The 140,730-nt window shown below is 53.5% G+C and overlaps 2 protein-coding genes across 8 annotated transcripts; both read left to right on the top strand.

Annotated features, from left to right (window-relative positions):
* Window positions 1–44,763: 44,763 nt before the first annotated feature.
* On the top strand, window positions 44,764–78,492 carry ELN (elastin). Of its 5 annotated transcripts, XM_037814541.1 has the most exons (33): window positions 44,764–45,018; window positions 50,790–50,840; window positions 51,695–51,724; window positions 52,257–52,289; window positions 56,496–56,600; window positions 56,842–56,943; window positions 57,042–57,104; window positions 57,660–57,707; window positions 58,493–58,561; window positions 59,446–59,517; window positions 60,246–60,287; window positions 60,685–60,744; window positions 61,017–61,064; window positions 64,033–64,098; window positions 64,184–64,234; window positions 64,899–65,225; window positions 66,243–66,296; window positions 66,677–66,787; window positions 66,982–67,023; window positions 67,377–67,454; window positions 68,323–68,379; window positions 69,248–69,448; window positions 69,526–69,579; window positions 70,026–70,103; window positions 70,821–70,859; window positions 72,393–72,434; window positions 72,531–72,590; window positions 72,840–72,908; window positions 74,192–74,230; window positions 74,879–74,923; window positions 75,220–75,249; window positions 75,811–75,852; window positions 77,219–78,492. In XM_037814541.1, the coding sequence occupies exons 1-33, from the start codon at window positions 44,937–44,939 to the stop codon at window positions 77,260–77,262; spliced, it is 2,334 nt and encodes a 777-aa protein (XP_037670469.1). In that variant the 5' UTR covers window positions 44,764–44,936; the 3' UTR covers window positions 77,263–78,492. The 5 variants fall into 5 exon arrangements, with proteins under 5 accessions (XP_037670469.1, XP_037670472.1, XP_037670471.1 ...); XM_037814543.1 differs by lacking the exon at window positions 64,184–64,234 and having other exon boundaries at window positions 44,765–45,018; XM_037814542.1 differs by lacking the exon at window positions 60,246–60,287 and having other exon boundaries at window positions 44,766–45,018.
* Window positions 78,493–83,232: 4,740 nt separating this feature from the next.
* On the top strand, window positions 83,233–108,623 carry LIMK1 (LIM domain kinase 1). Of its 3 annotated transcripts, XM_037814440.1 has the most exons (16): window positions 83,235–83,377; window positions 85,003–85,099; window positions 93,052–93,190; window positions 93,471–93,580; window positions 94,117–94,323; window positions 99,149–99,254; window positions 99,377–99,543; window positions 100,532–100,715; window positions 101,568–101,654; window positions 101,931–102,062; window positions 103,651–103,710; window positions 103,944–104,009; window positions 106,011–106,167; window positions 106,783–106,838; window positions 107,072–107,229; window positions 107,327–108,623. In XM_037814440.1, exons 1-16 carry the CDS (start codon window positions 83,323–83,325, stop codon window positions 107,487–107,489), a joined length of 1,944 nt encoding a protein of 647 aa, XP_037670368.1. In that variant the 5' UTR covers window positions 83,235–83,322; the 3' UTR covers window positions 107,490–108,623. The 3 variants fall into 3 exon arrangements, with proteins under 3 accessions (XP_037670370.1, XP_037670368.1, XP_037670369.1); XM_037814442.1 differs by lacking the exon at window positions 107,327–108,623 and having other exon boundaries at window positions 83,233–83,377; window positions 103,656–103,710; window positions 107,072–107,214; XM_037814441.1 differs by lacking the exons at window positions 83,235–83,377; window positions 85,003–85,099 and adding an exon at window positions 89,020–89,285.
* The last annotated feature ends 32,107 nt before the right edge of the window (window positions 108,624–140,730 follow it).

Genomic DNA, 140,730 nt, shown 5'->3' with positions numbered 1-140,730 from the left:
CCAGCCCCCGTTCTGAGGTCTGGGCTCATTTTCTCAGCTTCCCACATGTGCAGTGCCAAAACCTCAGTTCCTGCTTTTCCTCTTTCCCAGCCCCAGCTCCTCCTTTCCCTAAGGATTCCCCCAAGAGAAACACATAGGAGATCAATGCGTCCTGGAGACGTCACAGCAGAGGGAAACGGGTTCAGGGGTTAGTGCCCAGGTGCCCCCTCTGCAGCCAGGCTGCTGCAAAGATGCACGTCAGGGCTGGGCTGATTTTCAGCTGGTCTGTCCTGGAAAGGGGGTGCGGGTTGTTCAATATTTTGACTGACATCCAGAAAGAAGGGACACCTGTCCTTGCCCCCAGGGAGCTTGCAGTTTCCCAGGGGGAAACGGGCAGGTAACTAGGTAATTATAATACCAGGTGCTCAGTTGGGTTCCACGTGACTTGGAGACTCAGAAGAATCCTCTGGCCCTGTCCAAGGCTCCTAATGGGGAAACTTCTAGGTTAATTCCTGAAAGACCCCAGAAGAAACGACAGATGTTTGTGGTGACAGAGGCGGTGGGAGCGGGGACTTCCGGGTAGAGGGAACAGCATGTGCAAAACCCAGAAGCAAGAGAGAGAAGCTTGACACAATTGGGAAACGGCTTGAGGTGCCCCAGAAACACAGAGGTGCAAGGTTGGGAGGGTTTCATGGGCCAACCGTGAGTAGAGTCACCCACAAAGACCTGCTAGGGAGGCTGAGGTTTGCCTCGTGGGTCACATTTAGGCAGAGGAATGACGCGGTAAGATTTGAATTTGAGAAAAACCATTCTTCAATGAGGACGCAGATTGGAGGGGGCACAGACTGGAGGAGGAAGTGACCCTACCTCACACTGTACCCCAAAATTAATTCAAGATGGATCATGGACCTACCTGTAAGAGCTAAAAACTCTGAAACTCATAGAAGAAAACGAAAGGAGAGAAAATCCTAGTTACCTTGAGTTTGGCAAATACTTCTTAAATACAATACAAAACAGCACAAACCGTAAAAGAACAGCAAGAAATTGGACTTCAGAAAAATAAAAAATTTTTTCTTAAAATACTAAACCTACCATGCAAAGCAGCTGTTCCACTCATAGATATTTCTCAAGAGAACTGATAGCAACCAGCCACACAAAAACTTACACATGAATGTTCAGAGCAGCCTTCTTTGTAAAAGCCAAAACCTGAAAACAACTCAAATGTCCATCGACAGGTAAATGGATGAACAAATTGAGATATATCCATACATTGGAATACAACTGAGCAATAGAAAAGAAGGAATGGTGACGCATGCTGTCACATGGATGAATCTCAAAATAACCGAGTGAAAGAAGCCAGACAAAAAAAGAGTATATAAAGATCTAGAAAATGCAAAGTAGTGAGAGAAAGTACAGTAGAGGTAGTTTCGGGGACAAGGGTGGGGAGGGGCTAGAAGGAGAAATTACAAAGGGCACAAGGAAACTTTTGGGGAGTGCTAGACGTGCTCATTATCTTAAACGTTATGATTTCATGCATGCATAGATGTGTCAAAACCTACCACGTTGTACATTTTAAATATGTGCTGTTAAACATATGTCAGTTGAACCTCAATAAAGATGTAATAAACAAACTAACAAATAAATTGGAGGGTCTCTGAAGAGGAAGGCACTGAAACTGTCAGGCAGGAGGTGACAGCAAGGAGCGTGGCAAAGAGACTAAACAATCATTTGTTCACTCTGTCAAGCACTTGCTCACCTTTTGCTAAATTGTCAGTCTCATAAAGGAGAAATGAAGTCTCTTTTTCTCACCGTCATGTCCCCAGTGCCATGGAGACAGAGAGAAGTGGATCAAGAGGTATTTAGAAGGTACACGGCCAGATCTGAGGGTGTCCGAGGGGAGGGGGATTGAGGAACTAAGGAAAACCTCCACATTTCCAGCCCAATTAAATGCTGATGGGTTTGGAAGGGGGAAGAAGGTGAGTGCAGACGTGGACCTGCCAATGGACAGCCACGTGCAACAGGCACGCGGACCTGAAGCATTTGGGAGTTACACCGTCTCCCCCAGTGGCTCTCAACTTTGGCTGCATGTTAGAACGAAAACCAGGAAGTTTTTTAAAAATGTGGGTGCCCGCACTGCACCCCCAGACCACTAGAACTCCAAGGAGTCCACCTGGCCCTGGAAGGTTCTAAAGCTCACAGGGGATTCTAACACGCAGCCAGAGTTGGAAAGCTCGCTATGGCTGGTCACTGAAGTCTCGGAAGAAGGTGCACTCCCCAGGGTTGGGGTGGAGAGTGAGAAGAGAGGAGGACCCGGGAAGGAGCCTTGGGGACCCCCAGTGTTCAGGGGTGGGAAAGTCAGAGAAGGGACAGGTGGGAGTCACTGGAGGAGTAGCTGGAGGAAAATCAAAAGAGTGGTTGGGGAAAAAGAGGGGTTCGTGAAGCCAGAAGTTGAAACCAGTGTCAAATGCTGCAGCAACGTCGAGTAAAATGACGAGTGTAAAGGGTCCATTGGATTTATGAACTAAGAGATCGTCGGTGAACTTGGAGGGCACAGTTTGGATGGAACAGGGGTGGCAGACACCAGCATGGAGAGGTTGGAGGAGGAAAGTGGGAGGCGAGGAGAGCAAACAGCAGACAACTCCTAAAATAACTTTGCTTTGAAGTAGAGAGCAGTCAGTTATCAAGGGAAATTGGGAGGAGAGTGTGGGATTAAGGGAGGGTCAGGTTTTTATTAGACATGGGGGAGACTTGTGTACGTTTAATTGCTGATAGAAAACAGTCAGAATGGAACTGAATAGAGAGTCTAGAAATAGACCTTGCCTGTAAAGTCACTAGATTTATAACAAAGCCATCAATGCAATTTTATAGTAAAAGGAAGCACTTTCCAATAAATGCTGCTGGAGCACCTAGATATTTGTATGGGAATAAAAATGAATCTTGATCCCTACCTCACACCATGCTCAAGAATTAATTCAAGATGCATCATAGCCCTAAATATGAAAGCTAAAACCATGAAGCTTCTAGAAGAAATTATGGGAGAATATCTTCATGACTTTGGGACAGGCAAAGAAATATAAACAGGGCATAAAGAGCACTGAACAGGGAAAAAAGTGATAAATTGGATTTCACGAAAGTTAAACTTTTGCTTATTGAAAGACACCAGTGAGCAAAAAGCCTTGGTGACCATCGGTTGCCGAGTAACTAGGAAAAGACACAGGGGAGTTCCTAGAGTCTGGGACAACTACGGCCACACAGTCCCGTTTCCCTCCCATCCCTCCTGTCCTCCCCATTCTTTCCTTCCCACCCCACAGGCCTTGGCCCCCGAGATCACAAAGCCCCGTACTAATCCGGCCTGGTGGTCAGCAGTGCAGCCTGTGCACCCGGCTCTCCAGGATGCCAGCAGAGGCTCAGACCCCCTCTGAGGGTGGGGACGGCTTCTCTTGGGTCTGTCCAGGGCCCTTGCTCCCCTCTCCACCAGCCTCACCCTCTCTCTCTCTCCCGGCTGGCACCCTCCTCGCCCGCCCCCCAGCCTCCACCCCTCTTATCCACACTGCTGCCTTGCCAGCCCGGGCTGGAACCCTCCAGGCTAACACCTGAGCCCTTTGGCTCAGCATTCAAGGCTTCTGGGATCCATGCCGTTTGCTCCCCAGCCCCAGTTAGGTCAGGTGCGAGCACACGGGGTCCTGCAGGGATGCAGAGGGGTGTGGACGAAGGGGTGCAGGGCAGAAGCCACATGCTCACCTGGGTTCAGGACTTGGCAGGGCGAGGCTCTTGAAGACCCCTGCATTGTCCAGGGCTGAGACAGGTTGTCCTGGGCTGCCACAGGGTGACTCCAGGTGCTGTCAGGCAGTGTGGACTTGAGGGGCAGGCCAGGCCATTTGTCAATAGACACCAGCCTCCCGGGAGACGGGGTGCCAACCAGAGGTGGGCCTGAGCCAAAGGGGTTGGGGTTCAGCAAGGACTTTTTCCTGTGGGGAGACTGAGGCAGAAGCCTGGTCCTGTGGGCCAGGCTGTGCAGTGGGTGAAAGAAAAGCCAAAGCCAAGAGGCATGGGCAGGAGCACTGGGACAGGTCTGCAGACTCGGGGTCTCAGGGCTAAGCTTTGGGGGGGGATGGGGAAGGTGTTGGAGATCCTTGGTTGATAAGTAGCATCTGGGCCCCAAATCCCATCTTGGGTTCTGTACCAGGAAGATCCCGACAGGGGAGAGACGAGACAGCCAAAAGTGCTTAATGGAAGAGACTTCTTGAAGGAACGGAATGTATAAAAAGGGGTGTGGGCAGAGGCAAGGGGACCAAGAAGGGGGGCTGAGGCAATGGTGTGGGGGTGGGGAAAGGAAGGTGTTTCCAGGGGCCAGTGAGAGCTGGGACCATGCGAGAGGGGCCACCCCACAGGAGCAGGGATCCCAGAGGGCCATGGCCCTGGAAGAAACACCCCAACTCCTCTCTCCTGATGCCCTCCGGGCCTCTGCCCGTACCCCACACTGGAAGTCATCCCTAGGGATCAGCCTGTCGGGGCTCATCAGAGCGAGAAGGATGGTTAGTGGGTGTGTTTGGGTGGTGGAGGGGCCAGAAAACCAGCCCTAGCACCTCGTATGTGTTACCCATCATCCTTCAAAGTGACAGTTTTTGGTCCATTTTCTGGATAAGGAAAATGGAGCTCAGACATGAGGGGATTTGCCCAAAGCCACCCCACATTTGGTAAGTGGTGGAGGCAGGCCTGGGACCTTAGACTCGAGGCTCAGGCCACACCTCCAGGGTCCTCCTGGACCCTACCTGCCCAGGGACGGGGCAGACTGTGGCAAAAGCTGGCCCCGGGGACCCTGAACTCAGCCCCGGGGAAGGGTGGCTCCCCGGGCTGGCAACCTCAGCCCCCCTCTTCCCTCCCGGCCAGGGCCCCGAGCCACGTCTGGCTCCCTTCTGGCAAATCCCCTCGCGGCCCGGGCTGGACGCGGGCCCGTCACGCTGCCCGTGCTGACAGATTGGGTGTCTCCGGTGCTCCGCCGGCGGCTGCTAAGTGGCTTCCTGGCAGGGAGTCAGGGGTCACCTCATGGGCCGTTGTGCTCAAAACAGCACTGGCCTGCTCGGGGGGCGCCTCCCGCGTCTGTCTGCCGCCTCTGGGGTGTGTTTAACATCAACACCGAGATCTCGTCTGGCCTGGTGACTCAGGGGAATGAGTCTCGGCCACCGGTGGCCCCGGGGACAGAGGAAACCTGGCGGGGGTGCTCTGGGCTCGTGGTCTGACAAGCCTCCACCTTCAGGCTCTATGTCCTGGGCTCTGGCTTCTCGGTTCCATCCCCTGGATTCAGGCCTGTCTAGGCCCCTGGCTCTGGGCCCCGGCTCCGGGCTAGCCCATGAACTCAGACTTCTTCTTTTCCTCATGAGTGAATCTTGCCGAGACCCCTGCAGAGTGAGCGGGAAACAGTGGTCCCAATCAGCAAGGCCACCGGTGCAGGGAAAGTCACACGGTCCGACAGACATGGCACCAGGGCCAACTCCACTGCCTACAAGCTGAGTGACCTTGGGCGAGTCATTTGCTCTCCCTGCAGCTGTTTTCTCCTTTCAAAAATGGGGAGCCAAGCCGAGGCCTTAGTAGGACTTTGGCCTGTGTCAGGCCCCTTCCCCCCAGCCCCCTGCCCCAAGAGACGACGTCCCCTAAGGCACGTGCGGTCCAGGCATGCATGTCATCTGCAAAGGCTCAGGCCCTGCTGCCTGCTCCCCTCGCCCAGCCCTCACTGGTCGGTCCTGAGCTCTCGAGGAGGACGCTGTCGGGAGGGGCAGGCGATTTTCATAGCGTGTTCTCTGCGCTGCTAGAAGCTATGTCTGCAAAAGGCGAAGCACGTCCATGGAAGTGATCGAGGAAGGCCTCTTGGAGTGACATTGAGCTGGTCTGCAAGGCCGGGTAGGGATACACGGGCAGAAAGGAACTCAGTGGACACACAGCAGAGCAAGGGGCCGGCACATGGGAGAGGGAGATGTTACTGGGGTGGGGGACAAATGTGGTTCTTGGTGGGCGGTTGACTCTCAGCAGGCGGGTTAGCCAGCTAGAAGTCAAGGAAGGGATGAATAAACAGAGAAGCGACTGGAGCAGGGTCTCCCCAGGTACGGTTTGGGACCACTCCCCTGAGGAGTTATTAAAATGCAGATTCTGGGCCCCAACCCAGCCTTTGGAGGAGTGGGCCTGGGCATCTGTATTTTCACTTGGTTACCAGTTCAATAAAATGTGAGAACCACAGGCCCAGGGGCTGAGAGCCCAATGAGGGGCTCTGAGAGGAGCCAGGGCATCCATCCATCCATCCACCCACCTGTCCACCCACCCATCCTTCTGTCAATCCACCCATCTGTCCATTGGTCCATGTCTGTCCATTCATTCATCAGTCCATATGTCCATCTGTCTATCCATCCATCTATCCCCGGCTGTTGACTAAGCTCCTACCACATGCCATGCACTTTCTCAGTACTGAGGATATAGCAGTGAACAAATCAGACAAAATCCTGGAGCTGACATTCTGGTTGGGGAAACGGATATTCAATTTTTTAAATAGGTGTAGAGTATCATGTCAGGCGATGGTAAGTCTTAGGAAGAAAAATCAAGCAGAGAAAGGGGGATACAGCCCAGGGTGTAGGGGGTACCACTTAAGAAAGGGTGATCAGAGATTCAGGGACGTCACATTTGAGCCAGTCTCGCCCTGAATGGATGATGAAGGGAGCCATTTGGCTAAAGGGGAAAACCGTCCCGTGCAGAGGGACGGCAGGTGCAAAGGCTGCTGCTCGGAGCCCTCCCCTGCGTGGCTCTGCACCTCCCTCCAGGGGCCCGGGAGCTTCTGCCAGGGAGGCTGGCCCAGGAGCCGACCTCTTCCTCGACGAAAGGAGAGACACTTGTTCCAGACGAGCCGTGTTTTTCAGGGGCCTGGCTCCAACCCTGGGTCCGGAACAATCACAAATGTCACTCGGTGAGGCCTGGCCTGTGCCGAAAGTTTCACTTACTTGCACAACCTCAGATAATCCTCCGGACAGAGCTGTGGGGTGGGGACTTTCGTGATCCCCTCTGCACAGCTGGGAAAATGGAAACCCCAAGGCCTAGCAGCTCTTTTGGGATTGCACAGTCAGGGAAGGGCAGCTCCAAGGCCTCACGTCCTGCCACGGTCACCATTCTGGTATGCCCTGGGTGCAGTGGCCCAGGACCCCCTAGTAAGACAGGGAAGTGGAGGAACCCAAGCCCTGGTGGGGACCATGGGGGACCCTTAGCAAGCTGCCCTGGGAACCCAAGACTGAGAACTGGGCTTGCCCAACCCAGGTCCCCACCCAGCACCCTGGGCCCCCATCACCTGTCCCTGACCGCTGACTCAGGGGCTTCCTATCAACTAGACACCCCCCCCCTCCTCCCTCCCACCCCTCTCCCGGCTCAGGCCGCCCGGTATCCTCCCAACTGACCCAAATCCAGCCCAGTGGGGTTGATAACCACAGCAGCTAACATTCATCATGTGCCAGGAGATGTTCTATGATTTTTGTCTTCTTTCACACAGCAGCCCGATAGGGGAGGCACCTGTCACTCCAGGAGAAACTTGGGCACGAAGAGGTTCAGGAACTTGCTTAAGGTCCCACGGCTAGAAAGTGACTGAGAGGGATTTAAACCCAGGCCTCTAGCCACTGTACTAGAGGGTGTTGGGCTGGGGTCGGGGGTCTGCCTGGGGGGGTCCACCTGTGGGGTCATGCTGGGAGCTCGGGCTCCAACTGCGGGTCCAGCTGTTTGTCCAGTCCAGACCCTAGGCACTTCCATGTGCCTCTCAGTCCCCAAGCCACGTCCCACCCTGGGCTCAGGTGGAGGTTGTTGGGCCCTGGTCAGGCTCACATCCGAGCAGTGGCCTCTGTCTCGTTCTGCTTCCCGGGGCCTTCCAGAGGGGTCAACGAGGGGATGGAGGGAAGTGCTTGCTAAGTGGGAGCTGCTCTCTCAGCGGTGAGCTGGGCCAGGAGATTACGTTGGCCTCTCAGTGTCCCCTCCTCAAAACAAGTGCCAAGCATGGAGAACTCCAGGGAACAGTGGCTAAGGTGTCAAGGGTGAGTGGAGGGGAAGGCCTTTCCTGTGGATGGAGAGGGATGTGACATTGGGGTGGGGGCAAAGAGGTGTCAGACACAGACCCCAAAGCCAGCAGGAGCTGAGCCACAATGGGGGCCTGGGGGTTCTCTCGCAGGGAGAGGTGGAGAGGGTCAGAAGCTCTCTGTGGGGTTTGTGGAGGGCAGTGTGGTGGGCCTCTGGCCCCACAGCTCCCACTGGGGTGTTTGTAGAAGAACCCGCAGGAGGAAGGAGACAGTCCCGTCTCAGCCTGGTCAGGGCCTGGGGAAGGTTGGGGGTTGTTTGCTGAGGGCGACTGAGGCCCTGGGGTGCCCACCGCATGCCCCGGCCTGTGCTCCTTTACCTGCGGAAGCAAGGAGCAGGCAGGAACTGAGCCCCTGGGGTCCCAGCCCGGCCCGCAGGCCCAGGGTCCCCGCAGAGAGACGCCGGCCCCATAGCCAGCGGGCGGGGCCCTGTGCAGCCGCGACATTCGCTCTTTGTCTATCTCAGCAGGGGAAGGTTCCGGCGAGCCCAGGCCGGCTTGGTTGGTGTCCAGGCTGGGTCAGCAGTGCCAGCCTCTGACCCGGCCCCAAGACCCCTCCCAGAGCCCCAGAGCTCCACTGAGAGAGGTCAGGATGGCTTGGGATGGGCCAAGAGTTGGCACTGGGATTAGGGAGGCCATGGGAATGAACAGCTATCCCCCCAGGGCAGAGAGCCGGGTCGTGAGCAGAGGCTCAGCGAGTGCCCCCGAGACACGGCTGGGCTGTTTTGGGCTGAACCCCGGGCCCGGCGGAGCCCGAGTTTGCACATGGAGGGAGGTATTCCCCAGATTCTCCAAGCCTTGGTGGAGGGGACTTGAAGCAATCCCAGCACCAGGAGGGATGGGGGCTAAGGAGGGCAGGGAAGAGGATAGGACTCCGGGAGAGGGTTTTCGGGGAAGGGGCAGGGTCTCCACAAGGGGCTGGTGTCCTGAACTCGGGGATCAGACAAGGCTTGGCCTGGGTGAGCTCCCTCCGTGCCTGGCACCCGCTGAGGCTGGTGGTGGGGGGTGAGGCCTGGCCTCTTCCAAAGCCTTCCTTGGCGGGCAGGCGGGTGCGGTGGGCTGGGGGCCGGGCGTGGCCGCTCATATCTTTACCGTTACTTCATTCATTTTGCTCCCGCTGATCCCTTGTTTATCTCACTGGGAATGCAGTGGCTGGCGCAAGCCGGGGCCAAGGGAAAGGCCTCCGGGAGGGACCCAGCCCCGCTCACCTCCCTCCCTCACCTGGGTCCCTGGGCTGAGCCCGGCAGGGGACAGCCACCGAAGCATCGGGCATACAGGGAGGGGCCGGCCCCGAGAACCCTAACATGGAGCCCAGAAGTCCACGCCGGGCTGGGCCGAGAACTGCCCCCTCTCTAGGCCTTGCTTTCTTCATCTGTAAATTGAAGGTCATTCTCAATGACCTTGGAGAACGATTATTGCCACTGATGACAAACCTGGTCCTGAATTCCCTGCTCTCACGTCCCTCCATGTATCATGTCCCAGTTTTCCAAGAAGACCGAGAGAGGCCGGGAGACCCTTCCAGTTGCTGAAGTTGCAACTCCTCCAGGTGGGGTGCAGGGGGTGTCCCCAAGTTGCTGCTGTTGGGAGAAGACCCCCATGGGCAGGGTGGGACGTAGCAGCCTAGGAAGTTTGAGCTGCCTTGGACCTGGGTGTGACAGCCCAGCTGCAAGAGTGTCTGAGAAACTCCTTTAGAAACTGGCCAGGGAGCCGTGCCCAGCCCCCACCGCACTTCCCCCACTGTGGGGCCTCTGACGGGTGGGGGTGTTGGTGGCCCCTGGAGGCTTGGGTTCAGGTGGCCCTAGTCCCCACTGCCAAAAAAGCCTGTCTGTCCTGGAAAATTAGCCCCTTAGGGCAGGAGGGGGAAATTTGGCTTTAAGCAGGCCTGTCGGAGCCCCTCTCCAACCAACCATCTCCAGAGGAAACCATGACCCTGCAAGGAAGGGGCAGCCAGGCTGGGAGACGTGGATGTGGAAACTGAGGCCCAGAGGAGCTGGTTGAGCTGCCCAGGGTTACTCAGCTGTCAGTGGCAGAGCTGGGAGCTCATTGTGGCCCGTCTGACCCTGGGGTTCACCCGCTCTATCTGGAGATTTGCTTCAGGTGCTGTGGGTCCCCTCCCCTGGGCTCGGCCACCCAGGAGGGAATGAATTCAGGCTGGGTTTCAAGGCCAGAGCCTCAGTGTCCTCTTGTCTTCTTTCCCCCAGAGACTTGGTTTTCCCGTCTGTGAAATGGGGAGGGTGGGTCCGACTCCAGGCCTGATTCTGCTGCCCCTCCTGCAGCCTTGAAGAGGGATGAGGTCATATTTGTCTAGGGGCTGGAGCATCTTGGAAGGAGAGAGCTCTGCAAAGACAAGGGCCCATTGTCCCCCCCGTTCCCGGCCCCCCGCCAGCTCCCTCCCCAATTACCAGACAAGACCAGCCCTGCCCACAGGCCCCAGAGGCCACCGTGCGCCAACAGGGGTTGACTCAGTGTCCCCTCCCTTCCCTTTGGTTGCCACTGCCAGGAGCCCCACCATCGGAGCTTTGTTGGGGTGCCACAGATGGGAAAGCAGGAAGAGAAGAGAAGGCGCTGGCGGGGGTTTGGTCACGCTTGGGGGTGTCACACTTGAGGCCATTTCAGTGGGCTTGGGAGAGAGGTCAGGCCATACATAGTACTAAAGAGCAGCAACTGTGGCACTCGCTTTTCAGTAGCCTTGGTGCAAAGCCCTTACCCGTATTATCTCAATAAATGCTCACAGGGAGTGGGGCTCGTTGCCAGCACCCCCATTTCACAGAGAGGCCTCTCGCCAAAGGCCACCCGGCACATGACTTGTAAATGCAGATGGGCAAGATGGAACAGGGGCTAGAACTGGAGTCCGTGTGGCTCTAAAGGATTCTCCGGAAAGACTCCAGAATGTGGGGGCATGAGCTGGACTGGGGCCCAGGAAAGGAACCGGACCAAAGATAGAGCTCATGGTAGATGGAGGATCCCAACAAAACTGAGATCATGGGTGAGGCTGCAGCCCTTCTTTGCTGCAGAATGAAGAGATTGGGGGGAAGTCAGTTTTTCCCCTACCAGGGCCTGGAAGCTTCCTTGGCCTGTGGCACTGAGAAGGGAGAACGAAGGCTACTCAAGCAATTTCGGCATTTTGGGGCCACCCATGGGCGTCAGCGGCTTCTGGCCCGGAGACACCCCCTCTTTACGGCCCCCCTGCAGTTTCAAGGCCCATGGAGCCCTGTCAGCAATTAACCAGGCAGGACAAGTATCAACGCCAATGTAACACATCCAAAAGTAAACTCTTGATTTCCTCCCCAACCTGCTCCTCCCGGCGTCTTCCCCATCTCAGGAAATGGCACCACTGTCCGCCCAGTTGCTCGGGCCAGAAAACTGGGAGGCATCTTTGAATCCTCCAGCTCTTCACCACCCACGTCCAATCCATTGCCAAGGCATGTCAAGTCTACCTCCAAAATAAATCCCACATCCTCTCCTCTCCATCCCCGCTGCCACCGCTCTGTCCAAGCCACCACCAGCTATCGCCTGGCTGCCTCCGCCCTGCCCCCTGCAGACTGTTCTCCCCACAACAGCGAAGCAATGGGCGTCAAATGTAAATCAGATCATGCCATTCTCCAGTTCAAATGTCCTTCTCCCTCCAAGGGGCAGGCATCCCGTTGTATTTGGAACAAAATTCACACCTCTCACGATAGCCCCAAGGCCTGACCTCACCTCCTTCCACTCTCTCCACACTTTCCTCGTGGCCTCGGGGCCTTTGCACATGCTGTTCCCTCTGCCTGGAAGCTCTTCCCTGCAGTCCTTCGCCGGGCTGGCCCCTCGAGTGCTCAGCTCTATCTCACTGTCTTGACCCTCCCAAACTAGGTCTCCCCCCAGTCTTTTCTCTCAGAGCCCTTTGTTTGCCTCCTTCAGAGAAATTTATTTTAACTTATATTTATGTATTGACTTATTGTCTCTGCAACCAGACTGTAAGTTCCATGAGGGCAGGAACCGACTCGGCTCTCAGAAGGCATCAAGTATCTGTTGAATGAATTAGCAATTGAAACACTACTACTCCTTATTGAGTCCTTCCGATTCTTTATGCTGTTTAGTGGAATAATAGTTTTGGCGCTCTGCATTTTTCAGAGGTGGAAACTGAGGCTCGGAACTAAGGACTAGCCCCCCAGCATCCCACAGCCAGGCTGTGGCAGGACCAGGAGTAGAACCCAGGTTGTAACACTGAGGTCTGAGCTGCCACCTCAAGGATGTCTCAGAAATGTACTGTATTCAATGCCATTACCAGATGTCATCAAGTCTTCGCTGCTGTCCATTGTAAGGTGCACTGATCTCACAGACGTCAAAATGTGAATACTGTGCTTCTTTGGAATTGATGAACTACAGTACTGACAGCAAAAGTGCTTTCGAGCCTTAGGACCCAGGGGGTGACAGAATAGATGGAGTTCTCAGCAGGGCAGAGGTTTGTTCTGTGGGCACCAGAGGAGACCCGGGCCCAGCCCTGGGGCGTTCATTGCCTAGGGGAAGCCAGGCAAGGACAACCCAGAGTGGTGAATGTGCCAGACGGACGCTGTGACTTCCTGGGAGGGCCCCCGACCCTGCTGGGGAGGTGGTAGTGGTGGTGGGGATGGAATAGACTTCACAGAGGAGGAGACGTCAAAGATGAAAGAGGTGGAGGGAACAGTGTTCAGACCAAGGGAACAGCAGACACAAAGGCCTGGAGGAGGCCTCGCTCACTGGGAAACGGTGCGTCACTCACTGTAGTGAGAAAAAAGCACTATTCCTAAAAAGGAACAAATGCTCACCCGATTGTGGAGAAGAAAAGAATTTATTCACAGTCTTGCAAGAACAGGCACCCAACCAAATGTGGGGGTTGGCGCCCAGAACAATAGATTCAGCAGTATTTATTTCCTAAGCCTAACTGCAAGTCCCTCCCCTGTTTCTCCAGTGGCTGGATACTCCAGAGGTTACATTCTATTGGACAAGCCTAACTAGCCCGCCCAAATTTGAAACATGCAGCCTGCCCAAATTGGAAACATTTGAAATATGTTTCTGTGCAAATTTGCAACATTAGGAACTGTTGGAACAAATCTCCACCCCTGACTATAATGGGTATGCCCAGGCTTCTTTAGAGCCAGTCTGGGCTAGTTTGGTAACAAGTTATGAGGCTGTTTTGAGAACCTCTAATCCGAGGCTCCACCCTGCAAGGATAGTAGATTGTGGGCGGATAAGCAGGGGGACTGACTGTGGATAGTGGGCGGATAAGCAGGGGGACTGACTGTGGATTACAGTTTGTCTTTTTAACCTTCTACCAATTCCTTAACTGCCCCACCCTGCTAGGCACACCTGTCCTGTGTGAAAGCTAAACTTAATCTCATTCTCACACTGTGGCTGGAGCAGATGGCGAGAGGGGAGGCTGGCCCGGGAGGTCGGGGGGCGGACGGTGACGTCCTTCTGGGGATGGCGAAGAAGTGGAGGCTCCATCCTCTGCCTGCAAATCCACAGGCAAAGAAGAAAGAAGTCATGTCCCGGCTGGGGTGATTGATCCCGATTGCTGATGGGAAATAGGACAGCTACTGCACAATGGAGGCAAGGAAGAGTGTATTAGGGCATCTCAGGACCACCATGCCCTGAGCCAAGTCCATGGCAAACTGCAGCCTCCCAACCCAGACAGGACCACTAATGGCCCTGGCCCTTCCGGAACGAAGGTTTGGGTCGCCCCACCAGGCAGAGAACCACGACCCGCCAGGGTGCTTGCCGAGGGTAAAGGGAATATGGAATGGGCAGTGGAAGAAGGTAGTGATAAAGACGAGCTACGGCCACGCGACCAGTTGCAGAACCGAGGATTATTATTATGTGTGCATGCGTACATAGCACATATCTTTGTCTTGTTTTCTTCTTACCATATAACATAGGTGGTATTAATTTCACATCATAGCGTTCAAGTTTAAGGGTGACCGCTACCCGAGGACTTGTGTCGTTGCCTGGGGAAAGGGTTGGCACATCTTTGTCTGTACTCAGGGTAGTTGTATCACGCTGGGTGGAAGTGGGACTTTGTAATTGTCTTTATTTGGAGAACCCTGACAGATTCAGGGGACTCCCAAGCATTTTAGGCAGGGGAGTGACAGGGTGGCCTTTGTAAGTTAAAAGGATGGAGTGAGGGGCCTCGGGAAGCGTGGAGGAATGTGGCGGGCTGGGGATGCCTGGGCTCGATGATTTGGATGGCCTGAGTCGGGCCCACTGGTGAGGGAGTTTTCGGGAGCGGGCTGGGTGGGGTTCGGCCTGGGAGTGTTGGGGCTGGCCTGCGAGGCCTGCTGGAAAGGCCAGGCCCAAGGGTGGTGAAAGGCCCACGTACCGTGACAGATGGGGGCCCTGTCGGGCCATCCAATTAGGCAAGACCGAGTGCCAGGGCCGTGCTATAAATATCTCGGCCTCCGCCGGCCAGGAATGTACATGGTGGTGTGGAACAAGTGGGAGAAAATGTTCGGTTCAGACAGGATGGGTGTTTATTTCGTTTTGTTTTAAAAATATTTTCTTCCCTTCTGAAGTCTTCACATCGGGGAGCAACAAGGCGGGTGCCCAAGGGCCGCCCGCCCAGCCCGTGGTGGGAGCCGAGGCTCGAGAAAGCCAAGTCTCAGGGGAAGTCCCTGGAAAGGGCCGTGCACTTGAAACCCGGAAAAAGCTGGCACCCCACCTGCAGTTTTGTACCTGGTCGGACGGGCACCTGGGCAAGAGAATATGGCTAACTTTCCACTCTGGGGACGCATGGTCCAGCCAGGTGTTGGGGGCACCAGCAGTGAGTAGAGGTGTCTCCCCAGCATGGGGCTGCTCCCCCAGGTGCTCTGCCCTGGACAGGGTGCTCACGCACCCGGGCCGAGGAGGCAGCTGCTCTTCAAGGTCCACGGTGAGAGGGCCTGGCCCTCTGTCGGGGTCGGCGAGGAGCAAGGCTGGGGGCCCACAGAGGTGCGACGCTGAACTGGCCTCGCACGGCCGGACGTGCACGTCCCACCCATCCCAAGGCTGGTGTCCAGTTCCAGAGCAACACGGACCCACGAGAATATGAACCCTCCACCCCGTTGCCACATTTGTTTCCAACCACGGGGCTGCAGAGAGAAGCAAGGGCCGGCTGGGCGAGGGGTGGGAGGACAGGGAAGGCACGTGCCCTGCAGCTCCCGGAGGGAGGTGCCGTCCATGCACCAGAAACCCCGAGACAAGCTCTGAGAGTGCAAGTACATACACTCAGGAGGCTGGAGTGGAGGGCCTGGGGTGGCAAAAGGCACAGGGTGCTTCAGCCCACAGGCAGCCGGCTGTGCAGTAAACCCCGGGGACACAGAAAGGGCGATATCCAGGGTGCCTGTGGCCCTGGGCCCGGGGCTGGGCAGTGCCCGGCTGTGGTATGCTTTGTGCACCCAGGAGAAGTGCTCTGGACTGGAAATAACACACCCTCTCCGGGCAAGGGAGTGGCAAATGGGATGCGTGGGGGATTGGGGTGGTGGAGGAGGGACACAGAAATTCCATCAAGCAAGGGCAGGCTGAGTGGGGGAGCCATGAGATCACTGGGCTATTTCAGGGGGTTGTTGAGGAAGTGTCTCACTTGGCAAATATTTACGGAGAGCCTAAGTGTCAGGTGCAACCCTCAGCTCTGGCAGGAGTCTCTGGGGCACAGAGGTGGGGAAATACGTCTGGGAAGGGGCTAGCAAGGGCCTGGAGACGAGATGAGGGCTCTGCCAAGCTCCAGATGGCACTGGGGGCAGAACTTGATTTCTAGCGGGAAACTCTGGGGCTAGAAGTGATCCCAGGTGGACATTAGGGGCAGGGGACAGGACCAACTTGGGGTGGGGAGGTGAAGGGCAGTTTGGGCCTTGGTGAGCAGCGGCAGGCCCAGACACACGGAGTTGAGGTCAGCACTGTATACTCGGGGTCTCACCCAAGACGTTAGAGGAGAGCAGCCTTCCAGCCTGAGCAGGGGGACTCCTAGAACAGAGCTGAATCCACAGATGCAAGGGCTCACGGTCCTGCTGCCCTCTGGAGGCAGGGCCTGGGGCAGGTGCCAAGGTGCGGTCTGCTTGGGCTGGGCAGGAGCTGGAGCAATGCTGTGCGGGTGAGCTGGGGCCCGGGCTACCACTGGGCCAGTCTGGAGCTGCCCCAGCCCTCGCTGCCTCGTGAGGGATGGCAGGGCCCTTAGTAGCCACCCAGAGAGGCCCAGGCGGTGCAGGAAGGTGGGGCCTGGCCTGTGCCAAACCACCAGCAGCAGCTTCCCAGCATGTTATGAGAGTAGGGTGGGTGTGCCTGGGCCTGTGTGTAAATGAGCACATGGGTGTGTGTGTGTGTGCATATGCCCATGTGTGGACGTGTGTGTGGGTGTGTGTGCCTGCATGTAAATGTGCATATGGAAGTGGGGGGAGCCTGCATGTGGGTGTGCATGCAGGTGAGATCCCTCGAGGTGACTCCCCAGATGAGCCCTTTTGCAAGAGATCAACAGGGTGTGTGAAGCCAAGAGAATGTGTGTTTGTGGAAATCCAAGGGTGTATGCGTGCAAACCAGGAGGGACCTCGTGCACAATCAAGGGGTGAGTGTGCCCTGAGGGTGTGGCTTGCGTGAGCATCCCAGGGCCACCAGGTGATTGCAGGCCCTGCAGTTTGTCCCCGTGCTCTCTCCTTCACACGTCTGTGGTGGCGGCACCCCAAGGGGATTGCCCCCCACCCCAATCACATAGCCAAATCCCTTCATTTTTTTCCTCGTGGTGTCTTCTATTGCTTGAAAACCTACAAACCCCTCATTCTTCCAGAGGGTAAAGAAGACTTTAATCGACCCTAGTACAGGACAGGAGGTAGAAGGGACTGGAAGTTTGGACCATTAGGAGGGTTGGGGGTCAAGTACTTGGTGGGGTGTCAGGGCCGGGCCAAGAAGAGCTGAGGGGGGGACTGTGAGCCACCTGGTGGAGAGAAAAGAGGCTCTGAGGGAGCCAGGATGGGGCTGGGGGGAGCCGATAGGCTCATCGAGGCTGTGATGTGGGAGCCGGGAAGTGAAGGCCAAACCCGAGGAAGGTGTCGTCTTCTGGAGGCTGAGCCCAGGTCTGGCGGTTGGGGTCCCGGTTCCAGGGTCCAGCTCTGCCACTGGCCACTGTGTGCCCCTAGCCAAGGCCTGGAACTCCGCTGAGCCTCGGACCCTCCCTGCCCAGTGGAGCTGTGGGCGAACCTCTTCCCTGACTGAGAGAGCCCCCAGACCCAGCCTCCAGAGCACTCGCCCTTTTCCCAGACAGCCCCTGGCCTGCACCCCCTCCCCATTTCCCCACTTTGGGCCCCAGCATCCTCCCGGTCCCTGACAAGGAGAAAGCCTCACGTATCCTGGTTTCCGCCCCTCCCTGTCCCCCACCCTGGGTGCCCTTCCCTTTAGCCCCACGGCACCCCTGCTTTTCCTCAGCCCATTAGCTCGGCCAACCCTCGCTGTCCCTCCGCTGTACCTGGTTGTCTCCTAATCCCAGGGAGCACAGACGGAAATAAGCCAGGGAGCACCCACCGGAGCTCATGGTCCGGGGGCCCCAGAGCAGGCCCTTTGATTCTGTAAATGTTTTTAGTGCCTGCTGGGGCCGGTGAGCACACAGATGCAATGTCTGCCCCTGGGGGTTTCCAGAATTGAGGTCAGAGAACCATGAGATTAGTGCCCCTCTGGCCCCTCGAGAGCCCCATGGAGGGCCCCGGACCAGGCCCGGGAGTGAAGGAGGGCTTCCTGGAGGAAGTGATGGCTGAGCTAAGACAGCAGGTGAGCAGACATTTGCCATCCAGTTGCAGGTGGAGGGAGAGGAGGGAGAGAAGGGAGAGAGGGCTCCGGGGAGAGGGTGGCCAAGTCCCGACTGGGAGGGGAGAATGGCACATTCAGGGGCATCCAGGAGGGCTGGAGCCAAGTTAGGAAAAGAGAGCCCGGGCCAGATGGGGGCAGGAGGGCAGAGACCAGACAACACAGGGCCTTATGGGCACAGAGGACTTTTTATGTTACCCTACGTGTAGGGGGAAGTGATTGATGAGTTTTAGGCATTTTTAAAAGGTCAAGCTGGATTAGAAGGGGACGGGAGCGGATGAGGGCAGGAAAGTTATCCTGGGAAGGTGGGTGGAAAATGGTGGCGGTTTGGACCAGGGTGGGGGTGAAGGTGATGGTGGGGGGGTGGGGATGATGATGGCGGTGAAGGAGCGGTGGGGGTAGGGGGCGCTCGTGAGGGGGTGATGGTGGTGATTTTGGTGGGGGGTTGCTGCAAGTGATGAGGGAACATGGGGTGGTGTTGGGATGGTGGGGGCGGGGGGGTGACAAGACAGTGGTAGGGGCAGTGATGGGGGCCTTGAGGGGGAGGACCCAGAGCGAGAGGGAGGGGGGCAGGTGGGAAGACACGCCAAGGCACGGTGATGGGCTGAGTTTGGGGGCTGGGGGAGAGCCAGGTGAGCGACCCCCAGATCTGAGCGGCAGGGTGGGCTCCATGGCTGCGGTGGGGACGCTGCAGGAGGTGAGGTTTGCGGGGAAGGAGGAGTCTGGGTGGGGACAGACTGAGGCTGAGGTGCCTGGAGCCAGGAAAGAGAGGTTCTTGGTGGCCCACGTGTTGAGTGCCATCGAGATGGCGAGTCCCAAGCCAGAGCAGCGCCCGTCGGACTGGGCTCTGTGGCGGTCACTGACGACCTTGGCGAGGGCACCCTGGGTGGCGCGGTGGGGACGGACGCCAGTCGGGAGTGGGCCGGGGAGCGAAAGGGAGGTGAGGAGTGCAGACAGCTCGTGCGGACAGCTTTTTGGAGGGGCTGGGCTGTGACAGGAAGGCTGGGGACAGGGGAGCAGCCAGAGGAGGAAATGGGGTTCAAGGAGAGGTTTCTCTTTGTTGCTGTTGTTTTTTTAATGGAACATTTAAATGCCCATGGGAAGGATCCAATAAAAAGAGAAGAGACCAGACACCTAAAGGTGGTGGGTGGGATGAGAGGCCTGGACAGGTGGTGGGGACAGGCCAGGTTGGGGTTCACTTTGGGTAGCCGTGGGGGAGAGGGCAGAGCAGGTGGCTGCAAGTTTGGAGGTTTGGAGGCGTGTGGTGGAGAACAGTCCCCTGCAAACAGCCTCAGTGGAGAACGAAGGGGTGGAAATTGGAGGACAGTGAGGGCCCAATGACAGAGGAAAGCCCAGCATCAGCCTGGGGTCAGACGGCATTGTAGACCCAGGGCCAGATCTGTCTGGAGTTGGGGACCAGGCTCCATCTGGGTCCAGAATAGGAAGTATTTGCTCAAAACAAGGTCACATCCCCCCCACCCCCACCCTCCGCCTCCACGGGGGTCCATCCCTGAGCTCCAGGTACAGCCCCAGAGTCACTGAGGATGGAGGTGGGCTTTCCCAGACTGCTTCTGAGAGGAAGTGAGATCCTGCCAGCCCAGACCCCACTTTCCCTTCAGGCCAGAAATGCCCCTCGCCCCAGGCCCCACTTTCCCCTCAAGCAGGCTACAAGCCGACTCCCGCCCCACCCAGCCCAGGGCGAGAATTCCGGCCACACGTCTCTGTGATGTGGTCACGTTGGAAAAATGTTAATCAAATATTCTCCTCCGTGTTTCCTTTCTTTCCCAGGCTGGATTCCTAGAAGACGGGAATTTATGGTGTGAGAGCTCCAGCCCCCATGAACCCAGAGCCAAGGTCAACAGCACGAGGCGGGCAGCTCTGCCAAGCTGGGAGAGGAGCAGGGATTTTAGGAGCTGCTTGCACAGAAAACCAAAGTATGTGGGTTTCTAAAATGCCTTCTCCCCCTTGAGTTCCCAAACCAGGGCTCAAACAAAGGTCCCCTTGTCTAGAAAGAGTGGGGGTCCCTAGGGCCCTTGGAGGATCTGAGAGTGGCCCCGTCTCTGAGACCCACATGCACAGCCCCGTATGGCCTCAGGAAGTGGGGGGGCAGGCTACCCCTGGTGACCCCAGGCTCTCTGGCCAGCCCGACGCCCAGGGCAGCTAAAAGGGAAGGAGGTGCCCCGAGTTCTGTCTCAAAGCCCCTTTGCTTCAGCCCCCTGAGCTGGGTGCCAGGTCACCTCCTTTCCCTCCCGCTGTCTGGGTCTGGGGTTAGGACACAGACGGGCCCCGCCCATGTGCAATGACCAGCCAGCCCCTCTGACGGCCAGGGCTCGCTTTTCCCAGTCGTGACCCCGGAGACTCCAGTTCCAGCTGCCCGAGGGACTGGGGGTGGCTGTTGGAGGTAGCTGAGGGGAGGTGCAGGGACCCCGGAGACCACCTTGATTCAAATCTCAGAAGACACCCCATCCAGCTGTGAGTCCCCATGGGTGTAACCAAACATCAATCTGTGTCATCCATTCCCCTGCCAAGGCCCATCAGGTACCCGGTGCCTGGGAAAGAAAGAAAACAAGGAAGAGGTGGTTCCGGTCCTGGAGAAACACCTCCAGGTGTGTGTGTGTCGGGGGGGGGGGGGGGGGGCGGGATTAGGGAGACTGGCAGGACACAGGGGGTGACTCTCACACAGGGCCAGGAAGGAGGGCATGAGGGGCTCAGGTCCCCAGAGGGACACTGGTCAGAGGAAGCTTCCAGAAGGAGGTGCCCCCTGGGGGGCCTCAGGAGTTCACCAACGGACAAAGTGGAGGAAGGGGGGGTTGAGACAGAACATTCCAGCTAAGGCAGCAGCATGTGCAAAGGCCCAGAATGTTTATACCTTGGTAAGACTTTTCATATAAATAAATTCTCAAATCCAAAAGAAAAAGGCCTTTCTGGCAAACCACGCGTCTGGATTTCTTGCTTGGAAAATGAAGCCCTGGAGCCCCGGGGCCGGGAGAGGGTGCAGCCGGACAGACTCTTCAGGCTCCCATCCTTTGCTCCCGGCCTCCCAGAACCCCGACACTGGGGGGTCTTCAGCTCTTCTCAAGTGGCTTGCCCCTCAACCCCCTCCTCACACTTCCTCCTTCCTCCCCCTCCTCTCCTTCCTCCCCACTCAGTCTCGGGCCCGGGGAGAATCTCCGACTGCAGCCTGCTGTCCCCCTGTGCTTGGAGCCTGGAGAAGGGCGTGGGGGGCAGCCCCCCTCGGGTCCCAGCCTCCTTCCACATCTCTGCTGCCTGGGTGTCTGGAAAGGAGGAGTCTGAACTTCCTTTTCTTTTTAAATCTTTTTGGGGGAGCCTCAAGTTCACAGGTTTTATCTAAGTATTCCCTTTGCTTTTTTTTTTTTTTTCCAATTTACCAACCTTTTATTAACCTTTGTAATAGGGGCATTCTTATAGTTGTACTATTAACCACAGTTACCATCCACAGCAGGGTTCACTGTGTTATACAGTCCCATGTTCATCCTCTGGCTTTCCTTGTAGTGACATAAACGACCCTAAACTTCCCCTTTCAGTGACACTGTATTGAATTCAGCACTGTTAAATATATTAACAATAATAATGTGCTGCTACCACCTCTTTCCATTTCCAAACATTTACGATCAATCTAATTAGAAATTCTGTACAAATTAAGTATCAGCTTCACGTTCTCTACCCTCATTCTATCTCCTGGTAACTTATATTCTAGATTTTAACTCTGTGAGTTTACTTACATACTTAGCTTATATTAGTGTAATAATACAATTTGTCCTTTTGTGTCTGGCTTATGTAACTCAACATAATGTCCTCAATGTCTATCCATGTTGTTGTGTGCACCAATATTTCATTTCCCTTTGTTTTTATTCCCCTCTCCCACAAGCAACCTTCTAATGCATTTGACACATATCCTTTTATTTGTGAGTGTTCTTGCAAAGTGTGTATCTCTAATCACTGCTTAATGGGTATGAAGTTTCCTTGGGGGATGATGAAAATATCTTTAAACTAGATCAAGGGGATGGTTGCACGACGTTGTGAATGTACAAATGCCACTGAACTGTTCACTTTTAAAAGGTTCATTTGATGCTACGTGAATTTTACCTCAATTTAAAAATCGCCTATCACTGGTTTTGGGGGATTTTTGTTTACTTAATGGGAAGTGGGCTATGGGTCTTTACTTCTTTCCTATGTTTTCCATTTGCTGCTCTGTTTTTAAGCTCTTGCCACGTGGCCCTGGCTTCACATGGCTCGCTGCTTCTCATTGTCACATAGTGCTGTATGGTGGGCATGGCCCTTTGTATAGCCATGCTCCAGTGATGGGCACCTGGGAGGCCCCTTCTTCCTGCTGCCTGTGTGGGAGTTTCTTTGGGATCTTCCAAGGGGATTGCTGAGTCTGAAGGTACACATGTCCTTAATCTAACTAAGCACTGCTGGCCGGCAAGGCCACTCCCACCCACTGCCCTGCAAGGCAGGCATTTCCTGTCTGCCCATGTCCTTGCCAACACTCAGTGGTACTCAACTTTCTAATGTTCAGGAGTCTGATGGCTGTTCAGCAATATCTCATTATGGTTTTAATTAGCATTTCTCTGACTGCAAGTGAGTTTGCTTCTCTATTCCCATGCTCTTTAGCTGTGTGCGTTTCTTCTTCTGCAAATCACCAGTTCACATCCTTAGTCCATTTTTCTACTGGGGCTGCTGTCTCTTCCTCCTTCATTTGCAAGAATCCCCTGTATATTCCAGACAGCAGTTCCTAGTTGTTTAAAAATCACAAATAGCATCTCCCAGTCTGTCACCCTGTCCATGGTGTCCTTCGATGGAACAGAAATCCCAAATTCCAGCTGGATACTTTTGAGGAACTTGATAAAGTTATTCTCAAATTTGTGTGGAAGAATAAAGATTTGAGCATGGCTCAGTGACTCTGAAAAAAAAGAGCAAAGAGTGGGAGGCCTGATACTAAGATCAGCTACAAAGTCCCGGTAGGAATACAGTAAGGGATTTGTGCAAGGACAGCCAAACGGGATGATGGGGACAGCCACGAACTCAGAGCCAGAGCTGAGCACACCACAGATCCATGGGGAAGGGACAGGCTGGTTAATAGATGGTGTTTATGGAGAAAAATTGATCCCGACCTGCCACCTCATAAAGAGGGGACTCCAGATCGATTAAAGATAGGCCTCGATGTGAAAAGTAAAGCTTCAAAGCCGTTGGAGAATATCTTTGTGACATGGGTAGAGAAGGACTTCTCAAAAAAAAACCCCAAAAGCACAAACCAAAAAGAAAATCTGTGGGCCTCCAGCCTTATCCAGAGGAAGTGGCACTTCCTCCCGGACGCCGGCCTCGGCCCTGCCCACCTGGTGAGTCATGGGCCCCCCTTGCCGCTGGCAGCCGGGACCACCCTTCCCGTCGGTGCCCAGGAGGAGCAGTGTGAAATGGGGCCTTATCTCGCCCTCGCCCATGGCCCTGCAGACATGAGGTCAGGGAGAGGGATGTGATGAGGGAGGGAGGCAGGAGACAGTGGGGAGGGGTCAGGGGGCAGTCAGAGGTCAAGCAAGGTGAGAGCTGCACTTTCGAGGCAGGGGTGGGAGGCAAAGCAAGTCCTCAAGGGACCCCAACCAGCCTCTGGATCATGGGGTGTGGGGAACAGGGAGGGATACAGGTGCCAGTTCAGCTGAGCACAGGGTTCCGTCAATCAGCATCTCCAACCTGAGACTGCACCCCACTCTCTCCCAGAATCCTTTCTGGTGAAGGGCTCCTTGGAGCCAGCCCCTTCCAGCCAGACTGGGGGGCCGATGAGAGAACTAACATGGGTGTGTCTCTCAGTGTGGATGCCCCTTCTGGGTGTCCCCCTGGAGCACCCCAGGTATTTGTGTCTTACACTCACAATCATTCGATGAAGGGTCCAGATACTCACGGTCCAGGATTCAACAGCAGGTTGGGGCTCCGAGCCCAGTGGGTCCTCTGGGTGCCAGGTCTGAGGCCGGGGGAGAAGGAGCTCATCTGTCACTGTGTGTGATTGTGCCAGTGTCCAAGTGTCTGTCCTTGGGCTTTGTCCCTGAGTCTGTGCTGACCACTGTGTTTCCAGAAGAAGGTTCTTGAGGGCTGGGACAAAATGGCCTGCCCTCCAATGAGTCTTTGTGCTGGGCAGCAGTCTGTGCTTCGGGCCATCAGTCGGTCAACAAACACTCATTCAGGGATGGATAAGTTGGCCCAGAGGGGCTCATCGCCCGGTCTGCCTGGGAAGGAGGCAGAGTCGTCCTCTCTGGCCAGGGCTGCCGTTTGTCCCTGCGGCTGGAGGTGTCCCTGGAGCCCTTCCCCTTTCCAGGGTGCCAGGTCTGTGGGGGCAGAAAGACTGACTCCACAGCCAAATACCTCCCACCACCCCACCTCCAGCAGAGAACCCAACTGCACACAGAGAAGACGCATTAGCCAATTTCCCCACATCTTTGGATTCAATAGATAGAGAGACAAATATTGTAGATAATAGATGATAGGTAATAGACAGATGATATAGCTAAATAAAGCTATCATAGATAATAGAGGATAAATACCAGTGATAAGTATCATAGATATTATTGTAGATAATACATAGATATAGTAGATAATAGATAATAGATGATAGATAACAGAGAGGCAGACAGATATAGGTAGACAGGTGTGTGAATATGTACAGGGACATAGATAAACACACACACATATACACACACATAGATATTAGGTATAAAAATACCGTGACTAGTTTTTAAACTTTTTAGTCACCATATTATATTATTTATAATAATATAATAAAAGTGTGTGGATCACGTGTGCTCCCTCTGACGAATGTCCACAAACTGGACGCACCTGTGTCACAGCACCCAGGCCCCCAGAGTCCCCCAGGCTCCCCTCCGGTCACCATGCTTTCACCCAGAATGACCCCTGTTCTGGCTTCTCTCGTGATGGAGCATTTCGCCTGTTTTGAACCTGAAATAAAAAGAATCTGGGGGTCTGTACTTTCACGCCTGAGGCTTGTCGAAGCTGTAGCGTGCAGCTGACAGTTGCTTTCAGACATGGGTTCCAGCCTACGGAGCCCTGGATTCTGCGCCCTCACCCACCCGAGATCTCAGGAGCCCACCTTAGGAAGAAAACTGAGGCCGTCACCCTCCCAGAGACGGGGGTGGCCTTGGGGACTTCTGTCCAGCACCTCGAGCTCTACCCCCGATGCTGGATGGTGGGGAATGAGAGACCAGATGGCCCTCTCTCTCCTTTCCAGAAACTCGCAGGGGAAAAGCAAGCTGAGGGCAGGTGCGGGGGGCTGACAGCCCACCTTGGCGGCAGGAAGAGCTGCCCCGTCAGCCTGACAGGTAGGTGGTCGCGTAGGCCTGAGGGAGCCGAGTGAGCCTGGCAGGTATAGCTGGAGACTGTTTTGGGGGGGATCTAACCCGACCACTGTCTCTCTGGAAGAAAGGACACCTTCGTGGCCCAGGTGATCACCGCATGCCCCCCAAGCCCTGAGTCTGTGCCAGGTGCGGGGACACGAACGTGGGCCATCACCACTGTCCTGATGACCATCCTCTCCTTCTCCAGTAGGCCTGGGTTGAGCAGTACCTCAGCCGCCTGTCCCGGCCTCCTCCTGGGCCCCTGCACCCTCTTCCCGGGCACCTCTGGCGCCTGTGCCTGGGTCTGTGCCCCACGCCTAGGAGGCGCTGCCCCGGGGGCTGCTCTAGGATGCAAGTCCGATCGTGCCACCCCTCTGCTGTGAACCGCCCACAGCTCCCAGTGACCGCCTCAATCTGGCATTTCCCACCGGGCAGTGCCTGTCACCATCTGTCCTGGACCAGGAGGCGCTTTGGGGCACTCCACTGTAGGGGTCTATCACCCCCTCCAGACTGACCCAGGGCCAAGGCTGGCTGTGTGTGGTCTCCGTGCCCGGGGCCTGGCAGGCAGGGAATACGTGTCGAATGAATGAGTGGATGCAGCCACATTGTAGCCAAGAGACAGGCAGCCCAGAAAGCAGCGGCAGGTGCCCTGAGCCCTTCCGGAGTGCCGGCTCTGCAGACGCAGGCCTTAGAGTTTCCAAGACGAGGTGGGGCAGTGCCTGGGCCTCCTGAGAAGCAGACTGGGACCCACCCACAACCCACGCCACCCTGGGCCAGGCCCCTACAGGGAACAGTGTCCCCATCACTGCTCCAGGAACGGGGAAGGGAGGGGGCCACTGGAGCTGTCTTTGGAAACCTTTGGGGGCTAATCCTGCAGAAACCAGCTCTGCAGAAACCAGAGCTCCCGGACAGGCCCCTCACTGCCTCTCCAGCCAGGGTCCCCTGGGAAGGTGTGGCAGGAGCAGGGAGGTGTTCAGGATAGGTGGGCTTCATTTATGAGGCAAGGAGTGATGGGACCTGTGCCTGTTTGAATGTATTATGTCCCCCGGAAAAAGCCATGTTCTTGATGCAATCTTGTGGGACAGACATTTTAGTGCTGATTAGATTGGAATCCTTTGAGTGTTTCCATGGAGATGTGACCCACCCATCTGTGGGTGATGACTCTGATTGGATAATTGCCATGGAGGTGTTGGCCTGCCCATTCCGAGTGGGTCTGAATTAAATTACTGGAGCACTGTATAAGATCAGACAGAAGGAGCAAGCTGCTACAGCCAAGAGGGACATTTTGAAGAATGCACAGAAGCTGAGAGATTAGCTGCAGATGAGAGACAGTATGAAGACAGTCATTGAAAGCAGATTCTTGCTCCAGAAAAGCTAAGAGAGGACAAATGCCCCAAGAGCAACTAAGAGTGACATTTTTGAGGAACTGCAGCCTAGAGAGGAACGTCCTGGGAGAAAGCCATTTTGAAACCAGAACTTTGGAGCAGATGCCAGCCATGTGCCTTTCCAGCTAACAGAGGTTTTCCGGACACCATTAGCCATCCTCCAGTGAAGGTGTCTGATTGTTGATGACTTACCTTGGATGCTTTATGGCCTTAAGACTGTAACTTTGTAACCAAATAAACCCCCTTTATAAAAGCTGACCCATTTCTGGTGTTTTGCATTCTGGCAGCATTAGCAAACTAGAAGAGGACCCCTGGAGATTAGAACCTAGAAGTATGCGGATAATGTAAACAGTGTGTGTGGCGAGCACCCCACCTGTCCTGTACCAGCTGGAGATGCCTGAGACCCAGAAAGTGGAGACACCTGAATGGGGCTTAGAGCAAGGAGGAGCTCGTCATATTGGAAGGAAGAAGCCTTGAGGTCCCCAGGGTCTGGCCTAGCTCTTCCCCCGGGCCAGGCTTGACCCCTCATTTGTCCTATGTGCAACCTACACTGCCACCGCCACACCTTGGCTCAGACTGCCCCTCCCATGGAGGTATCACTTTGTCATTTGAACTCTGCTCAGCTCAAAACTGCTCCAGAATGTTCCCCAACTCCTTCAGTAGCTCTTTCATCACTGTTCCCAGGCCAGGCCACCTCAACTGCTTCTACCTCCCAGATCTGATTGTGTCGCTCCTGTCACTGGCTCCCTACTGCCCTCAGGATAACATCCAAGCTCCTGAGCCTGGCACTCAAGGAACTCACAATAGACCCCTGATGTTCTCTCCTTCTTCACAGCTCATCACACCCCTTCTTGAGCTCAGACTTTCCGAACTCCCTGTGCTTCCCTCAGAGGGCTCCACACTTCTTGCCACCTCTGGACCTTTGCACATGATGCCTTTGGCTCTAATATCCTTCCCTGCTCTGTATGGTCTGCTGGCAAACTCCTACTCTACCTTCAAAACCCATCTCATAGTCTCCTCATCCAGAATCACTTCTGCTTCTCTAAGGTCAGGTAGGGGCCTCCTTCAGCTCCCTCAGTGCCCCCACCTTCACTCCAGCCTTCTCAGTCACTGTGCCCAGCTTCTCTCCTGATGGCGGCTTCTCCCGGGCAGAACCCTCATGTGTGTCCCCTCAGGGTCCCTGGCCTCCACTGTGGGCTCTCGAGGACTCAGAATCTCCAAGTTCCAGGCTAGAGACTCCTTCTGTGAAGAGCCCCAGTGCTCAGGGGACAAAAAGATCAGGCCTCCAACTTAGCACCACACACCCCGACTCTGCCATTCCCACCCCCCAACACAGCCCTGGGGATGACATCTTATAGAGGAGGAAACTGAAGCTGGGGTGGGCATATGTACCTATCCCAGCCACACAGAGAATGGCCCTGTGTCCCAGGTTGGTTGAAGACATGCCACTCTAGATAAAGGACAGGAGATGTGCCAGCCGATGCCGAAGCAGCACATGCTGGCCGGATGTGCAGAGCAGGGCAATGCCAGCTGTGTGCAAAGGCAGCGGGTGCACTGGCAAGACAATATCCCAGCTGAATGCCCAGGGCAGGAAACAGCACCAGGGAACCACAAGGCCAGGTTCTGGCTGACCGCCTGCTCGGGACAGGGACACAGCCACCTGCCCAGGGCACACCACCGCAGGGTCCGCAGCTGTGTGCCCGGCCTGGGGGACCGTGTCTGCTGACTGCTCAGGCAGTACAAACCATGGCAGGGCCCCCGCGACCACCTCTCCCCACGGCCCTCCCGCAGGAATGCACGCCTCGGGATGAGGACTGTGTCATCCAAGAAACATCCTGTGTTTTCCTTGGTGCGTGTGCTGGGAACGGCGGCGAGAGCGGCCGTCTACCCTGCCGTCCACATACTTGGGCAGCTGCTGGAACGCTGGCCGCCCGTGCCGGACGGCTGCTAGCCCAGCTGGCCTGGCCCGTGGGACGCCATCCTCCCTCCACCACCTGCCTGGGAGACCGGCCGGGAATATATCTGGGATCCGGGCAGGGAGGGGAGGAGGGGAGGCTTGCAGGTACAGGGGTCCCCTGCCCACCTCCGCCAGCCAAGAAGAGGCCTGAGCACTGGCTCCCGAGTCTGGGAGAGAGAGATATGGAGGCCAATTCCTGTGGGACTTGGGGCAAGCCAAGGAATTCTCTGAGCCTCAGTCTTACCCTCCATACAGTGGGCTCTCCAAGGGCCTTTCCAACCCTAACAGATCTGATGTTAGAAGCTTTGGGTCTTGGCTGGGGCAATTAGCTCCAGCAGGATGGAAAGAACCAGCAAGACTCCCACACCCCCTTCCCACGACAACAGGGAGACAACCGCCGTGTTCCTGCAGCCTCCTGCCTGCCAAGGCTTCCCCCCTGCTACCAGCTCCTCAGTGCAGAGCACAGCCACACGGTGACGCCTCCAGGAAGCCCTCCAGGTCCCTCCAGATCTCGGTCCCTCCCCCACTCTGACTTCAGCATCTCCTGTGCTGGGAGGGACTAGAATGAGATGCAGCAGAGGGACGGGCTGTCTGACTCTCTCTCTTTCCCAGTTGGGGACACAGGCCTGGCCCGCAAGGTGACTGAAAAATCTCCAGGTCGGTGCGCTTCCCTGGGGACCCCACGGGGGACTGCAGGAGAGGGGCTGGCAGACCCCCAGTCCAAGCAGCTGCTCCTTCCCTCCCCCACCCCCACCATCCCGCAGAAAGGCTGTCCACAAGGTGTCACCGGGTCAGAGTGCGGGGTCAGCTGGCAGTGCCCCCCTCCCCCCACCTGAGAGCCAGTCCCCAACACGCCAGCGAGGGGGCCCGGCAGGGGGGCAGCAGTTCTGTGCGGGGCGAGCAGCCCCATCCCTGGCTGGACGGGCACCAGCCTGGAAGGCCCGGGGAGGAGGGGTCCTCAAAGATGGGCCGGCGGGCCTGGACCCCAGCCCTCAGCCCCCAGGAGTTCACGGCAGTGCTCCAGCCCCTTCTGTTTTCCATTTGAACATGGCTGACACAGCCTAAGAATGTTCACGTTTCCTTAAATATTCTAGGTCAGGCCCCGGGGTCAGGGGCCAAGGACAGATGTCCTCAGGGAGAGGTTTTGGGGTGGGGGGGTGCACTGTGAAGCCCCAGATACCACCGGCCTGCCTGGGAGGCCCTCGGGGGCGTGGCCGGGCTGCCCTGCCCCACCAGGCCCACGCGGCAGCCTGCCCAGAGGAGGAAACTGAGGCTCGTGGGGGAAGGAGCTCACGCAGGGTGCAGAGCCGAGAGGAGCCCGGGTCCCTGCCTGTGGCCTCTGGGTGAGCAGTTTTTGAAGTGGTGGCTTTGAAGAGCAGGCCTCTTCCGGGGGTCCGAGATTCAGGGTGTAAAGAGCCTCTCTCTCCTTAGGAACTGGGCCTACCCCACCCTCCCTGGGCCTCAGAGCCCTGCCCCACGTGTCTAGCCAATGTCCCCCAAGGCCCGGCCCTCTCTCCCTGGCCTTCTGATTCAGGGGGTTCTGAGAGTCTAGGTCCATCAGGAGATGACCCCTCAGAGCCTAGGGCACCACCCCCCAGCTCAGGGCCTCGGCTGGGACCCCCGGAGTGGAAGACCAGGCCTGAGGTGAGCAGGGCCTCCGGTCAGCCGGGGCCCAGGAGGGAGGCCGAGCTGCCCCTCCTGGGTCCCTTGACCCCCCACCCCCCAGACTCACCTGCCCTCCTGCCCCCAGCCTGGCCGGCATTGGCCTTGGCCGGCCTCTCTCGCCCAGCCCTGGGGAGGCCCAAGCTCCTGGACTCGGTCACATCCGGCCCAGCCGTCTAAACAGGCCTGAGGCCCCAGAGCCCGCTGGGCCCAAGGGGAGCCCAAAATAACATCTGAGTCAGCGTCCCTGCAGACACCCCCACCCTCCCGGGCCCACAGGGAGGGGCTGAGGCAGCCCAGACGAGGGACCCGGCCAGGCCAGGCAGCCACCTGCTCTGATGGGGTCCAGTCGATAGGCAGGCAGAGCTCAGCAGGCAGCAAGACCGACAGGGCATGGAGAGTGGTATCGGGGTGGGGGGGAGCCGAGGGAGGACGGAGCTGGTCCTGCCCCGGGGGGCCCTGCCGGAGGGGCAGATGGTGGCAGTCAATGTGGTCAGTGTTACGCCACAGGGAGCAGGGGGCTTGGGAGTAGGAGGGAGCCCCCAACCCAGCTGGAGTCAGAGAAGGCCCCCAAAGGCCATGTCCAGGCCTGCCAACCCCACTCCATGCCAGCCAAGCACAAAGGTGGCTGCAGAGCTGAAGAGAGTCTCACTCATCCCTCCAGCTGAGCCCGTGACACCTGGGGACACGGAGAAGTTGAGAGGCCAAGTCAGGGGCAGGCCCCAACTTGGCGTCAGGGACAGGCCCTAGCCCTGCATGAGATGGCACTCAGGCTGGCGTAAGGAGACGGTGCACCAGGCTGTGAGACCTGGGGCTATCTCGGGGTAGAGGTCAGGAGGCATGTGTCCTCAACTTCTCCCCAGAGGCAGCCCCCAGAGCTGCCAGCCCAGGTGTGCCGTGTCCCCACTTCCCCCGTCGGGTGGCTCTTGTCAGTTCCCTCGCTTCGCAGCCCTCTGCAGCTGTGAGGTCACCCTGCCCCTCATCTCCAGGCTGGAGCAGGAGGTGGATACCTGAGCCCCGCCAGCCTCCCGGCTTAATCCCCCAGCTTTCCTGAGAACGGCTCTGCTGTTCTTGGCCCAGGGCCACGGTTGAGCCTGGCACGGCCCCGGCTTGGCCCTTGCCAGCGAGTGAGGGCTTGGCCAGGGCCCAGCAAGGGTGGTGGACATGATTAAAGCTCAGAAAATGGGGCCCAGGAGGGCCGCAGGGGCCCGGCTGTGCTCCGGTGGGCGGCTCTGGGTGGCCTTGGGGGCTCACCACCTGGGACCCCCTCTGCTCTAGCGGAGGCTGATGGGGCCTTCTGGGTGACCTGGTCCAGCAAACAGACTCTGCCCCTTCACTCCTCTGAAGCAAATCAGGAAAGAACCAGGAGGCTGAAAGCAACACCCCGGGCCTTCCTTCCGTGATAGCCCTTGGTTGAGTCTCTACCATGTGCCCGGCTCAGGGGGTGCGGAGATGAATTTTCTACAGAGCCCCAAGGGTACGGCCACCACACCCGCTATCTGCCCAAGGGTTCTTGGACCAGCCCCAAGCCAGTGATGTGAGCGGGGCTCGGGGTGGCTGCAGCCGGCATTGTTCAGCAGCCACACTGCACCAGCCCGGTATAACAGCGAGCTTAGCAGATGGGAAACTGAGGCTCACAGAGGGTAACTTGCCCGGGATCATGTAGCTCCAAGTGGAGCAGTGGGCACTTGAACTGAGCTCGGGGACTTTGAGCCCAGAACTTGACTTTTAATCCCACTGAGCTGGTGGGCAGGGAGTGGGGGAGAGAGAAGAGAGAGCGTGCATCTGTGTGTCCCTACAGATGTGACCCGTGCATGTCCTGATGGGTGGGTGTCTGTCTCTGTGTGTGTGTCTGGGTGTAGCTTTCTGTGCATCCCTGTCTGTGTGAGTGTTTGGGGGTTGGGTGACAGTGGAGGGTGGAGAACAATAAGAAAGCTCAGGAGGGAGAAAGAAGGTGCAGCAGGGCAGGGCTGGGGGATTTGTTACAGAACAGAGCCCCAGCCCGAGCCTGAGCCATTCCAAAGTACCATTTTAGAGTCACTGGTGTCCTCTTGGCCATCTCTTTGGTGATTAGGATTTTCATGCACTTTAGTTTACAGACCTCATTGGTGAACCCCATTGCTGAAAGAGAAATAGTTCAACTCTGGAATACCAGTTATCCCACAAGTTCCATTTTAAAAAATTGGAATATAATCCCATCCCAGGAACTTGGTGGTGGTGGGGGGGGTGGGTGGGAAGGATGGTGGGTGGTGAGCAGTAGCAGGCTCGTTGGCAGGCAAATGACCATCAGGTGAGACCCCTAAGTCATGAATTCTATCAAATGGTGTCAAGGAAATTCCGCAGAAAGAGGGACAGGCCAGACCCGGTTTTATTCACTGGCATGTCCCCTGCTCAGCCACGGGCCCGAAACATAGTAGATGCTCAAGCAATATTTGCTGAATAAATGAATAGGCGCTGCTCTGTTGAATGGAAAACACCTGAGCCGTCAACCCATCTCTCCAAGTTAATGTCTGTGTGACCCTGAGGAAATCATTTAAACCCTCCTTTGGAGTAACCTATGAGGGACTGGAGTACATCAGGGTCACTGGACACTCAACTTACAGAGCCAGATTCCCACCACTTGTTCCCAGGCAGATGCCGCTAACCAATGTGTGACTCTCACCTGCCGAGCTCAGATATTCCCAGAATCCTTTTCAACACCACTCCAGGCAGCCACCGCCTCTCAAACACAGTTGACGATGGCAGCCAGTGCCCGGCCGGCTTGGGGTGAGTGCCACCAGGCCATAAATCCACAATCAAGCAGAGGGAAATGACAGGGGGAGGCCACGCCACGGGGTGGGGTTAGGGAGGACCGAGAGGGACAGGCCAGGAGGCTCCTCGGAGATCCCTTATCCCAGTCCGGGGACCCTCAGAGTCATACGAGAGGGTGAGCTTGTCCCACCTGAAGAGAGCAGAGGCATTGGCGTGGAGAGAGCATGGTGGCCCCAACTCACTGTCTGAGTCCTGACAGCGATTGGAACCAGCACTCAGCCCGAAAACCGCAGGCAGCTCAGAGCTTTTATTAATTCCAGGATCTGGAGGAAGAGCTGGGGCCGGTCAAAGAGGGCGAGCAGCTAGAGAGCCAGAAGGGAAGATGTTTTCCCAAATACTGGGGCCACCAGGCCTGGGGAGGGGTGAGTTTGGCTGAAGCCTGGCTCTGCTGAGATTTAAAATGCTTTGAGTCAATTCATATCGTTGACCTGAACATGAAAGGTAAAATTATAAAGCCTCTAGAAGAAAACATCGGCAAATATATTCAAGACCTTTAGGGGTTCATCGAAAGACAGCATTAAGAAAAAGGCAACTCTGCAAATTAACTCACTACCCTCCCCACTGTGTGGGACATGACCCCCGGGGATAAGCCAGGCCCTGGCATCATGGGATGGAGAAAGGCTTTCTTGACCAAAAAGGGGAAAAGTAATGAAACAAAGTCTCATTGGTAAAAGATTTCAAATAGAGTCAAGAGGTCATTCTGGAAGTTATTCTTATGCATTATATCCATATTCCTTTTTAGTTTCTAGGGTATTTGAATAGCTAGAAGGGAACACCTGAATCTGTTGTACTGTAATCCAGTAGACTTGATTCTTGTTAATGATTGTATAACTATATAGCTTTTATCATGTGATTGTGAAAACTTTGTGACTGACTCTCCATTTTCCAGTGTATGGGCAGATGAGTGATTAAAAAAAAGACAAAAAATATATACAAATAATAGGGAGGATAAGGGATAGGGATGATTTGGGTGTTCTTTTTTATTTTTAGTTTTAGTTTTATTTGTTTCTTTATTCTGAAGTAATGAAAATGTTCTCCTCCTCTCCCCTTGAGAGTTTACATCTCACCCACATCCTAACCCTGATGATACTGTGAGCCATTGATTGTATACTTTGGAGGGATTAGATGGTGTGTGAATATATCTCAATAAAATTGCATTAAAAAAAAAAAAGGACTCAGGAGGTGACCTAAAAAGGCTTCCACAGGCCAAAGATGGGATAAAATGAGCATCCAAAAGGACAAGAACTGCACTGAATTGCAACACATCAAATATGTTAAACCCACGAGTTCATCATATGCATCAAATAAAAAAATTCTTGGTCGCCTTTGGGAAAAAAAAGAGAGAGAGAGAAAGGCAAGCCACAGAGCAGGAGAAGATATTTGCAATACATATTTCTAACCACAGAATTCTATCAGCATATATAAAGAACTAAAAATCAGTAAGAAAAAGTCAATGCAATTTTCAAGACTTGAACAGGCACTTACCAAACAAGGATATTTAAATGGCCAATAAGCATAAGAGAAGGTACCACCACCATCACTCATCAGGGAATTGAAAATTAAAACCACAGTGAGATACACACCCCCAAGAATGGCTAAAATCTTGAAACTGACAATTCTAAATGCTGCCTGAATGTGGAGCAACTGGAACCCCCATACATTGCTGGTGGGAGTGTAAAATGGTACAACCACTTTAAAAACCTGTCTGGCAGTTCCTCAAAAAATTAAACATATTCTTACCTTACCATTCAGCAATTCCATCCTAGATATATACCCAAAAGAAATGACATATATCCACAAAAAGACTTGGATGGGATCATGCATAATAGCAAAAACCTAATGCATAATAGCAAAAACCTTAGAAACAACCCAAATGTGCACTGACATTAGGATAGCTAAAATAATTGTGGTTGTCTATAGGGTGGAATGCTACACAGCAATGAAAAAGAACAAACTGCTGCCACACCCAGCGACATAAGCATAACTTGCAGACACAATAGGAACAAATGAAAGCAGGTGCATACCATGGGATTCCATTTATATGAACTTCCATTTATATGAAGTTCAAGAACAGGCAAAAACTAACCTATGGTGAGAAAGAGCTGACAAGTGGTTATCTTTAAGCAGTACTGACTGGGAAAGGGCACTGGGAGTGTGCTGTGTGCTGGAGATGTTCTAAATCTTGATCTGCATAGTGGTTACATGGGTCCAAAAGATGTGTCAAAATCCTTAAGCTGGATCCCTAAGATCTGTGCACTTTACAATGCATATGTTATTCTAACTTTAAGATGCCCTTATAAGCGCTCTACTTTCTGGGCAATTTTTCTGTAAACCTAAAACTGCTCTAAATACAAAGTTTATCATTTGAAACAAAAAATGCTCTTGTTGAGTTAGCAGCTGGATGAGCAGATGTTATCCTGTAAGTCAATACAATACACACACACACACACACACACACACACACAGAATGCCACACAGACACCGAGACACACACACACTCTCGCCCGTACTGATGCCTCCCCTGCAGTCCTCAGTTTCCCCCTCTGTAAGGAAAGCCATCCAGGCTGCCCCAATGATTTCGAGACCAGAGCATGAGGCGGGGAGAGGAGGCCTCTCCCAGAGCTGGGACCAAGCCTGCTCCAGTGGCTTCTGAGATCACCCTGCAGGGCACACCTCCCCCCGGGCCCAGAAGGGGAGGAGAGGCAACAGGGTCTGCTTCGGGGAAACTGTGTAGTGTAAACCCGGGGCCCTGGGAGCCTCAGGCCCTGCAGGGGTGGACCCCCGAGAAGCAATGAGTGAGGAACAGGCAGGACATGCAGAGAGCGGGGACACCATCCATCCATTCCCTTGTCTCCCACCCCCACGTTGTGGTCTGGCTGGGGACGTGGAGGGGCCAAGGCACTGCACAGTCCCCAGGGGGCTCAGCAGAGAAATAGATCCTCTGGGTGCTCCGAGAGAGGAGGGCTTCAGGGCAGGCCTGTCTCCTGCTCTCCCCAAGAGAGTTTACATCTGACCCACACCCTAATCCTGAACTTCATCCCTCTTCAACAATCCAGAGACCCAGGGAGCCCAGAGAGCAGTAGAAGTGATGTCCGAACCTGGAGAGGGCCACAGGTGCTGGGGTAGAGCTTCAAGAAACCAACCGCCCTTGGCCCGGGCGTGTGCTCTGTCCTCCCCCTTGGCCACGCGCTCTTCCTCCTTCTCTGCCTCCCAGGCCTGCTCTGTCTGAAGACAGAGGCTGAGAAAAGACACTGGACTTGGGGTGTGGTCCAGCTTCAAATCCCAGATCTGCCATTTACTAGCTGTGGATCTTGGGCAAGTCAGCTGACCTCCCTGAAACAGCAGCACCTTCCCGTTTGTGTGGGGACTAAACCAGTTAGCATAGGGGGAGCTCCAGTGTGGGGCTTGATGTGTGACAGGAGCTTGGTACGAGCTGAAACCCCAAGCCACACCTCACCTCCTCTGGGAAGCCTTCCTGGATTGACCCCACCTGGCACTGCATCTGCCTGACACCCCCAACCCACCCCCACCCCCATCAGCACTGACGGGTCATTTTTTTCTATGCCACTGAGCTCTGATGGAGAATGAGTGGACAGACCACCTGGAACCAAAGAATGTATTTTTTTAAATGGACAGGAAAAATCATCCAGCTACCTGGGTACTCAGACCATGTGGTGTGACTGGGAAAGACCCCTCTGAGAAGTCAGCACAGTCTGGGGGGTCTTCTCCCTCCACAGCACATTTTGAATATTGTTTCAGGAGGTTCACACACCCCCTAAAACCCACCCCTCAATCCCAGGGAAGAAACTGAACCAGAGGGTCTGATTTTTTTTTTTTTACTTTTTGAAAACTTGTAGACTTTTTTTTACTTTATTTTTTAGAGCAGTTGTAAGTTTACAGAAAAAGCAGACAGAAATTACAGACTTCCCTCATACCATGCCCATTTTAATATATTGCATTGGCATGGTCTCTTTGTTACAACTGATGAACCAATATCACTGTACTTACATTATTAAGTTCACAGTTTGCATTCGGGCTCACTCTGTGTGTTGCACAGTTCTAGGTTTGGTTCGGTTTTTCTTGGGGGACGTATGAGAGGGTCTGCTTTGGGGAAAGGAAGGGTTACGATGTGCCTGTTGGGGTCAGGAAGGGAGCCAGCCCCTCTGGGGGGCTTCATTCCACCATCTTCCCTCCCTGCCCTGGGGACTGGGGGAAGGAGGAGACCCTCTCCCGGGTCCCTGCAAGCCCCGAGGAAACCTCTGGTGGCTCTGGCTTCTTTGCAGAAGCAGAAGCTCTGGTTGGGGACAGAGGTGACCCTCCCGTAGGGGGCTCAGTTGGTCCCCACATCTATGACACAGAGGCGAGGGGAACTCACACTTAAGTGGGTGCCAGCATCACCTAGTGGGACTATTAAAACCCAGACTCCCGGAGTTCCGGAGCCAGGGGCCCGGGGTGGAGCCTGAGAACGTGCATTTCTGACGAGTTCTCTGGTGGCGGTGATGCTGCCGGTCCAGGGCCCACCCAGCCGGACACACGGAGGCCCCCACGTGAGGTTTGCTTGCAGAGATGAGCCATCCAGCCCAGGGCTTCTCAAACTCTGCTGGACACTGGAATCACCTAGAGAGCTTTAAAAGACTGATACCTGAACACCACCCCGAGATGCTGATGGACGGGTCTGGGGTGCAGCCTGGGCACAGGGAGTTTTGTCTGAAACTCCCTAGGGTATGAGAAGCACGACTTCAGCTACACCCCATTGTTCAGAGGGGAACCCAGGCCCAGAGAGGGGAGTGAGTTGCCCAGAGTCACACAGCAAATGGGGAAGGTCAGGGAAGGGGATACAGCTCTCCTGGGGATCCTAGCCTGGGATCAAGATTTTTAAAAGCCCCAGAGCCCTTTCTTCAAAGGCAATGTAACTCAAAACCCCAGAGTGCAAAAACAAGCAAAAACGAGTCTTCCTGGTTCCAGCGTGGTGGGCCCTGGAGCACATCTACCCCCAGAAACTTCTGACCTCCTCCAAGATGTCCTCTTGGGGGTCAACTGGGGAATCTGGAGGGCCAGGGGACCAGGAGAGGGCACGACCCACCATCTGAGAATGATGGCAACCCCAGCTTGGGAGCCAAGACCCAGCACCCCAGTTCTCACCAGCTTGGTGGGAGCCGGATGTGTGACCAAGGTCGCGGTGAGCCACGGGGGTCAGGAGGTGGCAATTGACAAGTTCACTCATAAATTCACCCAGCCACCTTGCCAACAGGAGGCTGACGTTCCTTCTCGGGACAGGGTGAACCCCCAGTGCAGAGGGAGAGGGGCGTGTGCAAACTCCCTGCAGCGATTTTTGATTGTGACATGCGGGAAAGGAAATCCATCACGCCTGGCACACATACACAAACACATGTAACCAAAACCAAGTTTAATAACTTGCATCACCTGTGCATCTATCCTATGCTTTACTGTTTCATTTTCAAGTGCTGTTTTTGACCCACTCCATTGATTTCATGACCCACAAATGGGTCACAACCTGCAATTTGGAAAGTGCTGTGCTGGGGGAGCGTGAAAAGTTCTTTATGGGAGCTTGTGTCCTGTGAGAGCTGCTTCCTGGTGACTCCAAGCAGAGCTGGGGACAGCTGGGATCTGCATTTTCGGAAGCTCCCCCAGGAGGCAGCTGAGGGGCAAAGGCTGGGCCTCATTCAGCCTTCCTGACTTAGCATACACACCTGGCATCAATCTCCCTTTGAAAGAAGGGAACAGGATTCAGCTCTGACATCAACTCCTCCAGGAAGCCTTCCTGATTGCCTCCCCACGCCCAAGTGGTCCAGCCCCCTTCTTTCCCAGGACTGCGGGGGCTGGTGTCCTCCGTCTGGCCCCCCTCCCTAGGCCCGGAGGCCCAGCCAGAGCAGACAGCTCAGGAATGCAGAGGAAAGCTTGAACGAGGGAGTGGATCTCCCTGAGCCCCACAGGAGCCCCTGGCCCAGCCTCGCAGGCCTCCCACCCTGCATCCCAGCAGCTGCCCGCCCGTCCTGTAGGACCCGCCTGGCGCCACAGGGATCAGGCGAGCGGAAGGTTCCGGGCATGGGCGGAGGGGTCTACCCAGGGCAGGGAGCCGCCAGACGTAGTGTGGGGCTGGAGATGTGGGCAAAACCCAGAAGGAAGAGTGCTCCCACCCGGCTCAGGCCCTAGGAAACACTCCTGGGCCCGGCGGGCTGGGGGAGGCTGGGAGGTAAGTTCATGGGCAGCAGGCGGCAGGCAGCACGGGCTGGGAGCCAGGCATCCAGACGGACAGAGGGAGCACGTGGGCCGGGTGGGAGCTGACAGCTCTGCCCAGCTACTCCTGAGAGCCTGCACGGGGACCCCAAGGGGAGACAGCTGGGCGCCAGACCCCTCTAGGTACCCAGCCCAGGGAAGGGAAAGCCTGCTCTCCAGGTGCTGCAGGACCCCACAGCTGGGACCATCACCCCAACCCACCCCATGGCAGGGTGAACCCCCAGCAGCCTCTGCTTCCCGGCCACTTGGGCAAGTTGTTGCTTTCTGCGAGACCCAGTTTCCCCAGCTGAGTAGCAGGGTGCTTTATTAAGTCAAAATACCTCTGCACCCCGTCCTTCGCACCCCTTTCCAAGCAGCTGCAGATGACAGCTTCTCTTTCTTCTCTTTCTGCCCGGAGGAGAGAGTTTCTTGGTCTGGGATTGGGAGTGTGCTCAGGGGGTCCCAGGAGCAGCTGGCTCTGGGGACCACTGCCCGGAAATGTACCCAGGAGGCAGCCCAAGCCCCAGGCTCCCCACCCTTAGCTACATTCCCGCACAGTCTCGGGGTGCCCAGGAGCTCTCGCGTTTGAACAAGGGCAGGGGACCCGTGAGGCCAGAACCCCTTCTGTTCTCCAGGCCCCACATAAGGATCTGAGCTTTGGAGAAGGGGGTGACTGAGCTGTAATCCGCTGCCACCCCGGGACCAGGGCTCAGAGTTAAAATTAAAGCGATCTAAAGAAGATTCCGAGAGTCTTTCTTTCTGGCGGGTCTGGGTTTATAGGCAGGGTTCCTAACCCCTGTGTTTATAAACTGGGATAATAATAACCCCGATTGCAAATAGAGATGTGCTTTGTAAACTGTCAAGTGTCAAACAAATGAGAGGCCTGCTCTGGACAAGGCCGGGCAGGGGCCCCTGAGGAGGGGGTGTGCAGAGCGGGGTCCGGCTCGCCGTGTTCCCGCCCCCCATCCCACCCAACTGGAGCAGACAGCCCGGGAGGCATGTGGGAACGGCCCGGGGCAGGACAGCACGTCCAGGACACCCACCCCCCTCCCCCGGCTCACACCAGCCAAGGACCCAGACTGACAAATGACTCAGACACGCAAACACCCGGGCCTGGGGGAAAAGCACGACTTTGCCCAGAGCTTGCCGGATCGGAGTTGGGGCAGATCGGGAGTCAGGGCATCCAGGGACAGCTGGGGACGGGGTGAGGGGGCAGTCCTCGTGGGGAGGGGGCTTCCTCCATGCCCACCCACCCCACCCCACCCCTCGGCCTCAATCGTCTGCTTCAGTGCCTGAAATGATGTCACAGACCCCATCCAACTTTGAGCACTTGCTGTATACCCGACTCTTAGATGTGGGTTTTCCATCTTCAAGGCTTGTGCTAATCTGTGTCTTCATAAAAGGAAACCGGGTTTTCTGGGGGTTGATGACCACTGACATCACCATGATTAGGTATTTCCAGGTAACCCGCCCAAGTTATATCAGTCCTGACCGCCGGCCCCCTCTGCGCCCCCAGCCCGCTCACAGGCAGAAGCCCCTGTGGTCGAATTCCAGCCGTCTCCCCCAAACCCAGCCCCGTCTGGTCTTCCTTTGGGGCCAGCCCTGTGCGTTGGAGCAGGACCACCGGGTCCCGTCTATTTTGAGCTGCAGTGAAGCCTCACCCCTGTCCCTGTGCAGACCCCTTCCTTCAAGAAGGCTGTTGTCATTTTCCAGCTGGGGACGAGGCCCAAGGACAGGGTCTCTCCTGCGGGGCTGCCTCTCCTGGGTGTGCCCCTGGCCTTTCCCTGTCCTGGACGTCCCTCCTCCCCTGTCCCCCTCCCTCCTCCTCCTGCCCCCATCCTGACTTTTAACCCTTGGTGTGGCAGGATAGAGCCTTGGGTGCTTCCCGGGGCCCCTCCTCAGGCCCCTTCCGAATGAGGCAGGCTCCCCCTTCACAATCTAGACTCCACTGCCCCATACGGTGGCCACTGGCCACGTGTGACCCTGGAAAACCGTGACATGACACTACTCCAATTTGAGATGCACTTTTGGTGTAAAATACATACTGGATGCAAATCATTGCAAAAATTTGTACAGATTACATGCTGAAATGATAATATTTTGGATACATGGGGTTAAAAATAAGAGTATTAAAATTAATTTTACTTTTTTTTTTTTAACTTAATATGGGTGCTAGAAAATTTAAAATCAGGGAAGGGGAAGTTCTGGCCTCAATGTCTGCAGCGGGGTCTCAGGCATGAGGGAATGTGGGTTGGCGGAAGGTATGTAGGGGTCCTTCGCTCTGCTTTGCTGTGCTTCTCCCATGGGATGTCTAAGCGCAAACCCACCCTACCCCACCAGCATCCATTTCCTCCCCAAACCTCAGGCTGGTCCATATGGGATATTCGTGTAAAGTAACGGTGGCCTATTCCCCATGGGGCTGGCTGGAGGGACCCTTGCTCCCACCGAGGTGTAGGGCTGACCTCAGTCTTGAGGCCTCCATGCTCTTCCCAGGCCACCCTGCCCACATCTGCTGCCCTCACTTGTCCGGGGTCCCCTGCACACAGCATGAGTGACAGATGACGAGGGAGAAATCAGAAGCCGTACCCCAGGGATCCTGGGGACCGGTCCACACCCGCAGCCTTTATACCCACCTCCTCAAAGGCACATCTGTGCGGATTAGCCCATATCTCAGACTCCAGGGACGCCTTCGGGGTTGGCCAGACCAGTGGGGGAGAAGATAATGTCCCCAGACCCCACCCAAGGGATTCTGGGGTGCAGACCTGGAGTGACGGAGGCAGGGACACGCCGAGACCAGGGAATGTCGCCAACAAAGGCCCAGTGCCCGGCCTCCAGGATGAGTCTGGGGGTTGGGAGCAGTTCTACTGGTGAGGAAGGAGGCTGGCCAGCAGGGAGGAGAGTGCAGAGCAGGGCAGCCCAAGTCATGCAGGGCCTTGAAGCCCACACTCAGAAGGCCAGATTTTATCTGGAGGGCAGCTGAGGGTTTCTGAGCAAAGCAATGGCGTGCTCAGAGCCAGGTGGAGGCTGACAGCTCTGTCCTTTCTAAAGAGGTGCACCTCCAGGAGGTGCTGGAGGACAGAGACCATGTGTCTGGTGCCAGGTGGATGGGTGGAGGCTTATCAAAAACCCAAGGTTCATCAAGCATTTCCACGCAGCAGGCTGCTCGCTATGGGGTCTCTACTTATATGGCCTTATTCAGATCTGTACAGATATGCAGGGTGTTGGATACAAAGAGGCTGAAGACTGCCGGGCTTCTTGGATGTATGAATGAATGAATGTTGTTGATGACTATAACCCCCAGTCTGGACATTATGCATTGAATGCATCAGGCTAAAACTGGACTTGACAATCAATTTAATTCATTTGATCCTACATGGGGCCCCCGTCAAGCTACTGCAGTGAGCCACAGGGAGCTAAGGAGAAGGGGGGACTCATGCTGGGGCAGGACACAGTGCCCTGGGGGGAGAGGTCTGGCTCTGCAGCCTCAAGTCTATCCCTGCAAGAGTCCCCCCCTCTCCTGGATCCCCCCACGGCGAGCCTTCTCCTGCTGGCTGCTGCCTCTCCCCTGTCCTGGAATTAATAAAGACTCAGAGCAGACTGTGGTTTTCAAGTCTGAAAGCCAGTTCCTGCCCACGTCAGTGCTCCAGAGTAGTGGGGCCCAGCTGCTCCCCAGCACCCCCTGCCTTTTCCCTTCCCAAGGAGAGGCAGGCATGCACATGCACCCCGATGTCCCCTTCCCACCAGCAGGCACATCCCAGGCATTGAACTTTAGCCCCTGCCCACACAGCAAGGAGGGCTCACAGGGCTTTAACGCCCCATCATCTCCATCAGCTACCTCCGAGACACCGCCATAGAAATACATGCTGTAGTTAAGAGCTGTACACTTGCTGTGCGAACACTGCCTGCAGACAGTCCTGCCAGCATGCCACACCCCAATTCTGAAATTCTGGAGCCTCCCTCGCCTGAGGCCAGAGAAGGGAAGGCTCAGGGTCCCAGGGTGGCCCCAGCACAGAGCCAATCAGAGTTGCTCTAAAAGCACGAGTGACACTTGCAGAACTAGAAGGGGCTCTTAACTAGTACAGATGATTATAGAGCATTTTAAACCAGGCAGCCACAGTGCAAAAATACAGGACCACACTTTATTTATCTTTGTGCTGACCCTCCCAGGCGGGGATAATTGTCACCCTTTGACAGGTAGATGAGGAAACTGAAGCTCTATGGAGAGGGTACCCTGCTAGAAAATGCTAGAGCAGAATTGCTCCTACAGACACCTGGAGTCCAAAGCCCTTGACCTCTCCCCTCCAGGCCGCCCCTACTGGTGCCCCAGACTCCCTCAGAGCTCCTGGCCAGAGGAGGGGTATATAACCTCGGGGCCAAGCCGCACCCCGCCACGTGCCCCTCCCTCGTTCTCCAACAGGGTGCAGGAAAAGTCCGGCTTCAGCCCAGGGCTAGCACCAACATCCCTCTCCTGTCCTCTGGCCCCTAATTTCTTCCCCTACTAGCAGTGGGACATGACCCCACACACACATACACACACACCCCACCAAAAAACAACAACAAAAAACACGGTCCTCAGCCCGCTCGGACAGGCAGGGCCGGGCACCCAGAGATCTGCAAATGCTGGTCCCAGCGGTTTCGGCGCAGGGCCGCCCCCTCCTGGCCACCAGGGGAATGCCACCCCCGGCGTTCCCAGAGGGTCAGGGCAAGATCTCGCAGTCCGGGGGCTCCCAGGCCAGGTCTGGGGGCTCCCGAGCTAGAGTCTGGGTGCTAGCAGAGCGTAGTGCGGGGACAGGTGGTGGCCAAGTGAGAAAGAGGGGGCTGGGAAGTCTATCAGTCTATCTGGGGCCCCCCATCCCCCTTCTCCCCACCTGCAGGGTACCTGGGACCCAGCCTGACCTTCACCACACACTGTGGCCCATGCGGGGCTGGGTGTGGGGCTGTAACCTTGACCCGGGCAGAATGGAACCCCTGTGGCGTTTCAGGGTCCCCCGTGCCCCCCAGATGCTCCAGGGGGCAGCCCCAACAACGGCCTCACCTCCCAGGCCATTCCCCTGCCTCTGCGCAGCCCCTCGGCTTCTGCAGACATGGGACCCCAGACCTGCCCAACATCCCCCTCCCCAGTTTTGGGCAGGGCCTGTCTCTAGCCAGGCCTGGGGGGTGCTGGGGGAGTCTGGAGGGCCGGGGTGGGGGCAGAGGCGCGGGACAGCTGGCCCATGTCCCCACACTGGGCCCGGGGCCCAGCCGGAGAGGCGGGGGCCTGGCCACTCAGGCCTTGGCTGGGGCTGGGATTTTTGGCCGGGCTGCTGGGCCCTCCCCCCGGCTTCCTCTCCCGAGGGCTGTCCTGGCAGAGGCCCCCCTCGCACTTTCTGGCGGGAACGGGGCCAGCAGCAGAACAGCCAGGGAAAGAGGGAGCGATGGGGGGGCACTGGGTGTGCATGTTTGTGTGTGTGTGTTTTGAGGAAGAAAGCCCACGGGCCGGGCAGACCTAGCCGGGGAGGCTTGGGAGCCTTTCGTAATTGCCCCCCTCCCGCGGCCCCCTCCCCCAGGCCTCCCCCTCCGCCCGCCCTCCCGCCCGCCTCTCTCCCTCCCTCCTTCCCTCGCAGCCGACGAGGCAGCAATTACGCTTTGGGGATAAAACGAGGTGCAGAGAGCCGGCCGGGGCATTTCTCCCCGAGATGGCGGGTCTGAGAGCTGCAGCCCCGAGGCCCGGGGTCCTCCTGCTCCTACTAGCTACCCTGCACCCCTCGCAGCCTGGAGGTAAGGCCCCTCGTCCCCATCCCCGGGGTCTCCCGCAGCCCTGGAGCCAGGTGGCTGCACCACCGAGAGGGGGCCCGGCAGACAGGTGCCCGGGGCTCAGGAGGAGCCCTGTACCCCCAGGGTCCTCCAGGGGGTCCCAGGCAGGAGCCCCTTGGCCACTGGACTCCTGGAGCTGCCTCTCCTGGGAGCCGGCCCCGGGCTGAGGAGGAACTTGTCAAGCAGATGCCCGTGGGGTCTGTGCGCAGGAGGTTTGCTCCTCGGCCGGGGCTGCCTGCGTGCACGGGGGACCGGGGACCTGGGTTTCAGCCCAGCTCTGTCGTAGCAGGCTGAGTGACCTCAGCAGGTTCCTTGTCCCCTGAGAAGTCAGGATTCCCCTGGGGGGAGGGCCATGGTTAAGTTGAAAACAAGACTGCGGATTAGAAGGCTGGGCTGTGGTCTGCCCCTGGTGAGGAGGAGGGCTGGGGCTTCTGAGTGTTGTGTGTAGGTGTGTGAATGAGTGAGCTGTGTGCTGTTGCACAGGTGTGCATGTGTGTGCTGACTGTGGCCGGTGTGCCCAAATAGATCACTAAATGAGGGGTCAGGGTCTGGGGGGACCATGCACATCTGTTCACGGGTGTGTGTGAGGGGGAGTGGAGATGGGGTCCGTGCAGGTGTCTGTTTGCACGTGCAAAAGTCCATCCCCTGACAGGCGTGTATGCATAGGAGGTCAGGTGATGGCTGGTGTCCAGGGGTGATGCTGAGTGTGACTTGTCACTGTGCATGTGTGTGTGTGTGTGTGTGTGTGTGTGTGAATGTGATGGAGCAGAGTCCAGGAAAGGGAGGCTGGGCGAGGTGGTAGAGACTGGAGTGGGCCTTGGGGGTGGTGCTGGACCACCTGAGGTGTGCCCTGACCCAGGCCAGCTGGTTTTTAGGTCTGAGGGTGCCATCTGGGTGCTGCTATGCAGCTCGGGGGGCCTTGGGAGTGGCCAGCTGGGAGCCACCGGAGGTGCATCCTGGCCGTGGGAAGACAGAGGTCCAGCTTGTGAGCATTCGGTGGAGCAGCCTGGGTGGAGCCTGCTCTCCACGGGAGTCCTCCTTCCATGAGAACCAGACCTTAAGTTGGGAGTTGGGGAGCAGGCCAGGCTGGAGTGGGGAGCCTGGGCAGGACCTGCAGCTGTTTCCGTGAGATTGACCGGCTGAGCAGGACTTCTGGGAGCAGGGGCTTCCTGTGCAGGACTCGGCTCCCGAGCCTGGATGAGGCTTAGGGACGTGGGCACCAACAGGCAGGGCCTGGCCAGGGAGAGGCCATCCCAGGGGACCAGCCGCTCATGCCAATGCCTGAGAGCAGCAGCTCCGGGCCTGTAAACCTCCCCACCCCCAGCTGTGGTCCCCAAACACCTGCCCACGCCCCTTCCCAGGCAGCACTTCCACCTAGAACATGGGATTTAATCCTCATGGAAACTTTAGAGCCTAGAATTATTATCTTCCCTTTACAAATGGGGAAACAGGCTCAGACAGGCAGCCCTGGGGGTTCATATCAGCCAATTCTCTATCCTGGTCCAAGGGATGAGCAGGGAGGGGGGGGGTGGGGGGAGCAAGCTAACAAGCAATATTTGGGGAGGGGCAGGCACCGGCACTGAGTCCTGCCTCAGAATGTTCTGGTAGGGCCTAGAAAATTCTCATGTTCTCGGTGGCACCGTTGATGCTCAGCTGGCCTGGTCCTTTGCAAAGATAAATCTCAGCTCTGTCCCAAGCAGCGGGAGTAGCTGGGTCCAAATAAGGGGCATTTGAATTGATGTGTTCTCCTGGAGTTTGTGCCCAGAGCTTACCAAAGCCTGGAGAGGTTCAGGGAGTGGGAGGTTGAGGGGGGCCTAAACCACACCTGTCCCCCACCCCACCCCCACGACAGTGCCCACCTGGCTTTCCTGGGGTAACCCAGCCCCTCAAGAGGGTGTCTTATACTAATTGCCCAGCTCCAAGTGGAGGCAAGAAAGCAGGCTTCCCTGGGAGAGTTTGTAAAGGGTTAACTAGACACATTCAGGATGGATCAAAGTCGTTCTGAGCTGCCCCAAACCCCCACGCTGTTTAAAGAGAGAGAGAAAAAAATTAAATAAGGTGTAATTCACTCTCCATCTTCCAAAAATATTATCAGCTTTTAAATTTTCTGATTTGAGAAACTTCGATGGTTTGGAGCAAGGGTTCTCAGCCCTGGCTGCATATTAGAATCTCCCAGGGAACTGAAAACAGTTCAGTGCTAGGGTCCCACCCAAGATCTCCTGATTTATTTTTGGACTGGGGAGGAGCCTGGGTGTGGGGTTGTTTTAAAAGCTCCCCAGGTGACCCCGATGTGTCACCAGGGCTGAGGATGTCTGGGTTGGAGGTTGACCTGCTGTCTGCATCTGCTGCAGCTGCCACAGCAGGGCCAGCCCACCCTGGGGAGGGTGGGGGAGAGGGGAAAGAGTCACCCACTGGGAGGACAGATTGTTTTTTGAACAACCCTTGGCAGACTTTCTGCATGCAAACAACAAGCAGCTTCATGCGGTCTTATCTGCTCCCCAAAGCCGGTCCCCTGGACTTTGGCTTGGCATTGCCCCCTGCCAAGGCCTTGCTAGTCTGTGGCTCACTCCCAAATAGCTTTCTCTTTGAACTTGGAGCCCAGGGCCTGGGCAGAAGGCTCTGTGTGTGACTGGGGTCAGCTGTGGGTTCCAAGGCCAGACACTTCATCTCTCTGGCCCTCGGTTTTCCTGGCTGTAAAATGGGGAGAAACCTCCCTGCCCTCCTCATCTCCTAGGGAGGGTGGGAGGCTTCAGGAATATAATGTCTGCAAAAATGCATCAAATAAGGACTGTGGGAATGTTATTTGCCAGCACCATATATTCTCATCTTTTGCACGTGCCCACTTAGGCTGATTGATCCTTGTAATCAGACCACATTTACAAGGTTTGATTTAATGCCACGTTTTATCCAGTGGGAAGCAGCCGGTGTATAAACAGACATTCAGTGATGGAGAAAGCAGACAGAACTGAGGGGAGAGGTGGCCCCGGAGGGGTCGCAGGAAATCCAGGAAGGCTTCACAACGGAAGTGACATTTGAGTTAGAGAGGCTGTGAGTGGATGAGAGGTGAGGCTCTGTCTGTGGGGCTATGAGAGAGAGGCGAGCAGATTCTATCTCAACAGAAGGAAGATCTCTTTGACAGATAAGAATGGTAGTGATTTCCCTGTCACTGGGAGTATGCAAGCAGGAACATGAAGGGACTTTGGTTCCAGCCCAGACTAGAAGACTGTTATGATCCCTGAGAATCTAGGATCAAGATTCTAACAAGCAAGAGGCAAGTTCCACCCCGGGCTAGTTGGTGGAACAGGCCAAACCCACATGAAACAAGACGAGCACGCCCCAGGCCAACCACTCGGGGCCAGCTGAACTGCACAGACAATGAAAGGTGCAGGCTCAGGAGAAGCAGGGGGAGAATTCCAGCTCAGTCCTCATGGAAGGGCAGGATTTGGATAGGGGAGCGGGCATTCCTGGCAGGCACAACTGCTCCGACCAAGGAACGGAGGGTAGAGCTGGGGCACAAAAAGAGGCTGCTATGTCTCTGAAGTCCCTGATCATCCACTCTCCTATTTTTTCTCACCTCTCTTGCCCTCTAAGAGAGGCAGGTCCTTTGCACCCAGTAAATCGTCTCCGTGTCCCAGTGCAACACGGGGAGCAAACCCTCCAGCTCCCCAGGCTGTCATGGTTCAGGCATGGAGCTTGGCAAATGCTGCTGGGATCTGAATCATGGGAGTGGAGAGTGGGAAGAAGAGGAGAGCCGGGAAATGCCAGGAAAGCCGGGGAGAGATGGGCAGGGGCTGGGGAGAAGGGAAGCTGGCCTCGGGAGGGCCGGGCCGCAGACAGGGAGTGGGAGGCCGAACGCTGGGAGAGAGGAAGCGAGAGCTCAGCCAGGCCAGAGAGCTGGGCAGAGAGAACCCCTAGGGTGGATGGGGGTGGTCCAGGTCACATCCCGCATGGCCAGCATCCCTGCCTCCTCTCCACCTAATCCACCCTGTGTTTATGAGCGCCTCCTGTATACCTGGACCTGAGCCATCAGCTCTGCAGTGAAGCACAAAAAAGTAGGGACAAAGGGTCACCATCATTTTCTTGAGCAATTGCTGTGTGCCACACCCAGGATAGAACACGAGCTCCTATCTGAACCCTTTGATGACTAGCGGCAACCTGGCAAGGCAGCGATTATCAGCCCCACAATGCCAAAAAGGAAACTGAGGCTCAGAGAGGTTAAGTGACTTGCCCAAGGTCACACAGATGGTAGAAAGCTGCCTAACACAGGGACTAGAAGCCACCCACCCACCTCACTGTTCCCTGTAGTCTGCTCTGGAGCCAGAGGGCAGAGCGGAGGTGAGAGAGGATCCTGCAGAAAGAAGGAGAGAAAGGAGAGGATGGAGAGGAGAGGCTGAGGCAGAGAAGGGGCCAGAGCGCAACAGAGCAAGACACACAAGAGAGCCCTCGGAGCGGGAGGGAGCCGGAGCCAGCCAGGCATCAAAGACCCAGCAGGCCACGTGGGTGCTTGGCGGCCGATGACAGGACTGGAGCGTGCATTCCCAGCAAGCCCACCCCCCAGACTGTGGCTCCGAGCCCCCAAGGCTCTGACCAGATTGTTTGCAGGCTCCAGGCCTGGGACTGCAGCCCCTGGGGGTCCCCAGACCCCGGGAAGAGATGGTGCCCAGCCTTTGGCACGGGATTGCCGTGCCAGCCGTACCCCCTGTGCCCCTGCTGGGCTGCAGCTGTGGCTGACAGGGCTTTGGGGCTGGCAAGCCCAGCTCTGCAGCATCACCAGGCCTCGGAAGCCAGATGTGCCTGGACACATGGCAGAGCTGCCCAGCACTGCCTCTCCACCAACCCCACCCGGCCCCCCCAAGACTCTCCAGCGCCTTTCAGCAGTGGTGGTGCCAGAGCTCCTGCTGGGGCCTTGGCACGGTGGCTCCTCCAGGTTGGGGGCCAGGGCCTGGGCTGGGGCTGGGATGACTCTGTTGCCATGACTACAGACCTCAGTCTGGAGCTCCGCATCGCTGTTTGCCCCAGTGAGAACATTCCTGGTCCATGGGGACCGAACTCGTGATCTTGGCTGAGGCAATGTCCCCAGCCCTGGCCAGTGAATTGGCTTTTCCTTAGGAAACTATTTGCTTTGCTCATTCATGGTGTCCCCCTCTGGGCCCTGGCGCCTCCTAAGACAGCCCTGGGTCCGACAGCCAGAAACCCCCTCATGCCGGGTTGCCTGACGCCAACCTCATGCCGGCCTATCAGTGTGGGAATGGCTGCATTTTTGCTGGCTGAGGTTGCGTTGCCTCACCGCTCACTGCCGCAGCCCAGCCCACCCTTCCACAGCTGCATCCTCTGCCCAGGCTGCTCAGCAAGAGGAGAGCTGGATGCCCAGGCAGAGGTGCTGGGACCCAGTCCCCAGCCTGCCCCTCACCCTGGCCGCGGGTCATGCTCCCAAGGAAAACCAGGGAGCGGTCCTTCCACCCAGGAGGATGAGCCTGCATTGGAAGCCAGGCTCCTTCCCTTTCCAGCTGTCTGACCTCAGGAAAATGCTTTCACCTCTCTGAGACTCCGATTTCACAACTATTAAAAGAAGAGCAGAATCCCTGCCCTTCCAGCCTCATGGGGCCACTTTGGGGAGCGAGCATGAGAAAATGCTTTGTAAACATTCATTGCAATATTATCATCATCATCGCCAGAGTCGTTACCAGGTTTGTGTTTGTCCTGGCTAACGGAGGACTCTACCTGCTTCCTTCCAGGGGTCCCAGGGGCTGTTCCTGGCGCGGTTCCCGGAGGAGTCTTTTATCCAGGTAATGTACACAAAACGGCCACACTCCCAGATAAGGGAGAGGTATACTGTCCTTAAGAGAGGCACATTTTAACACCGCAGAAGGGAGAGCTGACACACTGGCCACAGAGTGCAGTTTGCATAGTCCTGTTTCCCAGCTATTAATTTCCTGAATGACAATTACGTTTACTGAAAGCTGAAACACCGTGCCTGTAACTTTGGGGGAAATGGGTCCATGCACACACGGCTGCCGTTAGGAGGTGCACCGTCTTTGACCCATTAACCCCACTCTTGGGAATGTATCCAAAGCAAATAATCCAAAAGAAGAGGCCGAAAACCATCTGCAGCGAGAATCATGAGAGAGTTCTTTGTAAAATGTAAAGCAGGAAACCCACCTGGTGGGAGGGTGTGAGTAAGTGAACAGTGGAATACAATGCAGCCATTAAAAGGACAAATATGCCATCTGTTATGCAATATGGTGAAGTGGTTTTGAAGTCAAAATAACATAAAAGCAACAACTGTGCAGATAGAGACTGGGACCCCACAAAAAAGAAAATGGACAGGATATTAGGACAAAGGCGTGGGGGGTCATTGTTTTCTTTTAATTTAGGGGGAAAAGTGTAAGATTTTAAAGTACATTGAAAAATCAGAAGTAATATTTTCAATACTTAAGAAAGTTTTGGGTGTTCCAAATGTCAGTGGAAATGGGGGCAGCTATCAGCACCCTCCCTTTGGCCCAATGTGAAGGATGAGGAAACTGAGGCTCACAAGGGTTAAGACTCCCAAGGCCACGGAGCTAGGCTGTTAGGGACTTGACCATGGGTGTGGGGTGGGGGCTTGCCTGGGAGGGGCACTGATGTTTCTCTCTCCGCACAGGGGCTGGTCTTGGAGGCCTTGGAATAGGAGGTGAGCTCAGAAACCAAACTTGGTTCCTACAGAAGGAGGCCCCTGTCCCTGCCCTGCTGCCATGGGGTGCCACCCTAGCCCACCCAAGCCCTCAGACCTCAGACACTAGAAGGCCCAAGCAGCAAGGGCCCCCTCGTTTTACGGACTCAACATCCAATGGGAAGAGATCTGCCCAAGAACACTGTCCCCCGGCTCTCTCCCTGGTGGTCCCAGCCTTCTTGCATATTTCTTCTGATTATCAAAAACATCCTTGCAAAGCCAGCGGGGTGGGTATCATCCACCCCTTTTGAGGCTGAGAAACTGAGGTTCGGAGCGTGTAAACCACCAATCAGGGGCAGAGCTGGGCTTTGCTCCAGGCCTCTGGACTCTGGGCTCTCAGGGTACCCTGTGTGAGGCAGAGGGCCCTCCCTGGCAGCCCTTTAGATCCTGGGGGGCTGATTTCCCACAACACCCTTTGCTCTGCCTGGGGGGATAAACAGTAGGACTGGTGGGCCTGGCCTCCCCCATTCACTGCCCTCTCTTCTCTCTGCAGCACTGGGGGCTGGAGTCAAACCGCCTAAGCCAGGTAAGACGGAGGCCTCAGAGCACCAAGGGCCGTGGGTACAGAGGAGGGAAGGGCCTGCAGAGCTGTGAACCCCCCGAGGCGGCCACAGGGCAGGAGGATGGAGGGGCTGGCTGGGCCCCAGGACTTCCAGGGAAGGAGACAGGAGGCAGCTTGATGTCTTCCCTTTGTGGGGAGCATCCAGCGTCCACGCTGTGCGTGCCCTGAGTCCCCCATCTGCACATGGCCTGAAACACAGCCCTGGGGCTGACGCTAAGTTGAGGGTCGATTCTCCATGGGCACTAAGCCTGCAAACTGCATTCTGGGGCTCAGATTCTGCCTCCGTGGTCCACTGACCCAAGGACAATCCCTGTCCAATCCCAGACCCAGACCTCAGGCCCCGACCTGCTACCAATCTGAACCTTTACCTTGACCCCAGACTGAGGGTTGGCCCCAGGCTGAACTCTGACCCCAGACCACGCCCCAAACCTAACTCCAAACTCAGCCCTGACCCCAAGCCCCGGCCGAGCGCTGACCCTGGCTCCAGACTGAGCACCCGTCCTGATCCCAGACCCCTTCCAGCTGTGTCCAGATCACGGCGTTTTCCAGTAAGAAGGTGTGGCCGGCTCTTTCCTGGCCTGGCTTGTGGGGCCCAGATCTGCCCCCCAGAATCCGCCATCAGCTCTGAGGAACACTCCCCCAGGAAAGAGGGGATGGTATTCCCTCCCGGCGACACTGCCGGATAAGGAGCAGGTGGCCGGAGTGACTTCTCTGTTCAGATTCGTGGCCCGGCGGTGTGAGATCCGCCACCCGCGGCCCTAGCACCCCCGCCCGCACCATGCTGCCCTGGCTGAGAAGCCCGAGGCTCTAGGACACAGTCGGGATGTCAACAGCTCTTACGAAATCCTGATGTTCGATGATCCAAGTGCAAATGAATCTGCTAGACCCAGCTTCCCCTTCCTGAAAGCCCATGTGGTTGTGAAACCCCGGGCTGGAGCCCAGACGAGGAAGCAGGCAGAGTGGGGGTACAGGATGCTCAGGCCAGGGGTTTCCTAGGGGCTGCGAGGCCAGGCGACCTTGGGACTCACTGCTTCTGTCTGCCAGGACCTCCCTCCTGCCTTCCTGGAGGGCCGAGGGACCTCCCTGGAGTTTTTGAGTCCTAGAGAGCATGCAGAGAAGGTTAGCGCGAGCAGAGGTGAGGAGGAGGGACTGCACTGAGCTGAGAAGGTCAAGTTGTGACGGCCATGACCACCAAGCTCTCAAGGTGGACTGACCCCTCTACTCAGCAGCAGGGGAGACAGAGCAGGTTGTGATTAAACATTCAAGGAGAGACTGAGGTAACTCCAGACAGATCCTATGATGGAGAGTTGTTAAAGCAAAGCATTTATAATTGAAAGATTTAGGTTAGACTTGCAAAAGGACTTCCAGCTAGGAATGAAGGAATAGGCCAAAGGAAAGTCAGAGCATCTCTTCTGATGCAAAGAGGAGGGACCTGGATTCGGTGACCCCCCTGAGGTCATCTTTCAGCCTTAGGATCCAGGCTTCCAAAAGGCCCTGGAGGGGCCACAGAGGCTCCCCCATCCTGGTTGGGGGACTTCTGGGCCAGCCCAGGGGGAATGGAACGGGGCACAGACAGTGTGTGTCATGCTTGGGAACAATTAATCCCTCGCAGGCAGAGGGTGGGTGGCCCAGCAGCTGCCCCACGTGGGCTGCGGCAGGCGGAGGGCAGGCCTGAACTGGCCCTGGGCTCAGCTGATGCTCAGCAGGGGGCCGGGCAGCTGGGAGCCTGAAGTTCCCACACCTTGAGGGCCAGCTGGAGGCCAGCTGCCCACCCAAGAGGGGCAGGGGCAAGGACAGGAAGGAGCAGGGAGCACCCACTGGGTGCCCTGGCAAGTTGCACATGCTCAGGGCTTTCTGTCCGTGAGCTCGCTGGCCCCAGGGAGGGAGGGGACATGCGACCATGTTGTAGATGGGGAAACAGAGCCCCCAAGAGGGAATTGACTTGCTCATACACCCAGAGAGTAAGTAGGGGCAGAAGGATTCGAATCCAGAACTCTCTGAGTCTCAGAAGGGGTGGGTTGGGCCAGCCAGGCCCTGGGCTCCCAGCTGTGGTCAGCCCCGCACCCTGTTCTCCTCCTCTCCAGGAGCTGGGCTCTTTGGGACACTTGGGGCAGGTGAGTCCAAAGGCCCTTCCCTGCCTCAGCAGGTAGCACAGGCAGGATGGAGCTGGCCATGCCAGAGGGCGGCCCTGGGTCCAGAACAGCCAGGGTGGGAGGGTGGGAAAGGACAGACGACTGCAGAGGGGCTGCCTGCCCCCACCCGCCCTGCCCCACCCCAACTTCTTCTCACTTCCTGTCAGTCCCATCCTCTGTTCCCAAACTCTCTGTGTTCAGGAAAGGACGGAGTGTGTCCCCTGCCCTTTTGTTGCTCAGGAAACAAGCCTGGCTGGGGAGGAGCCACTGACAGAGCTGGGGAGGGGCAGGGCCTCTGGTGCTGGGAAGTGACCCAGGCAGTCCTGGGGCCCCCACCTGGGAGGCAGAAGGGCCGGAGTTGGAGACCCAGCTTACAGACTGGGTTTCAGACAGATCCAGGTCACACAAGTAGGGAAGGGGTGGGGGGTGGTCCACACCCAGTGGAGGCCAGGTAAAACCCCCCAGGGCTCAGCCAGCCCCCACGTTCAGGTCAGTCCCCAGAGAGGGTCTGCAGCCAGGCCCAGGACCCTGACAGCCCGGGACTGGTGCTTGTAGGAAAGATTTTCACATAATTGGAAACAAACGCGGCACGGTTGTGAAGTCCAGCCTGATTGACCATCGGCCCGGCCAAGGCAGTGGAATGTCTCCTGGAGGGGGAGAAGGAGCGATTGGGCCCAGATGTGAGAAGAAGAGAGCCAGAGGGACCCATTTGGCTTCTCATAAACATTTTAGCATCAGTCTGCAGTCCTGGAGTACAGGGCAGGCTGACAGTCGGACAGACACACGGTATGGGCAAGAGGTTCCCAGATACAGGGGAAGGGAAATGGGTAGGGGCTGAGGCAGGGGACTCCTGGAAGAAAGCAGACGAGAGCCCTAGGGTGGGGGCTGGTGGTGGGCGCAGGCAGGGCCTGGCCTGGGTGGGGCCAGGGTCTCGGGGAGCATGGCAGGGTGCTGGTGAGCATTCCAGGGGAAGGAAGCAGTTGACATGTAGCCGTTGTCACTGGGTGGGGACAGGATTGGCCCATGGGAACTGAAGGCTAAGTCCAGCTTGGGGACCTCAGTGCCCCCCACGCTGACCACAGCACTGCCAGGTTCCCATGCCCACCCACCAGCCTCCCCTCACCCGTCTGTCTCCTCCCTACAGGGGCTGGAGGGCTCGCAGGTGCTGGCCCTGGGGCAGGTTTGAGTTCATAATTTTTATTACAAATTCCATGTACACCTTCCAGCATTGCCCACGCATCATACACACCTTAAAACACTAGCGGATTAGAAATCGAGATCAATACATAAACATCTGAAACTAACAGAATAATGAAAGTCGGGGAAATTGAATGGTGATGGGCTCCATGTAGTAAACTGCTCGTGTCCACCTACTTCTCCACCTGTCCTAACTCCCTTTAAATGATAGAAAAATATTTATCTGGAGAAAGAACAGATCATGTGCAGTGGGGAGGGGCGGGAGGAAGTGAGATGAGGGAGCACTGTACGGGGGGCACTTCAGTGCTATCTGTAATACCTTATTTTCCAAGCTGGGTGGTGGGCACATGGGAGGGACAGGCTCGCTGCAGCACACGGGCCAGGAACCCCCACCCCACCCCGAGCACCAGAAGCACATCCCCTGAGTCCTGAGCCAAGCCGAGGGCATCCACCCAGGCTGGAGGGCAGGCAGGGTGCAGGCAGGCCAGCCAGCATCCTAGGCACCGCGGTGGAGGAGGTACGGAGACCTCCCGCCCTGAGCCACGGGGCACCTGGAACCATCACCCACAGAGTGAGGAGGGCTGAGTGGAGGAAGCCATTCACCCCAGCATGGTTCAGGGAGGGCTTTCTGGAGGAGGAGGGTGTGGACATGTGATCCTGAAAGATGCGAGCCGTGGCGCGATCTGACACATACTGGTCTCCAAGTCCCGGTGAGCAGTGACTCCTGCACAGAGCAGAAGGGCCCGGTTGTTTTCCTGGGGTGGGCAGGGCCAGGTGGGGCCGAGACAGGCGTCCCCCCAGGCCGGCGGCCCAGGACCTCACCCTGTCCTCACCTCCGCAGGGCTCGGCGCGTACCCTCCAGTCACCTACCCGGGTGCTCTGGTGCCCGGCGCAGCGGCTGGTGCTGCCGCAGCCGCTGCTGCAGCCTACAAAGCCGCCAAGGCTGGTGAGTGTGCCCTTGGGGATGGGCCATCCACCCTCAGGCTGCCCTGGTCCCTCCACCCTGCAGAGAACCTCTCCTTGAAGGCAGGCGGGTGGGACCCACCTTTCAATTTGCTGAGGCCAGGGGTGCAAACGAGCTGTGCCCAGGTCTCAGAGGGAGCTGGTGGCAGGGCGAGACCTCCAGAGCCCTCTGCCTCCTGCCTGCTCCTTTGTAACCCCTGGCTCCTCCCATTCCGGGTCTGTAGGTGCTGGGCTTGGCGGCGTCCCTGGTGTTCCTGGTGTCGGTGCCATCCCTGGCGTCGGTGCCGTCCCTGGCGTCGGTGTTGGTGGCTTAGGAGTGTCTACAGGTATGCTGGCGGGACCTGAGCCCCAGGTGAACCTGAGCCCCAGGTGCAGGCCGCAGGCGGAGCTGGAGCCGACTCTGACGCGGCCCCTTCCATGCCAGGTGTGGCGGTGCCCAAACCCGGAGCAGCAGTCGGAGCCGTGGGGAAGCCTGGGAAAGTGCCCGGTCAGTGTGCAGTCCCTGGGGCTGGAGGGCAGAGGTCGAGAGGGTCAGAGGTCCCCACCTCTGCTCTGCGGGAGAAAGGCCGGGGCCTGGCTGCAGCCAGGCAAGGACAATGGCCAGGCTCAGAGTGGGGTGTCAGTGTCTCTGACACAAAGGGGAGAGGGGCCCAGGTCTACCTTTCAGACAGAAAGAGATCTCAGAGACAGGCCCTGTGTCAGGCTCTCAGGTAACAGGGGGGAAACTGAGGCTCAGAGTGCAGAGCCGGTGCCGTAGGGCCCGCAGCTAGCAGTGGCAGAGCTGGGATGGACCTGGGGACTCTGCCTTCCCCTGCTCCCATCTGGTGCCTGCACCAAGCCCTTTAGGAAGTGACTTCAGGTTAAACAAAAGGCTGTCTGAGTCCGGGAGGAACATCTGGAAGCCGTTAGCCAGAGGTGGGCCGGCTATGGCCACATAAACAGGCTCCGGAGCCCGGGAGCTGCCTGGGTGGGAAGGTCTGGAGATGGTTTCCCTGAAGGCCTGGCAGCCCCTCATGGCTCCTCCGTCTTCTTTTGGCCACAGGTGTGGGTCTGCCAGGTGTTTACCCAGGTGGCGTGCTCCCAGGCGCAGGTGAGGGCAAGGAGGGGCAGGGGGGACCCTAGGGGAAGAAAGCCAGCCCCTGTCAGCCTCCCTCAGGCCCCCTCGGGCCCCACACCCGGAGCTGAGGGCACCAAAGGCCTTAGGTCATTTGAAGCGCAGGCTAACGGCCATAGGTTAGCCAGCTGCCCCCAGCCCCAGCCCTGACCCTGGGGCCCTGCCCTTGGCCACAGCCCGAGGCAGGCTCCCGAGGACACACCGTGTCCACAGCGGGGTCAGCTGTTTCCCAAAAGCTGTGAGTCACCAAGGGGCCCGCCCTGCACATCCGCCCCACAGGAGGCCTCTTGGAGCGGCCCCCTGCCCCCCCCCTTTCCCTGCCAGGGCCTGCCCGCCCTGTGACCTCCCAAATTCCCCCAAAAGCCCAGACTCAGGCTGCTCTGCGGGATTCGCTGTCCCTGGGGGGACAGGCGAGGTGGGAGCCCCTTCCCTGGCCTGGGTGGAGCTTGGGGCCACGCTTACATGGCGGCATCAGGTCGGGGCCTTGAAGGGTTGGCAAGTGATTGCACCGAGAATGCACCCCTCATTTATAGGGAACACCCCACTTTACAAAATGCCGTGCCTCCCTTTTCCTTCCCTAGTGAGGCGGTCGGCGTAGACTGTAATTCATTACGTCAGTTTAGCAGTGAGGACGACTGAGGCACAGGCCCCAGGCCTGGGCCAGGCACTGACAGTTGGGGTGCTGACGGGTCAGCTGTGTGACCCCAGGAACAAGGCTCCACCTTCCTGCCCTCACTGCCACATCCCTCTTTGCCCCCCAGGAGTTCGGTTCCCCGGTGTGGGGGTGCTCCCTGGGGTTCCCACCGGGGCCGGAGTCAAGCCCAAGCCAGGTATGCACCCGGCCCAGGCAGGGGCCACAGGGTGGGGGTCTCCACTCACCCTAAGGCCCTCCTGGCCCCTCCCTCTGGCCCAGGGTGGGGGCGGGCAGCCTGGGCTCAGGGCCCTCCAGATGGGCACCTCTTGCACTCCAGCCCTGATACAGCTGGCCGAGATGGGCAGTGCACGCTGAGAAATCCTGGTGTGTGTGAGGGCAGGTGTGGGCCTGGGGCATCTGGGCAGTCCTGGCCACTGCTCGGGCCAGCTCCCCTCTCTTCCCCACCCCGGTGCAGCCAGGCATCAGCCAGCAGTGCCTCTGTGCCCTGAGCTGGGGGAGCTAGGGCTGCGGTGACAGCTCCTTGTCACGGCAGGTGGTGGCGGAGCTTTTGCCGGAATTCCAGGTGAGCCAAGGCTGGGCCTCCACCACCCAGGAGCACCCAGCAAGGCAGCCAGCTGGGCAGGGGTTCTCACCCTGCAAGGGGCTGAAACCCCCCAAGACCTACCAAGTTGCCCTCGTGCCTACTGCTCCGGGACTTGGTTTGGCTTCAGCACAAAGTTGCACCGAGTTGCAGGCCCAGCCCTCTCCCACCCCCCCCAGCTCCTTACCTGCAGGGGCAGCCCAAATGGTGCCAGGGCTACAGGCCCAATCTGTCACACTGCGGCCCAGGCCCCGGGAGCTTACTGGAGGAAGTGGCCCTTCCCTGGGCATGCTCAGCTGATTGAGGACCCAGAAGCAGGGAGGACAGGACCTTCTTGGCAGGTCCGGGTGCAGTGGGAAGCGTGTTCCAGCTGAAGCAGAAAGTGGAGTGTGGGGCTGAGGGCAGAGAAGGGGCCCCAGGTACACCCTTGGGTGCTGGTCCAAGGAGCGGGGACCGGATATTGCTCTTTGTTTCTACAGGGGTTGGAGCTTTTGGGGGCCTACAGCCCGGAGTCCCACTGGGGTACCCCATAAAGGCACCCAAGCTGCCAGGTAGGTCCCGTGGGAGGATTCAAGAAGCAACAGCTCATTGGACCTCACTGCTGAGAATTCACCTTAAGGGGGGACTCATGTGTCCATGGGTGTCACTGGTAAGGGGCAGGGGGATCAGGAACCTGGGGTATTGAGTCCCACTCCTGGTCACCAACTAAGGAAAACAGGAAAGTTAGTCCTGCAGGTGTGGAACTCACATACACACACACACACTCATAGATGCATGTGTATACATACCCCCCACACACATACACACGTGTACATGCATGTGTACAGAACATAGATGTGTGTGTGCTCATCAGTGCACACGTACACGAGCACACTCGTAGATGCATGTGTGCTGAAACCCACAACCCTGATGGAAGCCAGTTGTGTTGATGCTAAGAAACACCATTCATTGGAAAGACCCTTCTGATCTCAGCCACCCCCATCAGCTCAGACAATGAGATATTTCCTGTCCCAGTAAGGGAGATACTTGACTCTAGGGCCATGGCCAGGCCTGGACTTATAGGAAGATGGACATCCCATTTATAGGGGTATGGACGTATCCTTGGCCTCCTTACCCAAGGCCTCTGCTCTCCTGAGGGCCTCTGTGAGCCACCCAGGACCTTTGGGGGCTCAGGCTTTGGCCCCTGTGAGGGTAGTTCTGTCCACCCAGGTAGGAGGGGGTCCAGCAAGGCATGGGCTGCTGTGGGGCCACCCCTGAGCCCACCCTGCCCTCTCCACAGGTGGCTATGGGCTTCCCTACAGTACTGGAAAATTGCCCTATGGTGAGTAAGGCCTCTAGCTCTTTCCAGGTGCAGGGTCCTGGCAAGGGTGTGTGGCTCCAGACCTGGGCCTAGGAGAGCACCCAGCTGGGGACAGGATGGAAACTGAGACTGGGAATCCCCCAAAGAAAGAACATGGAATTGGACTCAGACAGCCCGGTTCTCCAGCCTGGCCCTCATGTTTACCACCAGGCCTCAGAAGAATCATTTTTCTCTGAGCCTCCATGTCCTCATATGTAAAATAGAAATACCAATCATTATCTGGCTGTAGAATACCACACACATGTCTTTGTTGCTGTACCTTGGGCTGGGGATGACAGGGTGGAGACTCTGGGCAGCCTGGGAGAGGGCAGTGGCGGTGAGATTCGCATGGATGACCTTGAGCCTCTTGGTTTTGCAGGCTTTGGGCCCGGAGGAGTGGCTGGTGCAGCAGGCAAGGCTGGCTATCCGACGGGGACAGGTATGGAGAGCCTCGTCCCACCTCCAGCTAAGGGCACTAATCACCTAGCTGCAGAGCCCCTGGGCTGGCCAGGGCCCACCCTACTTCTAGACCCCCATCTGAGCCTGGAGAAGGATCCTGGATGGGGGCAGCTCTGTTAACCTCAGCTTGCTATGATGCTTCTCTCCCACACCCACAGGTGGATGGGTTGGTTCTCTTTGGGCTAGGAAAGGGTGGGCTCTGGAGCTTCTGGAGCCCAGTTTTCTGAAACTTCTCCCTCCTACTTCCCCCAGGGGTTGGCCCCCAGGCTGCAGCAGCGGCAGCTAAAGCAGCGAAATATGGTGAGTACCTCTGAGTCCCCACCTGCCGACCCCCGACCCCCTGACCTCTCCATCCGTTAGATCCAGAGCTAAATTTTAAAGCACCATCCATCCATCCATCCATCCATCCACCCATCTCTCCATTATCTATCCACCCATCCATCCATCTACCCATTATCCATCCATCTATCCATCCATCCACCCACCCATCCATCCATCTGCCCATCTATCCATCCATCCACCCATCTATCCATCTATCCTTCTATCCACCCACCCATCCATCTATCCATCTATCCACCCACCTATCCATTATCCATCCACCCACCTATCCATCCACCCACCCATCCACCCATCCATCCACCTATCCATTATCCATCCACCCATCCATCCATCCATCCATCCATTATCCATCCATCCATCCATCCATCTATCCACCCACCTATCCATTATCCATCCACCCACCCACCCATCCATCCACCCATCCACCCATCCACCCACCTATCCATTATCCATCCACCCACCCATCCATCCACCTATCCATTATCCATCCACCCACCCATCCATCCATCCATCCACCTGTCTATCCATCCATCCACCTGTCTATCCATCCATCCTTCTATCCACCCACCCATCCATCCATCCACCCATCAACCCATCCATCCACCTATCCATTATCCATCCACCCACCCATCCATCCATCCATCCATCCATTATCCATCCATCCATCCATCCATCTATCCACCCACCTATCCATTATCCATCCACCCACCCACCCATCCATCCACCCATCCACCCATCCACCCACCTATCCATTATCCATCCACCCACCCACCCATCCATCCACCCATCCACCCATCCACCCACCTATCCATTATCCATCCACCCACCCATCCATCCATCCATCCACCTGTCTATCCATCCATCCACCTGTCTATCCATCCATCCTTCTATCCACCCACCCATCCATCCATCCACCCATCAACCCATCCATCCACCTATCCATTATCCATCCACCCACCCATCCATCCATCTATCCATATATCCATCCACCCATCCATTATCCATCCATCCACCCACCCACCCATCCATCCACCTATCCATTATCCATCCATCCACCCATCCACCCATCCATCCACCTATCCATTATCCATCCACCCACCCACCCATCCATCCACCCATCCATCCATCCATCCTCCTATCCATTATCCATCCACCCACCCATCCATCCACCTATCCATTATCCATCCACCCACCCATCCATCCATCCACCCATCCATCCATCCATCCATCCATCCACCTATCCATTATCCATCCACCCACCCATCCATCCACCTATCCATTACCCATCCACCCACCCATCCATCCATTTATCCATATATCCATCCACCTATCCATTATCCATCCATCCACCTATCCATTATCCATCCATCCACCCATCCATCAACCTATCCATTATCCATCCATCCACCCATCCACCCATCCATCCACCTATCCATTATCCATCCACCCACCCACCCATCCATCCACCCATCCATCCATCCATCCATCCACCCATCCATCTACCTATCCATTATCCATCCATCCACCCATCCACCCATCCATCCACCTATCCATTATCCATCCACCCACCCATCCATCCACCCATCCATCCATCCATCCATCCATCCACCTATCCATTATCCATCCATCCATCCATCCACCTATCTATCCATCTATCCACTGACCTATCCATTATCCATCCACCCACCTATCCATCCATCCACCCATCCATCCATCCATCTATCCATTATCTATCCATCTGTCTATCCATCCATCCATCCACCCACCTATTCATTATCCATCCACCCACTCATCCATCCATCTATCCATCTATCTACCCACCTATCCATTATTCATCTACCCACTGCTCCATCCATCCACCCGTCCATCCATCCATCCATTCATCCATCACAGAGACTGGTTACAGATAAGTGCTCTGCTGGAGGGTATAGGCACTGTTGTGAGACTCAAAACAAGGGAAGCATTATTTCTACCTGAGGAAAACCAGGAAAGTAATCAGAAAAGCTTCCTAGAGAAAGTGACAATATAGGTAGGGTTTGCCATGTGGTTAAAACAGGAAGGAGAAGCCCAAGCAAAGAGAATGGGCACCCTAGTGGCTAGAAAAATCATTCTAGGTGGTACAAATACAAGCATTTACAATTCTAATAGTTATGTATCGATTTAATGTGCTCTATTAAAACATTAGCTTGCTCCACTAGCCCACGATCCCTTGGATGGCATTGCTGCCAGTGTGGCACGGTCTCCCTGGCCCCAGATGCTGGGCAGAGTGGGCATCTGTCCTTGTGCCCCAAGTGACCCCCCAGTTCGGGGTCAGACCACTGGGGCTGAGGTCCTCGCCTTCACCCCCAGCCCACAGGGAGCCCCTCCTCTGTCCTGATGGGACAGAGACACATCCCCACCAGCCCCAGGAGGGGAAAAATGCTGGGGAGCACGAGCTGGAGGCCTGTCCCCTGCAGGTCGGCCTGCACACAGTCCCCCCTTGGGACACGGAGGCTGAAGGGGACGGCTGGAATGTGGGAGCGGGAGAGTGGGCGGTGAGGGGCTGCCAGCGCCAGGCAGCCGGGATGCTTGGATTGCAAACTTGGCCGCGTCTTCGGAACACAGAGAGAGGAAGCCTTGAACATTCCTACGGGGGCCCCTCTGGCCTGGGGAACAGCCACTTGTGGTTTCTCAGTATGTGGCGGTGATTAGGATGGGATTTGTCTGAAAACATACAAGTTCCTTAATGTGTGTGTTGAAACGGACACTTTGGGGGTGAGTCAAAGAACGGTGGGGTGGGGGCCTCCCCGAGCAGGCCCAGCTGGAGACTTCTGGGCCCCACTTCCGAACGGAGACTGCTCTGGTTAAAACGTCGGCATCCGAGTGGCCTTCCTGCGGGGCCTCGGGAGGGGCCCAGGGAGCCACATCCCTGCTGTCCCTGTCCCCACAGGTGCTGGAGTTCTCCCTGGTGTGGGTGTCGGAGGCGCTGGCATTCCTGGGATTGGAGGCATTGCAGGTAGTGTCTGTTCTGGCGGGGAGTGGGGGTGTCCTTGAGAAGACACCTGGGGAAGGTCCTCACCCCCCTGTGCCTGTGTCTCCAGGGGCTGGTGCAGCTGCTGCTGCGAAGGCAGCAGCTAAAGCAGCCAAGTATGGTGAGTGTCCCCAGGGGTGGCAGCCCCGGGGCACCAGCCTGGCCTGGCCTCTGCATTGCCTTTGGAGACCCCAGGCCTGTAAGACTGTATGGGCTTTGCCTTCCTTCCACTGCAGCAGGGTCCCACCCCTCCCCACAGAGGAGTTAGATTACTGATGGTCAGTAGTATGTCCCCACTTCTTACTTGGTCCCAGCCCCATGTACCAGGGAGGCTTTTTCACACCTCCTGGCCTCCTTGCCGTGCTCCCTTGCCTGTCCCTCTGCCTGGAATCTTAGCTCCACTGTTCTCCCCTGATCCGCCCAGCAGGAGAAAGGGGACCCCGTGGAGCATCTGGCTCCTCTCCCCATCCCCCTGAGGCAGACCCCAGATGTCTGCAGCACCAACCTTCTGGGTGCCCAGCCGGCAAGATTTCCGACTTTGCTTTAGAAATAGATAATGTTTTTCCCGGTCCTCAAGTCCAAACCCGTAGAGCTCCTTGGGGACTCTTCTGGCCCCTCCCCAGCTCTGCGATGAGTCAGATCCATGCAGAGGGAATGGCAGCTCACCTGCAATCCTGCGCTCAGCACCTGTCACTCGCACATCTCCCCAGAGCCATTGCCCTTGCAGGCCCTCTGCGATTCCCGTCGTGTCCGGGCCAGGAGAACAACCTTTTTTCCTTCCACAGGAGGCGTCCCAGGTGTAGAAGTCCCAGGTGTTGGCGTCCCAGGTGTTGGAGTCCCAGGTGTTGGCGTCCCAGGTGTTGGAGTCCCAGGTGTTGGCGTCCCAGGTGTTGGCGTCCCAGGTGTTGGCATCCCAGGTGTTGGCAAACCAGGTGTTGGCGTCCCAGGTGTTGGCGTCCCAGGTGTTGGCATCCCAGGTGTTGGCGTCCCAGGTGTTGGCGTCCCAGGTGTTGGGGTTCCAGGTGTTGGCGTCCCAGGTGTTGGCGTTCCAGGTGTTGGAGTTCCAGGTGTTGGAGTCCCAGGTGTTGGGGTTCCAGGTGTTGGGGTCCCAGGTGAGCTGGACTTGCTCTGTGTATATGCATGTGTGTGTTTAAGAGGAATATGAAGACTGTTATGAGGCCTTTGGATTCTCCCTAATGCCTCACCCACCTGTCCTCTTTTCTCCATACACTTGGCCATGCCTCATCCTCTCTCCCTTGAACTAAAATAACCTCTCAATTGACAACTGCCCACATCATCTTCTTCAGTTCACCGTCTGTCAGGGTGCTCCTGGGAGAAGGGACCATGTCTTTTCATCTCTTTGTTCCTAGTCCTTAGCTGAGTAGGTTCTCAGTAAATGGTGGATAGATGGTTGGGTAGGTGGATAGATGGATGCATGGATGGATGTGTGGATGGGCAAATGGATAACTGCGTGGGTAGGTGAGTGAATAAGTAAATAAGTAGACAAACTTATGAATGAGTGGGTGGATGGGTGGATGGATGGGCAGATATAAGAATGGGTAGATACATGGACAGATAGGCAGATGGGTAAAAGATGGATGGATGGATGGATGGATGGATGGATGGATAGATGATGGAAAGACAGATGGATAGGCAGGTGGGGTTTACATATATGTAGAAAGATGGATGGATGGATGATGAATGGATAAGCAAATGGCTGAACGAGCAAATGAATAGATGGGTAGGTAGAAGGGTGTGTAGGCAAATGCACAATGAACGGTCAGGTGGATGGTTGGATGAGTGGATAAATAAGCAGGTGGATGGATGAATGAATGGATAGAAAGAGAGATAGGTGGTCAGGTGGGTAGAACAACATCCAAGGATTGACAGACAAATGAATAGACAAATGGATGGGTCAGTGGGCAGATGAATGGTAGCTAGGTAGACAGATGGACGGATGGATGGACGGATGGATGGATGGATGGATGGAGATATGAATAGATAAATGGATAGATGGGCAACTCTTTGTTGACTTGATGGATATAAAGAAGATAGACCGGCAGACAGATGGGTGGACAGAGGGCTATATACTGGGCATCTCTCCTCCATTCTCTCCTTGGTCTCTCCAGGGGCTGTGTCCCCAGCCGCAGCAGCTAAAGCAGCCGCCAAAGCAGCCAAATATGGTGAGTTCTGGTAGCTTGGCCCCCTGGCTTGGCCTTCGCTTGCCAGAACTAAAGGACTCTCAGACATCTTCCACCCCTACTCCTTACTCTCTCAGAGGAGACCAAGCCTGGCTGGGGATACGAGACCCACCCTCAGTCTCTCCCTAGCCCACAAAGGGGCCCTTCCCTGAGTGCTCAGAGAAGAGGGATGTTTAGGGGAGGGCTGAGCGGAGTCAGTAAAGGCTCCAGGCACTCCAGGATTCCCCATCCTTCACGCACCCGACTTGGGGGTGGCTGGCCTGAGGCTTGCATCCTCTTTCCCAGTCAGCCAGCATCCCCCAGAGCCCTCCCCAGCCTCTGCCATCCAGGGTCTTTTCCACTCAGTTCTCTTTCCTCTGCAGGGGCCAGAGCCGGCGTCGGGATTGGGGGCATCCCCACGTTTGGGGTCGGTGTTGGGGGCTTCCCCGGCTATGGTGTTGGAGTCGGAGGTGTTCCTGGAGTTGGCCTCACCCGTGAGCTTTAGTTCCTTCTGGGGAGACCAGCTGAGAGGCAGTGGGGCTTCTCTTCCTCTATGCAGGGGGAGCAGGGACTGCAGAAATGGGTTGGGGAGACGTGGGGGAGAGGGCAGGGAGATTCTATGAGCACAGCTCAGCCGAGAGCCAGGCGAGGTTCCGGAAGGTTCTTTTTCCTTCTCATTTTCTTGTAGCTGAAGCCCAGGCAGCAGCAGCCGCCAAAGCTGCCAAGTATGGTGAGTGTCCCTGCCCCGCCTGGCACCAAGCCCAGGGCAACACTGTCCCCTGTCCCCTCCCCTCTTCATTCCTGCTCTCCCGTGGGTCCAGAAAGAGCGAAAGTCTCCCCAAGCTCAGCAGGAGGGCAGAGCAAGCTCCCAGGACCAAGGTGGCCCAGCTTGCAGGTCCCCGACACCACCTTCCTTGGCCACACTGAGCTGTCCTGCCAGCTGCCCACTGTCAGAATGATGGGTCCCCTGCTTATCACACCTCCAGATCCCACCCAGCGAGTGAAGGTGCCCACGCCGCATTCTGTTCCTCACCCCCCTCACCGCAAGAGGAGGGCAGGGCTGGAACGTGGTTCCCTCCACAGGTGTCGGAGCACCAGGAGCCTTGGGAGGGCTGGTGCCAGGGGCTGTCCCAGGTGTGCCGGGCATAGGAGGGGTGCCAGGTGAGCTGGGTCCCCAACCCGGACTGGTCCGGTTTGTTTCATGGAAGGGTCCCTGGAGTTGACCAAGATCAACTGCATCATTTTATAGATGGGAAGACTGAGCCCAGAGGTGGGAGGAGGGAAAGGGGTTCTCCACCGTGGTTGGGAGGTGAGAGCCCTCTGGGGGGTTCTCATTGGCCAAGCAAAGAACTTGGGCCAGTTCGACACGCACTGGGCTCTGCAAGGGTCGGGATGGTCTCATTTACTCTGAGGGGCCTTCTCCAGTGGGGGGGCCTGCATCCTTCTTGGGTTCCCCGGGCTTTTTCTCCTCTACCAGTCAGAGGCCAAAGGGAAGAGATTAAGTTGCAGCAAGAGAGACACAACCATTCCTGGTTGGTTTTCCCATCAGAAGTTTTCTCTTCTGCATTCTTTCTTCTTCCTGGGGAAAATACTCCTCCTGAGATTCCCCAAGAAATGAACCATTTCCTCCAATAGTTTTGGAATTGGGTACCATTAGGAATTTTTTATTAACAGAGCCATAAGCAGAAAGCCGCACAAATCTTTGGGACTTAGATTAAGGAGAGGGCCATTGTGATTCTGCATCCGTGGCACATTGGGGTCCCCTCCACGGGTGCCAGAGCTAGAATTTCAGATCCTCAGAGCTGCTTCTCAAAGCCCCAGAAAGGGAAGGGACCTGCCTGGGTTCAGCTGGAACCCAGGTGTCATGTTTCCAGCAGAGAGAGGGAGAACAGGAGAGGGACTTCTGGGAGAAGGGACAATTAATTCACCCGAGCTGGATCCTGGCAGGGATTTCTGCATTGGGGGCTGGGGGAGATGGGAAAAGGGACACTGGAGGCCTGTCCCCCATCTGCTCTCGTCCTCTCTCCAGGAGTAGGAACCCCAGCAGCTGCAGCCGCCAAAGCAGCCGCCAAAGCTGCCCAGTTTGGTAAGTGCCGCCCGCTCCCCAAGTTCTGCCCCCGTCCCTCGGTCCTAGAGCACCGAGCTCCCCTTGCCTCTCCACCCACATTCTGGGAGAAGGCCTTCCTCAGGGTTTTCCACCTGAGCACCTGTGGGGCATGAGTGAAGCCTGTCCCCCTCCCAAACCTCACGCCGGGCCCCCTGGGCTCCAGGCCCCCTCAAGCACCTGCAGTCCTTCTTGCTCTCTGACAAAGTCCCCCAGCTCTCGCCACACCTTGAGGGCCCTCCGCAGGTACCCACACCTTCCCGAACATGACAAATCTCAGGAGCCCACTGTGGAGCCCACCTGAGTGCCACGTCCTGGGCCAGGGGTTCTGCACGCCTTCACTTTAGGGATCTGCAGGCAGCAAGGTTAGATGAGAATCCCTAGGGTTGTCTGGGCAGGGAGCATCTTAACCTTAGGTCTTCAGAACCCCCAAATGCCCGCATGGGAAACAGACCCTGTTATACCAACTACAACAACTTCATGAAGCTGGTATTAGGATTCCCATTTTACAGAGGTGGAAACTGAGGTCCCAAGAGCTTAAGTAGCTTGCCCGCAGTCCCACAGGTCTGACTGGGTCCCTCTGCTACGTAATTCTGTCTCCACCACCCCTGAGAAGTCTCCAGGGGTCCTTGTCCCTCAAAATGTGAAGAGCCCCTGAACCCGTGCTTACCTCCGATCAGGGCTGGGGAAGCAGGGACCCATCAGCTCGTCCAAGGTCACATGGCTAGTCTGTGCACCAGCTGCGACGAGAGCCTGCCGCTCCGGGCTCCCAGTCCAGTGCTCTTTCCATCGACTTCTGTCCTCTGTGGTGGGGACTCGGTTAAGAGTTAGCTCTTCTCACCGTCTCCAGGGATAGCTCCCGGCGTCGGTGTCGCACCAGGTGTCGGCGTCGTTCCCGGTGTCGGCGTTCCCGGTGTTGTCCCCGGTGTCGTCCCCGGTGTTGTCCCCGGTGTTGTCCCCGGTGTTGTTCCTGGTGCTGTTCCTGGGGTTGGCGTTGCACCCGGTGTTGGTGTCGTTCCTGGCGTTGGCGTCGTCCCCGGTGGCATCGTAGGTGAGCCGCGTGGGCCCGGTGGTGCCCGAATCCTCCATGAGACCGTCCCTGAACACCCTCTTTCTCCCTCCCCCCAGAGACCCCGGCCGCAGCCAAAGCCGCTGCCAAGGCGGCCGCCAAAGCCCAGTACCGTGAGTGCCCTGCCCGCTTGCCTGCCTCAGCCCACCGGGCCTGGGCTGGCCCAGACCCGCCCTGCAGCCCCTTAGGCCCCGGCGGGAGGGGGCCCGGGTTCCAGCCTTGGCCCCACACGAGCCGAGTGGCCTCCGCGTTTCCGGGTCCTCGTGGGTGCAGTGGGGGCGCCGACAGCACCTACAGCACATGGTTGTTGGGAGAGTCACAAGAGTTAATCCAAGAGGGATGTGGAGTCCCAGAGTGCAGCCCCAGGTGCCAGCCTGGGAGGGGCTGGACGTGGCAGCCAGTGGGAGTTTTGGGGAGCCTGTTGTGGTGTAGCCTAGAGGATGGGTGAGGGGGACAAATCTGGAGCAGGGATGAGGCCACTGCACCGGGCTGACCCCTTCCCTCGGGGCCTGACTCAACCCTGCCAGTGGCGGCTGCACCACTGCCCGTCTCTCCGCAGGGGCTGCGGCTGGGCTTGGTGTCGGCGTGCCTGGATTTGGAGCTGGTGTTGGTGTGCCTGGGTTTGGAGTTGGTGCAGGTAAGGGGCCCCTCAGGGCAAGGCAGAAACTCTTTCCTGAGCTCAGAGGAGGGAGCCCCCCTCCCACCCTCAGCACATCCCCCTGCATTCCTTTCCCACCAATTCAGCCCACCACTCAGGGCTGCATAGCAACTAGTCCATCCCCCAGGAGGTCCACCTGGGCAGTCAGAGACAACTGGGGTAACAGATGGGAAGCAGGCCAGGCAATGGGGCACTGCTTCCTCCTTCTGGCTGGGTGTATGTGTGTGTGTGTGTGTGTGTGTGTGTGTGTGTGAGTGACAGTGCTCCAGAGAAAAGGCCCAACCCCCCAGAGAAGGAAGACGGAGATCCCTGGTGTTAGTGGGCATGGAGTGGGTAAGCAGTGTTCTGTGGGCAAGAGGGCCACTAGGAGCTCCAGCTCTTTATTTGTGGTTACTGAGCCCCTCTGTGTCCACCCCAAGCAGGCCACACTGGCCTGGAGGAGATGAGGGGGAGGGATGGAAGGGGGAGGCATAGTTCAGCCCTTAAGCACCCCCAGACTAGACGAGCAGGGGCCCAGTTAGATACTGGGAGTTCTGTGCTCCGGCAGAGTGAGCTCCCGGCCTGGGAGCCGCGGCTTCAGGGCTATGTGAGAGCAATAGATTCCTGAGGAAGTCAGGGAGGGCTCCCTGGAGGAGGCAGAACTCCCAGGCACAGAGCTCAGCTGCTGACCACTCCCCTCTTCTCCTTTTTTCTCAGTACCTGGTCCCCTGGCCGCAGCCAAAGCAGCCAAATTTGGTGAGTGCACCCACCATCCCTCCCCACGCCCCGCCACGGCTCCCTTGCTGCCCACCCTCCCTGCCAGCACCTGGACCCCGACTCCCACTCTCATCCCAACCAGCGCCAGGGCCCCGCGCCTGCAGCACTGGGTTGGGATGGGCAGGATGGAAAAAGGCAGTGACACGTGTGTGAAGGTTGAGTACACCTGGCCCCTGCCAGACCTGCCTGCAGCCATCGCCACAACCAAAAGTGACGCCCGCACGCCCTGCGGGGCGGTTCCACCTCAGTGAGAACCATGGAGAGTGGTCCCTAAGGCCCCTCTGGCCCTGACAGTTTCACAGGACCCAGGGGTCCAGGGAGGGGCCGGGCCTGCTGGGGATGTGGGGATGTGAGGATGTGGCCTTTGCCCTCCCCCCCCCACCCCCCACCCACACACATCACTGTCACTCCAGCTCGGAATCAGCCTCATCCTGGCATCCAGGACCCCCCTTTCCTGCCTCCCACTCAGCATGTGCACCCCCTCCACGGTCCCCGAGGACATGGCAGACATGCTTGCCCCTCCAGTTGGCACTTCTGACCACCACAAAGCCCAGAGCCCGTCTTCTCTGGCAGCCCAGCCTGGCCACCCCACACTGTCTGTGGGCCCAGCATTCCCGGCCTCCTGGGGGCCAGCCGGGGCCCCTGCCCACCATTGGGCCCCAGCCAGGCAGGCCACTTGGGGCCAGCTTCCACCTCGGAAAATCCCATTTCCTCAGCCCCTGCTGGCCCCAGTGGGTCACGGAAACCCAAGGCCCCTCTCCTGCTTGCTGTTGGCCTGGGCCAGAGAGACCTACCCAGGAGCCAGGCCGCCTGGGTTCAATCCACTTCCTGCCCACGTGATTTTGAGCATGTTGCAAAACCTCTGCTATGCCTCAATCTGCTCATCTGTAAAATGGGGATTTATAATAGCACCTCCCTTTCCAGTTACAATAAATAAATAGATAGGCTAACGAATGTAAATACTTAGAAGCGCCTGGCACAGAGCATGCTAGAGGGTTAGCTGTCAATAGCAGCTCAGGGCAATGATTCAGAACTTACAGCCTAAGACCACAGATGGTGCATCCTTTCACTCTCCAAACAGCTGTAAAGTGACCCAAGTAAGAATCAGCATCCCCTTACAGAGATGGGGAAACTAGGGTTCAGAGAGGTCTCCCTGTAGAGTGGAGAAAACAGGATTCGAACCCAGGGCCGTCAGAACCTACGTCCCATCCTGGCAGCTGACAGTCACCACCATTCCTCCCCCTGGGCCTCCCAGCACTCGGCCTGGGAGAAGGCACGTCCTTCGGGCCTGTGTTACAGACGAGAAGTCCGAGGTCTGAGAGGACCCCTGTTCAGTTGGGAAGGGCAGAACAAGGACACAGACCCTGGGGCCTCAGAATGGACTTCCTGCCCGCTGCTCCTTCCACCGGGTCACGTGGCCTCTGCCCCAAGTCTGCCTGCCTGCTTTCCCTGGGGCAGGGAGACCCCATCCTCCAGCAGTGGGGGTCTGACCTTTCCATCCCCTCTTCACAGGAGCAGGAGTCCCCGGGGCCCTTGGAGGAGTAGGTGTCCCAGGTGCGGTGAGCAGTGAGCTGAAACCCCAGATGGGCTGGGTGGGGAGGGGGCCTGACCCACGGAGAGTCTCCCCCTGAGCTCCCTCTTTGTCCCCAGGGGTAGGACCCGCGGCCGCTGCGGCCGCTGCCAAAGCTGCAGCCAAAGCCGCGCAGTACGGTGAGCCCTTGTTTCTGACCATGTCCACGGAGCACATATTCTCTGTCCCCCTGGCCTGTCCCCAGAACCCCTGTGACCCTGACTCTCGGGGCGCCCGTCTCCCCAGGGCCCTGTTCACCTCCCAGCCCCACCGCTGCCCTCCGAGGCCTGTCCCGGGCCTGTGTCGGGGCCTCCAGGCCCTCCGCAGACAGCGCTTTCCGGGCCCCCTGCTCCTACCAGCGCTGGTTTAACGCACAGCTCTCTCCGCAGGCCTTGGGGTACCCGGAGGGCTCGGAGTGGGGGGACTGGGAGCCGTCCCAGGTATTGGGGCCTTTGCAGGTGAGAGACCACTCTGGAGTCAGTGAGTGCGTGGTGTGTGTGTGTCTGTCTGTCTGTCTGCATCCTTGCCCTACCTTTTTTTAAAATTCAATTTTATTGAGGTATGTTCACATACCATATAATCATCCCAAGTGTATGTACATTCAGTTATTCACAGTTCCTTTATATAGTTGTGCATTCATCACCATAATTAATTTTTGAGCATTTTCATTACTGCAAAAAAAAATAAGAAGAAAAAGAATTAAAAGTTAAAGTGAAAAAAAAGACCCAAAACATCCCATCCCCCTGTCCCTCTGTATTATTCATTTACTTTTTGTCCTCATTTTTCTACTCATCTGTCCAGACACTGGATAAAGGGAGTGGGAGCCACAAGGTTTTCACAATCACACAGTCATACATTGTAAGCTAGATAGTTATACAATTGTCTTCAAGAATCAAGGCTACTGGGTTGCAGTTCAACAGTTTCAGGTATTTTCTTCTAGCTATTCCAATACACTAAAAACTAAAAAGGGATATCTATATAATGCATAAGAATAACCTTCAGAATATCCTCTTGTCTCCCTTTGAAATCTCTCAGCCACCGAAACTTTATTTTGTTTCATTTCTCTTCCCCCTTTCGGTAGAGAAGATTTTCTCAATCCCTCGATGCCGGGCCCAGGCTCACCCCCGGGGAGTCATGTCCCACATTGCCAGAGAGATTTACACCCCTGGGAGTCAGGTCCTTGCCCTTCCTTTGCTGAAGCCGTCCTCTCGGCCCCGTCCTCTTCTCCCAGCCCCTGCAGCCCCAGAGCGGGTCTTGAGCCGGCCCTCGAGTGTGCCCCGTCACCAGCAGGACCAAGGGCAGCCTCGTGCAGCTAGGGGCCCCCAACCCTCTTCCTCTCCCTCTTTCAACCCACCTGACCACTTCAAGTGGGAGCTCATTGGGATGACGATGGTCATGCCCATTTTCCGAAGGAGAAGACCAAAGCTTGGAGGGAAATGACTTTCCCACAGTCTCCGCCATCCTGACGAGCCTCGTGTTGATTTTCACTCATTCTTGGGTGACTGTTGTCTTCCCCCACCTGAACCAGCCTGGAGGTCTCTCCCTGTGCTCCCCACAAGACGGGCACACCATGGGAGCTTAGGAAAGACTCTGGCGAGTCGGGATGAAGGAGGGATGGAGGGATTGGGGGAAGGATGAGTCAGTGGGCAGACGGGTACGTGAGTGGGTAGATCAGGGTGCAGGCACAACTCTGGGGTGCACAGGGCGTTCCTGAGCCCTCATTTGCTCCCCATCTCCCCAGGTGTGTCCCCAGCTGCAGCTGCTAAAGCAGCCAAATATGGTGAGTAGCTACCTGACACCCTCCCCTGCCTGGGCCTCACTGCTGCTGGTCACCCCCCACCCCACTCCTTCCTCACTCCCACCCCACCCTCTGCTCAGCCTGCTCACGGCACCCCTGAAAGTCTGTCAAGGGTGTCCCTGACCCTAGAACCCAGAGGGGATGCTCAGGGCCCCTTAAATAGGGTCTGCTCCTGACCCCCCCCATCCGCCATCTTCTCAGGTGCTGCTGGTCTTGGGGGACCCGATGGGCAATTCCCAGTTGGAAGTAGGGGCCGCCTCTGCTGTGAAATCCTCAGTGCCACCCCAGTCCCAGAGGAAGGCTGTCTGGCTAGCAGTCGGGGACCCTGGAACCTGAGTCTAGCACAGGAACCCAGAGAGAGGGTAGAGAGGGCACCCCAGGAAAGCAAACATCCTGGCCAGGGGTTGGGGAGACCACCACAGGCCCCAGACCGCAGGCTGCAGAGCTGAGGCATCGGGGCACTGTGTCCGGCTGCCGGGCGGGGACGGGCTGGCTGAGAGCTGCTCTGAGGAGGGCGGAGGCGGTCCTGGGCAGAGAGGCTTGGGGACGCCAGTGCTGCTTGCTGCAGGCGGTTGGTGATGTGGCTGGAGCAGGGCCTGCCCCTCTGCCAACCTCAAATTTCTCCTGCAGGAGTGGCAGCAAGACCTGGCTTCGGACTGTCACCCATTTTCCCAGGTACCCCCAGGCCCGCTGCCTGCTGGACCCTGTCCTGGGGATTCTGCCAGGCTCTTGCCCTCCGCGGCTTCATCTCCTGCACGGAGGGGCCAGGCCCGTTCCCGTGGAGGACCCCCCAACCTCAGATTCCGAAAGGGACCCTGAGCTCTCCCAGGGCCTTCCCTCTTTCCTCACTGGCCCCCATGACCTCCACTTGGTCCCTCTAATCTGCCAGGCTACTGAGGTCCCAGCCTGGGCCCAGAGCATGAGGGCTCCCCAAAAGGTGCCAGCTCCCAGCTCCTCTCCTTGCCTTGCAGGTGGCAGAGCCGGGGCCCTGGGAGTTGGCGGTGAGTCTGCAGCAAGAATCCCCAGGGCCTTGAATTTCCACCAAAGTGAGCCCAGTTAATCCAGTTTGGGGCAAAAAGAAAACGAGGAAAGAAAATGAAGGCAGCTTAGTGCCTGGTGGGGCCTGTTCCGGGCAGGGCCTGGGTTCCTTGCACTGGGGGGTGGGGAGGGGTAGAGGCCAGCTGAGGGAGGGGTGTGAGTGACTGTGGCCCCCCCTAGACTGCTTCTCTCCAGTGAGGGGGCTCGAGAAAGCCCCCAGGGGAACTGCAGGGGCAGAAAGGGGGCCCAGGATCCCCATTCCTGGGGCTTGCAGCCTGGCACTTGACTAGACCCGGGACGAGGTGGGGTCTAAATGGAGAGATGAACACGGCCCCGAAAAGGAAGTAAGCTGTGCAAGCCGGGAAAGAGCAGGGCCAGGGCCCGCGGGGCGGTCAGAGAAGCCGATGCTCAGGGCACAGGGTGCGGGAGCAGGAATCGGGTGCCCAGACTTGGTGGTGGTGGGGAGACGCTGGGGTGCTGGGAGAGGCCCCCTCCCCAATGCCCGCCCTTCCTTCCCCCCACAGGAAAACCCTACGGAGGGGCCCTGGGAGCCCTGGGATTCCAACGTGAGTAGAGCAGGGGAGGGAGGGGGCAGCCAAGACAAGAAGGACACGTGGGAGAGGGGAGGCCTGAGATGGATTCGGAGACTGGGGGGACGGGGGAGTGGGGTACTGCCCACCCATCCCTTCTTCTACCTCCAGCACTGATGTTCAGAGCCTGGGCCAAGCCTGGGGGGCCCTCCCCAAGGCCCTTCCCCTGCTGCCCACACCCCACCTGCAGGGGGTCCGTGAGAAAGAGGAGGGATGACAAGGGAGGAATCCGAGGGGCCGGGAAAGAGGGTGGGAATGGACGAGACAGGGAGCCTTAGAGGCAGGAAAATGGTAGGGGGTGGCCAGGGGGACCCCAGGGGCCGGGGGCCAGGCAGAGAGGGCTGAGCCACCACCTAGCTCAAAGGTGCAGACAGGCCTCTGGAGAGGGTGGGGGGCAGCTTCTGACACACACACACACACCCCAAGACCCCTCCCAGCAAGGCCCAGAGGAGTCCTGAAAAAGCCACAGCTGCACCCCCCAGTGGTTACTCAGTCCTGCCGAGCCCCCTCATCCCGCCCTGCTTCCTACTACCCAGAGGAGGGGCAGAGGCCAGACCAGAGTGACCCTTTCCAGGGTGCCTGGCTCCCCATTTGGCTTCACTTGGTGCTTTCAAAACACCCCAGATGAGCCTGAGAGAGAGAAGGGTTTTGCCCCTGCCTGTCCCTGCCCTATTCGCCTGCATGCTGCCACCAGGTGGCAGTAACGAGCCACATCTGGGACCAGCCGGCTCCGCTAGGAGACCGAGGCGCCTTTTCCTGCCACGAGTTGATAACTGAGTGAAACAAGACTCGCCAGTCAGACTCTTCCCTGGAGGGGCAGACGTCTGGGTTTGAGTCCCAGCTCAGCCACTAACAATATGGACGAGTAAGGCTCTCCCTCTGGGCCTCAGTGTCCTCACCTGATGCCCTCTCACATGTATGGACCTCTCCATTTCCTAGGAGGGCGTTCATTCCTACCCAAAGTCAGCCAGGCCCCCTGCAGCCCCATCTCCTGTGACGGGGGCAGCTCTGAGCCACTCGGTAAAAGGCGTCCCAGACAGAGTAGACTCAGAATCTAGAGACCTTGCCCATGCCTGGTCCTTCCCCAACCTGCCCCCATGCTCACAGACACGGTCCTTTACCCACTCTGAGCCTGTTTCCTCAAGTTTGTGCAATTAAATGGGTCCAAGTTTGGCCTGGGGTCCTGGCCTGGCTTCCTGTGGCTTGTTGGAGCCTCTGTCCTCCATGGTGATGTGTGTGTGAGAACAGCTTGGTGAGCGGGCAGGGGCTCAAATAGCAGCTGAGCCCCCCCCCCCTTCTCCAACTGACTGTTGAATACACCTCCCTCACCCCTCTCCCCCAGCTGGGGCCTGCCTGGGGAAAGCCTGTGGCCGGAAGAGAAAGTGAGATTCCTGGGATCCCTGAATTGCGACCTCATCAACGTTGGTGCTACTGCTTGGTGGAGAATGTAAACCCTTCGTGACCCACCCCCACCCCCCAACATCCCCTCCTAAGTCGCTGCCCCCAGAGGGGCCGGGGCAGGCCGGGCGGCCTTGGCAATCCACAGGGCAAGGAAACAGGAGAAGGGTGGCCAAGTGGTCCCCGGGAGGCCCCCCACTTCAGAGGCAAGGGGTGGGTAGGCTCAGCCCCCTACCCCCCACCCCCTTCCCACCCAGGAGCTCCCCCTCCATACACTCTCCATCTCCATCTCCAGGGGAACTTGGTGCTACATGCTGGTGCTCTCATTTTCCTGGGGGGGGGAGGGAGGAGGGAAGGGCAGCCCCTCGGGGAACCCCCTCCCTGGGGCTCCTCTGAAGATGGTGCGGACACTTCCTGGGCAGGCCCACTGCCCCCTGCCCACCAGGACCCACCCTTGGCTGTGGTCCAGTTGACATCCAAGCACCTTAAGCCTTCAGCTGGATTCAGTCACACCCTCCATTGTCCCCCCCCCCCGGCCCCCTCTCCCGCAACAATTGCTGTTCCCCACATTTGGGGCACCTTTGGGTCAAGAGACCCCCCCCCCATTGGGAATAGCCCCCTTGCTCTTGTGGAATCCGTCCGCCCAACCGTCCAACCATCCGTCCTTGTCCCCAGTTTGCCGTCTGGCACCACTAGCTGGCTGGACACCCCCACCATCCACCTGGTTGACTTGTCATGGCAGCCTCTGCCCTGCCCCTCCCCCCCCCCCCCCACCCCCCACTCACCCCCCCATAAAGGGGTCCAATGGAGTCGAGGGTGTGAGGGGCTGTGTCGGCCGGGGCAGCAGGAATCTCCTCCCAGCCTCAGTTTCCCCCACACGCAGTACTGTATCCCCCATTCCCCCCTCCAGCCATTGTACTTCAGAACATTTCCCAGCCCGCCCCGCCCATCTCTTTGTGTCTCGCTGTGATAGATCAATAAATATTTTATTTTTTGTCCTGGATATTTGGGGATTGTTTTTGATTGTTGATGTTCTCTTTGATTTTATTTTTATGGATCATTGAAAAAAAATTTTTTTTTCTGATCGGGGGAGCTGTATCCCCAGTAGAAAGTTCATTTTAATCACTTTGGTATAACTCTGGATGAAACACATTTTTTTTTTAATAAGAAAAGAGAATTAACTGCCCTGAAAAGAATAATAAATGAAAACCTTTTAAAGGAACTGTGTTCTGGCCTCCTTTGTGCTCCTCCACATCCCTTCAACTCCCCAGGACCAGGGCTGGGCGTGGGGGGGCCTCTGCCACACAGGTGAGTCTGGGAGGCAGCTTACCTGCTGCTGCCTTCTGCCATATTGATCCTTCCTCAGTTTGGCTTGTCCTTAATAAAAGCCCTGTGGAAGAGGAAGCAGGGGCCCAGGCCAGCCCCACAGGTGTGCCCGGGCCAGTCCCACAGGTGCGCCCAGGCCAGCCCCACAGGTGCGCCCAGGCCCTGGGCTCGAGCACGTCTCCTCTACGGAGGTGGACTCACCCACCCACCTGGCCTCTGGACTTGGACGGTGTAGACAGAGCAGTGGAAGAAACGAAACAGACCCTCCTGTCCAAAACCAGGACAGAGCCAGGTAGAGGGGAGAATGGCCCAGCCCCTGGGGAGCAAAAGAGGCCACCCAAAAAACCTCAGAAGAAAAGCCCCAGCAAGGAGCTGATTTCCCTCTGAAACATTCCCACTAGGGAAGACCCCCCTCTCACGTATGGCCTTGTGTAAGGAACTGCTTCGTTCAATATAAAGCTCAACAAATGACACCCTGTGGGTGGCACTGAGACATTCAATGACACCTTAGATGCAGGCAAGAGAGCCCATCCCCACAGCCCAGCCCCAGCCCCACTGCCCCACAGTCCCTACCCCACCCCCATGGCTCACCCCCAGCCCCACGAGAGGAGAAATCCATGGCCTACTGGGACGTGCCCACCTGGAGCCCACCTACCCCCTTCCAGACCACAATCCCAGCAATGGACCCTGGAATTCCCTCCCCAAACAACCAGGCCTGCTTCCAGGGCCTGTGTGGCCTCATGTCTGCATCCATCTTCCTGACAGTGGGTCCTGCCACCCATGTGTGCACCCGGAGCCAGGGGCTAAGAGGGGGGGATGCTGTTTGTCGGGCGTGCAGATGAGCTTACACGTGCAAACTGGTGTTTCTGCACATCTGCACACCAGAACAGTGCCGGGAGGAGCTGGGGCTGGAAAGAGAAAGGGGGTGGGGGTAATGGTCAGGGAGCACTTCCCAGAGTATAATAAAGGACAAAAAGCAACTTACCAGGCACAGAATAAAGGAGGGAGGAGGGCAGGGCCTTTTAGGCAAAAGCAGTAGCCGGTGTGAAGACTCAGAGGGCAGGGCAGCCAGAGGTGCGTGGTGAGAGGGAGCCGAGCTGAGGAAGTGTGGGCGCTGGATCGGAAGCACTGAGGTGGGGGGCTCAGAGAGACCCAGGAGGGGGCAGCTCTGACAGTGCAGTGAGGGACCCCCAAGGCTGCCGAAGAGTGGCGGCCAAGGAGATTCATTCATTCATTCCCCAATTCATTCATTTATTCATCTCCCTGGCCTCCAGAAGTTGGCAGCCCAGCATTCAGCCCTGGGCCTCACTGTCTCAGTTTCTCATCGTTCACAGTTTTAAATCCCACGTATACATCGGCGATTCCAAATTGACACCTCCAGCAGGGTCCTCTCTCCTGAATGCCAGATATCCCCGTCTGTTCTAGTTTGCTAATGCTGCCAGAAAGCAAAACACCAGAAATGGATTGGTTTTTATAAAAGGGGGTTTATTTGCTTACAGTTACAGTCTTAAGGCCATAAAGTCTCCAAGGTAATGCATCAACAATCGCGTACCTTCACTGGAGGATGGCCAATAGTGTCCGGAAAACCTGCGTTAGCTGGGAAAGCACGTGGCTGGTGCCCGCTCCAGAGTTCTGGTTTCGCTTTCAAAATGGCTTTCTCCCAGGATGTTCCTCTCTAGGCTGCAGTTCCCTCAAAAATGTCACTCTTAGTTGCACTTGGGATATTTGTCCTCTCTCAGCTTCTCTGGAGCAAGAGTCTGCCTTCAATGGCCGTCTTCAAACTGTCTCTCATATGCAGCTCCTGTGCTTTCTTCAAAGTGTCCCTCTTGGCTGGAGCAGCTTGCTCCTTCTGTCTGATCTTATATAGTGCTCCAGTAATTTAATTCAGACCCGCCCTGAATGAGAGGGCCAACGCCTCCATGGAAATTATCCAGAGTCATCACCCACAGTTGGGTAGGGCGCATCTCCATGGAAACACTCAAAGAATTACAATCTAATTAACACTGATAGGTCTGCCCACATAAGATTACATCAAAGATAATGGTGTTTGGGGGGATATAATGCATTCAAACTGGCACATCATCCAATAGCCAATTTCTAACTTCTCCCCCAAAGTCTCGTAGCTTCCCCTGCTTAGCATGGAGGCCCCTCCCTGCCTCCACCATCTTGGTAACTGGCAGCTGCCCTTTTCCTGAGGTTCAGACCAGCAACTTCAGAACCATCTCTGGGTCTCTGTGTCACTCCTCACAGCAAATCCTGCAGCACTACCTTCCTAAGATACCCAGATCCTACCGTGTCTCACCTCCTCCAGGCCACGCCCTGATCCAGGCTACCAGCACCTCCTGTCTGGATTACTAAAACAATGTTTTAACCAGGCTCCCTGATTCTGCCCTGGCTGCCTTCACCCTTCTCTCTAGGCAGCAGCCAAATCAACCTTTTTAAAACATAAGTCAGCTCAGGTCACACATCTGCTCAAAATCCCGCAGTGGCTCCCAGCTCCCTCAGTGCCAAACCCAGGGGCCTTTCGATGGCCCAGGAAGCTCTACCTCAGTGGGACCAGCCGCTCTGACCTCACATCCTGCTACTTGACCCTCAACCACGCCTTGCAGCCACTCTGGCCCTCTGACTTGTCCTCAAATGCAGCAGATCACCCCACTCCACACCTGCTGCCTCCTCGGTCCCAGGTATCACTGTAGCCGGCTCCCTCACTGCCTCCACGTCTTAGCCCAAACATCACCTTCTCAGAGGGCCTTTCCCTTTTTAGATTGCAAACTGCACCCTCTGCCCCTACTCCCGTAGCCCCTTGCTTGTCCCTACCTTCTCTTCCTCCAGTGCACCTGTCTTCGTTTGCCAGGGTGCTATGACAAATACCATGGACCAGTTGGCTTGAAAAACAGGAATTTACTGCCTCACAGTTTGGAGGCTGGAAGTCCCAAATCAAGGTATCAGCAGGCCCTGCTTTCTCTGCAGGCTGTAGCATGCTCGTGGTGGCTTGATCTCTGCCTCTGTCACACGGCTGTCTGTCTGTGTCTGTCTCCTCCTGACCATGTCCAATCTCCTCTGCTCATAAGGACTCCAGTCATATTGGATTCGGCCCACCCTGATTCAGTTTGGCTTCATCTTAACTAATTACACCTTCAAAGATCCTATTTACAAATAGGTTCACATTCCACAGGACCCAGTGACAGGACTTGAACATGTCTTGGTGGGGGTCATGTTTCAACCCGTAACAGCTCCCATCACCATGGGCCAAGGTGTATTCTCCCTTTGTTTATTGTCTGGCCCCCCACCCCCCACCAGCACTTAAACTCCCTGAGGATAGGCTTTCATTAGTCATTCAGTCTCGTAGACAGCCAGTAATGGACCCCAAAGATATCAGGGCCTAATCCCTGGAACCTGTAAATATGACCTTACTTTGCAGGTTAAGGACCCTGAGACGAGGAAATCATCCTGGATTATCAGGATGGGTCCTAAGTATCATCCCAAGTGACGTTTATAAGAGAAGTGGAAGGGAAGGCTGGGTGAAGACGGAGACAGATACTGGGTGATGCAGCCACAAGCCAAGGAAAGCTGGCAGCCAGTCGCCCCTGGAGCCTCCGGAGGGAGTGTGGGCCTGCCCACACCTGAATTTTGACCCAGTGATCCTGCTTTTGGATTTCTGGTCTCTGGAAATGTGAGAGAATAAATTTCCATTGCTTCAAGCTACCAAGTTTGTAGTAATTTGCTACAGCAGCGCAGGAAAGGAATCCAGCGGATAAACAATTCAATCGAATGCCAGGTAAATCAGCGGTAAGAAGAGATAAGGTCAGGAGAGTGACAAGGAATATGGAGCACACCTGACCTCCTGACACATACATGCTTAGGAAGTTGCTTAGGAATAGTGGGGAGGCCCACCCACCGTGGTTAACCAGAGCAAGAGAGCAAGGAGAAAGAAGGGCAAAGAAACAGCCAGCAGCCAGGTCCATAGGGCCTAGGCCCAGGTAAGGACTTTGCATTTGGAAGCCAGGAACGTCCCTCTTTGACCCACGTGGGCAAGGGCTGGCTCTGCTGCTGAGGGGCAGGCTCAGAGGGGTAACGGGGGTGGGGGGGAGGCCTGGAGAGGCTGCTGCACTCCACTCCCGGCGAGCCCAGCGAGGTGGGGCGAGGGGACGGAATTCTGGATATATGTTGACACAGAGCCGAGGGGTTCGCTGATGGGTCAGATGCGCCGCGAGGTAACCGAGGCCCCTGCTCTGGGCTTCTACAGCCCCCTCGATCCCTCCAGCAGCGCACGCAGCACTGCGAAGCCGCCGTCTTCCTTTGACGCGTCTGCACCCCGCGGCGCCCTGCACGGAGGGGCGGGTCAGGGAAAGATGAATGAAAGAAGAAAAGGAGGGGCGGGAGGAGGGCGGGGCGCGCATGCTCCCGGCGCCCCCCGCCCGGCCGCCGAGAAGGGGAGGGGCCGCCGCCAGGGAGGGGGCGGGGCCGCGCAGGGCCGTTCCCGCCGCTCGCCCGCCCCCGCCCCTCCCCCCGCGCCGCAGCCCGCTGGCCCCGCCTCGGCCGGCCCTCCGCTCCCTCCCCAGGCCGCGGCGGCGCGGAGCCGGGGCCGAGCCGGTGTCCCCGAGGCGCCGCGAGCCCCGAGCCCACCCCGGCCCGGCCCGCGCCCTCCCCCTCCCCGGGCCGGCGGCGGGGCCCGGGCCGCCCCCCCCCACCCCAGCCGCAGCCCCGCCCCCCGCCGAGTGCATGAGGTTGACGCTACTTTGTTGCACCTGGAGGGAAGAACGTATGGGAGAGGAAGGTGCGCGGGGCCGGGCGGGCTGGGGGGCGCCGACCTCGGGGTCCGGCGGGCTGGGGGCCGCCGCCGCCGGCGGGGAGCGGAGGGCGCTGGGGCGGGGATGGGGGGCCGGGCCGGGCCTGCCGCGAGGCCGCGCCCCTGCCTCCTCGGGGATGAGCTCGCCCTTCCCCAGCCCAGAAGGCCCCTCCTCGGCGCCCACGCCCACCCTCGGCGTCCCCCTCCTCAGCCCTGGAGGGGCTGCCCTCCTCCCTTTCATCCTCGCCTTCCCTCCTCCGCCGATCGACCACCACGCCGGAGGAGTCCCAGACGCTGCCCGCCCAGCCCCGGCCTCACCCTGCCCCCACCCCACATTTATCCAGTCTCCGACCCGGCCCGGGAAGAAAGGGCGGCTGGGGAGGCCGCAGCCCTGGGTCCGAGTCGCCGCCCCGCGCCTGCCCAGCTCTGTGACCTTGAGGCGGGCGCCCCCGCCCTGGGCCTCAGTTTCCCAATCGTACAGTTGGGGATGGGATAGTTGGCCTCTGGTCCCGGTGGTTGAGGGGGTGGACGGAGCAGAGATGTGTGGAAATCGGAGGCAACGTGCAGCCCCTTGCCGAGGCCCCCACATCCCCTCCCCTCCCTGCACCAAACCGGGTACCTGCAGTTAGTCCTCTTCAGCCCCTTCCCCCACACTGGTGCCCAATCTAGGCTGCACTACATTTAGGGTTCGAAGACCCCTGAGATACTCCCAGCCCTGGGCAGAGTCTGGGGTCTCCTTTCCCACATTTCCTGAGATGAATGGTCACATAGGCCAGCCAGGTCCTGACTGTGGCCAGCCCCTCGACCCCTGCCCTGCCCTGGGGCTCCCCACCTTCCAACCCAGCCAGCGAAGCCTGCTTGGGGCAAGGGTCCACCTCCCCATCACCCCTGCCTTGGGTCCTTGGGTCCTCATAGAGGGGCAGGCAGTGGCCTTGGAGCCTGGCTGTGCTCCCAGGGCACGTCTTGCCCCTCTCCAGGGCTCAGTCTCCCGATCTGTATTATGGGGTGGGGGAGGTCTGGGGGATCCTCCAGGGCCCATGCAGCTCCATGAGTGCTAGGCCCTAGGGATGACTAAGCATACCTAGTGGCCTGCCTCTTCAGAGCAGGTGTCTAGAAGTACCCAGCTCTGCGGCCCCAGCCCCTTGTCAGGCCATACCTGCCTTTCCCAGGAAGCTTCAGCCCGGAATACCCCCACCCAGCCCTGTCCAGTCCCTGCCTTTGTTGGGCAATCAGGGGCCAGAGAAGAAAAGGGCTGAGACAAGTGTGTCACCTGCTGCCTAATTTCTAAATGTTGCTGCTTTTTTTCTCCCCATTCACCCTGCTAGACCCTGTGTTGGAGAATGTAATTGCTGGAGAATGGACTCTGATTCGCCTTCTCAGTTTACAGATAGGGAAACTGAGACCCAGAGAGGCTTATTTAGACTTAGCTCATGTCTCGCGAGACTGTCAGAGCAATGTCCTTTCTTCTCCTGGTTGGCACAATGACTGCTCAGCCTGCCTCCTTGTGTGTATGCAAGCATCGGTGCGGGGACACTGGGGTTGGTGGGGCAGGCTGGCTCTGCACAAACTGTGCCTCCTGAGACTGGTTCCTGACTCCCTTTCTGCCTCTGCAGGAAGTGAGTTGCCCGTGTGTGCGAGCTGCGGCCAGAGGATCTATGACGGACAGTACCTCCAGGCCCTGAACGCTGACTGGCATGCAGATTGCTTCAGGTAGGGTGAGGCTGGTGGGGGGTGGGTTCCTCAGGGCCGGCACTGCCCCCAACAAGGACTCCAGAGACAAAAGGCTGGGCAAGGAATCTGGGAGACCTGGGTATTTCTCCTGGCACTGTCCCTGGCTATGACTTTCAGCAGGTCCTGGGCCTCAGTTTCCCCATCTGTAAAATGAGGCATTTTGGACTACAAGATCTCTAAAGGCCTTTCTGTTTGTCATTTTAGACCCCTGTTTCAACCAGTGTTACCCAGCCTGTGGGCACATAGGCAGGGGCAGAACAGTGTATCCCTGCCTTCCGGGTACTTACGGCCCAGGGTGGGAGACAAACTAGGCCCTTGGGGGAGGCTGGACCTCCTTCGTGGGGCCCCAGGCTGGTTGTGAAGAGGCAGAGCCCAGTAAGATCATCCCCCTCCCTGTAGGGTGGGAGAGGTGTGGGGACAGGCCTGTGGCCGAGGACAAAGTAGAGGTCGTGGTGACCCAGTATTCACCCGGTCAACCCAGCAGGGCTGTCAGAGAAACCAGGTGCAGGAGGTGATTGCCTCTGAGTTGGCTCGAGGACCAGAGCAGGGACCTCAGAGGATGTGAGGTTTTCCGGGTGGAAAAGGGCGGTGGGAAGGCATTGCAGACAGAGGTCCTGGCACGTGCGGGGCCTGGGACCATAACAGGGCCTGGCACAGCGAACAGCAGAGTTCAGGCAGGACGTGGCCTTTGAGGAGGGAAAATACACCTGGCAGGCACTGACCACCAGCCCAGGGAATTTGGTTTTAGGCAATGGGGGCCTCTGACAAGGATTTGTTTTTCAATTTTAATAATAATTTCGAACTTTTTTTTTCTTTTAAAGCATTCAGTAGAGGCCAGGCACAATTCTAAACACTGTGCATAGTTAGAGATCTTGTTGCCTGCATTTTGCCAGAGAGAAATTTGGGACACAGAGAGGTTGATTCTCTTGACCAAAGTCACACAGCCAGTGAATGAAATAGACATACAAACACCCACACTGGCTGGCAGGGCCGGAAGCAGGCAGCAGGCCTTGGGGGTCCCGGGCAGGTGCTCAAGCAGGGAGGCCTTCCGGAAGGATGGAGGCTCTCGACAGGCAGAGGAAACCTTTGTACAAAGGCACGGACAGTGCAGATGGCTGAGGGAAGAGGCACAGCCCGTCTGGTTGGAACAGAGAGTGAGTCAAGGGAAGCCACAGGGAGGCTAAGTTGAGTTGCTCTGTGAAGGGCCTGAAATGCCAAGGGGAGGACGTTTTCCCCCTAGGGCAGCAGAGGGTTTCAGGGACAGGGGCAGACGTGCTGTTTAGTGACGTCATCCCAGTGGGCAGGTGGTGGTTACTTAGTGGGAAGGGGATGTCACAATAGCTCATAAGGTCTGCCTGAGGACCATGACTAAGGGTGGGGACAGTGTTTGGGAAGTATTGGTCATATTAGCCATCATTTATTGAGCACTCTTTTATGGTTGTTTCATTAAACCTTTCCCATAATCGTATGAAGTACATTTATTTGCCCAGTTTGCACATGAGAAATGGAGGCTTAGAGAAATTAACTCACTCCCTGAAGATTGCCCCGCTAGAACCAGGCTTCAGACTCACGTCTCTGACTCCAAATCACTGCAGATTTGAAGAGGGGGCAGTGGGAGAACTGATGGAGGGCAGAGATGGGAATCTACAGCGATCCTGAGGTTTCCTTACCTGGGTGCTGGGGAGGGCAGGGGTCCTGTTGCCCCTGATGGAGCTGGGGGCTGGGTTGGTGATGCCTTGGAGCCATCCGTGTTGAGCTGGAGGTGTCCTGGGCCATCCAGGGTAGAGGGTGGTGCTGCCCCTGCCCAGGGCTGGCCTTGGGGGTCCAAGTGCTGTCAGAAGTGGGAAGGCCAGAGAGAATGGCCCACTCAGCTGACGCTGGGACGGTGGATGGGATTTGAAATGGGACCAAGAGAAAGCAATGGAAGAACTTTGGGGTGCCTGTGCCTGGGGTTGGGGAGGGAGATGGAGCCTTGGAGACATGGGGGAGAGCCAGGAGTGCAGCCCCAGGAAGCCACGGTGGGGGATTGGGTGCGGGAAGCAGTGGGGCAGGATGTGAACTCAGCCTTGGAGAGGCCACCACTTTGTATGAACCCCAGGCAGGGAGATAGGGAGAAGGCACCTTGGGGCTGTCCCTGGTATGGCAGGGGGCTTGGGGAGGGCTCCCATGAGGAGGGAAGGCCCACAGGTCTTAGTGATAAGAACCACAGCTCCTATTCCTCAGGAAGTACCCCTTGACTTAACAGGAGTGCCCCTGGCCCCGAGAGATTGGCAAGGCTGACAGTGTCCTTACCCCCCATGGCCACAGGAAGCATCTCAGAGAGAGGTCAGTGCTGGCTCGGGCCACGTGGGCAGCAGGAGGGAACCCAAGAGCAAAGCCCTTGGACAGCCCAGCCAGCTCTCGGCGGGCACCTGAGGCTCTGGATTCTGCGCAGTTCCCCTCTGAGAGTATCTCAGTGCCACGAGGTGGGGCTGCCACCAGCCCCTGGGCTCCGAGGCCTTGGGCCCAGCCCAGCCCGCATTGGAATAACACTGAGACCTTTGTTCTAGGGACCCCCACCCCCCCATAGGGCCCCTAACCCCTGAAAGTGTTCAGGGAGGAGAGAAGTGCTTGCAGCCTCCAGCCCCGCCCCTCTGTCCCTGATGGGAGAGGAGACCCAGTGACCAGCATGCAGTCTGCCCTGGGGCTTCTGTCTGCTGCCCCCACCCCCCAGAACATCCATGCATCTCTGAGTCAGGCAGTCCGTCGCAGATAGTTAAGGGGTACTATCTTGGCACCTCACAACAGTCCTGTGAGGTACGTGCTGTTTATTCGAGTCATGGTACAGATGAGGAAACTGAAACACCAGGTTCAATAACTTGCTCAAAGTTTCTTGCACAGCTAGTAAAAGGTGAAGCCAAGCAGCCTGGCTTTGGAGCCCACCCTCAAGGTGGCTCAGTCCTGTCCCTCCAGGACAGGCAGGGTCCCTGCCTTGGGAGCTTGCCCCCTAGCTGGAGATACGGGCAGTAAACCAGTAAAGATCACCTCGGGCACTGGGCAGAGTGCCCTGGAAGGAGCTGGGGGGGAGCTTTCTGGGCTGAGACTGCCTGTGCAAAGGCCCTGCGCTGGGGGTTGGCTCGGTGCCCCTGGGAATGGCAGGGAGGCTGCTGTGGCTGGGACCATCAGTGGGGCTGGGTAGGAGTTTGGAGGTAGCCGGGGACCCCAGCTTTGCATCTCACGGCCTGAGCCTCTGAGTGCTGCTCAGGTGTCCTGGAGGACATTCCATCCTGCTGGGGGAGGCCATCGCGTAAACTGACGGAGACAGTTCGGCACTGGTGCTGTGACAGGCGGCCCAGGTCACCGTAGGAGCGCCGAGCAGGGAGGGCAGATCTGTCTGAGAAGATCTTTCTGCCCCCGGCATGTGTAGTGGGAGGGTTGCCGCAGGCCCAATGCCAGTCCCCTCTGGCACTGGCACGGGGGGAATAGGGCGTTATCACTCCAGGGCCCATCCCTTTCTCTGGTCTGACCATGCCACCCCTGTGAGCCCTACCTCCTGGAAGGTTAGGGCCGATCCAGAGAGGTGCAGGTTCCCCCAGCCCCGCTGCTCCTCCAGGAAGTCCCCTCCCAGCAGCCTGCAGTGCACAAGCCATGGCTCTGGATACTGCTCCCTGGAGGCTGGGTAGGCTGGCCCCGGGCAAGGAGGGCAAGCTTGCAGCTGGCAGGAGTGTTTGCAGCCTGCCCTGGGTTGCAGGCAAGGGGCACAGGCTGTCCATGGAAAGTCAACTTCTGTTCCCTTGGGGGCAGCACCGGAAGAAGCAGCTGCTTTTGAGCTTGTCCTTGTCCCCAGAGAGGCCCTGCCTTGGTGCCTTTGTCAGAGCAGCGGCGCAGGAGCATGGGGGTGGGGGTGGGGCCTGAGGGCAGAGTGCCGGCCACAGCCTCCCCTCCCTGCTTGCTTCCTCTTGCCTACCCGGACCAAATCCTTTGGCACCCACACTGGTGCATCCTCCTCCCCTGCCGAGCGGCCACGCCCCCTGCAGCCTCCAATCCCTGGTGCCTGGAGTGGGAGGGGGGAAGTGGCAGGTCAGGCCTACCCCTGGGTTCCCCTTCGGCCTCCAGAGCCCCTGCCGCAGCTGCCAAGGATGCTGGGCTCCACCCTGAGAAGGCACCGCTTCCGCAGAGGGGCCAAGTAAGTGGAGCCCCCCTCCCCACCTGCCCTGGGCCCCAGGCAGCGCCTGGCCTGGCGTGGTGGCCGGCCCAGGGCCAAACGTGGGGCAGACGCACCTGGGTGCAGGCTACCGGGCAGGAGAACCGAAACTTCTTGGTCACTGCCGGCTGCCTGGGGAGAAGGGTGGAAGGGGAGGCCGCCACTGAAGCTTCTGGCTTTTCTGGGACAGTCTTCCAGTGAGGTTGGTCCTCCAGCTGCTCTCCCTTCACCTTTGGTGCCCAGGGATGTGGCCCTGGGAGGGATGGACCCCACATCTGTGCTTGCTGAGGCTACTGCCTCTCGCCCCAGCTGACCTCCTCCCCTCCTGCCTGAGCCTGGCTTTGTCTTCCTGTGCGGTCCAGGAGCTGCACCCTGTGGTGGGGCAGTAAGACCTCCCCAGGAGTTCCTTTCTGGCTGCCCCTGGGCCATCTGCACTCCCCTCCCCCCCAGTACCTGGCACTCCTCCCTTGACATCCTTGGTGGGGACAGGTGGCATGTGGAGGTCACCCCTAAGATCCAGGCCTGTCCCGCCCCTACTGTCCTTCTGGCTCCTGGCAGGACGCGGCCTGAGGGGTGAGGGGATGGACAGGTCAGGGGCCCTGTGTGCCCTCCATCCACAAAGGTCCACCGTGGCCTGCGCGAGCCAGCACTGTGACACTGCGTGAGCCCGGGGCTGTCTTGGTCCCCTGTCTGAGATGGTGGCAGAGAGATGTGTGCCCCAGCCGGCCGTGGGGCCGTTCCAACTTGGGAGGTAGAAGAAAGTCCATGCTCCAGGCCGAGGGAACAGAGCAGGACAAGCTTTTGTGGGCCCCTGGGCTGGGACGTCAGGAAGCTCCTGCCCTCAGGGAACTCACAGAAGAGCTGCATTGCGCAGGGGTGGGGGGAGTGTTCGCCCACCCAGTCTGCCTGGCTGGCCTTGAGCAGGCTTCAAGGAAGTGGTGACCACGGGGCCCTTGGTGACGCATCACAGTTGGGTTTTCCAGGGCCGCCGAGGCCCCTGGAAGACGGAGCAACAGTGATCAGTGTTTGCGAGTGACTGAATGAAGGAGTAGGCGTTTTCAGGCTGCAGAAGAGCATTCCCTCTGGGCCTGATGAATGGGACGCCCGGGAGGGAGGCACAGCTGGGCTCCTGAGCCCCCAGTCCTCACCACCCAGCGGGGCCCCGCTTCCGGCAGTCCGACGGCCATGGATGTGTCCGATGCAAGGGCGTGAAGCGAATCGCTGTCTAAGCAGCATAGGCGTGGGGGGAGGGCGCCCCTTTGCCGGGACCCGCTGCCTTGCTTTGGTTAGAGCCCCACGGGAATGTGCGCTAGGGGCCTCCCCCGTTTCCCGGAGGAGCAGGGGGCGGGGCTCGCTGAGACCCCGCCCACTACGGTGCGCCCGGGCCGTGGCGGGAGAGCGGGGGCGGGGGAGCCCCATTTCCGATCCAGACATGGGCGGGCGGTGACGTCACGGCTTCGGGTTTCCCCCCCCCCCACTCCTCACCCCACGCTAGGAGCTCACTTCCCCCCTTCCTTGCACGTACACCCACCCACCCATGTGCGTCTGAAACCGGGTGTTTTGTGCGCACTCCCCCTCCCTGGCCTTCCCCCCCCTTCTCCCTCTGGCTCCCAGACAATGGGGAACTGGCTGGGTCCTCTTAAAGGGACAGTGTTCCACCGGCACTTTTCCTGCTGTTTTCTTCCTCCTGCTCGCCCACCAGACCCCCTCCCTCAGTTCCACTAAATTAACCAGCAGTCAGTGGGTGCCCCTTTGTGCAGGGCACAAGTGGACGCGAGGGGCTCTCTCGCCCCAGCCCACTCTTTCCTGCCCATCTCTCTCCTGGGTGGTTTCCTCGCAGAGCCCTGACCCTGAGTCCTCTTGTCCCTTTGTGGCCTTGTCACGTCCCCCTGAGTGCCTACCCAGCAGCAGAGCTGGGTGGAAACCCCAGGTTGTGCCCGCCCTGGGTGTGCACACTGGCCCAGGCGGAGCCACGTGCGCCAGGACCCCCAGGCTCTCCAGACCTCAGTGGGCCCGGGCCACTGTGGGCTCAAGGTGCCTTTGCATGTGGTTATCGTGGCTCAGCTGACCGCTGGGTGGAAAGAAGCCAGGCTGGAGGTCCAGCTCCGGGGCCAGGGAGTGGCACCTAGAATCTGCTCCATCATTCTCCCCATCTGCCCTTCACAGGCCCCACCAGGTCAGGCCCCCTTGGTAGCTGCTGGCAGTGGGGTAAGGGGACACTGGCCTTGGCAACCCCGCACATCCGGGCACTCACAGGCCCCTCTTCATACAGTGGGGCTGCTTTCCTGAGGGTGCTGGGAGAGCCTTCTGCTTTGCTGAGCTGGCGGGTGGGGGCAGGGCTGGCTGTGCTGGGCGCCCCTCCCCCAGCCCCCTTCCTCCTGTGCCTGGCAGCACCTGGGGGGCTGCCTGGGATCCAGGAAGCCAATCCAGCCCTTGTCTTGCCTGCTTTTTTCTAGGCTGAACTCCCTTGTATCTTAGCGGAATAGGAAGTAACTTTGGGGGGTGATAACTTTCAAAGTAGGAATTAACAAGTAGTTAGCAAATTTCAAAGAATGTTATGGTTACAGTTCCCCAATTTCAGTTGTTGCCATTATTGTAAAATGTAAAATATATACAAAAAGGTGTTAACTTTTGATGTACAGCTCAACAGGCTGTTATATAGGTAATTTCAAAAATTGTTGTGGGTTACCGTTCCAGTTTCAGTTCTTTCCTTGTTGTGAAATATAGAGTATATACAGAAAGGTGAAAACTTTCAAAGTGTAATTCAATGAATAGCTATAGAACAAATTCCAAAGGATATTATAGGTTACAGTTCCACCATTTCAGTTATTTTTTTCTAGCTACTCTAATACCCTAGCATATAAAAAAATATATATATATATATTTATAAATTTTTAGTATTTGTAATCCTTTGTTAAATCCTATCTTGTCTGTTGCCACTCCTTACTCTCATTTAATCTCTCCATCTGCAGGAGTGTCTAGGCAGTGAGCACCCTAACTTGTTCATATTGAAAAGGGGTTGTCAACAGTGTGGGGAAGGGGGCTGCATCTGATTGTTGTTCTTAAAGAGGCTGTTGCCTCTGGTTTTAGGACTTGTCTGGCATAGGAACACTCTGGTGGATTAAAGGTTCTGAGTGAATCTTTTATAGAACCTCAGGTAGGGACCTAGGTGTTTGGGGACTACTTTTGGTAAGGGCATGGCATGCTGTGGCCAGTTGGGATGTCTAGCTGGAGCTTGCATAAGAGAAACTCCAGGATAGCCTCCCGACTCTATCTGGGATCTCTCAGCCACCATAACCTTATTTTGTTACCTTTCTTTTTCCTCCTTTTTGTCAAGTAGGCATTTTCAGTCCCTCATTGCTGGGGCCAGGTTCATTCCTGGGAGTCATGTCCAATATCGCCAGGGAGATTCATTCCCCTGGAAGTCATGTGGGCCATCTTTCTTGCCTGACAAGGGACAGGGGCTCATGTGAGAAGCTTTGCACCTCTCGCCCCTGGGTAGGGGGCCAGCAGGTGGGCCAGATGCTCTGAGCACAAAACTGCTGCAGTCCATCCCCGGCCACTGGCCAAGCCTGTGCCCCATAGCTGGCAGCTGCTGCCAAGATGAGTGTCTAATTCTTAAAAAGGTTCCTATAGACTATGGTGAGGCCCAGGTATGGCCAAGGCCCAGGTGTGTCCGAGCCCAGGTGTGGCCAAGGCCCAAGTGGGCGTGGGCGGCACCCAGCCCCCCCACCCGTCTCCCCACCAGGTGTTGTGAGTGCAGTGCCTCCCTGTCGCACCAGTACTACGAGAAGGATGGGCAGCTCTTCTGCAAGAAGGACTACTGGGCCCGCTATGGCGAGTCCTGCCACGGCTGCTCGGAGCACATCACCAAGGGGCTGGTCATGGTGAGTGCCCCTCCCCTGTGCACACACGTGGGGGGTGCCCTTCCATGTGTCCATCCCCACAGGCTTCCCTGCTCCAGGTCTCCCGTCATCTCCCTCACCCTTGTCTTCACGGCCCTCTGAGTCCTAAAGGCTTCCTGCACCTGTTTGTCTGTCTGGGTCCCTCTGCCCCTGCCATTGGAGCCAGCCAGCCAGTCCCTGCTGTTTGTTTGGGGCTGCCCTTCCAAGGAGAGGGGCTCCCGGGCCAGGAGGGGCTGCTGAGCTGGGTTCCCCCCTTCCCCAGGTGGCCGGGGAGCTGAAGTACCACCCTGAGTGCTTCATCTGCCTCGCGTGCGGGACCTTCATCGGTGACGGGGACACCTACACGCTGGTGGAGCACTCCAAGCTGTACTGGTGGGTGCCATGCCTCTCTGCAAGCCCGGGGCGCCCACCTGTACCTCAGGCCCACAGGGGTGCTTGCTCTCACAGCCAGGGCCCTTCCCTTTCCACGGGGTGAGCCTGGAGGGGGCAGTTGTTCCTGTCCCGCTTTCCCCTCCACGGGATAGAAATGACCGAAAAATCAGACCCAGGAGAGACCAGGTATCAGCTTTCTTGCTGATAAAGCTGGTTTGGAGGTCATAGCTTGATCCCAAGTGGGCTTGGAATGAATCCTCCTGAACTGGGTTTCGCTCCAAATCACAGGCCTTGCCCTGGTCAGCATAGAGCATGAGCAAACGTAAACAAGCTCAGAATGACTGAGCTGGCCAGGGCCGGTTCCTGCCCCCAGGCCCATTGTCCGCCAAGTCTGCCTCTTCCCATAAGGAGGAGTAAGGGAAGGGTGGGGGCAGGGAGCTTAGGGTGGGTGGGTGGAAGAAGTGGAGATGCTGCTGACCACCCTGACCCTCTCCCCTTCCTGCTTTCTGGGTCCCGGCCGCCTCTGGCTCCTGCAGTGGGCACTGCTACTACCAGGCTGTGGTGACTCCCGTCATCGAGCAGACCCTGCCCGACTCCCCTGGCTCCCACCTGCCCCACACCGTCACCCTAGTGTCCATCCCAGCCTCCACTCATGGCAAACGTGGCCTGTCAGTCTCCATCGACCCAGCTCACGGCCCGCCGGGCTGCGGCACAGAGCACTCCCACACCGTCCGCGTCCAGGGGTGAGTGCCATCCAGGGGTGAGTGCTGGCCAGCTGAGGGTGCAGCTGGTCCTGCTGGGGCCGCTGGTGCTCTATGCTGGTAGCAGATGCCAGGAATGGGGGTGTTCTAGTTTGCTAATGTTGCTGGAATGTAAAACACCAGAGATGGATTGGCTTTTACAAAAGGGGGTTTATTTGGTTACACAGTTACAGTCTTAAGACCATAAAGTGTCCAAGGTAACACATCAACAGTCGGGTACCTTCACTGGAGGATGGCCAGTGGCATTCTGGAAAACCTCTGCTAGCTGGGAAGGCATGTGGCTGGCGTCTGCTCTAAAGTTCTGGTTTCAAAATGGCTATCTCCCAGGACATTCCTCTCTAGGCTGCAGTTCCTCAAAAATGTCACTCTTAGTTGCACTTGGGGTATTTGTCCTCTCTTAGCTTCTCTGGAGCAAGATTCTGCTTTCAACGGCCGTCTTCAAACTCTCTCTCATCTGCAGCTCCTGTGCTTTCTTCAAAATGTCCCTCTTGGCTATAGCTCCTCTTCAAAACATCACTCACAGCTGCATTGAGTTTCCCTCTGCCTGTCAGCTCATTTATATGGCTCCAGTGATCAAGGCCCACCCTAAATGTGTGGGGCCACACCGCCATGGAAATATTCAATCAGAGTCATCACCCACAGCTGGGTGGGGTGCATTCCAAAGCAACACTCAAAGAATTACAATCTAATCAACACTGATATGTCTGCCCACACAAGATTATATCAAAGATAACAGTGTTTGGGGGACACAATATATTCAAACTGGCACAGGGGGCCCTGAGAACGGGTGGGAATCTGGGTACAGATACAGCCCAGTCATCCCTCTAAAAACCATTACAGATGCTAGGTAAAATATTAAAAACATTTTTTTAGTCCATGTTTTGTCTCACAACAGAAAGGAGTAATCAAGTCAGGGGTGAGTGAAAGAGGGAGAACAGTTATATCTGCAGAATGCTGAAGGCAGCTGTGCCTCGAGGGCAAATCTAAATTGAATGAACTTAAACTTCAGTTTTCAAGTCCTTTCATGGCTGGACCTCGCAAAGCCCTGACCTGCCTGAGGAAGCCAGTCTCCTAAAAGAACCCCTTCCAATAGAGCCGAGACCCCAGAGAGCTCACAGTGGAATTAGAAGTAAACCACACCTTCCATCAACTCCCTACTCTCCCACTCCCAGAATTGCAAGATAGACTAGTTTGAATCTGAATGGAGGGGAGAAAAAAAATCTCCCCCAAGGATTCATAAAGTCAGATTTGCAACCCAAATTCATATGTCTGGATGGTTCAAAAAACCTCAAGGCAAAATCAGTTTAAAATGGTTCCCAACTGGTATTGGCCCCAGGCTGTGACACAATGGGACACAGATTCTACCTGGAGGAATTTACTCAGCTAAGTATTCCAAGGAGAATGAGCAACTCGGTGAGAAATCACTGAACATACAAGGAAGTAAAGCACCATGAGGGAGAGCCAGCAGAACCAGTCCTACAAAAACTTCATATAATGGGATTATCAGGGAAAATATGAAATAATTGTATTGCGTGTGTTGCAATAAATAGGAGATGCTTGAAAATACGATTAAAAAGCAAATAAATTTGGAGCAAAATAGAGCTCCCAGAGATGAAAATATGTGATTATTAAAAAGAAACCCTCAATGATGAAACAGACGTGAACATACGAGGACAGAGTGAGAAGATCTAATAATCACCTCTTCAGAATTCCAAAAGGAGAAGAGAGAAAGAGTGGAGGAAAAGCAATATTTGAAGGCATGATGTCTGAGAACTTCTTCGTAGAACTGATGAGAGATGCCAGTCCACAGATTCAAGCCCAGTATATCCCAAACGGCAAAATGAAAAGAAATCCACCCAAGGACACATCTTATGAAATTGTACTATACCAAAGGCAAAAGTATAAGACTTTAAATGTAGGCAAAAGGAAAAGACTTTAGATGTAGCCATAAAAAAAAAAAAGGTTACCTTCAAAGATAGGATAATTCAACTGATGGCTGATTTCTCAACAGAAACAACAGAAGCCAGAAATCAGTGAAATGATCTCTTTACTGCACTGGGCGAAACTAATGATCAACCTAGAATTCTGTACTTGCTGAAAATACCCTTTAAGAATGAGGGTGAAATAAAGACATGTTAAGGCAGACAGAAACCAAGATGTGAAACTAGCAGATCATCCCTAAAAAAAATACAAAAGGATGTAGAAAGGTTTGCGCTGCAAGAAGGAGTGAAGATTAGGCAGCCAGCCCAGATGCCCACACCCTATGTGGTGGCTTTGAACAGCTCCCTTCTCCTCTCTGGGCTGTGGGGCCTTTGTCTGAACAGTGAGGGAGTTGGACACTGAAGCCTTCTAAGGTTTCTCCTGAGCCTTCGTTGACATCTTGGGAAGGCATTTTAAGTGTCCCCATCTCTGGGTATAGGAGCCACGTGGCAGATTCCATTCGATGCAGTGCACGTTTTCTGCACACCTCCAGGTGCCAGGCACCTAAGCCTCAACACTGGTGAGAGGTGAAGATGTCCCTGGGGAAGGGGGTGCTGGGGCTTGACTCTGCACCCCCACCTGGAGCATCAGCCAGGCCAGCAGCCACCTTCTATACACAGGTGAGCAGGTAGGATGACGAGAGAGGTGATGAGGTTTCCAGAACCAGCCATCCTGGCCAGAGGGTCACAGGAGACCCCACTGGGGACAGGGGCCCCCACTGGTCTCTGAAAACCAGGCAGAATTTTAGAAACGAAGAGGGCCAGGGACATTTCCTCCCTGTCTGCATCACTGGATGGAGGAGCAGCCAACGCCTCTTTCCAGCCAGTGTCTCATCATCTCATTTCCCAACAATCTCAAAGAGCCACGTCCTCCTCGGAAACAGTCCGAACTTGCCCCAGGGCCGATAACCAGATTTACTTATTTTAATCTAGTTCTAGTTGACCGATTTTCATTTAGCTTATGGCAGCGTTTTAAGGAAAGTTTAATTGATCTGTGCCCCTCTCCCTGCTGCTTCAGCAGTGCCAAAGGGCAAGGAAGATGGAGAGTCTAAGGGCCATATTTTTAAGGCTATTTCCATGATTAGCCTGCATCAATGAAAGTATAGTCTTTGTTTTTTCGACTTTTTATCTTGAAATTTTTCAAACTTACAGGAACCCTGAAGCAGTAACATTTTGCCGTGTTTGGTGTGTGCCTGTGGGCGTGTCCATCTGTTTCTGTCTCTCTCTACTCACACACACATGCATATTTACATATTGATATTTGTATACACATACATATATACCTATTATTTGCTAAGCCATTTAAGAGTAAGTTGCAGGCATCCTTGACCCACCCTCCAAATAATTTAGACATTTTCCTAAAAACAAGGACATTCTCATATATAACTATCCATTGTATCTCATCAGTTATCACATTTAGGAAACGTAACGTTGCTGTAATACTGTTACTTAACATACAGTCGATATTCGAATTTTGCTAGTTGTCTCAATACTGTCCTTTATAGCAGTTTTCCTCCTACACCCAAGATCCAATACATATCCTATATTGCATTTAGTTGTCATGTCACTTCTTTTTAATCTGTGCCAGTTCCTCGGCCTTTTGTTGTCTTTCATGACCTTGACAGTTTTGAAGAGTTCAAGACAGTTTTTATGTAGAATGTGCATCAATTTGGGTTTGACCGACGCTTCCTTCTTGCTGGATTTAGGCTGTGCCGTTTTTGACACAACGCTGCACACGTGATTCTGTGTCCTCGGTGCATCCCAACAGGAAACACATGATGTCAGCGTGTCCTTTATCAGGGATGTCACCTTTGATTATTGGTTGCAGTGGAGTCCAATTTCTCTACTGTAAATGATTTGTTTCCCTTTGTAATCAACAAATAATTTAGGACAAGATTTGAATGTGTTAATATCCTGTTCGCCAACAACTGTTTGCTGAGTGGTTTTAGCATCCACTGATGATTGTTGCCTGTATCGATTATTACTACAATGGCTGCAGAATGCTGATTTTCCAACTCTATTATTCCTTTTGCATTTATTAGTTGACTTATACTGTAAGGTAGGCTTCTCCGTGATGTGAGAAGATACCTTTGATAATGAAGAAGTTTTAGGAATCTTTTCTTAAAGCTCTCAGTCTCCTCTGTGGCCCCTGCCTCTCACCCCCTCTGTCCCCTCCAATCCCTTGCCCCATCTCAGGGCGGAGACAAAGTGGAAATTCCCTAAAAAGCTTTTATAAAGACAAGGTGAATCCAAGTTACTAAAACCATCGAGTTAAAGCAGCAAGTCAATTTGGCACAGTAACCATTCTGTGAATTCGTTTTTGGCCAACTCCTCGAGGGCCCCTCTGCCTGTCAGCCGTGGCTCAGGACAGGCTGCCAGCCCTTCCTGCCGATTCAGGAGGAATGGGCGCTGCAGCCACAGCTTGCAGGGTGAGTTTGGGGGTCAGGTGGGAAGTCAGTGGATCCAGACCTTTGTAGGACTTGTCCCACCCTGACATTCACCTGCCCCGAACACACCAGGCAGTTGGAAGATTCGGTCTGTCCCCATAATGGAGACGAGGCTCTGTTGAAAGGGAGCAGCCGAGCATCTAGTGTGGGACGGCAGATACCTGGAGATGCGCCACCTTTCTCCACTTTCACACCCATGGCAGACATAAGTAATCAATCACAGAAATCTTCCCACCAAACCCAAAGTTGGTGTTCTGGACAGTAGCTATTTAACAGTCACCCAAGAGAGATTCACCCGAGCCAGTCCCCTGGGCCTTGGTTGTCTGTGGGGGCTCCAGGGTGCAGGCGGACACTGGGCTGACCACTGCTCTGTGCCCACAGAGTGGACCCAGGCTGCATGAGCCCAGACGTGAAGAATTCCATCCACGTTGGAGACCGGATCCTGGAGATCAATGGCACGCCCATCCGGAACGTGCCCCTGGATGAGGTATGGGGACCTGGGTCTGGGGAGCAGGATTGGAGGTGGTGCCCTCATGCCTGACCCCCCAACCCCCCGCCCCCACTTCCCATTGCGGCAGACTCATCTGTCCACACATCCGCTCTCCCCAGATTGACCTGCTGATCCAGGAAACCAGCCGCCTGCTCCAGCTGACCCTTGAGCATGACCCCCACGACCCGCTGGGCCAGGGGCCAGGGCCTGAGCCCAGTCCTCTGGGCTCCCCCTCGCCCACTTCCAGCGGGGAGGCGGCTACCTCTGCACGGCAGAAACCCGTCCTGTAAGTCAGCCCTGCCTCATGAGCCACCGGTTCCTTTCACTGACGCTGGGCCGCAGCGGGGCGTGGGACCCGGGCCTCACCCTCCGGGAGCTCACAGTCTCCCGATGGGGGAGTCAGCACAGGGGAGTGGGGACTGTGAAAGAGGAAGGGTAGTGAGAAGTGGGGAAAAGGGGACACGCCTCCCCTAGCTGGGGAGTTTGAGGGCTTCTTGGGTAGAGCAGCACCACGGCTCCAAGGAGCAGTAGGCAGGAAGCTCAGGGGGACGGAGCTTCGGCTGTGGTTGGGGTGGGGCGGGCACTGAGGCTGAAGCCAATGGCAGGGCTACAGATGTGGGCAGGGGTCTTGGGGTTTGTCCTGCCCAGTGGGGGCCCCAGTGAAGGGGCTACAGCAAAGTGATGTGCTTTACAAAGACCGCTCTGGTGCCCGAGGCAGGAGGGGCTGGGGGGCTACTGCAGTGTCCGGGTGGGAGGTGCCAAGCCCAATCCTCAGTCAGGAGGGCGGGAGAGAGCCACCCGCTCCACTCTGGGACCCACTCGGGACTCCCAGTGGAGGCTTTTAGGGGAGCACCTTCTGGGCGGTAGCACTGTGACAAGTTGTGGGCTTGATGTCATGGATTTCCTCCACGTCTGCGTGTGGCTGCTGAGGGCCCTGTGTGGCGGGGTTCTGGGCCTCGTGGGAAGGTTGTCTGTCTCTGCATCCTGAGGCCTGGCACCCCCATGCTGGGGGAGAAAGCTTCTTACCTGAGGCTACCGGCCTTCCTGCTGATGGCCCTGACATGATAGCAGGCCTTACCCAGGGAGACAGAGCAGGACCAGGGGGTGCCAGATGCTGGCATCAGAGTGAGGAGGGGCCGAGGGACAGGCGGGCAGCCTGGCAGGCCGCCCTCGGTCTCTGCATAGACAGGCACAGACAGGGCCCTGGCAGGTGGCAGAGGAGGGGCCGGTGCCTGCCTCCTCCCATGGCACTGGGCGCTGTGTGTGCCTCCCAGGAGGAGCTACAGCATCGACAGGTCCCCCGGCTCCGGCTCGCTGGGCTCCCCGGCCTCTCAGCACAAGGAGCTGAGCCGCTCCGAATCCCTCCGGGTGGTCTGCCGGCCACACCGCATATTCCGGCCATCGGACCTCATCCACGGAGAGGTGCTGGGCAAAGGCTGCTTCGGCCAGGCCATCAAGGTATGGGGTGGGCCAGGCCAGGGCAGGGTAGGCTGGCTGGGGAGACCCACGAGTGTCCTCCAGGAATCCCCAGTGAAAGGGGTGTGGGCTGCTAGACTCCCTGTCCAGTGCTCTCCTGCAGGGAGCGGGTAGAAAAGGGTCCAGCGGATCCAGTATAGGGAAACCCATAATCTCATGAGGATCACTGAAGGTGGCCCCTGGGGGTTGGGGGGGGTGGGCAGGGAATCCCAGGATGCCTCTGAAGTTCCCCTCCCTGGAGCCCCCTGTTGAATCTGCTGCATCCCTAGGATGGCCTCCGGGCTGCTGACCCCTTCGTGCCCTCCCCAAGCAGGGACATGAGCCTTTCCTCAGCTCAGATGTAACCTGCCTGTGAGCAGGCTGGAAGGTTCTAAGTTATACAGACCATGGGGGCCTGCCTCAAGGAAATAACTATGACCAAGGCGGAGACCAGGCAGGCCCAGGCCCCCAAGCCCTGTCCCCAGTCCCCTGGCCAGGGGAGGAGTCCCTGGCAGAGTCACCATTCGATCTCCAGGAGACAGAGCAAAGCAGAGAGCTGGCTTCTGGGCTGGGCGGTCCTGGACCTAAGGTCCAGCACCCCCAATTCCCTGCCAGCTGGGGGCCCTGTGAGAAAACCTCTGTGAGCCTCAGTTTCCTTAGCTGTGAAATGGGGTAAGTCCCACCCCCTTGGGTGGTTGGGAGCCTGAAATGAGGTGTCCATGAGGTGCCCAAAGCTGTCTGTCCATCTCCCTGGCAGTGCTGGGGTGGGCTGGGCTGGGCTGGGGACCCCCTACGAAGAGGACTCAGAGGGGGGCCTCTGACCCTGAGCCCCGACGCGTTGGTATCCCCACACAGGTGACGCACCGGGACACAGGCGAGGTGATGGTGATGAAGGAGCTGATCCGCTTTGATGAGGAGACCCAGAGGACGTTCCTCAAGGAGGTCCGTGAGCCGCCACACCCCTCCCAGCCCAATTTCTCAGACAGGTGCCTGGGCCCTCTTCTCTTTCCAGGAGGATGTGACCCTCCAGCCACGTGTAGAAAGAAGATAAAGTTTTTGCTGGGAGGGGGGTAGGGTAAGGGGGGGTGGAAACAGCCCTAGCAAGGCACCCAGTGGCCTCTGGGTCCGGGGTGAGAGGACAGACTCAGGGGCTTCCCGACCTTGGGACTGGGGGCAATGGGGGATGGGGACATAGGCCCGGCCTGTGTGTCCCCCCAGGTGAAGGTCATGCGCTGCCTGGAGCACCCCAATGTGCTCAAGTTCATCGGCGTGCTCTACAAGGACAAGAGGCTCAACTTCATCACAGAGTACATCAAGGGGGGCACCCTCCGCGGCATCATCAAGGGCATGGTGGGTGAGACCCCCGGCCTCAGCCACTGCATGACCCCAGCAAGCCCCTCCCTGTCCGGGCCTCAGTCTCCTCACTCCTTCAGGGGGATTGGCCTCGGGGTCTCGGGCTCTCCAGCCCTGGTTCTAAATCAGAGGAGCAACCAGCTCCATCTAAAGCCCAGGGAAGGGCAGCAGCCCCTCCGAGGGGATGTGTGAGGCTGCCTCGGTTTACCCATCCTGCAGGGTCCTGCGTCAGAGCTTGCAAGCCCAGCAGCACCTGCACCAGGTCAGGACACCTGAAGAGGGGCATGTTCCAGTGATTCTCCATGTGGGGACTTTGTTTTGCTTCTGGCAAAACAGAATCATCTCTGCTACTTAATACCTTCCATAAAATTCAGAAGTTTCTTTAAGGGTTTACAATCAAATTATAAATCTATCTTTAGTAGTAAAATTCCTAATGGGGATACCTTCTAGCACCCCCGTGCTGGACGGTGCCCGGGGGTCCAGTCCTGCCTTCCAGCCCCATCTTGGGGTCACCCTGAGACCACAAGATCATCTTCCCTCCCTGAGCCTCCCCAAGGCTGGTTGACCTGGGTATTTCCCAGTTTGGGCCCCACGGGCTCCTGATGGGTTTAACTTCTCAGATAGAAGTCTGTGGTCAGGGACGATTTAGAAACACTGGGCTGAGCCAAATTGAGCCAGTTTCCTGACTGCACCTCCAAATCTTTAATCGGTTCCCATATTCTAATTCCCACACTTGAGATCTCCAAGGGGATGGGCTTAGACAATGAGACGTTCCCCCAGATCATCCGACCCCAAAGCCCTGCTCTCGGAGTGGCTTGTGGCTGGCCCTTTGCGGGCCATCTCGCCAGACCCTTCTAGCTCTGCTCATTCATGAGAGTAGGTTCTGAGTTTTTAAACTTGGAAGGATGGTGTCTTAGTCTGCTAGGGCTGTTGGGACAAATGCCACAGACTGGTCTGCTCAAACAGCAGGGATTTACTGTCTCACGGTGTTGGAGGCCAGAAGCCCAAAATGAAGGTGTCGGCAGGGCCACGCTTTCTCCTGCCAGCGATCCCCCACTCTGGCTCTGCCCCCGCCGTGTGGCCGTCGGCCGCATTCCCTCTTATTCTGTCTCCTGCCACCTGTGTCCGGCCTCTGAGGCCCCAAGTCATCTGGGTGGAGGCCCAGCTGGGCTCTGCTGCACTGGTAACATCTTCACAGGTCCTGTTTACAGGTGGGTTCACACCTGTAGGACCAGGGGTGAGGCCTTGACCATGGCTTTGTCGGGGATGTGGCTCAGTTGTAACAGACGGGATTTTGTTAAAGATAAATACAGCTTTCTTCTCAGAGGAGGCAGTGAATCAGGAACTCTAGAGGAGTAATTTTGTAATCACTTAGTGTTTGAAATCAATTGTTCTATTAGAAAATTGGGTTTTGAACTGTACACCCCCACTCCCCACAAGCAGATAGGTGTGGGTACAGAAGGGAGTGGGGTCACCGGACTTTTCCAGGACACTCCCTCTTCCCCTCCCGCACCCCCCCCCAGCTGTCCCTGCGGCCCCCATGGGCCCCGTGGGCTTCTTCCCAGCGGTTCTCTCCTCCCCCCAGGACAGCCAGTACCCGTGGAGTCAGAGGGTGAGCTTTGCCAAGGATATCGCTTCAGGGATGGTGAGTAGGCTCAGGATCAGACTTACTGGTCCACCACTAACCATCCGGGTATCTGGAATTGCACTCTTAGTTCTTCTAGAACCAGAACCCACCAGGAAGCTCTGAGAGAGGGGCCGAGGGGGGCAGTCGGAGAGTGGGAAGAGCGCCTGGGCTGACCTGCTTGGGGTGGGAGGGGCGGTGGGGGCCTCCGAGGCCCAGGGCGGCCTGCTGACTTCCGTGCCCCCCTCCCCCAGGCCTACCTCCACTCCATGAACATCATCCACCGGGACCTCAACTCCCACAACTGCCTGGTCCGCGAGGTGAGCCCCTGGGGGCGTGAGGGAGGTGGCAGGGGCCCTGCCACACTGCGTGCCTCATGGGGCACCGCCCCCCACTCCCATTCGAAGTGGGCAGGTGGGCCGGTGGGGGCAGCCATCCATGGAAAGCAGCTCAGGCCCAGGAGAACAGAACCGGGTTTGATTCCTGGCTCTGCCACTGATACACCATGTGGCTGCAGCCCTTAGAGCCTCAGAAAAGTGGAGGAAGGCAGCCCCGGGTTTTTAGGAGGGTCTAATGCACCGATAAAGAAGGTGGAGCGTGAACTGTCGAGGGCCCTGGGTGTGGTGTTCAGAGTCGGCCCCGGCAGAGTGGCCACAGGACTACCCTGGGCCGCCCAGCAGCTGGGGTCTGGAGGAGAGCTGGGAGCGTGGGCCAGTCTGGGCAGGCTTCCTGAAAGAGGCTTGGAAGGGGTTTATTTAAGTAGGGGTGTGGAGCCAGGGAGCCGGAGCCCAAGGGCTGCTGAGTGCAGGGTCCCCAGGAAGCAGCGGAGGGAGTTTCCGTGACCTAGCTGGGAAGTGAGGCCAGGACCCAGTCCTGGACAAGGAGGTCCCTGGGGAGTTTGCCACGTAAGCTGAGCGTGGGACGAGCGGTTCAGGTGGACGGCCAGCAGACGCCAGGGCCCGGTCTGGTGTTCAGGAAGTGATGAGCAAGAGGCTCATGGGACAGGAGTGCCGGGCTCCTGGGAAACAGCGGACAGTGAGCCCAGACGGGGGTGAGGCTGTGTCCCGGGGGCCTCCCGAGGAGCTCGCTCACACGGTTCCTGCTAGCAAAGGGGCGTCACTGCAGCAGGAGCCTGTGGGAAAGGACGGAGAGATGAGAGCTGCTCCAGCCCCCCAATCCAGCGATGCACAACCCAGACTCGTGTGGACAGTTTGGAGCCTCTGAGAACCCAGCGGTCACCCTCACTAGTTTCCCAGGGCTGAGTTTCTCCTAGTAGTGTCTGTGAGCACCTGTAACAGATGACCCCTGGGGACTTGTTAGGAATGCAGATCCTGGCCCACGCCCCAGATCTTCTGGAAGAGAAGAGGGGCAGGAAGCGGCATGAAAATAATCCCAGTGGACACTGTTGTTTGAGAGCCACTGCCCAGGGGATCTGAGGAACTGACCGAACTCGGGTTATACCCAAGGAGTCGGGGCACAGGGAGGGACTGCCGGCTGCCCCCCACCGCCCCGCACCTGCTGTCTTCGTAGAGAAGAGCGCTTCCCCTAGGTCCCTGTCCCTGTTGTTCCCGGGGCTGCAGCCCACCCACCCCCTTCAGGCTGAGGCTGGTCCTAACTCCCTCCCTGGCTGGGCCCTGTCTCGAGGCCACAGCCAAGCCCGATCCAGGCTCCCAGGGCTTGTTCAGCAAGCTGAAGCAGGCCCAGCCCTGCTCCTGCCTTAGCAGCGACTCCCGGGGCTTCCTCCCCAGCCCTGGGCTCCCAGGAGGCCCCTCTCATTTTCCTGTCTCCAGGGTTGGACACAGCGGTCAGCATTTCTGCTATGCGCAGGCCTCTTTGCTGGTCCTGGGAGGGGCTCCTGCAAACCTAAAGCCATAGAACCAGGGACTTGGAAGTCCTGAGTTCAACTCCCAGCTCTGTCAGTGACTAGCTGGGCGGCCTTGTGCAAGTCTCTTAACCTCTCTGGGCCTGAGTCAGCTTATCTGTAAAGTGAACCTCACTGGGTTGTTGGGAGAATTGAGGGATAAAATCTGTAAAGTTTCAAAGCAGAGGACCTAAGTCTCTGGAAATGACTACTGTTCCCATTTCTATTGTGAGGCAGAGACCAGTGCCCCAGGATGAGCAGGGGCTCCAGCCTGGACACTGGAAGCAGGCGGGAAGGCGGCAAAGGGAACGGCACCCCTGGGGAGCAAGGAACGGGGTCCCCGCTCTGTGCCTGAGCCCCCTCTGCCTGCTGGCCAGGCATCTGGTGTGCTCCTGGGGTGCGTGTGGATCAGGGTGGGTGTTCGGTCTCTGGGTTCGACCCCGTTCCGACGTCATCCCAGAACAAGAACGTGGTGGTGGCCGACTTTGGACTGGCGCGGCTCATGGTGGACGAGAAGACGCAGCCCAAGGACCTGCGAAGCCTCAAGAAGCCGGACCGCCGGAAGCGCTACACCGTGGTGGGCAACCCCTACTGGATGGCGCCCGAGATGATCCACGGTGAGCGGGTGGGTGCGGTCTGCCTCCCCGGTCCCTGGCGGGACCCCGACCTCTGGCCTGAATGATCTCGCGCGTCTGGGCAGAGCTGCAGCCGCCCGGCGTCCTGGCTTCCCTGGCCCCTCGGCTCCCTCGGCTCCCTCTTGGGTCCTGTGTCAGTGTCTTACTGCTCTGAAGGTCAGAAGTCCAAACTCAGTCTTGCCGGGCTATAGTCAAGTTGTCTGCAGGGCCGGTTCCTTCTGGAGGCTCTGCCGGGAGACTCTCCCCTGCCTGTCCCAGCCCCTAGGTGCCGCCTGCACTCCTTGGCTCCTGGCTCCTTCCTCCATCTTCAAAGCCAGCCGCGCGGCATCTTCAGTCTCTCTCCCTCTCTCTCCCTGGATGTTTCCGTCACTATGTCTCCTTCTCTTATACCTGCTCGGTGACTGAGCCAAGCCTGCAACTCCCTACCCAGGGCTCCCGAAGGTGGGCTGGGGCTGAATGAGCCCAAACCCAGTCCCCATGGAGGGTGCCGCACTGCCTTCTGGTCCCAGCCTGTGGCCCAGGGCGTCCACCCAGCTGGCCCATCGCCCTCCCCCAGGGGACCGGCTGCCCCAGCTGACCGTCTGTCTCTCTGTCCAGGCCGCAGCTATGATGAGAAGGTGGATGTGTTTTCCTTTGGAATTGTCCTCTGCGAGGTAGGTCCGGGTCGGGCAGCAGCAGGTCCCAAGGCTCGGTGACCCTTCTGCCCTCTCCTGACTCCGGGCCGCAGGCTGGCCGTCTACAGGGGCCGAGGCCAGGGGACCCTGGTGGGCTGTGTGGTCAGGCTGGGGCCAGGCCGAGCGAGACCTGCCCTCCAGCCCACCTGCACGGCACCCAGCCCCCGGGCCATGGGGTTCCCTAGAGTAATGGCTGGGCCTCGTCCACACAGATCATCGGGCGCGTGAACGCAGACCCCGACTACCTGCCCCGAACCATGGACTTTGGCCTCAATGTGCGAGGCTTCCTGGATCGCTACTGTCCCCCAAACTGTCCCCCGAGCTTCTTCCCCATCACTGTGCGCTGCTGTGACCTGGACCCTGAGAAGAGGTGAGTGGGGTACGGCTGAGGCCCCGGCCTGGGGCAGCTGTTGGGGGGCACTGCTCCCAAGCAGGGACCAGGCTTACCACCCCCACCCCACCCCCAGGCCCTCCTTCGTGAAGCTGGAGCAGTGGCTGGAGACCCTGCGCATGCACTTGGCTGGCCACCTGCCCCTGGGCCCACAGCTGGAGCAGCTGGACAGGGGCTTCTGGGAGAGCTACTGCCGTGGCGAGAGCGGACTACCCGCCCACCCTGAGATCCCCGACTGAGCCGGGACCGCCCAGCTGCCCCGGCCCTCCCTGCAGCTGGATTCCTCCAGGGAGGAGGCAGTGGGTGTGGAGCCCCCTCCCCAGCTCCAGGCCCCTGACTGGCCTTCTCCCACCCTGAGGTCCTTGCCCCTGCCCGTCCTCCGACTAGCCCTGAGCTGGCCTGGCCATACGCGCCGGCACCTCGCCCTGCCTCACCTCTGGCCTGGGGGAGCCCCCCCGCCTCCCGCTTCTCACTGCATGAGCCGGTGGGGCCTGTAGGAGCCGGGCCCAGCCCCCCCCACCCTGGCCACCCCCTGCACCCCATGCTGCTGCAGCTCTCCCACTCTCCCAGGCTGAGCTGGAAGGGGCCCTGGAGCTGGGCCCTGTCACAGCTGGGTGCTGGGAGGGCACGGATCAAGGGAGAGGCCAAGTTCCCAGGAGCCCCTTCCTCTGCAGGGGGCATCTAGGTAGCCGTAGGTATTGATAATTATCCGAAGCTCCAAAGCAGAGAAAGGTCTGACTGTGCAGGGTGCAAGTCCCCGGGGGCCAGGCAGCAGCCCTTCCTCTTGCTTTGGGCTTTTTCGTTTCTTTATTGAAGCCACTTTAGTGAGAAGCAGGTACCAGGCCTCAGGTGAAGAAAGGGTCCCTTGGGGGTGGGGGGAGCTGCATTGCCTGGGCCAGCATCGGAGGGAGGTTGGGTGGCAGGGACGAGGCAAGTGTCCACCAGCATCCCAGCCCCCCGCGTTCATCTCAGTGCCCCCACCCCCCAGAGGATCCGTGCCCGTGGCTGGAGCAGCCCTCCCTTCTCACACTCCTCTGTCCTCTGGGTTCTTTCTGTGTAATCTATTTTTTAAGAAGAGTTTGTATTATTTTTTCATACGGCTGCAGCAGCAGCTGCCGGGGGCTTGGGGTTTTATTTTTTTGGCGGGCGGGGGTGGGGGGGGCCATTTTGTCACTTTGCCTCAGTTGAACATCTAGGAAGTATTAAAACTGTGAAGCTTTCTCAGTGCACTTTGAACCTGGAAAACAGCCTAAGCAAGCCCATGGGACCACGACGTAGGGAGGTGGGACACACACATTCCCCTCCATCGAGGAACCGTGATGTCTAAGGAACAAAACGCAGAATAATAAACTAAATTCTGTCCTCCCCACCCAGATCCTGCACTGTGGTCTGCGTCTGCGGGCCCCAAGGACACAGCCAGGCCGAGATGGGCAGGCGTGGAGGCAGGGCCAGGGGTGCCTGACCCCAGCCCCCATTCTGTGTAGAACAGGGGTCGTGGTCCAGCCATGACAAGGGAGATTTTTTCCAAAAGCAGGGTTTTGGGGTTTTTTTTTTCGGGGGGAAGGGGAGGCAGGAGGAGGAGAGGATGCCCACCAGGGAATGTTTTGCTGGGGGACTTTGGGGAAGAGGTGGTTATTTTAGTTGTCTGATGCTGCAGAACAAATCACCCCTAAACTTAATGACATCAAACAACAATGACCACTCATTTCTTCCAGTTTCTCTCAGTCAGGAGTTTGGGGGCAGCCTGGATGGATGGTTTGGGTTTGGGGTCTCTGAGGTTGCAGCCAATAGAAAATTCCTTTGATGTAAGTGGAATGAGGAGTCGAGGATGGAAGACAGCAGCCTTGACCAACCCAGTGGAGCCACTGAGTCCCGTAGTGGAAGCGTTCTTCCCATGGTAATCAAAATCTCTAAAACCAGCAAAGCTCAAAGTTGCTAGGGTGGGAAGCAAGGTTTCTACCAGTGGGTTATTACTATACGTAACAGAGGAGCCGTTCCCACCTCCACTCCTTTACCCTCAGACCCATGCAGTTTGGCTATGAGCGAAAAGGCACCATTGTGGACAGTGAGGTCACCCCGTTTACTGCAGCCCACGGCAAACTGCCCCAACATTCCAGGGTGTCTGTTGCTCCAGCAAAGATCCCACATCTGGAAAAGCAGCTGTAATCGGAGTCATTACCTAATTTTTATGATACATGCTTGAAAATTAAACAACACACTTCTAAATAATCCAAGGATCAAAAAGGACATCTAAAGGGGAATTTTAAATATTTTGAACTGAATGAAAATAATGCGTGGGATGCACTAACAGTGCTGAGAGGGAATAGCAACAAATGTGTATTTGAGAAAAAAAGAAAGATCTCAAATCCATCTAAGCTTCCACCTTAAGAAAGTACAAAAAGGAGATCAAAATAAACCAAAAGCGAAAGGAAGGAAATGATAAAGAGCAAAAATGAGTATGATTGTAAACAGAATATCAACAGAGAAAATTAATGATATCAAACCATGGTTCTTTGCAAACAGTAAAATCTGTCAGTATCTAGCTAGACTGACAAAGAAAAGATAGAAATTAACATTATCAGGAATGAGAGAAGGATCTTAATCAGTCCCAAGAGACATTAGAAGGATAGTAAGGGAATATTCCAAACAACTCTATGTATATAAATGTTAAGAATTAGATGAAATAAACCAATTCCTTAAAACACAACCAAGACTCACCAAAGAAACAGAAAATGTAACTGTTTATTAAAGAAACTGAATTTGTAGTTTAAAACCCAGAAAAAAGAAAACGAGGCCTAGAGGGTGTCACTGGCAAAACCTCTAACATTTAAAGAAAACAAAACCAGTTCTACACAACCTCCCTGTCTCATTGAATGAGGTCAGCATTACCCTGATACCAAACTCATAAAAATAGTACAAGAAAACTGCAAACTAAAATCCTTCATTAATACAGTTGCAAAGATCTTCAGCAAAATATTAGCAGATAGAATCCAGCAACATATAAAAAGATCAAATAGGAATCCAATAGTGGTTCAATATTTTAAAAATTAATGAAAAAAACAAGATACAACTTCACCCTGAAAAGATGGCTATAATTTAAAAATGAAGAAAGAAAATAACAAGTGTTGACAAGGATGTGGAGAAACTAAACCCATCACCTTGCTGGTGGGATGTAACCACTGCAGAAAACAGTCCAGCAGCTCCTCAGAAGGTCGCACACAAGCACCACGTGACCCAGCAGCTCCACTCCCAGGAGAGACCAAAGAGAAGGGAAAACAGTCATGCAAAAACTTGTACGTGAAGGTTCACAGCAGCAATATTCATAATAGTTAAAACGTGAAAACAACCCAAATGTCCATAAGATCGTGAATGGAGAAACAAAATGTGGTCTATGTGTACAAATGGAATGTTATTCACTCATAAAAGGAATGAAGTTCTGGTCCATACTACAACATGGATGAATCTTGACAACATTATGCCGAGTGAAAGCCAGACACAAAAGGCCACACCTTGTAAGATTCCATTTATGCCGAACGACTAGAATAGGTAAATCCATAGAGACACAAAGTAGATTCGTGGTCGTCAGGGGCTGGGGGGGTGGGGAGTGACAGCTTTTGGTTATGGGGTGTCTTTTGGGGATGATGAAAATGTTCTGAAATTAGACAGGAGTGAGTGATGGTTGCATAAACTTATAAATATATTTAAAACCCACTAAACTGAGGGTGCAATAATGGATGCACAGCTCTATGACTATGCCAAAAATTACCGAGCTGTTCACTTAAAACAACTGAATTTAGGACATATAAAGTACACCTCAATAAAGCTGTTTAAAAGATTAAAAAAAAAACACAAACACTAGATTGTATTTAAAAAGGGTGAATTTTATGGCATGTGAATCATAAAAAATAACTGCAGAGGTGACATCATCAACATGGTGACAATGGTGACATAAGACGTCCCCTGTAAAATCCTCCCCAGAGATTCAGCGAATAAAAGGACAAATCTCACTTGCTTAGAACTCTGGAGGAAGGTAGAGCCTGGAGAAGGACTCCGCAAATGCTGAACTGAAGAAACAAAAATACCCAGTAGGAAACTTCCATGCCACACCGGCCAGTCCTCTCCCCTCCCCCCTACTCGGTCCCATGCTAGGAAAGTGCCCGGAGGCAGCAGCCACGTCCCTCCCACTGCCCACTGGGACACTGACTCTAAAGCCACTCCTAGCAGTGAGTTCTACCCCACAAATATCCAGACACAGGGACCCAAGTCCCCTGAGACCAAGGGCAGGACAAGCCGCCGAGGAGTACTGCAGACCAAAAGGCCCCCAGGAGGAGCTTCCAAAATGGGGGGTTAGGGAGGGAGCAGCAGAACCGGCTTCTCTCCCAAAAGCAGTGAGTGGCTGGACAGAAACTGTCCAAACCAACTGTCTGGGGCTCTGGAGACCAGGGGATATCAGTACAACACCCAGGGAGGCGCAGGACAAAGAGACTGAGAAACCACGGTCAGAGACTGTGAGTAATGCCCCCTGCAGCTCCTGGTGCCCATTCCCCACCCTCGAGGGAGGCAGCGGCAGGCAGCCCGATCCTTACCTGGGGGACAGCCGCAGACTGGGATGGCCGCAGGAGTCCTCCACCCCAAGTACAGAAGGCTCACAGCCCAACACAGAGCCAGATAGAAGAACACGGATTTCCGCAGTTTCAGACCCTCTTGGCCAGACGCTGCCAGGCAGCACTTTTTCCACCTGCTTCAGAGGTGGGAGAAGCCGTAACAGCCTCCCTTTTAGTGCTGAGGGTATAGGTAGCTGAAGATCACCATCTGCTGGGCAGGCCGGAAGTGCAGCCTGGTGACCAGAAAGGGAAAAGGGGAAGGGGGGGGGTGCTTCTGGAGCCTTCCCAGACTCACAGGGCCCAGTGGATCTGGTCTGCACCCCCTGCGTGGGACCCTGGCCCTGTTTTGGCTGGGAAGTACTGATGAACCAAGTGCCAAATAAGAGCTGTAACACAAACCAAATCAACAACAAAATCTTAGACAGAAGAGGGAAACTAACTTTCAGAATAATCTTTCCAAGATAATCAGATGCCCAGATAACAGGAAAAATTAACAGGACATACTAAGAAACAAAAAGATATGGCCGAGCCAAACAAAAAGAGGAGATACAGAATTGGGAACAACCAATCAAAGGTGTTCAAACAAATCTCCTAAACAAATTCAACAAGATGGCTAAGGAGATAAAGGGTATTATGAAAACACCGGGTGGAGCATAACGAAGAACTTAAAAACATACAAAGAAAAATAACAGATCTTACAAGAATGAAAGATACAATAGATGAAATTTAAAATACACTAGAGAGACACAGCAGCAGATTTGAAGAGGCAGAAGGAAGGGTCAGCAAGCCAGAAGACAGAGCAACCACATTTCAACAGACAAAAGAACAGATGGAGAAAATAATGGAAAATTTTGAGCAGGGTCTCAGGGAAACAACTGACAACAAGAAGCACACAAACATACATATCATGGGTGTCCCAGAAGGAGAAGAGAAGGGAAAAGGTCCAAGAAGAATATCTGAGGAAATAATGACACAAAATTTCCCAACCTTTATAAAAGACATGAAGATGCTAATCCAAGTATAAACCAAGAAGACCCACTTTGAGACACATACTAATCAGCCAGTCAACTGCCAAAAAGATATTCTGAAAGCAACAAGAAAAAAGTGATTCATCACTTACAAGGTGTTCTAGTTTGCTAATGCTGCCAGAATGCAAAACACCAGAAATGGATTGGCTTTTATAAAGGGGGTTTATTTGGTTACACAGTTACACTCTTAAGGCCATAAAGCATCCAACGTATCGCATCAACAATCAAGTACCTTCTCTGGAGGATGGCCAATGGTGTCCGGAAAACCTCTGTTAGCTGGGAAAGCACGTGGCTGGCATCTGCTACAAAGTTCTGGTTTCAAAATTGCTTTCTCCCAGGACGTTCCTCTCTAGGCTTCAGCTTCTCTCCAAACGTCACTCTCAGTTGCTCTTGGGGTGTTTGTCCTCTCTTAGCTTCTGAGAAGCAAGAGTCTGCTTTCAACGGCTGTCTTCAAAATGTCTCTGTAAACTGCAGTTCATCTCTCCACTTCTGTGCATTCTTCAAAGTGTCCCTCTTGGCTGTAGCAAGCCCACTCCTTCTGTCTAAGCTTATGAAGTGCTCCAGTAAACTAATCAAGGCCCATGCTGAATGGGTGGGGCCACACCTCCATGGAAATTATCCAATCAGAGTTATCACCTACAGTTGGGTGGGGCGCATTTCCATGGAAACAACCTAATCCAAACGTTCCAACTTAATCCCCACTAATATGTTTGCCCCCACAAGATTGCATCAAAGAACATGGCTTTTTCTGGGGGATATAATATATACAAACCGGTACACAAGGGGACTACAATAAGATTAAGTACAGATTTCTCATTAGAAACCACGGAGGTGAGAAGGCAGTGGTGTAATATACTTAAGGTACTGAAAGAGAAAAACTGCCTGCCAAGAATTTTTTATCCAGAAGCCTGTCCTTCAAAATTGAGGGAGATTTTTAAATATTCACGGAAAAACAGAAACTGAGAGAGATTGCTAACAAGAATCCTGCCCTAAAATAATACTAACAGGAGTTCTGCAGGCTGAAAAGACAGGAGAGTGCAGAAATGAAGATTCTCAGTAAGGATAACTAAAAGGATAAACAGAGAGACAAAAATAAAATATGGCATATAAAAGCCAAAGGATAAAATGGTTGAAATAAGTACTGCCTTTATAGTAATAATATTGAACATGAATGGACTAAACGCTCCAATCAAAGGACAGAGATTGGCAGAATGGATTAAAAAATATGATCCATCTATATGCTGTCTACAAGAGACTCACCTTTAGACCCAAGGATACAAAAAAGTGGAAAGTGAAAGGCTAGAAAAAGATATTCCATGCAATCAGTAACCAAAGAAGAATTGGGTAGCTATACTGATATAGGACAAAATATATTTTAAATACAAAAATGTCACAAGAGATAAGGAAGGACATTATATATTCATAAAAGGGGCAGTTCACCAAGAAGATATAACAATCATGAATAGCACCTAACCAGGGTGCCCCAAAATGCATGAGGCAAACACTGGCAAAACTGAAGGGAGAAATAGATTCTCTACAATAATAATTGGAGACTTCAATACACCAATCTCATCAAGATAGAACATCAAGACAGAGGATCAATAAGGAAACAAAGAATTTGAATAAAACAACAAATGAACTAGACCTAATATACATTTACAAAGCATTAATCCCCAGAACAGCAGGATATACATTCTTCTCAAGTGCCCATGGATCATTCTCTGGAAGAGACCATATGTTAGGCCACAAAACAAGTCTTAATAAATTTAAAAAGACTGAAGTTTTACAAAGCACTTTGATCATAATGAAATCAAGCTGGAAATCATTAACAGCTAGAGAAATGGAAAATTCAAAAATATATGAAGGTTAAACAATATGCTCTTAAACAATTAGTGCATCAAAGAAGAAACTCCAAGAGAAATCAGTAAATATCTCGAGATGAATGGACACAAGAACACAACATATTCAACTTATGGGATGCAGCAAAGGCAGTGCTGAGAGGGAAATTTATAGCCCTAAACACCTACATTAAAAAGGAAGAAAGAGCTAAAAGTAAAGACCTAACTGCACACCTGGAGGAACTAGAAAAAGAACAGTAAACTAATCCCAAAGCAATCAGAAGGAAAGAAATAACAAAGATTAGAGCACAAATAAATGAAATTGAGCACAAAAAAAAACACAATAGAATCAACAAAACCGAAAGTTGATTCTTTAAGAAGACCAGTAAAATTGACAAATCCTTAAAGCTAGACTGATAAAAGTAAAAAGAAGCTGCAATAAATAAAATCAGAAACGAGAGGGGGGACATGACTACTGACCCCACAGAAATAAAAAAGATCTTAAGAGGATACTATGAAAATTGGTATGCCAACAAATTAGACAACTTAGATGAGATGGACAATTTCCTAGAAACATTGTGCTGGAAGTCCTAGCTAGAGCAATTAGGCAAGAAAAAGAAGTAAAAGGCATCCAAATAGGGAAGGAAGAAACAAAATTTTCACTATTTGTAGATGACATGATCCTATACTTAGAAAGTCCTGAAAAAAACTACAACAAAGCTACTAGAGCTAATAAACAAGTTCAGTAAAGTGGCGGAATACAAGATCAACATGCAAAATCAGTAGGGTCTCTATACGCTAGAAATGAGCACCCTCAGGAGGAAATCAAGAAAAAAAATCCATTTATAATAGCAACTAAAAGAATCAAAGATCTAGGAATAAATTTAACCAAGGATGTAAAGGACTTGTATTCAGAAAACTACAAAACATTGCTAAAAGAATTCAAAGACCTAAATAAATGGAAGGACATAGAACATTCCCTGTTCATGAATTGGAAGATTAAATGTAGTTAAGATGTCAGTTCTACCCAAAGTGACTTACAGATTCAATGCAATACCAATAAAAATCCCAACAGCCTACTTTGCAGAAATGGAAAAGCCAATCATCAAATTTGTGGAAGGGTAAGAAGCCCCAAATAGCCAAAAACATCTTGAAAAAGAAAAACAAAGTTGAAGGACTTTTATATTTATATAATATGAAGAACATATTACAAAGCTACAGTGGCCAAAACAGTGTTACCACCTTAAAGGTAAACATACCGATCAAAAGAAACCAAATTGAGAGCTGAGAAATAGACCCACACATTTATAGTCAACTCATTTTCGACAAGGCAGTCAAGTCCATTCAATTGGGACAGAACAGTCTCTTCAAGAAATGGTGCTGGAATTAACTCACTGCCCTCCCCCCTACATGGGACATGACTCCCAGGGGTGTAAGTCTCTGGCAATGTGGGACATGACTCCCAGGGAGGAGCCTGAACTAGCATCATGGGGTTGAGATGCCTTCTTGACAAAAAGAGGGAAAAGAAATGTAAGAAAATAAAGTTTCAGTGGATAAGAGATTTCAAATAGAGTCAAGACTTCATTACGGAGTTTATTCTTACGCATTGTATCAATACTCTTTTGTTTCTAGAGTATTAGAATAGCTAGAAGGAAAGACCTGAATCTGTTAAACTGTAAATCCAGTAGATTTGATTCTTGGTGACGACAACTGTGACTATGTCTTTTTGAAAACCTTGTAACTGACACTCCCTGAATCCACTGTATGAGTAGATGTGTAATAAAAAAACACAAAAACTATATAAATAATAGGGAGGGATAAGGGTTATGAGAAGTTTTGAGTGTTATTTATTTTTATATTTTATTTTTTATTTGTATTATTTTTTGGGGGGAGTAATGAAAGTGTTCTAAATTTGATTATGGTGATGAATATACAATTATATGACACTGTGATCCATTGCTTTTATACTTTGGCTGGATTATATGGTGTGTGAATATATCTCAATACAATTGCATATATAAAAATAATTTTTTTTAAATGGTGCTGAGAGAACTGGATATCCATATCCAAAAGAATGAAAGAGGACCCCCTATCACACACCTTGTACAAAAATTAACTCAAAATGGATAAAAGATCCAATTTTAGGAGCCAGGACCATCAAACTCCTAGAAGAAAATGTAGGGAAGCACCTTCAAGATCTTGCAGTAGGCAGAGGTTTTTAGACCTTACACAAGCAATGAAAGAAAAAAATAGATAAATGGAACCTCCTCAAAACTGTATACTTTCGTGCTTCAAAGGACTTTGTCAAGGTGAAAAGGCAGCCTACTCAAAGGGAGAAAATATTTGGAAACCACATATCTGATAAGGGTTTAATATCTGTAATATTTAAAGAAATCCTACAATTCAACAATAAAAAGGAAAACAATCCAATTAAAAAATGGGCAGGAGGCGGGGCAAGATGGCGGACTGGTGAGCTGTATGTTTCAGTTACTCCTCCAGGAAAGTAGGTAGAAAGCCAGGAACTGCGTGGACTGGACACCACAGAGCAATCTGACTTTGGGCATACTTCATACAACACTCATGAAAACATCGAACTGCTGAGATCAGCGAAATCTGTAAGTTTTTGTGGCCGGGGACCCGCACCCCTCCCTGCCAGGCTCAGTCCTGTGGGAGGAGGGGCTGTCAGCTCCGGGAAGGAAAAGGGAGAACTGCAGTGGCAGCCCTTATCAGAAACTCATTCTACTGATCCAAACTCCAACCATAGATAGACTGAGACCAAACACCAGAGAATCTGAGAGCAGCCAGCCCAGCAGAGAGGAGACAGGCATAGAAAAAAACAGCACGAAAAACTCCAAAATAAAAGCAGAGGATTTTTGGAGTTCTGGTGAACGTAGAAAGGGGAAGGGCAGAGCTCAGGCCCTCAGGCTCATATGCAAATCCCGAAGAAAAGCTGATCTCTCTGCCCTGTGGATCTTTCCTTAATGGCCCTAATTGCTTTGTCTCTTAGTATTTCAATAACCCATTAGATCTCTGAGGAGGGCCCTTTTTTTTTTTTTTTTTAATCCTTTTTTTTCTTTTTCTAAAACAATTACTCTAAGCCCAATACAGAAAGCTTCAAAGACTTGCAATTTGGGCAGGTCAAGACAAGAGCAGAACTAAGAGAGCTCTGAGACAAAAGGCAATAATCCAGTGGCTGAGAAAATTCACTGAACACCACAACTTCCCAAGAAAAGGGGGGTGTCCGCTCACAGCCATCATCCTGGTGGACAGGAAACACTCCTGCCCATCGCCAGCCCCATAGCCCAGAGCTGCCCCAGACAACCCAGTGTGACGGAAGTGCTTCAAATAACAGGCACACACCACAAAACTGGGCGTGGACATTAGCCTTCCCTGCAACCTCAGCTGATTGTCCCAGAGTTGGGAAGGTGGAGCAGTGTGAATTAACAAAGCCCCATTCAACCATCATTTCAGCAGACTGGGAGCCTCCCTACACAGCCCAGCAGCCCAGAACTGCCCTGGGGGGACGGTACTCACCTGTGACATAGCACAGTCATCCCTCAACAGAGGACCAGGGGGTGCACAGTCTGGAAGAGGGGCCCACTTGCAAGTCTCAGGAGCCATACGCCAATACCAAGGACTTGTGGGTCAGTGGCAGAGACAAACTGTGGCAGGACTGAACTGAAGGACTAGACTATTGCAGCAGTTTTAAAACTCCAGGATCACCAGGGAGATTTGATTGTTAGAGCCACCCCCCCCCTCCCTGACTGCCCAGAAACACGCCCCATATACAGGGCGGGCAACACCAACTACACACGCAAGCTTGGTACACCAATTGGACCCCACAAGACTCACTCTCCCACTCACCACAAAGGCTAAGCAGGGGAGAACTGGCTTGTGGAGAACAGGTGGCTCGTGGACGCCACCTGCTGGTTAGTTAGAGAAAGTGTACTCCACGAAGCTGTAGATCTGATAAATTAGAGATAAGGATTTCAATTGGTCTACAAATCCTAAAAGAACCCTATCAAGTTCAGCAAATGCCAAGAGGCCAAAAACAACAGAAAATTATAAAGCATATGAAGAAAACAGATGATATGGATAACCCAAGCCCAAGCACCCAAATCAAAAGATCAGAAGAGACACAGCACCTAGAGCAGCTACTCAAAGGACTAAAGATGTACAATGAGACCGTAGTATGGGATACAAAGGATATCAAGAAGACCCTAGAAGAGCACAAAAAAGATATTGCAAGACTAAAAAAAAAAATAGATGATCTTATGGAAATTAAAGAAACTGTTGACCAAATTAAAAAGATTCTGGACACTCATAGTACAAGACTAGAGGAAGTTGAACAACGAATCAGTGACCTGGAAGATGACAGAATGGAAAATGAAAGCATAAAAGAAAGAATGGGGAAAAAAATTGAAAAAATCGAAACGGACCTCAGGGATATGATAGATAATAAAAACGTCCAAATATAAGACTCATTGGTGTCCCAGAAGGGGAAGAAAAGGGTAAAGGTCTAGGAAGAGTATTCAAAGAAATTGTTGGGGAAAACTTCCCAAATCTTCCAAACAACATAAATACACAAATCATAAATGCTCAGCGAACTCCAAATAGAATAAATCCAAATAAACCCACTCCGAGACATATTCTGATCACCCTGTCAAACACAGAAGAGAAGGAGCAAGTTCTGAAAGCAGCAAGAAAAAAGCAATTCACCACATACAAAGGAAACAGCATAAGACTAAGTAGTGACTACTCAGCAGCCACCATGGAGGCAAGAAGGCAGTGGCACGATATATTTAAAATTCTGAGTGAGAAAAATTTCCAGCCAAGAATACTTTATCCAGCAAAGCTCTCCTTCAAATTTGAGGGAGAGCTTAAATTTTTCACAGACAAACAAATGCTGAGAGAATTTGCTAACAAGAGACCTGCCCTACTGGAGATACTAAAGGGAGCCCTACAGACAGAGAAACAAAGAAAGGACAGAGAGACTTGGAGAAAGGTTCAGTACTAAAGAGATTCGGTATGGGTACAATAAAGGATATTAATAGAGAGAGGGGAAAAATATGACAAACATAAACCAAAGGATAAGATGGCTGATTCAAGAAATGCCTTCACGGTTATAACGTTGAATGTAAATGGATTAAACTCCCCAATTAAAAGATACAGATTCGCAGAATGGATAAAAAAAAATGAACCATCAATATGTTGCATACAAGAGACTCATCTTAGACACAGGGGCACAAAGAAATTGAAAGTGAAAGCATGGAAAAAAATATTTCATGCAAGCTACAGCCAAAAGAAAGCAGGTGTAGCAATATTAATCTCAGATAAAATAGACTTTAAATGCAGGGATGTTTTGAGAGACAAAGAAGGCCACTACATACTAATAAAAGGGGTAATTCAACAAGAAGAAATAACAATTGTAAATGTCTATGCACCCAATCAAGGTGCCACAAAATACATGAGAGAAACACTGGCAAAACTAAAGGAAGCAATTGATGTTTCCACAATAATTGTGGGAGACTTCAACACATCACTCTCTCCTATAGATAGATCAACCAGACAGAAGAACAATAAGGAAACTGAAAACCTAAACAATCTGATAAATGAATTAGATTTAACAGACATATACAGGACATTACATCCCAAATCACCAGGATACACATACTTCTCTAGTGCTCATGGAACTTTCTCCAGAATAGATCATATGCTGGGACATAAAACAAGCCTGAATAAATTTAAAAAGATTGAAATTATTCAAAGCACATTCTCTGACCACAGTGGAATACAATTAGAAGTCAATAACCATCAGAGACTTAGAAAATTCACAAATACCTGGAGGCTAAACAATGCACTCCTAAACAATCAGTGGGTTAAAGAAGAAATAGCAAGAGAAATTGCTAAATATATAGAGACGAATGAAAATGAGAACACAACATACCGAAACCTATGGGATGCAGCAAAAGCAGTACTGAGGGGGAAATTTATAGCACTAAACGCATATATTAAAAAGGAAGAAAGAGCCAAAATCAAAGAACTAATGGATCAACTGAAGAAGCTAGAAAATGAACAGCAAACCAATCCTAAACCAAGTAGAAGAAAAGAAATAACAAGGATTAAAGCAGAAATAAATGACATAGAGAACAGGAAAACAATAGAGAGGATAAATATCACCAAAAGTTGGTTCTTTGAGAAGATCAACAAGATTGACAAGCCCCTAGCTACATTGACAAAATCAAAAAGAGAGAAGACCCATATAAACAAAATAATGAATGAAAAAGGTGACATAACTGCAGATCCTGAAGAAATTAAAAAAATTGTAAGAGGATACTATGAACAACTGTATGGCAACAAACTGGATAATGTAGAGGAAATGGACAATTTCCTAGAAACATATGAACAACCTAGACTGACCAGAGAAGAAATAGAAGACCTCAACCAACCCATCACAAGCAAAGAGATCCAATCAGTCATCAAAAATCTTCCCACAAATAAATGCCCAGGGCCAGATGGCTTCACAGGGGAATTCTACCAAACTTTCCAGAAAGAACTGACACCAATCTTACTCAAACTCTTTCAAAACATTGAAGAAAATGGAACACTACCTAACTCATTTTATGAAGCTAACATCAATCTAATACCAAAACCAGGCAAAGATGCTACAAAAAAGGAAAACTACCGGCCAATCTCCCTAATGAATATAGATGCAAAAATCCTCAACAAAATACTTGCAAATCGAATCCAAAGACACATTAAAAAAATCATACACCATGACCAAGTGGGGTTCATTCCAGGCATGCAAGGATGGTTCAACATAAGAAAATCAATCAATGTATTACAACACATTAAAAATTCAAAAGGGAAAAATCAAATGATCATCTCAATAGATGCTGAAAAAGCATTTGACAAAATCCAACATCCGTTTTTGATAAAAACACTTCAAAAGGTAGGAATTGAAGGAAACTTCCTCAATATGATAAAGAGCATATATGAAAAACCCACAGCCAGCATAGTACTCAATGGTGAGAGACTGAAAGCCTTCCCTCTAAGATCAGGAACAAGACAAGGATGCCCGCTGTCACCACTGTTATTCAACATTGTGCTGGAAGTGCTAGCCAGGGCAGTCCGGCAAGACAAAGGAATAAAAGGCATCCAAATTGGAAAAGAAGAAGTAAAACTGTCATTGTTTGCAGATGATATGATCTTATATCTAGAAAACCCTGAGAAATCGACGATACAGCTACTAGAGCTAATAAACAAATTTAGCAAAGTAGCGGGATACAAGATTAATGCACATAAGTCAGTAATGTTTCTATATGCTAGAAATGTACAAACTGAAGAGATACTCAAGAAAAAGATACCATTTTCAATAGCAACCAAAAAAATCAAGTACCTAGGAATAAACTTAACCAAAGATGTAAAGGACCTATACAAAGAAAACTACATAACTCTACTAAAAGAAATAGAAGGGGACCTTAAAAGATGGAAAAATATTCCATGTTCATGGATAGGAAGGCTAAATGTCATTAAGATGTCAATTCTACCCAAACTCATCTACAGATTCAATGCAATCCCAATCAAAATTCCAACAACCTACTTTGCAGACTTGGAAAAGCTAGTTATCAAATTTATTTGGAAAGGGAAGATGCCTCGAATTGCTAAAGACACTCTTAAAAAGAAAAACAAAGTGGGAGGACTTACACTCCCTGACTTTGAAGCTTATTATAAAGCCACAGTTGTCAAAACAGCATGGTATTGGCACAAAGATAGACATATAGATCAATGGAATCGAATTGAGAATTCAGAGATAGACCCTCAGATCTATGGCCGACTGATCTTTGATAAGGCCCCCAAAGTCACTGAACTGAGTCATAATGGTCTTTTCAACAAATGGGGCTGGGAGAGTTAGATATCCATATCCAAAAGAATGAAAGAGGACCCCTACCTCACACCCTACACAAAAATTATCTCAAAATGGATGAAAGATCTCAATATAAAAGAAAGTACCATAAAACTCCTAGAAGATAATGTAGGAAAACATCTTCAAGACCTTGTATTAGGCGACCACTTCCTAGACTTTACACCCAAAGCACAAGCAACAAAAGAAAAAATAGATAAATGGGAATTCCTCAAGCTTAGAAGTTTCTGCACCTCAAAGGAATTTCTCAAAAAGGTAAAGAGGCAGCCAACTCAATGGGAAAAAATTTTTGGAAACCATGTATCTGACAAAGGACTGATATCTTGCATATATAAAGAAATCCTACAACTCAATGACAATAGTACAGACAGCCTGTGCCGGTTTGAGTGTATTGTGTCCCCCAAATGCCATTATCTTTGTGGTCTTGTGTGGGGCAGGCGTTTTGGTGATGGTTGGATTTGCTTGGAGTGTGCCCCACCCAGCTGTGGGCTATGATTCTGATGAGATGTTCTCATGGAGGCGTGGCCCCGCCCATTCGGGGTGGGCCTTGATCAGTGGAGCTATATAAATGAGCTGACTTGGGGGGAAGAAAGAGAGTGCAGCTGGGAGTGATGTTTTGAAGAGGAGCAAGCTTGCTAGAGAGGAACGTCCTGGGAGAAAGCCGTTTTGAGGCCGGAGCTTTGGAGCAGATGCCAGCTGCCTTCCTGGCTAACAGAGGTTTTCCGGAGGCCATTGGCCATCCTCCGGTGAGGGTACCCGATTGCTGATGTGTTGCCTTGGACACTTTGTGGCCTTAAGACTGTAACTGTGTAGCGAAATAAATCCCCGTTTTATAAAAGCCAATCCACCTCTGGTGTTTTGCATTCTGCAGCATTAGCAAACTAGGACACAGCCCAATTATAAAATGGGCAAAAGATATGAAAAGACAGTTCTCTGAAGAGGAAATACAAATGGCCAAGAAACACATGAAAAAATGTTCAGCTTCACTAGCTATTAGAGAGATGCAAATTAAGACCACAATGAGATACCATCTAACACCGATTAGAATGGCTGCCATTAAACAAACAGGAAACTACAGACGCTGGAGGGAATGTGGAGAAATTGGAACTCTTATTCATTGTTGGTGGGACTGTATAATGGTTCAGCCACTCTGGAAGTCAGTCTGGCAGTTCCTTAGAAAACTAGATATAGAATTACCGTTCGATCCAGCGATTGCACTTCTCGGTATATACCCGGAAGATCGGAAAGCAGTGACAAGAACAGATATCTGCACGCCAATGTTCATAGCAGCATTATTCACAATTGCCAAGAGATGGAAACAACCCAAATGTCCTTCAACAGATGAGTAGATAAAGAAAATGAGGTATATACACACGATGGAATACTACACGGCAGTAAGAAGGAACAATCTCGTGAAACATATGACAACATGGATGAACCTTGAAGACATAATGCTGAGTGAAATAAGCCAGGCACAAAAAGAGAAATATATGCTACCACTAATGTGAACTTTGAAAAATGTAAAACAAATGGTTTATAATGTAGTGCGGGTTGCTGGTGCTGAGTTCCAACTTGGCGGGCCGGGGCCAGGGAACCTGGTCAGCCCCTGGGGGAGGCGATGGGCATGGGCAGTAGCGCCCTCCACAGCCCCCCCCCAGGGAACCTGGCCAGCCCCTGGGGAGGGTAGTGGGCATGGGCAGTAATATCCTCCACAGCCCCCCGGGCCTGAGAAAGTGGAGCCGGCTACAGGCCCCATCTCCCTCACCCAAAATACAACCGTTAGGGGAAGCTTGCTGGAGAAAACCGCCCCCCTTATCTTGCCCGCACACTCCCCGTTGCCAGAGCAACTCCCGCCACCGCCAGTGCGCATACACCGTTGCCAGAGCAACTCCCGCCCTTTTTCAAACGACCTCCGCGCCCTCTCAGAACCAATCCTAGCCTTTATCCCCTCAGCATTACCATTTAAGGCCCTTACACCCCTAACTCCGACCCCACCCTCTTACCACCCTATATAACTTGTGATCACCCCTGAATAAACGCCTTGGTTCTTCTGCATCGAAAGGAGAGTGTCTCGCGTCCCTCTCTCGCCGCCCTCCACACCTTGCACGCCTCCGCCGGGGACTCGGCCAAGTCCCCCGCCTCACCCTCGCCTCCGGGAAGAGCCGCCGCCGGTACCCCTCAAGCAACGCCGACCGCAGAGGGTTCCGTGGGTGCCCGCCCCTAGCTGCGACCGCAATGTAGAATGTAGGGGAACTAGCAATAGAGAGCAATTAAGGAAGGGGGAACAATAATCCAAGAAGAACAGATAAGCTATTTAACGTTCTGGGGATGCCCAGGAATGACTATGGTCTGTTAATTTCTGATGGATATAGTAGGAACAAGTTCACAGAAATGTTGCTATATTATGTAACTTTCTTGGGGTAAAGTAGGAACAGGTTGGAAGTAAAGCAGTTATCTTAGGTTAGTTGTCTTTTTCTTACTCCCTTGTTATGGTCTCTTTGAAATGTTCTTTTATTGTTTGTTTGTTTGTTTTTTTAATTTTTTTTCATACAGTTGATTTAAAAAAGAAAGGAAAGTTAAAAAAAAAAAAAAAGAAAAACAAGGAAAAAAATATGCAGTGCCCCCTTGAGGAGCCTGTGGAGAATGCAGGGGTATTGGCCTACCCCACCTCGATGGTTGCTAACATGACCACAGACATAGGGGACTGGTGGTTTGATGGGTTGAGCCCTCTACCATAGGTTTTACCCTTGGGAAGACGGTTGCTGCAAAGGAGAGGCTAGGCCTCCCTATGATTGTGCCTAAGAGCCTCCTCCCGAATGCCTCTTTGTTGCTCAGATGTGGCCCTCTCTCTCTAGCTAAGCCAACCTGAAAGGTGAAATCACTGCCCTCCCCACTACGTGGGATCAGACACCCAGGGGAGTGAGTCTCCCTGGCAACATGGAATATGACTCCCGGGGAGGAATGTGGACCTGGCATCGTGGGACAGAGGGCATCTTCTTGACCAAAAGCGGGATGTGAAAGGAAATGAAATGGGCTTCAGTGGCAGAGAGATTCCAAAACGAGCTGAGAGGTCACTCTGGTGGGCACTCTTACGCACACTTTGGACAGCCCTTTTTGGGTTCTGATGAGTTGGGGTAGCTGGTGGTGGATGCCTGAAACTGTCGGGCTACAACCCAGAACCCATGAATCTCGAAGACAATTGTATAAGGTTGTGGCTTATGAGGGGTGACAATGGGATTGGGAAAGCCATAAGGACCACACTCCACTTTGTCTAGTTTATGGATGGATGAGTAGAAAAATAAGGGAAGGAAACTGACAAGCAAACAGACAAAGGTACCCAGTGTTCTTTTTTACTTCAATTGCTCTTTTTCACTTTGATTATTATTCTTGTTATTTTTGTGTGTGTGCTAATGAAGGTGTCAGGGATTGATTTAGGTGATGAATGTACAACTATGTAATGGTACTGTGAACAGTCGAATGTACGATTTGTTTTGTATGACTGCGTGGTATGTGAATATATCTCAATAAAATGAAGATTAAAAATAAATAAATAAATAAAAATTAAAAAAAAAGAGTAGATGAAGGTCTATTATACTCTTCTCTACTTTTGTAGTTGCTCAAAATTGCCATATTAAAAAATATTTTTAAAAATGTAAAAAAAAAAAAAATGGGCAAAGGACTTGCACATTTTTCCAAAGAGGAAATACAAATGGCTAAAAAGCACAAGAAAAGATGCTCAACATCACCAGCTATCAGGGAAATGCAAATCAATACCACAATGAGATATCATTTCACACCTAACAGAAAGGACATTAAAAAAAAAAAAAAAAAAAAACTACAAGTGTTGGAGAGGATGTAGAGAAGCAGGAACCCATTTTCACTGCTGGTGGGAATGGAGAATGCTGCAGCCTCTTTGGAAGGCAGTTTGGCAGTTCTTCAGGAAGCTAAGTTTGGAACTGCCATATGATCCGGCAATCCCGTTACTAGGTATAAACTGAGAAGAACAAAAAAGCAGGGACACGAACCAACATCTGCACACTGATGTTCACAGTAGCACTACTGACAATTACCAAAAGACGGAAACAACCCAAGCATCCATCAACCAATGAATGGATAAACAAAATTTGGTATGTACAAAGGATGGAATATTATTCAGCAGTAAGAAGGAATGAAGTCCTGAACTTGCAACAACATTGGTGAAACTTGAGGACATTATTTTGAGTGAAATAAGTCAGTCACAAAAGGACAAATATTGTATGATCTCACTAATACGTAAGCTAATCATAGTAAGTAAACTCATAGAGTTCAAATCTAGAATACTGGTTACGAGGAAATAGCATGTGGGTAGAGAATAGGGAGCGGATAAATGTTTGGAAACAGATAGAGGTGATGGAAGCACAGTATGGTGAGTGTAATTAGCAGCACTGAATTACGTGGGTGATTATGATTGAAAGGGGACGTTTAGAGTAGAGATGTCACTAGAAGGAAAGCTAGAGGATAAAACCAGGGACCGAATAACACAGTGAACCCTGTGATGGATGATGACTGTGATTAATAGCACAAACATTAAAATATTCCTTCATGAACTAGAACAAATGTAGGTCACTATTACAAGGGCTCACAATAGAGGGGTATATGGGGAAAATGCACCTATTGAAAACTATGGACTACAGTTAACAGTAATGTTTTAATATTCTTTCATCGAGAGTAACAAATGTAGCACACCAATGCTAGCGGTAAATAATAGGGGGGAATAAAAGGCATGGGATGTTTTGGGTTTTTGTTTGGTTTTGAGTAATGAAAATACTCTAAAACGATCATGGTGATGAATGTACAATTATGTGATGATAGTGTGAACCAGTGATTGTATGCTTTGGATGAATTGTATGATATGTGAATATGTCTCAATAAAACTGCTGAAAAACAAAAATATCCCCTTGGGGGTCGCATGCTGGCTCTGTACTCACGTGTATAGAAGGTTTGGAGGGCGGCTGACAAAGGATAAGCTGGTTATCCTGATGGTGCGAAGTCTGGGATCCAGGGTCTGGTCCCAAGAAAAAAACTGGGGAGGTTTTAGCCTGGAGAAGAGAAAACTCAGGCTGGGGAGACCAGTTCCAGGGCCGTATTCAGATACTTTAGAGGCTGGCATGTGAAAGGAGTTTGATTTCCTCTCCTCCACGTGTGGAGAGGTAACTGGAACTAACTGGCAGCTGTTACCGGGAGAAAGGAAAAGCTCAGAGCTGCTGGAGGTGTCATGGTCTGCCTTGTGAGGTGGTGAGCGCCTCGTCCCTGGGAGTGTTCCAGCAGAGGCTGGAGGACCATGAAGAACACCAATGAGGTGTCTCTGGCTTTGGTTACAGTGCCCCCCTGCTGGACTCCATGGGCCATTGGATATTTGAGGGGTGGTTTTGGTTATCACAATGACTGCAAAGCATTGCCACACTGGGTGCTGGGCGGTCCTGCTATGTGTGGGATGGTGCCATAAAACAGACTTGTCCCACCCACGATGCTACTGAGCTGCAGGATGAAAGCGCTGGTTAAAAAGGGACTTTCAAACTTCTTTTAGCAATGGAACTATTTTTCAAACAAAATCTTCAAGAACCAGGTGTGCAGAAGAGAATCAAGGTGCTGTGGCCCCTCGCCAGGTCCCAAAGGCACCCAAGAACACAAGTGAAAAGCACTGAGCTGAGTGAACTCAGGTCCCAGAGGCTTCTGGAATTCTCCGACTCTACCGCAGAGGCCTGTGCGGCACCACCTCTCACCCTGCAGGCAGGTGGCTCACCCACGGAGCTCACGTGAGGGGACAGCAGTGCCCACCTGCTGTCACAGGACTGAAAGAGCCGTGGCCCAGACAGTGCCTGGGTAGTGAGAGAGGACCCATAAGGGCTCAGTGACGCTGAATCCAAATTTCCTTTCTTCTCCTGGGTAAGAAATACATTCACCTGTATTCACAGGTATAGAAGGTTCAAAAAGTACAAAAGGGTATACGGAAGCAGCCCTGGGCGGATGGAGTCTCTTTCTTCGCAAGCACACACCTGTCTTCACCTTCACAGAAGCAAACTCCTTTGTTCCGAGCATCTTTCCACCTTATGATCTCAGAGAGCACTTCATTTCTGAAAAAAGTTTTATTCCATTTTTTTAAATAACTTTAAAAGCAGTATAATGTACCTAAAGGAGCGCATAGCCTAAGTGAAAAGGTCAGTGAATTTCCACAAAGTGAACTCATCCGTTAACCAACATATAACACGAGCGCCAAGTTCTGCCTGCTTTTGTACTTTATATAAATCTCCTGTGTCTGGCTTCCTTCACTGAACATTCTGCCTGAAATCTGTCCATGTGGCCGCGTGGAGTTGTGGTTGATTCATTCTCATTTCCGTGCGCTACTCTGCTGGATGAACACACAAACATTTATCCACTCTACTGCTGACGGGCATCTGAGCAGGTTCCAATTTTCAGTTATGACAAATGGCGCTGCTATGGACGATCTGGGCTTGTCTCCGGATGGACAAAATTCTGATCAGGATTTCTGATAAAACAGGCACCTATGAGCAGATCCTTAATTCTTCTTGAGGCCTGCACAGTAGTCCATTTTGTGGGTCAATCATAATTGATAGAATTTACATTCCAATTTTTTACTGAAAAAAAAATGATCTTGCAAGCTTATCATTTCTCACAATTATATCTGTAAATTATATATTCAAAATGAACTGTTGTGTTTTAGGTTCTGTGTAAGATTTTGTTCCATTACTAAAATAAATTTGAAGACTGCTCTGTTAACCCAGCCCTTCTCCAGTGTTTATTAGAGGCCCTCTTACATGTGGGGTGATCTTCGTTGCATGGGATTTTCAAAAAGACTAGCCCGGCTGAGAGGCATGAGGAGGCGCAGGGGTGTGCCTCGGGAGGAGCCTCACACCCCGGGAAGGAGAAGCCTGAGGACCCCCAGCCGGGACCTCCACCAGGGAAGATGGGGGGCTCGCGTTGCTGCTTGTCTCCCCATGGTCCTGCCCACCGTTACCATTGCCGCCCTCGTGGGCGTGATCCGTCAGGACACCATGACACATCCGCTTCGCTGCAGGGCAACCAGAAGCCACCTGAGAACAAGGGTTCACGGTCAAGTCCTAACTCCAAGTGGAGTCCTCAGGGAAAACAGAAAACACATGCCCAAACAGTCCTCCTTGACACGAAGATAGTACTTCAGCAACCCAAGGGGTGGATTTAACCAAAAGAAAAAAAAAACCTAAAAGGAAGGTGATTTCCACTGGTGGGTGGATCAACATGACCTTCTCAGACTTTGCCACAACCAAGGCCCCTCGTCCCTGCCCCTCTGTTTTATGCCTGTGCCACTGCAAGGAATCTTCCTACTCACATCTACTGCCTCCTGGGTGAGTTCTGCAAGCAGGTGCCTTCTCCCTGTCCCTGGGCTTCGGAGCACTTGCTTTCTGATTTGGGGCCAAGATAATGCTGCCGACCAGCCCCGAATGAGGTGGGAGATGTGACAGGGACATCTGTGGCCCAGCCCCCCTGCACCCAGAAAGCTTCCAAGGCGGAGTGGGAGGCTGGGGAGCTGTCGGATTGTAACCGAGAAGTTAGGATTTAAGGGATGATTATATTGCTGAATTATACAGATATTCCTCCTTACTTCCTACTATATTAGAGTAGACAGGGGAAATACCTCTGAAAAGTCTCTGAACTGTCATCCAGCTCCCTTGATCTCTGATAATGACTGTACAGCCTTTATCTTGTGCCCTTGTGATTGTAAAAACCTTGTGACTGACCTTCACTTGTACCCATTTATCCAGTTTTTCAACTTTAGAGTCTTATGATCACTAAAGACAGCCCCTAATGTTTATTAATGAAGGGTTTTGGGTCAGCCCAGAATTAACACACCCCAAGTCCCAAGTTATCTGGATAACCAAAGCTGGATCTAACCAAAATAAGCTCAGTAACTTGGACTTTAACCTACAAGTCACCTACACCTCATTATAATACTAAAAATCATGCCCATCATCACATTAAGGCCACCTTTCCTTACACACGTTCTGTGACTACGCATGTAATCAATCTGCGCATTCTCGATAATTAGATCACGTCTAATTACATCATCTTGAGCCTTTGTGCTTATTACCCTAAAACCTGCCCATCTTTCAATACTATAAAATTATCAGGATTACTGCAGTTCGGGGAGACAGATTTTGGGCCAACAGGCCATCTGTTCTCCTGCCTCGCGCCTAGCAATAAACTCTGCCTCGCTTTGAAACCCCAGTGTCTCAGGAATTGGTCATTTGAGCGCATTGGGCAAAGAATCCACCGCCTTGGTCTGGTAACGGGATCATCGGTGGGTCCTCGACAGTGTCCCAGGGGACCTCCACTCTGAAGGCATGCTCAAAAAGGAATCACAGACCTCTATTTTTTGAAGCCCAAGCAGGGATGAGGTGTGTCAGGAACTCAGAGCAGACCTTAACCGTGGAATTCCGTTTGGGCTGGAGCCTCTTGGAATAAAACGGAGGCTATAGGAGCTGGCAGAGGTGCAGCACAGACAGCTCTTGTCTGAGCCGGGTTCCCCTTTAACATCTGAGAGTGGCGGAAATGAGGCGGGGGTGCTGGGTCACTTATAGTTGAAGAGCTACTTTCCTTCTGATGACTCTCCTAATGCAAGTCTGGGGAAAGGGCAACTCTCAAGCTAGTTATTATAAACAAACACTTCACAAAAATTAGATCTCCTGGAGGAAGCATTTGTCAATTCTAACTAATTGCTATGTGCTGTCACCCTGACTTCTAACCATAGTAAACGCCTGTTTTCTTGGGATCCAAATACCTTGCATGTTACCTTTTATTTCTGTGTATGTGTTCATATTTTTATAACTTTCCTTACAAAAGTAATGTGTTTTTATTACCAAAATTTAGAAACTATAGATGAGCAAAATGAATCTCCCTGTATTGTTCATTTTGAGCCTATCGAATGACACAGAGGGCAAACGTGTCAAAACTTTATTCAAACAAACTCTTTTCAGAGTGAAATCCCAGGGTCAAGAAGACTCAGCCAGCTTTCTAGATCTAATACTGTCCAGTAAAAATCAGTGACCCTGAAATACTGCTGAATTCTCACAGACAGGTTAAGTAATGCGAGGTCTTCGTCTGGAGTTCAGAATATATTAAATCCATTGAAAAAAATCAATGTTCTTCACTGGATATGGCTACTCAATTGAATTAACGACCACATCTCCCAGTTATTCTGGATAAGAGAGTGTTTACATAGCACTTCCAGAAGGGAGAGCACACAACTGCTGGCAGACACGCAAGTAAGGGTTGCCTGGGAATAATTCTGTCCGGAAGTGGCAGGACATCATTTTTGTACCAAGAGGTGAATGTAATTTGCATGCTGATTGCTATAATTAAGAACAAACAACCGACTCTTGAATCTACAAATTAAACCATCCATGTTCCCTAAAAAAAAAAAAAAGAAAGAAAAGAAAAAGAATTGGGCTCAAATGCTGACTTCACTCTACAGTCATAGAGAGAATAAAAATTTTAAAAAGTCCTCACATATTTCCCCTGTTGAAAAGAGTAATACTTCCCCCTTCCCCTGTTGGGAGCTATTGTTATAACCAAGCCAAGAACTTCTTCATCAGTATTCTTGATTCATATTCTGTCTCTGTTGGAATACCTCCAGCGACGGGGATCTTACTACCTCGCAAGGCAGCCCTCTGTTTTCAGACAGTTTGATCACTGTTCAGTTCTTCCTCCTCCTGTCATCTTTCACCCATTAATCTTAGTTCAGGTCTCTCAACACATGGATGGTAAATCTAACCCCTCTTCGGACTCAGGAGACTTCTCTTTTTCTGGCCAAAAAATTCCCAGGTCTTTCTAATTTTACATATAAAACATGGTCTCCAGACCTTTCAACACCCTGGGAACAAGCTTCATTTTATTTATCTAACTGGAAAATCATACTGGCTCAGATCTAATATGCCACCTTGACCATCAAGGAACCTTTACTTGATTCCAACCTTAATAGTCAAACTCAGTGGTTGCTAGAGAGAGAAACCAACTCAAACTTGCTTAAGAAAAACAAAGCAAAACAAAAATCAAATTCAGTGACTCATGTAACAGTCTCAGCTTAGCAACCCCAGCAACAAGGAAGGGTTTTTTACTCCCTGCAGGTGTACATCAGTAACACTTTAATATGCCACTTTCAATAATGGGTAGAACATCTAGACAGAATAGCAACAAGGAAATAGAAGAACTGAACGATACTATAAACCAGCTGGACCTAACAGACGTGTATAAAACACTTCACCTGAAAGCAGCAGAATACACATTCTTCTCCAGTATATACAGGTCATTCTCTAGAATAGACCATATGTTAGGTCACAAAACAAGTCTTGATAAATTTAACAATATTGAAATCACACGTATCTTTCCTGACCACAATGGACTGAAGCTAGAAGTTAATAATAGAAGGAGAACTGGAAAATTCACAAATACATGTGGAAATTAAACAACACACTCTTTAATACCAATGGATCAAAGAAGAAATCACAAGGGAAATAAGGAAAGATCTTGAAGCAAATGAAAAGGAAAACACAACACATTAAAAGTTACAGGATGCAGCAAAGGCAGTCCTGAGAGGAAAACTTATAGCTATAAATGCTTATGTTAAAAAAGAAAGCTCTCAAATCAGTAATCTATCCTCACACCTGGAGGAACTAGGAAAAGAAGAGTGAACTAAACCTAAAGTAACCAGAAGGACGGAAATAACAAAGATTAGTGTAGAGATAAATGAAACAGAGAATAGAAAAACAGAGTCTCAATTAAACCAAAAGTCAGTTCTTTGAAAGATCAATAAAATTGACAAAAAAAAGAGAGAGACAAATAATTAAATGAGAAATGAAAGTACCAACCCCACAAAAACAAAAGAGGATTTAACAGGTTACTATGAACTACCGTACACCAACAAATCAGAGAACCTAGATGAAAGAGACAAATTCCTAGAAACACAAATTACCTAAACTAAATCAAGAAGAAATAGAGGAACTCAACAGACCACTAACAAGTAAAGAGACTGAACAGGTCATCATAAACCTCCCAACAAAGAAAAGAGCAGGACCAGGTGGCGTCACTGGTGAAGATGATCAACCATTCGAAGAATCAATTTCAATCCTGCTCTATCTCTTCAAAAAAACTGGAGGCAGAAACACTTCCTAACTTATTCTAGGTTCAACACCACTCTAATACCATAGTCAGATAAAGATATCACAAGAAAATGAAATTACAGACCATATCTCTTACGAAAATAGACAAAAAATCCTCCACAAAATACTAGAAAACCAAATCCAAACAGCAAGTGTAAAGGATTATAAACCACAATCAAGTGGGATTTATCCCAGGAATGCAAAAGGGGTTCAACATAAGAGCAATTGATGTAAAATACCACATTAGTAGAATGAAGGGGAAAAACCACATGATCATCTCATTTGATATAGAAAGGTATTTGACAAAATCCAGCCCCCCTTCTTGATAAAAACACTTGGAAAACTAGGAATAGAAGGAAACTAACTGAACATAATAAAGGACATTTATTAAAAAAAAAAAAAAAAATCCACAACTAACACCACACTCAATGGTGAAAGACTGAAAGCTCTACCCCAAAGATCAGGAACAAGACGGCCCACTTTCACCACAGCTACTCAACACTGTACTGAAAGTTCTAGCAAGAGCACTTAGGCAAGAAATAAAAGGCATCCAAATTGGAAAGGAAGTAGTACAATTTTCCCTATTTGCAAAACACGATCCTACGGAGAAAATCCTGAAATAGATACAACAAAGTTACTGGAGCTAATAAACAAATTCCGCAAAGTGGCAGGGAAACGATTAACACGCACAAGTTAGTAGTGTTTCTATATACTAGTAATGAACAATAAGAAGAAATCAAGAAAAAATTCCATTTACAATAGCAAATAAAAGAATCAAATTTCTAGGAATACATCTAATCAAGGACGTTATTGTATAAAAAAAACTACAAAACATTGCTAAAATAAATCAAAGAAGACTGAAATAAATGGAAGGACATTCATGGACGTGGGTTGGAGGACTAAATACTGTTAGGATGTCAATTCAACCCAAAGCAATTTACAAATTCAAAGTAATCCCAATCAAAATTCCAACCACCTTCTTTGCAGAAACGGAAAAGCCAATCATCAAATTTATATGGAAGGGTTAAGGCCCAAATAGCCAAAGCTATATTGAAAAAGAAGAACAAAGTGGGAGGACTCACACTTTCCCATTTTAAAACTTATTGCAAAGCCACAGTAATCAAAACAGCATGGTACCAGCACAAGAACAGACATATAGACCAATGGAATAGAATTGAGAGCTCAGAAATCAACCCTCACATTTATGGCCAACTGATTTTAGACGAGGGGGCAAAGACCACTCAATTGGGAAACAATCTTCTCTTCAACTACTGGTGCTGGGAAAACTGGATGTTCATTTGCTAATGAATGAAGGTGGATCCCTATACCTAACACCATATACAAAAATCAGTTCAAAATGGATCAAAGGACTTAAATATAAGAGCCAGAATTATCAAACTACCAGAAGAAAATATAGGAAATCATATTCAGGACCTTGTGTTACGCTGTAGTTTCTTACACTTTACACCCAAAGCACAAGCAACAAAAGAAAAATAGATAAATAGGACCTCAGCAAAATTTAAAACTTTTGTGCCTCAAAGGACCTTATCATGAAAATAAAACACCAATCTATACAAAGGGAGAAAATATTTGAAAACCTAACCAGATACCAGATAAGGGTTTAATATCCAGAATACATAAAGAAATTCTTCAACTCAACAACAAAAAGACAAACAACCCCATTTAAAAATGGGCAAAAGACTTGAATAGACACTTCTCCAAGGAAGATATACAAATGGCCTAAAAGCACATGAAAATATGCTCAACATCATTAGCCATTAGGGAAATGCAAATCAAAACCACAATGAGATACCATTTCACACCCACTAGAATGCCTACTATTTAAAAAAAATGGAAAATTACAAAAGAAGATGTGGAGAAATAGGAATGTTCATTCATTGCTGGTGGGATGTAAAATGGTGCAGCTGCTGTGGAAGAAAGCTTGACAGTTCCTCAAAAAGTTAAGTATAGAATTACCATATGGCCCAGCAATCCCACTTCCAGGTATATCCCCTAAAGAACTGAAAGCAGGGACTCATATTAAAAAAAATAATAAAATTACAAAACATTGCTAAAAGAAATCAAAGACCTAGATAAACAAAGAACCGAAAGCAGGGACACAGATTTGCAAGCCAATGTTCATAGCAGCATTATTCACAAGAGCCAAGAGGTAGAAGCAACCCAAGTATCCACCAATGGATGAATGGATAAACAAAATGTGGTATATCCATGCAATGGAATATTATTCAACTAACCATTTTATTCTACAGCATGGATGAACCTTGAAGACATCATGTTGAATGCAATAAGCCACACACAAAAGGACAAATACTGTATGATTCCACTTATATGAGGCATCTAGAATAGGCAAATTCATAGATACAGCAAGTAGAATAAAGTTTACCAGGACCTTGGGGAAAGGGAGAGGAGAGTTGTTGGTTAATGGGTACAGAGCTTGTTTGGGTTGATGAAAAAGTTCTGGGATAGTGGTGGATTGGTTACAAAACCTGATGAAGGTACCTAATGTCACTGAACTACACTTAAAAATGATGAAAAATGGTAATTTTTAATTTATGTATATTTTGTAACAATAAAAATAGAAATATATATATGTGGATATGGGGGCATGTGTTAGAATATGTATGTTAGAGTGTTTGGGGAGTATACAAGTTGGGGGCCTTAGGAATGGCTTCTAGGGGAAGAGACATTTGTGCTTGGTTTTGAAGGATTGGTGAAAATTTGCAGGAGAAAGGTTGGGGAGGGTACTGAGAGGGCCTGCTAGGAAGGGGGAACAGGGCGGGTGAAGGCACATAGGTTTGGGAAAGCAGGTTGTTTGGAGGGAGTTATGAGATGTGTAACTCTGTAAACTGAGGTCCACTGGGGAGCTGGAATCCCTGGGGTGGGTGCAGCTCAGTGGATGGGGAGTTTGGGGAGATTTGGAGGGTCAGGAAAAGCTGAGGGCAGAATGGGGTGGGGATAAAGACAGCCAAGGCTTAGAGGCACAAGATGCCATTTGGGGTCCTGACTGTCACTCAAGGTGTTTCTGATCCTTCTCAATTTTGTGCCTGGTCCCCAGACCAATAGGTGGATCACCCGCTCAAGACTGTCCTCCAGGCTGTCTGGTCCATTCATTATGCACTTTAGGCCTAAATCCACAGAATGGTCTCAAGGCCACCTTCATCCTTCCCCCTTGACCTTCATCAGGGACCTCAGGGAACCTGCCCAAGGCCTGGCTGGGACGCAGGTCGGCCTGCCTGGGATCAGCCTGTGTCACCTGAGCTTCCTTCCTCTCTAAGGACAAGGGAAAGTCACCTTCCTTGAGCAGATATTCTGTGACCCAGAGCCCCTGGGAGCCAGGCCTCAGGGGAGCAGAAGGAACCCCAAAAAGACTAAGACCCTCCCTGTCTAAAGGGGATAAGCGTGCAGCAGGAGAGGGGGACACAGACAACTGGCCACTGCAGGGGCACCCACTCGCGTGAGCACAGGGTGGGCGCTGATGAGGGTGGAGTGTGTCCCTCCCGGTGGGCAGCGAAGATTCCACAGAAAACTAAAAAGATAAGAAGGATGCATCGTTACATACATGAAAACCACAGTGTTTTTCCATTCACTGTACGCTTGGCATCACGCTAAGAGCTTTTCATGGCGGCTCTCGCTCAGTGTTGGTAACAAACCCAGAAGGTAGGAAATGACAGCACTGACAATACTTGTATTTCAGGACTTATTTTGCAAAATCTGTTTTTTTAAAGTGGTCAGGATGCTTAAAAGAAAGTAAATTCAGCAAAACTAATACTGTATTTCAAATATAAAAATTTTAATATATAATAAAATATCAAGTTAAAATTCACATTCATAAAAACATAAATGATTAGCAGATAAGCAGATTAGAAAACATAGTATTATTCAAAAACCACCACTTAACACCATTTCAAAATGAAGTGAATTAATCATGAAGAATTGAAATATATGACCGCTCTTTAAAAAGGGGTCATCTTGTAAAAAAGCAACAGCAAAGACATCACAAGAAAACTACAAGCCAATACCTCTTATGAAAATAAACAAAAAAATCTTCAACAAAACACTAGAAAACCAAATCCAGTAACATATAAGAAGGATCATATATCATGACCAAAAGCAATTCATCAAAAAAAGGATTATAAATCATAACCAAGTGGGATTTATCTGAGGAATGCAAGGTTAACTTCACATCCAAAAATCATTTCATATAATACACATCAATAGCATAAGGGACAGAAACCACACAATTATCTCAATAGACTTAGAAAAAGTGTTTGACAAAACTCTATGCCCCTTTGGGATAAAAACACTAAACAAATTAGGAACAGGAGGCAACTTCCCCAGTCTGGTTGGCATGGAAAACTTGCACCCGAATCTTCATAGCAGCACTATTTGTAACAGCAAAAAGGGGGAAATACCCATCAAGTAACGGATGGAGAACTAAGATGGCACATAGCCATGTAACGAATTATTATTCAGCACTGAAAAGAAATGAAGTACTGTTACATGCTACACCATGCACGAAGCTTGAAAACATTGGGTTAAGTAAAAGAAGCCAGTCACAAAGGACACTACACGGTGTGGCTCCATTTCTACGAGATGTGCAGAACAGGGAAATCCAGAGAAACAGAAAGTTTATTAGTGTTTGATAGGGGCCTGGAGGGGAACGGAAAGGGGGTATGCAATAGAGGGTGACAGCCAATGGGTACCAAGTTTCTTTGGGGGGTAATAAAAATGTTCTAAAATTGACTAGTGATGGATACACAACTCTGAGAAAATACTAAAAGCCATTTAATTGTACCCTTTAAAAGGGTGAATTTTATGGTATATGAATCATATCTCATTAAAGCTGTTTAAAATAACAATAAAGCACATGAACAGTGACATTACTAAGTCCTACAAAGAGATGAGGTAACTTGCTTGAGGTCACACAGCTGGTAAGGCAGAGTCCAGCTAACGGAGCGCAGGGTAAGTCTGGGTCTATCTGATGGCCAAGTTGTTTTATTAGTCGCAAAGAAAAACAAAAGTCTCCGGCATCTGCACTGGACTGCACTGAAATGCTGCTCGAGTGGAGGGAATGAGGAAATGGTTTTAATTGAACTCCAAATATTTCTGTCCGATTCTCATTTTCCTTGAAAGAAATATTTACTGAGTGCCCTCTGTGAGGCAGGGCCTGCTCTTCAGTGAGCAAAACAGACTCCATGCCCTCAGGGAAGACAGTCAGACATTAAATAGGAAAATAATAAACAGTAAGAAGTCAGGGGGTGCCAAGTGCTAGGGAAAAGGAAGAGTGGGGCAAGGGAGAGAAAACGGGGTGCTGGTGATATTTCCAATAGGGTGGCTTGGGATGCCTAAAGGAAGCCCATGTGGATATCTGGGGGCAAGACAGCAAGAGTGAAGGTTTGAGGTGGAAGATGACTGCAGAGTTAGAGACGGCCAGGAGGCAGGTGCGTGGCTGGGCAGATGGGGGGCGGGGAGAAGGGAGGGCTTGGGGATGAGCAGCCCACCCAGGGCCTCACTGTAGACCAAGGCAAGGGCTTTGAGGGGACAAGAAGATATGAGCAGAAGTGATTTTGGTTTTAGAAGCATCCCTGTGATCGACGGGTGGAAAACAGACGGCGGGATGGGAAGAGGGACAAGAATTGAAGGACCCTTCTTCAATTAGTTCCATCTCAAAAACTGAAGATCTTTTTGAAAAAAAATTTGGAAGGGTTATTTTGCAGTCTGCATTTTTAGTGCTTTCTTTTCAAAGAAAGCATTTGCAGGACGTTATTTTCTTCTTTATTTTCATCACACGTAGATGGAGTCTATACATCAGTTTCAATCATCTCATGCTCCTATTTACTCGTTTGGAAAGTCTGACCTAGAGTAACACTCACACTTGCAGCGTGAAGTTAGAAGTAGAGGCTGTGCAGGAGGCTCAATGTGGATGGTGACAGCTTCACACGGGGCGGATCTGTATGGATTTGTAGAGTGAGTATCGGTGTGTCCTTTCACATAAACTGAATATTCAGGTCATCGATCTCAATCTGAACACAAAAAAAGATCCATATTGCAGATTATTTTAGATAATTAATAGTATTATACCAAGAAAACATTTCAGAACTTACAAGTAGCCCGAATACAGAACACTGATAACATTAACAACTACTGTTCCCGTTTTACAGATGAAGCTTTCAGTTCAGAGAGATTATGCAACTTGAGAGAGGTCACACAGCTAGTAGCAAGTGGCCTGGCCTGGATTTGAATGCAGGCAGTTTGAAACGCAAACCCATGGGCTTCACCACTGCACTGAAAGTTTTTCAGAGATGATGTTTGATTTGGGCATTTGGGTAGATGGCCCCACCACCACCCCAGGGCTCAAGGGAACTGATAAAGGCCTGGGAGATCCAGTCTGGGAAGGGGACAGGCAGCAAACGAGGACCAAAACTCATGAGGACAACCTCAGGAGAGGTTGGTGATCAAACGTGCACACTGGCATCAGTCACCTTGTTTTAAGGAGCTTTCTTGGGTCGGGCTTGGTCCCCTGGATCCCAAGTGGGAGGTGGGCTATGTGCTTGAGGCCCACGGAAGGGGAAAGGGCCTATGGATTGGAGGGTCTGGGAGTGTGGTCCAAGTGACTGGGAAGGAAGGGACAGAAAGGGGTATGAGGACAGGAGAGAAGGGATGGCCCAAGGAGGGTCCCACAGAGCCCCAGTTGTAGGTTGTCCTAGAAGTCTTCCATTTCATTACTTCAGTAATGAAAAATGATTCCCCTTCTCCCTCCTGGAGTGCCCAGCTGGAAATGCCTGGGAGAACCCACTTGACAGGATTCCTGTCCTCCAGGTGCTCCGGTTAAGGTGACTTTGGACTGGGAGAGTTTGGATTAAAACACATAAG

The sequence above is a fragment of the Choloepus didactylus genome, chromosome 21, assembly GCF_015220235.1.
Source record: "Choloepus didactylus isolate mChoDid1 chromosome 21, mChoDid1.pri, whole genome shotgun sequence".
Lineage (NCBI taxonomy): Eukaryota > Metazoa > Chordata > Mammalia > Pilosa > Megalonychidae > Choloepus > Choloepus didactylus.
This window is presented reverse-complemented; position numbering and strand designations above follow the sequence as displayed.

What these genes read in the sequence shown, in the direction of transcription:
- ELN (XM_037814541.1), top strand. Translation starts at nt 44,937, where the DNA reads ATGGCGGGTCTGAGAGCTGCAGCCCCGAGGCCCGGGGTCCTCCTGCTC. An exon ending in TGGCGTGCTCCCAGGCGCAG is followed by an intron (nt 57,708 to 58,492) that starts GTGAGGGCAAGG and finishes TTTGCCCCCCAG; the next exon opens with GAGTTCGGTTCCCCGGTGTG. An exon ending in GGGAGCCCTGGGATTCCAAC is followed by an intron (nt 75,853 to 77,218) that starts GTGAGTAGAGCA and finishes CCTCTCCCCCAG; the next exon opens with CTGGGGCCTGCCTGGGGAAA.
- LIMK1 (XM_037814440.1), top strand. Translation starts at nt 83,323, where the DNA reads ATGAGGTTGACGCTACTTTGTTGCACCTGGAGGGAAGAACGTATGGGA. An exon ending in AGAACGTATGGGAGAGGAAG is followed by an intron (nt 83,378 to 85,002) that starts GTGCGCGGGGCC and finishes CTGCCTCTGCAG; the next exon opens with GAAGTGAGTTGCCCGTGTGT. An exon ending in GAGCACTCCAAGCTGTACTG is followed by an intron (nt 93,581 to 94,116) that starts GTGGGTGCCATG and finishes TGGCTCCTGCAG; the next exon opens with TGGGCACTGCTACTACCAGG.